This window comes from Microcaecilia unicolor, chromosome 10, assembly GCF_901765095.1.
Source record: "Microcaecilia unicolor chromosome 10, aMicUni1.1, whole genome shotgun sequence".
Taxonomy (NCBI): domain Eukaryota; kingdom Metazoa; phylum Chordata; class Amphibia; order Gymnophiona; family Siphonopidae; genus Microcaecilia; species Microcaecilia unicolor.
Window position 1 is genome coordinate 76,913,004 of NC_044040.1, and position 144,179 is coordinate 77,057,182.

The following is a 144,179-nucleotide window of genomic DNA, read 5'->3' on the forward strand; positions in this document are numbered from 1 at the left end:
ATTACCTGCATGTTCATAGAGTGGTAGCGTTTTCAGTTACTATAAGCTCTCTTATCCTGCCCAGGTGGTCTTAGGGTGTGCAGTCTATAGCCCTCGAGGGAAACCCAGTGATGCCATGGAAGCCCCTCATGGTTTTCTCTCTCTGCTCTTGACTGCATGGAAAGGTGATATAATCTGGCAGCCTTCTGAGCAGATCTGAGCAGAGCTATACAATGGCTGCTGGTTGATTGTGTCTCAACAACATTCTGGAAACTGCCTGTGACAAGGAAGGCCAGTGCAGGGGTGAAGGCACAGGCAAGGAATGGTTGCTCAGGGTTGGGGCCTCAATCATCTTTCAGCAGTTCACAGAGGTCATAATGTTGGCCTTATTAAAATGGATTCCCTGGAACACCTCTTCCTCTGTGAGCTCCAAAACACTCATGTCTGGTAGATCCTGTGGACCATATACCCACATCTCCTGCACTGGGTGAGAGGCTTTAAATGGGCTTGCTGCTGTCTCTGTTATCTCTTCCTCCTCAGAAGTCTACTCCTCATCAGCAAGTTGAGATATGTCAGCAACATTGCCCTTCTTAGAAAAATTGCCTACAATAGTGGCATCTGTGAGCTATAACACCGAGAATATCTGCCAATATTTAAAGTGTAATGTGGCAACCATGGAAAACACTGTCATAAACTGGTTATGCGTCATCACATAGCTGGACTTCCACCACTGAATATCAATGTCAACCACTAAACTTTTGGCTACGTCCCTGGAACCCCCATAATGCCCCTGTGGGTTGGCAGCCATGTTTTTGCAGTTATTGCTAATAAACAGTTATCTGGAATCTGCTGAATACCAGGTTTAAGATATTATGTCTTATATAACTGCTTATAACACCTATCTACCTTTTTTTAATATTGACCCATATGAGTATAAAGTTATGCAGTCAGCCCTAGTAAATTTTCAGAGACTAATTTATGAGCATATCTTTTAAAGTTGAAAGCATAAATTCTTTGAATACTGGGCTGTACATTATTTCCACACAGTTCTCAAGATTATAAAGCACAAAATAATATAGATATTTCTCTTTAGTGGTTAAATAAGCAATTCTGCAGGGTTTATTGATCACCCATCCCATTCCAGGAAGTAGGCATTTCAGAGAGACAGTAACTCTCAGCAAGTATTGTTTGCCTAAGTAGCAGACTGTTGTTGATTGCTGCTGAAGACAAACTGGCTTTTTGTTGTACTACATAGCTAGAGAGCTCTGTGGTCTTGTAGTTACTTTTAACAATAAGAAATCATATCATCACAATATATAGTAAAAGATCCTTTATCTATCTTAACAAAAAGAATGTACTTCAGACCAGTAAACCAAAGATCCTCATACATCCAAGTAGTTTGGCAAAGAGGAAACTATAAACTCATCTGTCTACCTAGAGGACACAAACCCAGTAGGCAAAACTCCTATATAATCAAACCCCAAAGACAACCTTTCTACCACCATCTAGTAACCCTTACCACTAACAGACCACTACTAAGACACTTGGGTCTAGTAAATTCCAAGTCAGCTAATAAGAAACATAGGCAGTGGAATGGGGTAGACCACTGAAGCCATGGCCCCACCAAAATTCTGCCCAACACAACATCAATATCTAGAAAGCTTAGGGCTGCCCCTGATAAATTTCTTCTGATTCATGCTATCAGTGAATACCAACTACACTAGACATCCTAGGAATAACTGAAACCTGACAGCTGAAAGAGGATGGAGTGGAGGAGTGGCCTAATGGTTAATGCTGCAGGCTTTGATCCTGGTAACCTGGGTTCAATTCCCACTGCAAATTCTTGTGACCTTGGACAAGTCACTTAACCCTCCATTGCCCTATCATATAATGTGTACAGCACTGTGTACATCTAGTAGCACTATAGAAATAATTTGTATTCATAGTAGTATAAGGGTCCCATTGACTGAATTATGCCCTATAGGATTCCCAGCATCAACTAAGAAAAGGGAGGCAGGATGGAGGGGTAGCAGTTCTGATCCAAGATACAATCAGACTTTGCAGTCATGACCTCCTACATGTCTGAGTCAGAATGCCTCTTAATTTAGCTAGGAGATAAAGAACCAATAAAAATAATTGTTTAAAGAGCATCTCACAACAAAATATCATCAACTCCTTGATCTGCTGACAGAGGTAACCCTGAGCTTCCCTAGGTTAGTTAATATGGGAGATTGTAACCTACACATTGAAATTCCAGACACCATCACTACTGCTTTTGTTGATAGAATGGCAGCTCTATGATTTATACAAGTGATCAAATCCCTAACTCATGATAAGGCCAAATACTAGACTTTGAGCATAAAGCTGGTAGCATCAAGATAACACCCCTATCAAACATATAAACGGCGAGTGACCGTACTCACTCGCAAATGCGCAGTAGAGACCTCTGCCCCGCCCCCACGTCAATACGTGATGACGGGGGGCGGAACACAGAGGGTCTTGTACTGCGCATTGCTGAGGGAGGGACACCGCCGTCTAACGCTCCCCCCACCCGAGTCACCGCCGCCACCCACCTTCTACCCGGTCGGGCCCTCGCTCCACTATTGAAACAGCGAGGGTCCGGGAACGCAGCACTGAGCTCTGCTGAGCTGCCGACATCGCCCTTCCTTCTTCTTCTCTGCCTCTGTCCCGCCCTCGATGACGTTACGTCACACGAGGGCGGGACAGGCAGAGAAGAAGAAGGAAGACCGACGTCGGCAGCTCAGCAGAGCTCAGTGCTGCGTTCCCGGACCCTCGCTGTTTCAATAGCGGAGCGAGGGCCCGGCCGGGTGGAAGGTGGGTGGTGACGGCTCGGGGGGGGGGGGAGGCAGCGGCAAACGCGGGGGCGGGCCCTTCAACCCCCCCTTCCTATAATAGCCCGTTTTTTCGGGCTCAAAGGCTAGTTTTCTATAAAGGACAGCATATAACAGATATGCCTGGCCAATGTCTAAGGAAATTTGAGGCATGAAAAATCTGACTGCTGAGGGTTTCTTAGAGGCCTTGTCCTACTTCTCTGTGAATGAAAAGATGACTACAGCATGAGAACTGGTTGACATCTGGAATACACACCTAGCATCTGCAGGCCTTAAGGGTAGCCCCACCCCCCCAAAAAAACAATATTTCTCTCAATGCAGTGAACAGGCCATCTGCTGGCAATCTACTGCCAGGCCTTAAGGGTAGCCCCACCCAAAAAAAACAATATTTCTCTCAATGCACTGAACAGCCTGCAAATTCAACCAAGCAACTATTAAAAATAGCAAATGGTCTACTACAACCCCCATAAGAGAGTCAACTTTCCCAGTCACAACTAACCAGCAATGATTTTGCCACATACTTTGCTAGCAAAACTAAAGGTCTTCAAAGGGACCTACAAGTAGTTCCATCAAGCATCCCACCAGCCATTAGGAAAACATTCCCCTCTTCCCCGAAGCACTGCTATCTTGGATTCATTCAGTCAGGTAACATAAGAGGCTCTTGAAAAGAAAATCTTAAAAGGTCTATGGTCAACATCTAGTCCTCTTTACCATTCTCCAGGGAAGAGAGTACAGCTAACAAGCAAAGGCCTCATTGAAAGGGCAACTGTCTTTCTTGCAGAAGGGCAGCTACCAATGACACTAAAAAGGGCTCATTAAAGGAGCAACTGAAATTGTTAACTCCTTTCTTGCAGAAGGGGCAGTTACCAATGGCACTTAAAAGGGCTGTGGTACGGCCCCTTCTGAAAAAGAACTCCCTTGACTAGGACAAGCTCGTAAGCTACTGACTAGTTCTAACTTTACTTTCCAGGCAAAACTAATAACACAGACTATCTGCATTGAACTCAGCCACTGTTTAAATAAAAGAAATTGACTAGATCCATGTCAATCTGGCTTCAGACATGGGTGTGAAATAGAGACAATTCTTGTGTCCATGCTTGACAATAACCACAGAAACCATAATGGGAAACTGCCTGGATACCAGTATTGCTGAATTTCTCAGCAGCCTTTGACACAATGGATCATAATATCATGTTTACACCCTGGCAGATATAGATATTGGTGGCACAGCATTTGCATGGTCCAAATCCTATTTGTCAATCAGACAACAATCAGCTCTGTTCAGCAATAACATAGCACATCATTACCTTCAGTTCTGAACTGTGTGGTACGACAGGAATCCATACTGTCACCTATTTTATTTCATATCCTCCTCAAGTTTTAGATGAGCTGCTTTGGTTGATGGACACAAAATTCTATATTTCTGATGATGATGTGCAGCTACTCATACTCAGTGAACCAGATCTATCTACAGCTTTGAATAAATTGAATGTCTGTCTAGCAGCAACTCAGGAATAGGGGGGGAAAAAAAACAACAAACTCTGCCTGAATGCCAGTAAAACAAAGATTCTATGGATTACTAGCACAAGTGGACAGGTTCCTCTTGATTTTACCAATATAAACTAAATCACAAGGCAAAATAGCTGCATAGATCGCATTCCTAGTATTGCAATTGGGAAACTGTTTAATAACATATTGCTGTTCAGTGGTAGGGTATACAAACGCTTTTATATTTAATAAAGCTTCATAGATAAAACATATTCCAGTTAATATTCAGCCTGCGACAGTGAGCGTTATGTAAAAGCTTGATCACCGCGGGCAGAATTAGCCGTAAAAATTTAGTGCCAGGCAGCAATACTGAATATCCAGGGCTAATTCAAACAGTGCTGCCCATTGGATCTTAAGCAGGTCCCAGCCAATATTCAGACTTTCCCTACAATACCATTTTCAGGATGTGTTTGAAGGGCTTAATTCCAAAAGCTGCTGTCATTGTTAGTTACATTGTACTTAGCAGAAAATAAGTTACATTGGAAATAAACCCTTCATTTGCTTGTGAGCAAGAAAATCCTTCAGAAGCTACTGTGAATTGCTCCCAAGGATAATTTGAACTGCTGCCATAGACTGCCATTTCCAGCTTGGGTTATTTTATGTTTGGGAGACAGCAAACATAAACTCCTGAAACTATTTTTGATTATTGCCAGAGCTATTTTGAATTTCTCACAAAGACATTTTGAACAGCTACTAGAGATTTCAAAGAAAGCTCTTTTCAGGTGGTATGTGCTGGTGTTGGGAGGAAGAAGGAAAACTTTATGAGGACATTTTAGGTTGAATGGCTAAGACACATTTAAAACATGAAGTGGTGTCTAATTTTGCAAGGTATACTTCATCAAGTGTAAAATGATAATTGGGACATCTTTCCTTCACATAACAAAAAGGTTTGTTAAAATGTTAATTGGGATGAGAAAGGTTATTCTGATTTTAAAAAATAGTCATGTCTCTGAGAACAAATTTTCACTATTTGGCTGCATAATGCTCCAGTTGAATTGTGGCATTCTTACAGCATGTCCCCTTAACATGGGTGAGGGAGTGAGTGGTATAGCGGCAGGTGTCCCTAGGATCACTCCCTTACTAAAGCTGCAGGTTAGCCACATTACAGTAGGTGGCGCTAAGAGAACATATTTTAGCTGCCCGAAAGCAGGTGGTACTAAACTGCTAAAGTAGGTCCTGAGTCAGAAGGGGGGGGGGGGGGGGGGGGGTCAGAAGGAAAGAAGGTTAAATGCCCTGAGAGAGTGTAGAACCACAGATAGCAGGGATTCTAGGCAGGAAAGACACATAGGACTCTGTTTATTAAGAGGTCCTTTTACTAAGCTGCGTTAGGGCCTACGCACGCCTATCGCATGCCAATTCCGAGTTACCACCCGGCTACCACGTGTGCTAGGCAGTAATTTCATTTTTGGTGCATGTCCACCACATGCACAAGAAAATAATTTTTTATTTTCTGGTGCGCAGCAAAAGGCATTTGATGCGCAATAACCTTTACCACCCGGTTACTGTGTGAGACCTTACCACTAAGTCAATGGCTGGCGATAATATATCAGACCCTAAATGGACGCGCGTCAATTTTCATTTTGCTGCACGTCCATTTTCAGTCAAAATTTTAAAAAGGCATTTTTACAGGTGCACTGAAAAATGGATCTGCTCGCGTCCAAAACACATGCTTATACTACTGCACTACTGAATTTTTCAGCGCAACTTAGTAAAAGGACCCCTGAGCCACGCTATAGGTGCACTAACTTTTTAGTGCATGCTAAAAATTAGCATGCACTAATGATAGAGTCACCCATTATATCCCTATTGGTTTGTCTAGCATTAGCACACGCTAAAAAGTTTGCATGCCTACAGCGCGGCTTAGTAAACAGGGCCCATAGGCACATATGTACCAATGGCACTTTAAAAATTACCCCAGGATAATTAGAAAAAAACATTTACATCTTCTCCAAGATAGATATGCTAGATATAATTGTGTGTGTGTGTGTGTGTGCGTGTGCGCATGTGTGTGTGTGTGTGTGTGTATGTATGTATGTGCCAGTAAGACTGGGCATATATGTCCACATTTTATAAAACACATGCATAAGCACCAGGCCCTTTTTACTGCAGGGAGTAAAAAACATCCCCAAAATTGGCATATGGTAAGATAATAATGCACTCAAGCTCAATTAATAATGAAATTCCTAACACAGGTTCACACTCCCTATGTGAATATACCGTGGAGCTCCCACCCAGGCAGCAGCTAATCAGATTTTTAAATGTGGAGAAAAAAAGCCTCAGAGTCGCCACCTCGCCAGTCCACGTCAGCGGACTATAAGGAAGAGCTCGGCGTGCCATCATGTAGCTAAAAAAACCCCCTGCACATTTATATACTGTCTATCATTAATACTGTTTGTAATCTGCTGTCTGCTTTGTGTGTCCACTGTGACTTATATCAGTGTACTGTATCTTCTTAGTGAAACCTCTTAAAGCGACCCAAGTTGTATTCTAACCATTGAATGCAAATGTAACAGAGTTTATCAAGGAGAAGTTGCCCCAAACCACTTAGCTCAATATTGTCGCTAAAGTATCCATCATCCAACAGCACTTCTCACTTTATAACCCGACAGGGAGCCCCCATTTTGCGATTGCTGCATCAGGGGTAATTTCCAAAGTTATTCTTCACAAAATTGCTGTAACCCTTTGAAGATAACCCTTACCACATGGCCATGTGGCGGAGAGCACTTACCGCCATCCATTGACGTGGCAGTAAGGGCTCATGTGGTAACCCGGTGGTAACTGGGCAGCATGAGGTGATACCCAGTTACCACCAGGTTAGTGCCGTGCTAGGAGAAATAAAATCACGGAGCGCCAGAAATGGCGTGAGCTTCAGCCAAAACTTTACTGCCGATGGTCATGTTGGGCCAGTGATAGTTCCGGATTAGAGAGTGGAAAGCCCATGTTGGCCGCTTAGTAAAAGACCCCCCAAAGTTATTTGGGAAGGCTAAAGTGAGGCAGGGCTAGGTAGAGTTTATGGGGTAGGATTAGGGTGAGGTACAGGGTGAGGCAGAAAGGAACAGAGCAAGTTAAAATCTTTGGTGTGAGGGCAATACCTGTGTTAGCTGTAATTATGTGCCAAAATAAACAATGTGCCAAAATAAATAAAATAATGTGCCAAAATAACAATATCTGTAGTATTCTTTAAATTTATACAGACATTTTAACACTTGATTCCCAGTCAATTCTAGCACCCTAGTGAAGAATCTTCTTCTTTGTCATTTGAAAAATGGTGTTCATTAACCCTGTATCAGAAATCTTGTGGTTAATGGCAACCATAAAATGATTAGTCTATCAGTTTTTTTGGTTAGGTTGTCAAATGGCCACCAGGCTTCAGATCTATTGGCCTTTAGTTTATTGTTGTGTTAGCAAACATGTTTGGAATGTGCTTTATCTGCATTAGATGTTCCTAATGCTTAGCAGGTTGAGAACCAGGGAATCCAGGGTTCAAATCCCACTGCCACTTCTTGAGATCCTGAACAAGTCCTTTAACACTCTATTGCTTCAAGTACAAACAGATTGTAAGCCCTCCAGAGACAGGAAAATATCTGCTGTACCAGAATACAACTCACATTGAGATACAACTGAAAAAGGTATGAGCTAAATCCAAATCCAAAATACAGTACCAGGCTTATTGTGAAATAATACAAAAAGTCACTCAGAACCTATAAAACAATTCTACTAGGCCATAATAGCACTAACTTCAAGGAGTCACACAACAAGAGCCTACATAGTAAAATGCAGCACCATAAATATTGCAGTAGGGAAGCTGAACATCAATACACCTAAAAGAAAACTAAACAAGCTGGATTAGTACAGATCAATCCTACACAGACATTTGGGGACAGATTATATAAATAGTGCTGAAAATTTGGCAATGATAAAATTTAGCACTCATTGCTATTCTATAAAGGGTGCTTTGGGATAAGCACTTAAATTTGTACATTGAAATCGGCACTCAACTTTGGGCACAAAGACTTATGCCAGCTAAAATCTGTAAATTGGACAAAGATCCCTGCTATTTTGTAACACTGCGTATATCTTTTGTGAATGCCCCTGACCCTCTCATAGCCATGCCCCCTTTTTGAGTTGTACACAATCCAATTTAGACACTCATTTCTATAACATAACACATAGCCAGATCAGCAACCAAATCATAATTAGTGTAATTAAGTGCTTGTTAGCTCCAATAATTAAATCATTGGATCTCATTAACTAATTATTTTGGGTGTATGTATTGTACTTTTTTTGGATCTTGCCCAGTACTTGTAACCTGGATTGGCCACTGTTGGAAAGGGAAAGGGAAATGGGACTTGGTATACTGCCTTTCTGAAGTTGTTGCAACTACATTCAAAGTGGTTTACATGTATTCAGGTACTTATTTGTACCAGGGGCAATGGAGGGTTAGGTGACTTGCCCAGAGTCACAAGGAGCTGCAGTGAGAATCAAACTCAGCTCCCCAGGTTCAAAATCCACTGCATTAACCACTAGGCTACTCCTCCTCATCGCTTGATGGGCCCTCAGTCTGTCCCAGTATGGCAACGCTTATGTTCTTATGGTAAACTGTCCTGACTAAAGAAGATTATTTTATATCTTATTTTCCATTTTTTATTTTCTTTTATTTATTAACCTTTAAAATAGACTAGGGGAGAAATTATCAATGTAGGCTACTATTAAGACAGCACTAACATTTAAAAAGGAAATAGAGCAGCTTTTAAACTAGAATCTGGGGGAAAGCTGAAAGTTACTGAAGAGCACATGGTTTAGAGTGAGATCTTTGAAGGATATTATCAAAACAGGGAAGTTGGGACATCCTGATAGAAAGGCAATAAAGGCAAAGGTCAGAAGCCTTTAGTAGAGCTGAGTAAAGATTGAAAATTATCCTTGCCAACTGTTAAGGATCTTGTTGATACATAGTAAATAACTTTAAATGAAGAGGTAGATATAATAAGCATCTCAAGAGACCTGGTTGAAGAAGGATAACTAGAACTTTGCTACCCATGAATGTAGTATCATAATTCTATAATGCAGTCTCAAAACTGTCTTTATCTTGTAGAAAACAAATATCTGTAAAGTACATCTAGCAGTAACCTCAGTTTCAGATGACTCCAATATAGCCGTAACATCAAACCCAGCAGAGATTTCCCTTTCAGTATTTTCTGGTAAAGATAACAGTAATTGTTTTGTATTGGTACTAAAGTAGTCTCTGGATATTTAGAGGGGCATAATCGAACGGGGGCGCCCATCTATAAGGGCGGCCATCTATAATGACGGCCCCGTTAAGCGGCGTACCCAACTGTATTATCGAAACAAGATGGCCAACCATCTTTCGTTTTGATAATACGGTCGGGGCCGGCCAAATCTCAAAATTTGGGCCGCCCTTAGAGATCGCCGGCGTTAGAGATGGCCGCCATTGGTTTTTGCTGATAATGGAAATTAATGGTGACCATCTCAAACCCGGCCAAATCCAAGCCATTTGGTCATGGGAGGAGCCAGCATTTGCAGTGCACTGGTCCCTCTCACATGCCAGGACACCAACCGGGCACCCTAGGGGGCACTGCAGTGGACTTCAGAAATTGCTCCCAGGTGCATAGCTCCCTTACCTTGGATGCTGAGCCCCCAAAACCCACTACCCACAACTGTACACCACTACCATAGCCCTTAAAGGGTAACGGGGGGCACCTAGATGTGGGTACAGTGGGTTTCGGGTGGCTTTCTGAGGGCTCCCATTTACTACCAAAAGTGTAACAGGTGGGGGGATGGGCCTGGGTCCGCCTGCCACTAAACACTGCCCCAGGGACCTGCATAGTGCCAGTCATGGAGCTGGGTATGACATTAGAGGCTGGCATAGAGGCTGGCAAAAATGTTTTAATTTTTTTTTTGGGTGGGAGGGGGTTGGTGACCACTGGGGCAGTAAGGGGAGGTGATCCCCGATTCCCCACGATGGTCATCTGGTCAGTTCGGTCACCTTTTCAAGGTTTGGTCGTGAACAAAGAGGGACCAAGTAAAGTCGGCCAAATGCTCGTCGGGGCCGGCCTTCTTTTTTCCATTATCGGACGAGGACGGCCATCTCTTAACCACGCCCCTGTCCCTCCTTCGTTACACTGCCGACACACCCCCTTGAACTTTGGCCGGCCCTGCGACGGAAAGCAGTTGAAGCCAGCCAAAATTGGCTTTCGATTATACCGATTTAGCCGGCCTTAGGAGAAGGCCAGCTATCTCCCGATTTGTGTCAGAAGATGGCCGCCCTTCTCCTTCGAAAATAAGCAGGATAGGTATTAATGTCAAAAAGTGGTGAAAAAAATTCTTGAGGAGAAAGAAATCTTGATATTGAGGAATCTCAAGGTTAAACTTCTAATATTATTCTCCAATGTTTCAATTTTCCTCAGCAAATATATTCTTATCCTGGTATAGCTGAGTTTGGGAATTCTTCAGTTCTGCCATAATAGTAGTCATATTATCTATTCTGTTAGCTTGTAAGTTCAAATTTGTGCCCAGGTCTTATTCTTCTAATTTGGTGGTAGAGGTTAAAGAAACAAAAGAGAGAACAAACCTGATGGAGACTCTCAAAGGCTGTCCACAATAATCCAAATGCCACCTCCAATGGTTGAAGGGGGGGGGGGGGGGGGGGGGGGTAAAGCAGGAGCAGACAGACTCCCAACCTGAACACATAAGAATGTAAGAGTTGCCCTACTGGGTTGGACCAAGTGTATATCTAGTCCAGTATCCTGTTTCCAAGAGTAGCCAGTCCAGTTTATAAGTACATGGCAGAGTTTCAAAAAGTGGCAAGATTCCATGCTATTTAGTCTCCAGGATAAGCAGTGGCTTTCCCAGGTCTAATAAAGATAATTAAAATAATAATAATAACAATAATAATAATAACAACAGTTTTTAGACTTTTCCTCCATGAGTTTTTATCATCTGCAAATTTAATCACCTCACTCACTGCTCCCATTTCCAGATGATTAATAAGTATGTTAAATAGCACCAGTCCCACTATTCACTTTCATCCACTGTTTGCACGATGAAGTTTTCATTAGCAAAATCCAGTTCCAGTTTTTGCAGCTTCATTTAGTTTACCAAGGAATCATCATTTACATCTCACTTCCATTTTTATTTTATAGTGTTAACTGCAAGCATCAGATGTAACTAGGTAAAAGTAGTAAAAAATGGTGAAAGTATTACTTTGGTGAAAGTAAAAAATGTTTCTTGTACGTTACAACTAAAATGACAAAAGTTTTATATAAGTACAGTAACTAATTACTTTTACTTAGTTACTGTACACGACTGAAGAAAAGGGAGCAAGTACAACTCTCCTCAGTTCTTCAAAGAACCAGAAAGACTAAGTAGTAGCAGGATTAAACCTTAGACGATATTCTTTTATGTTCATGAAAATATTGTAACTGAGATGGATCAAAAACTGCATAGGGTCCGATATTCAGCTGGCACTGGACAGTGTGTTTGCTGTCTGCCACCTGGAATTAAACCCAGCTATTCAATGCCAGGCTGTATCCGGTGACAGGTATTGAATATCTGGCTTTATTTTGGCTGCTAAAAAGTTAACTGGCTATGCTGATATTCAGCGCTAGCCAGTTAACTTTTTAGCAGTCAAATATAAGCCTGCTATTTAAGTAGCCTATTTTGATCACACTCGACATAGCCGGTTAGGTGCTGAATATCCACACTAGAGAATGACATGAGCATGGGGACCCGCAGTAACTGTAGGTATGGGGACTGGGACAGAGCTTGTGGGGATGGGGCGGGGACAGAGCTCACAGGGATAGGGACAAACTTTGTCACCGTGTCATTTTCTACTTTGAAGTCTGTTAATGAACTGGACTGTTATTTATGTTTGAGTGATGCAGACAATGATATTTTGATTTTTTTGGAAAAATAAGAAACATGCTGGCTACAACTAGCAAAATTTACTAGGGGGATCCTGTACATCCTGCTACCAGTATATCTTCTAAGAAGACATCTTCTATTGCAGGAAGGACTGTGGAAGACAGGAGAGCTAGACTGAATCCTGAGATTGCTGATGACTTCTTATTCATCCACAGATTAAAAAATCATAACAGTGCTTCATAGGGCATATTTCTCCCCCTCTAGGGCATACAGAAATGGGCTGTATTTTGTTCCCCTGGACATGTTAACAGGGTGGATTAGGATTCTATGGGGTAGTAGAAATCAGCAATTGTTGGTATTGGAAGGGTAGAGGGTGGTGGTGAGGAGGGTTATTATAGCTGCTCGCTGTTATTATTGTTTTCTATTTGTACTTTATACACAACAGTTGCACAGCATATTGTTCCTTTTTGTACTTTAATAAAAAGATTTAAATATAAAATCATAATTGTTCGAGGCTTCTGCAGATGAGGACAGAGCCCATGGGGATGGGGCGTGGGCGGAGACAGGGCCTGTGGGAATGGGGCGGGGACAGAGACAGAACCCGCAGGGATGGAGTGGGGATGGAGACAGAACCCACGAGGGTGGGGTGGGGATGGGGACAAATTTTGTTCCCGTGTCATTCTCTAATCCACGCCTAACTGGCTATGTCACATGATATAGCCGGTTAGTGGCTAGCTACTAACCATGGATATTCAGCAGGAGATTTGAATATGTGTGGTTAGGTGCTTAAACCCTACTTAACCGGCTAGGAGCCGTCCCTGGCTGGTTAAATAGTTTTGAATATCGAGGGGGATCGAGATTATTTTGACAAAAAGAAAAGATCCAAAACAAAACATTTACAAGGAAATCACAAATCAATTGAAATGTTGTTCCTAAAGAAAGCATGGCTTGGCACATAGCTACAAACTTCTTCCTAATGTAAAAAAGGTATCCAAAATGGCAACTGGAACAACCAGTAGAACGATCTCTTTTTGCTCTTGATGTGAAAATGAGCATTAAAGGAGTTAATACAGATTTCTTTTGAAAGAACATTCACTGAGCAGTGATTATATGCTAGTATGAACAAAGACTTAAAGAAGAAAACAATACTGTCAATCATAAAGTCATTAAGGCTGACCGACCTACTGTTGCCTGCAGCTTCACAGTGCTAGCTCTTAATAGAAATCAGCCAGCTTTATAAATGTCAATGCCCGGAAAATTCATACTTTAAAGAAAAGACTCTTTTCACCTCTCATATAATGCTTCATATATATCACTTCATGATATATCTAAAAAATAAGTCATTATTGCTTTTATACTGTTATGGCCTCCCTGCAGAATTTTCAAACCATTCTAAAAGGTATATAACCCAGTCTGGACCTATGATATTCCTTTTTGATAGTAATACACTATTGGAGTAATTTTATAAGGGACTTTAGCATGGGGATCAACATTTTGTGTGGTCAAGCAGGCTTATATGAATTTCTCCAAAGGTAAGCACATAAAAAAAAAAGGTCTACTTTTATATGACGTATGTGCAGATACTTTCAGGGGGCAAAGATCTGACACAGTGGGGGTAGAATTGGCACTTATATATCAGTTCTGGTGGTATTTTAGAAAAGAATTTCCTGATTTTGGGGTCCTTTTACTAAGCTGCGGTAAAAGGGCCCTTTTTACTGCAGCAAGTAAAAATGCCTGAAAATAAGCATGGCTATGCAGTAAGATTGCTCTTACTGCATGGCCATGTGAGGGGGCGCACTTACCACCACCCATTGAGGTGGCAGTAAAGCTCCTGTGCTAACCCGGCAGTAAACAAAGGTGGATATATAAATTAAGATCTTTAGTTCCGATAGGAATGCTAAACTTGTGCTGAAACACTTTCTGCTCTTCTCGACACCCAGGCCGACGATGGCCAGCATTTCGCTTTGCTGCTTCAGGGTCCTGGTTAGCAGAGCTAGCCTAAAGAGGAAGAAAAAACAAAAAAATCACTGCCTGCTTACATCACAGCACCTCCGGTTGTAAAGCACAGATAGTCTCGAACTTGCACTGACAACAGCTCTGGCTCTAAGTGCCTAAAAGATTGCCCGTGAACCTTCAAAATGGCCCCCGAAAAATACAAAAAGTGACATCAGACGCTGTTATTCTACCTATCAGGACCTAGGTTAGACAAAATGGCACCACTCGATTCGTACATTCAGCCCAATTGGCTCAAGAGAGCACAATCTAAAAATCCACTTCTGCTCCTGCTGCAACAAAATATGGTGGCAAGCCCCTCTTCTTGGGAGACATGGCAGGGCTTGTAAAGCCACAGACTTCAGATCATCAAACAAATGATGATACTTTTCACAGTGGGCTACCAAGGGCAATCCAATCTTTGAGGTATGCAGGGCACTTTTGTGTTCTGTCAGATGTATTGTAAGTTTTTGAGAGGTCTATTCAATATAAACCTTATCACAAGGGCATATAATGAACACAGTGAGGGAAGATCCAAAATTATTATTATTAGCATTTGTATAGCGCTACCAGACGCACGCAGCGCTGAACACCTGATACAAAGAGACAGTCCCTGCTCAAAAGAGCTTACAATCTAAATGTTACAAACTGCTCTCAGATGACGTAAAACAGAAAAATCTTGATTTCACAATTTGAGATATTTGGGGGATAAAAGTCAAAGATGAATCCAAGAGTATCCCCAAATATCTAAATGAAGAAACAGGGGCAACTGCCCTTATCAAACAGTATTGGGACAAGGAATGGGATGAGAAAGGTGGATCCTGTAATCCAACATGCTGTTGTCTTTTCAGGATTAAGGATTAAATAATGTTCCTTTAGCCAAACAGCAACTTTTTGTAAGCAATCTTGTAGGAATCTCAAATTGGGGGATGTTGGAGTAGTATAGTATACCAGAAGGAAATTGTCGGCATATGAATAAGCACTGATACCAAAAGTCTGAAGAAGCAATGCAAGAGGGCTCACAAAAAGATTAAACAAAACAGGCAACAGAACCGAAGTCTGAGGAACACCGCAGGATAATGGATGAGATGATGATGTAGAAGTTTGTTGAACCACTGTGAAAGACCGATTTTCTAGAAAAGAGGTAAACCATCACAGTACTGTCCCAGAAATACCCAGAGACTAAATGGGATAAGAGGAGAGGTAGAATAGGCAGACTATTAGCTTAGCACAGATCTCACATTTAACTTTGGGTGCTAGACCCATGCGTGCTATAACACGGTGTAATGCTGGCACTCAACTTAGACTGGAAATGACATTATTCTATAACATCATGCCTAAATCCTGAGAATGCTCATCAACATCTTATACCACTCCCATGGCCACACTCTCCTTGCAGTTGTTCATAAGTGTTCAGTTTACAGAATAAGAACATGTCAGTTTATTTACTAGATTTTTTTGCTCAGACCTTTTTCAGTAGTAGCTATGTAAGCAATTGCTAATTAGTGTCAATTAGTGCTTGTTAAGCCCAATTATTGGTACTTAGCTCCTATTAACTGCAATTTAACCACAATCAACTAATTATCCCCCCTTTTACAAAGCCGCATTAGCAGTTGCCACGCGGCAATGCCAACACAGCTCATTCACTTCTGCTGTGAATGGGCTGTGTCAGCATTACTGCACTGGCAGCCGCTACCACAGCTTTGTAAAGGGGGGGGGGGAGTATGTTATGTGTGTAACTGACCCTATAACTGGGCATGCAATTGGGCATCCTAACTTTAGGTGCCATTTATAGAATTAAGGGGTATGTATGTATTTCCATCATTTAATTGTGAGCACTTACACCAGCTTTATGGCTGGCATAAGTGCTCATTCTTAAATTATTTATTTATTTATTTGTTACATTTATATCCCACATTTTCCCACCTATTTGTAGGCTCAATGTGGCTTACATAGTACCGGAAAGGCATTACAGACTCCGGTGTAAACAAATACAAAGTGATGTTGTGGTAAGATAAAGCTCATATGGCACAGCCACACTAGGGAATCGTACAATGGAAGAGTTGTGTTATGTCCATTACGTTCTGTAGTTTATTATAGATGTATATTTGTATATAGATGTATATTATAGATGTATATTTCATATGTTACACTAGCATTCTATAAAGAAAAACAGGTACCTACTTTCCATTAAAGAATGGGTGCCTATATATAGATTGCAATGAAACCATGGGCCCCTAACACTTCGGGGCAGTTTGGATCTTGCCTTCCTTGTGGGTTTGCGTCAGATCCAGCTAATCATTAGCCCTTTATTACTATAGACAGGACCTAACCTCTCAGAAAGAGCTCAGAAACAAGACTGCACATTTCGTTCAGCAAGCAGTACTCTCAATTGTTTGTAACCCGTACACTCAGGGTGATATTTCAGGATCCCTCTTTTCTTATTGCAATCTCCATGAATTACTATCCTGCTGTTAGTCTCACATCAGGCTGGTTAATTCCAAAGCTTCCTGGTTCCTGTACTTTAAATGACATTTGAAGAATAAATATGTTTTGGGATTTACTGTCTTTGGATCTCATTTATGGTAAGTTAAGTTTAAGTTTATCATTTTGATATACTGCCTCTTTTTCAGCACAAATGAAGTTGGTTTACATATCTTCCACTCTGGTACTGCTCCTCTACTTTAAAAACAAACTTGGTTAGAGTTTGAGGCATATGCAATATAGGCTTTCTCCAGATCCAACCTTTATGCACACTAGCCCTCCCTTAGGATCCTCTAACCAGTTCTGTGGGGGAGATTCCTTCTCATAGCACTTCTTTATAAAGTAGCAAAACATTGTCACTGAACTCTCTATAATGGGTAACAGAAATTCAGTGGAAAAGCCACTACATCCCAGACAAAACAAAATTTTACTGTGACCTTATGGTCCTGTCCTCCACCTCCAGTTGTTAATCTCCACTCAAAATCATCGTTCAAAGTCCATGATTAAAGCAAGGGTAAGTACCTTTTCTTTTTCTATTTATCCCTTTGACTCAGGTGTAGTGTGAAGTTTCCTTGCATTAGTAGGCTATCCAGCTTATAATTGAAAAAGAAAAACGCCTATATTGCGACCCAAATCGGGAGATAGACGTTTATCTCACAAAAATGAATAAAGCGGTATAATCGAAAGCCAAATTTGGATGTTTTCAACTGCACTCCGTTGCGGATGCGGACAAAGTTGATGGGGGCGTGTTGAAGGCGTGGTGAAGGCGGAACTGGGGCGTGGTTATCGGGCGATCAGAGATTGGCGCCTTTCGCCGATAATGGAAGAAAAATATGCGTTTTTAGCAAGAATTTAGGGCACTTTTCCTGGACCCTGTTTTTCCACGAATAAGGCCCCAAAAAGTGCCCTAAATGACCAGATGACCACTGGAGGGAATCAGGGATGACCTCCCCTGACTCCCCCAGTGGCCACAAACCCCCTCCCACCACAAAATATGCCGTTTCACAACGTTTTATTTTCACCCTCAAATGTCATACCCACCTCCCTGGCAGCAGTATGCAGGTCACTGGAGCAGTTATTAGGGGGTGCAGTGGACTTCAGGCAGGTGGACCCAGGCCCATCCCCCCACCTGTTACACTTGTGCTGGTAAATGGGAGCCCTCCAAACCCCCCCCCCAAAACCACTGTACCCACATGTAGGTGCCCCCCTTCACCCCTTAGGGCTATAGTAATGGTGTAGACTTGTGGGCGGTGGGTTTTGAGGGGGATTTGGGGGGCTCAACACCCAAGGGAAGGGTGCTATGCACCTGGGAGCTCTTTTACCTTTTTTTTTGTTTTTGTAAAAGTGCCCCCTAGGGTGCCCGGTTGGTGTCCTGGCATGTGAGGGGGACCAGTGCACTACGACTCCTGGCCCCTCCCACGAACAAATGCCTTGGATTTATTCGTTTTTGAGCAGGGCGCTTTCATTTTCCATTATCAGTGAAAAACAAAAACGCCCAGCTCACAAATTGTCGAATAAAACATGGACGTCTATTTTTTTCGAAAATATGGTTCGGTCCGCCCCTTCACGGACCTCGTTCTCGGAGATAAACGCCCATGGAGATAGACGTTTTTGTTCAATTATGCCCCTCCACAGGTCCTTCTGCTTCTTTCTTCTCTCTTCCTTATTCCTACTTTCCACCTAGAGAGTCATAAGACCTCTTCCACTTATTTAATTCCCATCTATAGGTGAGTTTGTCCCCTCCCTATACCAATTTCCACAGGGGCTGTATGCATCCCAGGCACTCCAAATATGGGCAATGCTTCCTATTGGTAAATAAGCTTTACTTGTATCCACCCTTCTAGAACCTTCCTCCTATATCTCCACTGCTGGGTTAGAGCAGTGTTTCCCAAGTCCTGCCCTGGAATACCCCTTGTCAGTCAGGTTTTCAGGATATCCGCAATGAATATGAATGAAAGAGATTTACACATAATGGAGACAGTGCATGTAAATCAAGTTCATGCATATTCATTGTGGATACCTTGAAAACCTGACTGGCAAGAAGTACATCAGGACTGGGCTTGGGAAACACTGGGCTGGAGCGTTTCTGGTTTTCCTCCCCTTTCTTAAACAGGCAATGACTCTTTCTTATCCTGACAGGGTCTGTCAACTCATAAAGGGGAAATACCATCTTCTCTCTCTCCATGCTTAGCTTAAAAAGGGAAATCAGGTAGCCATAGCTCCCTTATATGGCAGCTGTATGACAGTTTCCAACCTATACCTATTATAAAGTACACTGTTACAGAATTAACCCCCCTCCACACACACACACACACACACACACACACACACACACACACACACACACACACACACACACACACTCCTGATGGACCACATATAATTTAAAATGTAAAACTATTTTTATTAATATAACTTATCTCACTTTCATTTCTCACTGCATTTCTATTTCCAAAATCATCCCTTCTTGACTCTAATCCTTATTTTTAACCTAGCTTCCAAGTTTAAGCCAGGTTACATTACAAATTAATTATTCATACCACATCTAACTGCTGTAGCAATGAGGAAACAAATCCATAGGTGTCACGAGAGAAATCCACTGAGATCACAAGAAATTTTCCTGCTCAACCATTGCAAGTCAAAATGAACCGGCATTGCAAATTTGATAGGACCTCATTAAAAATTGGATCTAAAGAGAGTTGGGTAAATATGCATGAGCCCATCAATTGTATATTTTAATGCAAACTTGGATAGAGTTTGCTCAGAACACAAAGACCTGAAGTGGCATCTGATATTAGCCATAGGGAATTCATTTCTTCAGTTTACAAATTTGCCTGCACTGTTAATTCATTGGAAGGAAGCAGAATTTACATTCCTTTTGCCTGATGTTCAGCATTCTGTCTATTTCAGTGGTGTTATAGAATGCTATTTTTCCGATTTCTAAAACAGATTTTAAATTCAAACATATCCAGAATTTTTATGTTCTAAATATAGACAGATTAAGGTCTTGCATCTTTTAGTCTTGGTTTATAAAGCCTTAACTATAATGGAATGTACATTGTTCTAGTTATGGCTTATTTTTATTTAAAATCAGAAAACACATAAATTGTCTGCTTGCAAAATGTACTCTTACTAAATTGAGGTGTTGCTTAGGTTGAATGAAGACCAATGGGCCTATATTCACCACAATTTAAGTGGGCAGGAGAGACTCCTGCCCACTTAAATAGCTTTCTACCGCCTAACTGGGGATATTCAGTGGCACATAACCGGAGAGTGCTGCTGAATATCCCCTCAGACCACCCAAACAAAAAGTGGTCAAGTTATGGGTGGTACTGGGGTGTGACACTGGGGAGGAGCCCCGGGTTATGTGGGTGCCAGCAATATCTAGTGCCGGCATCTGCATAGCTAAGTGGCTTCATTTAGGACAGGTCTTAAGGCTGCTTAGCTAAGCGGGTTCTGGCTCTGAATATTAGGCCTGCACCTGAATAAGTTTTTTTTTCTTTTTTTAGAGCCCCCTCAAGCCCCCCCGCCACCAATGTCTCTTCTTTCCTTCCCTCCTCCTCCTCCCCTTCCCAGCCCACATCAAGGTCAACCCCCAGGCCTACCTGTATCCCTGGTGGTCCAGCAAGGTCATTGGGGGCAGGATCGCAGCCACCTTGCTCCTGCTTCTTGCAGTGCTGGTCTAAAATAGCTGTCTGACCTTTCACAGCAGCTCACTGTACTTCATGTAATACTGCGAGCTGCCGCAAGAGGTTGCAGCAGCCATTTTAGAGAAGAGCTGCAAGGGGCAGGAATGAGGAGGGTTCACTCCTGCCTCCAATGACCCCGCTGAACCTCCAAGGATACAGGTAGGCCTGGGGGTAGGGTCTTGACATGGGCAGGGAGGGGGAAGGAAAGAGGAGACATTGGCAGGGGGCTTAAGGGAGCTCGGGGTCTTAAAAAAAAAGAAATACAAGTTATGCAGGCCCAAAAAGGACCCCAGAGTGAACGCTGGACCATGAAGCTGTGGACATGTAGAGCTTTAAGGAGTAAGTAAGCAAGCTACCCAATCTGGGGTGAGGAGGACCCCGAAGTAAATGCTGAACCAAGAAGCAGTAGAAAGGCCTAAGGCCCCTGAAAGTAGGGAAGATCTTAAACCAGAGGTGGGCAAGGAACAGCCCTGAAGCTGAGGAGGAAACTCAGCAAAGAAGTTTTAACTTGATCTTTAGTATTCTCTCTTATGTAGAAGTTAAGGACTCTGGGTGCTTTATTAATAAGGCATTTGTCGGTGGGCCAGTGTGAAAAAACACTGCAAGGGTGGAGGTTGCCCCAACCCTTGTGGATGGAAAGTAGAAAAGCCAGGGTTGTGTTTTGTGTTGTTTATTTGGGACCTTTAATAAGTGTGGAGAAGACTGAAGGGAACAAACTTACTCCTGAACTGTGAAAGTGAAAGAGGAAAAAGAAGAGGGGGAAAGTGAAGGGCCCAAATCTCAGAGGGGGTCAGGCCCGGTGTCCCAGGGCATGCCTGAATGGAAGGAAGCCCAGAGGAAAGATTACACAGACAGGCTATTTCCAATCTCATCTGGGATACTAGAGGGATAATGGGGTGGTGGAAGCTCAGTTTGTGTTTGGATATTTGAAGCCCTACTAAAAGCCTTGGTGCCTCTTTTACAAAGCCGCGCTAGCAATCCTCATGTGGCAAATGAGAGGAAGTCCATAGGAATTGAATGGGCTTCATCTCATTTGCCGCACTGAGAATCAGTAGCGCGGCTTTGTAAAAGAAGCCCTCAGTTACTAATGATAAGTAGTGGCTCAGAACTGTGTTTCATAGAAGGAGGAAGTGACGTTGCCAGAAAGAAACTGGTGAAAGGCAGCTAATCTACACCAGAAGCAGCCTGCCCATGACACATAGCTTATGTTTTTATATTCATAGTAGCATTCTAGTACTCTTCCTCTATAAAATCTTAAAATTGTTAATACAAATTATTAAAGTTTTAAAAAAGGCATGCCTTCTTTAAACTGAAGTACCCTAAACTCTTAACCTTTCCTCATAAGACTTTCATAGAAACAGAGAAACATGACAACAGATAAAGGCCAAATGGCCCATGCAGTCTGCCCATCCTCCATAAGCACTAACTCTTCCTTTTCCTAAGGTATCCCACGTGCTTGCCCTACAGATTCTCGCTGCCTGGGAGTTCGGGAGATAGATAGCTGACTCCTCCACTTGTGGCTGTGACATCATTGGGAACCTTGCACTAGAGATGGAACTGGCTCCTTATTCTGTTATGTTGTGCTCTGCAAGTTTGTTTGTATATTCACATATTTATTTTGTTCTTAATAGACCCCTGATGCAGGTTTTCTGCCAAAACATGACCTGTGTTGCATCCTTCATTAAAGTTGGCTGCAAATGAGTCCTTCATTAAAGTTTGGCTGTAAACCCACCCTTGGAGGCCCACTGTACTTTTGTTGTTTGGCATATTGCAATGAGTTATAATTGGGTCTTCTGGCATCTAGTATGAAATCACTGCAGAATGTCCAAAATGCAGCTGCTCATCTTATTACAAGGACTTCTCTTTTTAGCAAATCAGTCCAATTCTATGTCAGCTGCATTGGCTTCCAGTAGAGAAGAGGATTATTTAAAACATTTTGTTGCTGATATATTAAGCTCTGGGTCAGGATGCACCATTTTATTGGACAACTGTTTTGAGTATGAACAAACCAGCCATATCCTTACAGTCTGAGAGTACCAAGTTTCTAACAATGCTAGCACTCAGAAATATACATTTTGAGTATATTAGAAAATGTTCTTTTTTCTATTTCTGGCTTAAGTGAATGGAATCCAATTTCTCTGCAATGTGGGCTAATGACAGATACCAGTATTTTAGCAAATGGTTAAAAGCATTTTTATTTACAAAATGTTTTGTTACAAATATTGAATTTGTATCACAGATTTGGCAATGAGTGAATATCTGATCATGATAGGGAGTTATGCACAATGAGGATATACATTGTCAGCTGGTCCCTTATCCAAAGCCTGGCCTAGGTTAGCCCTGCTTAGCTTCTTTAGATACACTGCCAACTGAATGGGTCTGCCACACTCTGGCTCTGTCTTAACTTCTTCAGCTCCAGTCTTTACTGCGAGAACCGCTGCTCTTTCTATCTTCACGACTATCCCTTCCACAAATGCACACCAACTGCAAGACTTCTTATAAATAGAAGTTTATTTAGTCAATCCATACGGTTACTGCTTACAGCTTCACAGTGGAACTTCTTTCTCATCTCAGTCCTGCACACAGCTGGAGGAAGCTTTACTGTGCCTCTCCTTTTCAGACACTGCTTCCAAAACTCTCAGTAGTTAATGTGTTTCTACACCTTTACAACATCAATATATTTCTTCACCTAGTCACAGTTCATCAAACAAGCAAATCTCTTTCATTTGTTCTACTCCGGTGCTTAAAACTCTGCAGCACCCCTTCTATTCTCTGAGGCAAATTACCTGGCACATCTTTCCCACAGGGTTTTTCCCCATTGCCTCAACCTTCTTTCTCCAGTCTTCCACAACTGGCTCAGCGTGGCCGCCAGGAAACCTCTCACTGTATTCTCTTTAGTTTGAGCCAGAGGTGCAATCTCCATATCTTCCTCTCCCAGCTCCTCAGCTACCTCCATTTTATCCTAATCCCTAGTCCCCTCCTCCCCTGGTTCTCCCACCTGTTCCTAATCACTTTCATCAGAAATCATTTCCCAATCCCCGCCTCCCAGCTCCTGTGTGACTTGTCTAGGAAGAGAAGGTTCTTGGGACTGGTAGTTCCTCCCCCTCTTCAATACTCAGGCTGGTCTCTCGGCCACTAGGGGGCGAACCCTCGGTGTACTGGGAACTTGATACTGAAACTTTCTCTTTCTGTAACCTCCTACCTGCTTGAGCCCCTGTTCCCGTATTCTTTTGGTCCAACCTTTTCCTGTCCCCTTACAACATGTAAGTCATTAGGTATACCTTTATCTGTTTCACGATTTAGTATTTATTATTTTATTTATATTGGATTTAAATTCATGTATTTGTACTCTTTTTTTTAATGTTTAAATGTTTTAATGATTTGTTATTTATTTATATTTTGTTCTTACAGTTAAGTCAGTGCCCCTGATGCAGCCCATGTAGGACGTATCATGGCCATGTCAGGCATTACTTTAATTCAACCACCTAATAAATTTTATCTACATTTTTGCTTACTACTGACCGTGTCTGAATCCACAATTTCTCTCCTTGGGAATTAACAGACTGCTTGCCTATTTGTTTTTTTTATGGCACTATCCGTATCAGAAATGGTATATTACAGTGATGATTCAGAGGAACTGAAAGAAATATCAGTAAAATTGGAAGTTGTGATAGAACTAATCAACAAATTAAAGAGAAGGAAATCCTCTGGATTGGACTGGATATACCCCAGAGCACTGAAAGAACTTAAAGATGGTGGATCTATTATTGTTTATTATTTATTTATATTCTTCCTTTCTCAAGGTGGACTACAATAAAACATTTATAGCACTGCATATAAACAAGTCAATTCTCGACGGTGGTGGTGGTGTTCGAACCTCTGGGCTCAAAAAACCTCCCAGCTCACCCTTTGATTAGCGCCGGCGAAGGAGCATCGACGCTCTTGGACCTGGAAAAAACAACTCCATTGCTCCCGAATTATTCAACCACCATGTCCAAAGGAGTGGAGGAGTGAGTTAGAGGTATATGCTGAGATGGAGGACGTTTACAGCAGAACCCGAATTGGTGGAACCACTGCTAAACACCTATGAGAAATCAACTTGGAGTTTTTGGCTCCCATGGAGGTTACATTGAATACCATCTGGAAGGCGCTTCGGGACCTAACGGTGGCAGTAAATAATTTTGTTTCAGATATAATTTTATTAGAGAGTTACATGGACAATTGAACTGAACCCTTTGAGAGTACAAAATTGATATAACAAATGATTCTACATGAGCAAGAAGTGGTTATGATAATAGACCAGAAATTTTGAATAATAAAATGAATATTATTATAGATGATTAATATCGAGATTATTGTTTTTCCCAGAGTTCCGGGTATGACTCTTAAAGTTTTCCTCAGAAATATTTCCTCAAATTATTACTATAAAAGGAGTGAAGCTTGCGAAAACTGGGATTACTTTAATCAGTGGGATTTGAATTAGAGACTTAAGTATATGTATTGTTAAATAATTTCTGGTTTTTAAAAGAGAAAGTAATCAGATGTATTATTGCTAACTAATATTGGACAATAAGTATGTTTTTCAATGAAATGATTGGACTATACACCGTATTGGCCTTGAAGAAGCCAACCACAGTTTTTTTTTTCTGTTTACTGTTTAATCGATCTCCTTATCTTGTTTCACTCTCCCTATGTAGTGGTCTAAGGAAGAGAATAGAATTACCTGACTGAAATAATTCCTACATATTACTTTCTCTGTATTTCCAGCAAGTTGTTTTATCACTTGTAAAAATTTAAATGTTAATAAATAAAAAATTTTAAAAAAACCTCCCAGCTCAAACTGGTCTGGTGAGCTGCCTTCTATCCCTGAAACCAGAAGCAAGCCATGCGGAGGTAACGGCGTTCTTGGGCACACAAAGAATGTGTAGGATACTGTTTAATCTGCTTACGCCCCATAGAGCGAGACTACAAGTTAGCAGGAAATCAAAGGTAAAAGGAGGAGCTCGACACAGATGTATCTAGTCAGGATGCCATCCTAACTCTGCCCCCTATATTATTTAATTTTAATTATTGCTTGAAATTTTCATATCTTTAGTTGACTTGTTTATATGCAGTCTTATGAATGTTTTATTTTACTCTGCCTTGAGAAAGGAAGAATATAAATAAATATTAAACAATAATAGATCCACATCTGAAGTGTCCTTGTAACAATCTAATTGTGTTTTTACTGATTTCCTGGAGTGCTGATTATATCAAGAGGTCTTGGGGTTTTCTACCTTCTTATAGGCTGTTATCAACATCTTGCCACTGAAGTGCTCTAAATGCGGAGCACAAAAATTATGGTCCAAGTTATCCACTGTGGCAGAAGGGAAATACTGTGATATGCTGGTCATCATTGGGAGGTTCATTTCAAACAGTATTGGAATGATTAATACCTACTACCCAAAACTGGTTTGAAAAATAAATAGAATTCAGTGGTGTAACACCCTGTAACTCAATATTCCACAATCGGGATCATCTCAAGTAAATAAACAAGGAACCTCAAACCTCCTCATAGGGAACACACTGCTGCAATAGCTTGGTCCACTATTTAAATGTAGGAGTAGAGTACTATCACTGGTTCCAGTGAGGAAAAGAAAAGAAAAAAAGCCAACCGCAAAAACTCATAATTACATGAGAAAAACGGATGGCATAAAAACTCTCCTTCTCCTACACTAACTACAGAGTTAAACAAGTTGAAACACCCCTCTTCTAATCAAATAAATCTTGTATCCCCCCAAGAACCACTCATCAATTACTTAAAGCCTGGCCCCTCAAACTACAACTACCCGCCCTGTTTTACTATTGATCTTTGGATCTACACCTAGCAACTTTAAAGAAAAGTCATATATTTGCCTTTGCCTTTGATTTTCCCTCAATAAGTGCAATTTTGTCCACTTAGATTTGGGACGCAAGAGAATTCAGAAATGTTTAATATATTACCATTCTTACTATAATATGCATTTTTTTTTATATCTTTTTCCCAATACATAGTTGCCTTCTTGAATTAATGAACATCTGGCACTGGACAAAAAAAAAGCAAAAATATGTTTGCACAATAATGACACTTCAAAGTTAAGAGTTAAAAAACAAAATAGCTTTCCTGATTCTCAATCACCTCTTTGTCTCAATTAAATATGATCATAGAAACACTTATGTAGTCCTACATTATAGAATTCAATGAGGAAGGATAGCTTTATCTGTGCATAATTGGAAAACCCTACAAACTCCTGTCAGAGTTACAAACAAATCTTTTATAATAGTAGCTTTGAAGAGACATATAAATCTAATAAGGGAAAACTGCAGCAACTATTATAAGAGCATTTCATTTGATAATCATGCCTATAGCCATGGAAGCCATTCAGACATCTCTCATGAGCCAATTAATAAGGGCATTACAAGAAGATCACAAGTACCATTCAGCACACAAACAGAAATCAGTTGCCTCATATCAAAGCTCTAATATCGTTAATACAGTGTTCTTGATATTTCTTCTGTTGTGAAACACCTGACAAACCATGTTCATGTGTGTAACAGTCTGGGGCTGAACAACAAAAGAGCCTAAATATCATTTCATTGAAGTTAACAATAATACAAGAGAAATTTAAACTATTCTAAGAAGAAGTTAAGGTTTTTTTTAATATAAACAGATATTGAAATCAAATATATTACATTTTATTTTTTGCACAGTTTTAATATTTGCTTACTTCATTAGTGCAAAATCTAGAATAGTGTGCTACAGATTTTTTTTTTTAATATTGTGTTGAATGGTAGACAAATTCACACTAAACTTACTGTAAATATCAATTATTTTTACATAATGTGGAATCTATACACAGTAGCGCTAGGATGTTTCCTTTGATAGCTTCCCCAAACTTGAATATATATTTTTTGTATTTTAGCGTTTCAGTAACAGCAGCACAAAGAGACCCTTTTACAAAGCACTAATGCATGCTTGCCAGTGGAGTAGCAAGGGTGGGCGGGAGGGGCAACGGCGAACCGCCCCACCCCGGGTGGCAGCCCCCCCTGCTATGCCACTGATGCTTGCTACACCAAAAATGCCTTACTTTGGTGCAAGCTCAGGTGTCCCGCAGTAATTTTGGGACTGGGGGTGGGAATGGGGGCAGAGGGTAAGCATGTTTTACACTAACCCCCCCCCCCCCAGATTCTATATAGTGCACTTAGATTTAGGCACCAAAGTCAGTACAGACTGTATAACACCACAAGTAAATTAATTGGCTTAACAAGCTAATGAGCACTGATAATAGCACTTAACAATCAATAATAAGTACATAAGTAATGCCATACTGGGAAAAGACCAAAGGTCCGTCGAGCCCAGCATCCTGTCCCCGACAGTGGCCAATCCAGGTCAAGGGCACCTGGCAAGCTACCCAAACGAACAAGCATATTATACATATTATTCCCGAAATTGTGGATTTTTCCCAAGTCCATTTAGTAGCGGACTATGGACTTGTCCTTTAGGAAACCGCCCAACCCCTTTTAAAACTCTGCCAAGCTAACCACCTTCACTACGTTCTCCAGCAACAAATTCCAGAGTTTAATTATGTGTTGTGTGTGAGAATGAGAGTGTGTGTGTGAGAATGCGAGTGTGTGCGAGTGCGTATGTGAGACACAGTGACTGTGAGAGAGTGTGTTTCACACAGATGCACTGTGTGTGTGAGAGAGAGAGTGTATGTGACTCAGAGTGTGAGAGACTCTGTGTGCGATACACAGACTGTCTGTGAGACTGAGTGTATGAGACCGAGTGTGTGAGACCGAGAGTGTGAGAGAGTGACTGTGTGACAGATAGAGACTGAATGTGATACAGTGTGAGACATAGTGTGAGAGACTGTATGTGAGTGAGAGAGAGAAAGATAGTGACTGTGAGAGAGTGTGTATGTGTGTGAAAGAGATACCTCCTCCCTCCCTCTGTGGTCTCAGGATCCCCTCGCCCCTCTCAGGTCTGAGGACCCCCCTCCCCCCTCTGCGTTCCCCTCCCCTGTTGTGTGAGAACCCCCTGCCTCTCCCCCCCTCTGCATGGTTGGCAGCACCGTGCGAGTGTGTGACAGAGAGAGAGAGAGAGTGAGACTGGGTGCGAGTGTGTCTGTGAGAGAGAGAGAGAGTGTGTGTGATTGTCCTCTGTCCCCTGCCCTCCTCCAGCCAACCAGCGATTCTCTTCTCTCCCCTGGCCCGCCTCCAGCCACCCAGCGATTCTCATCTCCCTACCCTCCTCCAGCCACCCAGCGATTCTCGTCTCCCCTGCCCCCCTCCAGCCACCCAGCTATTCTCCTGTCTCCCCTGCCCCCCAGCCACCCAGCTATTCTCCTGTCTCCCCTGCCCCCCCTCCAGCCACCCAGCAATTCTCCTCTCTCCTCTGCCCCCCTCCAGCCATGCAGCGATTGTGCTCCATCCCCTGCCCCCTTCAGCCACCCAGTGATTATGCTGTCTGCGCTGCCCCCCTCCAGCTACCCAGCCATTCTCCTCTCCCCTGCCAGCCCTCCAGCCAGCCAGCAATTGTCCTGTATTCCCTGCCCCCCTCGAGCCATGCAGTGATTCTGCTCTCTCCCCTACCCCCCCTCCAGCCACCCAGCGATTATGCTGTGTCCCCTGCCCCCCTTCCAGCCACTCAGCGATTCTCCTGTATCCCCTGCTCCCCCTCGAGCCATGCAGCGATTCTCCTCTCTCCCCTGCCCCCCTCCAGCCACCCAGCGATTATGCTGTGTCCCCTGCCCCCCCTCCAGCCACCCAGCATTTGTGCTCTCTCCCCTGCCCCCCTCCAGCCACCCAGCGATTATGCTCTCTCCCCTGCCCTCCTTCAGCCATCCAGCGATTGTCCTGTGTCCTCTGCCCCCCCTCCAGCCACCCAGTCGAAGCGGCGGCGTTATTGTAAGCCCTGGCCGTCCACGGATTCAGCTTCTGAACGGAGTGAGGCGAGTTTGTTTGTTCCCTCAGTCCTCCTGCATTGTTACCTGCCCTTGACGTCATCACGTTTTGACGCAAGAGCGGGGCATAGAGAGATGTGACACCCTTAAGCCACGGAGTCAGCTTGAGAATGTTGGAGGTGCGTTTTATTATAGTAAATACCTCTATCATGTCTCCCCTCAGCCGTTTCTTCTCCAAGCTGAAAAGCCCTAGCCTCCTTAGTCTTTCTTCATAGGAAAGTCGTCCCATCCCCGCTATCATTTTTGTCGCCCTTTGCTGCACCTTTTCCAGTTCTACTATATCTTTCTTGAGATGCGGCAACCAGAATTGAACACAATACTCAAGGTGTGGTCGCACCATGGAGCAATACAACAGCATTATACATCCTCACACCTGTTCTCCATACGTTTTCCTAATAATACCCAACATTCTATTTGCTTTCCTAGCCGCAGCAGCACACTGAGCAGAAGGTTTCAGAGTATTATCAACAACGACCCCCAGATCCATTTCTTGGTCCGTAACTCCTAACGTGGAACCTTGCATGACGTAGCTATAATTCAGGTTCTTTTTTCCCACATGCATCACCTTGCACTTGTTCACATTAAACATCATCTGCCATTTAGCCGCTCAGTCTCCCAGTCTCGTAAGGTCCTTCTGTAATTTTTCACAATCCTCTCGCAAGTTAACGACTTTGAATAACTTTGTGTCATCAGTAAATTTAATTACCTTGCTGGTTACTCCCATCTCTTAGAATTTAGGTACACAACTCGCTAAGCATATTCTGTAATGATGTGTGCCAAACTTCTAACATGCAAAGGCAAAAAGAAACATGGTTATAGACGGAGAAATGGGTGTTTCATGGGTGTTCCAAAATTTAGTCACCTAGTTATAGAATACGGCCCAGTGCACCTAAATCTACATGCTGAGATTTACACCAGGTTTTTGTTGGCGTAAATGGATGTATCATATACAGATCAACAGCTGCTAATCACTAATCTGATATCTCAAAAAAACCTAGCAGAGTTGTAATGTCTAAATTAAGACATCTATATTAGAACATCTATAGTAGAAAAGGGGGGAAAGTCTCAACCAATGCGGCAACAATTATCCAAGAATTTTATTGCACGCACAAAAAGTCATAATTGACTAGAAAAACCCCCGTGAAAAAAAAAAATCTGTTTATTACTTCAATTTTTTATTGTTTCTTTCTTCTTGATTTTTGTTTTATAATTCACACAGACTCTAGTGATGTGTACTTTCTTTCTACCACATAATGATTTTTTCATAAGATGCACACAACCACTTATCTTTAAAATGTCTGCTCCAGCTTGCGTGTTGATTCCAAGGGTCCCGTTTCGATATTCTTCTTCAGGGAACCACACCGCAAGACCTTTGATAGCAATCAGTGCTTCGTGCTGGTGCTATAACCTGTCAGCAGCTATATTTCCTGTACTCTACGAGCACTATTCATGTAGTAAAAAATGTTTAGATAGTTTTATAATTGATCCATAGTTACCTGTTATTGTTTGCTGACTGCACCTTTTCTGTTTCACTGCTATGTTTTTTATGACAATAAACCTTCTTTATTGTCTCTGCTTGTCTGGACTGACTAAGAATCCTGGTAGTTTGTGTGTTGGGTCTGTGAGTGCTTTCTAAGAACTGTGGGACCTCTGGGAATGTGGCCCCAGTAACCTAGAAATCACTAGAGAATACCTTGAGAGCAGGAGACTCACCCAGAGGAAGGTGGGATCAGTCGGTGGGAGGAGAGTGCTAGTGTAGAGCATATGCACAAGTGCAGACAGACCTGAGCTGTGCTAGGGATAGACCCTAAAGTGGCCAAAAGGTTAGCCTCAGGTGGGTGGCTAGGCATTCTGTGACAGGTGTCTCTAGCATTAGCAATTGTTAATTTTTAGCACACGCTAAAAATACTAGCGCACCTTAGTAAACAGGGCCCTTAATAGTCTTGAAACAACCTTGTTACAAAAAAACATCATGATGACATCACCAAAGGTAAAAAATTAAAAGATCAATAAAAACATTAAAATAGGTTTAAAAATAATCATTTGTTCGCACCCAAACCATGATTTAAATGCAAGCATTCAGGGCTAAGTGTTTTTCAAAGCTCCTATGGCTGATTTTGAGTTTTGTATCTCTGGTGACCTCTTTTAAGGTAAGGAACCATGGGTTTAATGTTTTTTTCAGTCTGTTTTTTAACATTTTAGGTCAGGTTGTTTCTTTTTTCATATATATATATACAAAGAGGACATTAAATTGTTTGTGCCTTAGAGCACTCGCTTGGGTTTTAAAAATTTATTTTTGTAAGTTTATATAATATTTTTTTTGATGGATTGACAATATTATGCTAAGATAGATGTGGTTTTTCTTGTAAGGTTGTTACCCATTATAGTTTAAAGGAGCTCCTGTGAGGAGAGTTTTTTTCTGTTTTTTTTGTGTTTAGTTGCAGCTAAGGTATGTAAATGTGTATTGGTAGTAGTAATATGTAAGCTGTTTTTTCAAATATCATATTATTTTTTGTAGTTACCATTTACTTTGTGAGCTGAACGTATTTGACAACATTATGAGGTGTAGGTGATGGACTAGGTAAATGTACAATATTCTGTATTTTTCTATATGCTATTTGGGAGATTTTTCTAATGTTCTTATCCTCTGTTCTTTTTGTTTATAGGTGGTGTGTTGATACAATTTAATTTGCCCATGAAGCAGGCAGGAGCTGAAACATGTTGGGCTAACAAATTGACCAAAAGTATTTTGGATCTAGTATTTCCCCTTGTCACAAAGTTGTTTTGAGAACATTAAAGAGTTTTTTTTATTACAACTGGCTTACTGTTGCTGCTCTATGTTTGTGGTAGAACATGAGTACTTATTTTAAAATATACACATATATTTTTTCCATTCTGAGATCTGAGAGAAGAGGACATTTCTCTGGGTAAGTGACATTATTTTGCTCTGTGCTTGGTAACTTAAAGATTGGGTTTAAAATAAGGAATTGTAGGTTATTGATAAACTCAGTTAGAATATATTTAAAAAAAGAAGTAAACTTTATTAACTAGTCTCCTTACCCATTTATTTTAAAACTTGAATTTGCTGTCACAGTATTAACAGATAGACTCCAGAAAGCACAGCAGGGCCTAGTTCAGTCTTAGAAAAAAATGTAAAAAGAGAGTCGCAAGCATTATTAACAAGTTTCCATAGTGTACAATCCTTTTCCCCATAGTATCTCTAGAGGTAGAAACTTAGCAGCCAAAAGTATTAAAAAGGATAGTAGTAAGGCTCAAACTTTGTTGTAAAAGAAAATTATTTTCTGGTCTTTGCCTGTTGGAGAGGTAGCACTAACACTGAACTGAATTAGGTGTTAATTAAGGTGTGAAGAAGTAGAATAATTGTAAAGGTTAATAAGGGCAATCTGGTTACTTGGTTAGCTTCAAAGGAGTTGTATGAAGCAGTCTCCATAGAATCTAAACTATATAAAGAGGAAAGGTCCCACTTAACATTCTTTCTGAGAGAAGAGGTCATTCCTCTGGGTAAGTGACATTATTTTGCTCTGTATTAGATAATTTAAAGATTGTGTTTAAAAGAAGAATTGTAGGTTATTGGTAAACACAGATTTTTTAAAAAAGAGGTCCTTTTACCAAGCTGCGGTAAAAAGGGGCCTGCACTGGCATCAGCACGTGTTTTTGATTGTGCTGAGGCCCCCCCTTTTACTGCAGCAGGCAAAAGGTTATCTTTTTTTTTATTTTTTAAATGGCCAGGTGGCAAGTGAACCACTTTCCGCACAACCATTTCAGGGGGAGTACTTACTGCCACCCATTGAGGTGGTGATAAGAGCTCCCACACTCATGCAGCACTGTCCAATTATTGCTGGGTAAACACTGGCACTACAAAAATAAAAGTGGTATGTGCGGGGGTGGGAACTACTGCTGGGCTGCTGCAGTAGTCCAGCGGTAGTTCTAGATTAGCTAGGCTAGTGGTAAGCATGTGTTGGGCATACTGCAGCTTTGTAAAAGACCCCCCAATAGAAGCAAACTTTATTAACTAGTCTCCTTACCGTTTTCACCATTGTTTTCAAAGTAGGGCCTTGAATCAAATAGATTGAAAATTCCACATGTAAAGGAGGAAAGGATAGTGATAGGAGTGTACCATTCAGCTGGCCAGGATGAGCAGACAAATGTAGAAATATTATCAGAAATTAGAGATTCTAACAAACTGGGGAATACAATAATAATGGGTGATTTCAATTATCCCGATATTGACTGGGTAAATATAACATCAAGATATGAAAGGGAGGTAAATTTCCTTGATGAAATCAAAGACTTCTTTATGGAGAAGCTGATACAGGAGCCAACAAGAGGAGGAAAAATTCTAGACCTAGTCCTTAGTGGGGCACATGATCTGGTGCAGGAGATAATGGTGATGGGGCCGCTTGATAACAGTGATCAGATTTGAAATCAGCTCAGGAGTAAGTACACATTTAACTTTCAAAGAGGAGACTATGATAAAACGAGAAGGATGATGAAAAAAAAACTTGAAGGATCAGCTGAGGAGATCAAAAATTTAGATCAGGCATGAATGCTGTTCAAAAATACCATCCTGGAAGCCCAGGATGATTATATTCCATGTATTAAAAAAGGAGGATGGAAGGCAAAATGATAGCCGGCATGGTTAAAAAGTGAGGTGAAGGAAGCCATTAGAGCGAAAAGAAAATCCTTCAGAAAATGGAAGAAAGGTCTGACTGAAAATAATAAGAAACAGCATAAAGAATGGCAAGTCAAATGCAAAGCTCTGATAAGGAAGGCAAAGAGGAACTTTGAAAAAATATTATGTTGGAGGCAACAACACATAGTAAAACCTTTTTTAAGTATATTAAAAGCAAGAAGCTGGCAAAACAAGCAGTTAGACCACTAGATGCCTTCAAATATGCTGTAGTCACATCACTCCTTAAAAAACCTTCATTGGACCCTACCTGTCCTTCCAACTATCGCCCCATCTCCCTTTCTTATCCAAGATACTTGAATGTGCTCTTCACCGCCGTTGCCTTGACTTTCTTTCATCTCAAGCTATTCTTGATCCACTTCAATCTGGCTTTTGCCCCCTTCATTCAACTGAAACAATGCTTGCTAAAGTCTCCAATGATCTGTCCCTGGCCAGATCCAAAGGTCTATATTCTATCCTCATCCTTCTTGATCTATCTGCTGCTTTTGACACTGTTGATCACAGCCTACTCCTTGATACGCTGTCCTCACTTGGATTTCAGGGCTCTGTTCTTTCCTGGTTTTCTTCTTATCTCTCCCAGCGTACCTTTAGTGTATACTCCAGTGGATTCTCCTCTACTTCTATCCGACTGTCAGTTGGTGTACCTCAGGGATCTGTCCTGGGACCTCTTCTTTTCTCCATCTATACTTCTTCCCTTAGTACTCTGATCTCATCCCATAGTTTTCAGTATCATCTTTATGCTGATGACTCCCAGATCTACCTCTCCACACCAGAAATCTCAGCCGAAATCCAGGCCAAAGCATCAGCCTGCCTGGATGTCTCAGTGCCATTTGAAACTAACATGACCAAGACTAAGCTTCTTATCTTTTCGCTCCTAAACCAACCTCTCTTCCTCCCCCATTCTCTATTTCTGTGGATAACACTCTCATCCTTCCTGTCTCATCCGCTCGTAACCTTGGGGTCATCTTCAACTCCTCCCTCTCCTTCTCTGCACATATTCAGCAGACTGCTAAAACCTGCTGTTTCTTTCTCTATAATATCACCAAAATTCGCCCTTTCCTTTCTGAGCACACTACCAGAACACTTATCCACACTCTTACCACCTCTCGCTTTGACTATTGCAACTTGCTTCTCACAGGTCTCCCACTTAGCCATCTCTCTCCTCTTCAATCTGTTCAAAATTCTGCTGCACGACTTATATTCCGCCAGTGTCATTATGCTCATATTAGCCCTCTCCTCAAGTCACTTCACTGGCTTCCTATCCGTTTCCGCATACAGTTCAAACTCCTCTTATTGATCTATAAATGCATTCACTCGGAAGCTCCTCAGTACCTCTCCACTCTCAACTCTCCCTATATTCCTCCCTGGGAACTCCGTTCACTGGGTAAATCTCTCTTAACTGCACCCTTCTCCTCCACCGCTAACTCCAGACTCCATTCCTTTTATCTTGCTGCATCATATGTCTGTAATAGACTTCCTGAGCCGGTACGTCAAGCTCCATCTCTGGCCGTCTTCAAATCTAAGCTAAAAGACCACTTTTTTGATGTTGCTTTTTACTCCTAACCCTTATTCACTTGTTCAGAACCCTTATTTTATCATCTTCACTTTAATATTCCCTTATCTCTTGTTTGTCCTGTTTGTGTGTCCTAATTAGATTGTAAGCTCTGTTGAACATGGACTGTCTCTTCATGTTCAAGTGTATAGCGCTGCGTATGTCTAGTAGCGCTATATGATAAGTAGTAGTAGATGATCTAGGGGTAAAAGAGGCACTCAGGGAAGACAAAGCCATAGCGGAGAAATTAAATTAATTCTTTGCTTCTGTCTTCACAGAGGAAGATTTGGTAAAGATACCAGTGCCTGAAATGATATTCAAAGCTGAAAAGTCAGAGAAACTGAATGAAATCTCTACAAACCTGGATGATGTAATGACACAATTTGACAAATTGAAGAGTAGCAAATCCCCTGGACTGGATGGCATTCATCCTATTTATCCCAGAGTACTGATAGAATTGAAAGTTGAACTTGCAGAACTATTGTTATTAATATGCAATTTATCTTTAAAATCAAGCATTATACCAGAAGATTGGAGGGTATCCAATGTAACACTGATTTTTAAAAAAGGTTGCCTAACCAATCTACTACATTTCTTTGAAGGGGTGAACAAACGTGAATAAAGGTGAGCTGGTTGATGTGGGTGTATCTGGATTTTCAAAAGGCATTTGAGAAAGTACCTCATAAAAGACTCCAGAGGAAATTTGAGGGTCATGGGATAAGAGGTAGTGTTCGACTGTGGATTAAAAACTAGATAAAAGAGATAAACAGAGAGTAGAGTTAAATGCTCAGTATTCTAAATGGAGAAGAGTAGATAGAGGGGTTCCCCAGTAGTCTTTGACATCCATTGTTGAGAAAAAAAGTGTACATATTAATGGACCTAAAGTGAATAAATGTGGAAGTATACTAACATTTATAATTGTTAAAAATGTGTTTGAACCAAAAGTGTTCTAAAATGTGTGATAATGGGGATAAAGTGACAGAGGAGTCCTTTTACTAAGGTACTTTGAAAAATGGCCTGCGGTAGTGTAAGCATGTGTTTTGGGAGTGCACAGATCCATTTATCAGTGCACCTACAAAAAATAAAAATTGGCATGCGTCCATTTTGGGTCTGAGACCTTACCACCAGCCATTGACTTAGCAGCAAGGTCTCACGCATTAACTGGGTGGTAATGACCTATGTATATCAAATGCCACTTGGCTTGTGTATGGACATGTGACAGAAAATAAAAAGTATTTTTCGGACACACATATTGGACGCACACCAAAAATTAAATTACCGCAAGAGCCACATGGTAGCTGGGCGATAACTCCAAACTGGTGCATGTATGGGGCACATAGACGCTTATGCAACTTAGTAAAAGGGCCCCAGAATATAACAATACGCTCACAGGTGAGTAAAATAACCGGAAAGAGACTAATGAAATAATGATAATTAAAGCTTACCAGCAAATCAACATTAATCACATGAGCTATTGCTCAAAATGTAGCATTCCATGTGTTTACAATCCTCTCTTTAAAAAATAAATAAATAAATGAAATAAAATGCATAATCACTACAGTCCATAATGCTTAAACACTAAAGGGTCCTTTTACAATGGTGAGCTAGCGTTTTTGTGTGCGACAATAATTAGCACATGTGATAGATCATTATTTATAACCTGTGAATGGTGAAGATATTATCCAATTGGATAATTTTATTTTCACGGGTCCTTTTACAAAGGCATGCTAGCATTTTTTGCACACACTAAAAATAAGCATGCGCTAAATGTTAGAGACACCCATATATTTCTATGGGCATCTCTAGCATTAACAACAAAGCAGATGATGTAGGTGCATGACTAAAATATCTTACTGAGAGAAACGATGTGAACACAGAGTTAAAATATGCTTTCTTTTAAATGAACACATTTCACGGTAAAATAATTGTAAACTCTATGGACACAGTGCTAACATTGCGCTGTCTATACTAGAGCATGAATAGAATGCATGCTATATGGTGGAACAAAAACTTCTAACTGCTAAATTCTAGCACAAAATGTCATTAAAGCCAAATAAAAATATACAGCATGCTAGTAAGGCATATTTTATAAAATATGCATGTACCTCACAATGTCAGTCCAGCAATACCCAAATACCATCCTCAGGAACTTCTATGCATGGGGTGCACAAAAATATGAATGTTCATGTTGGACATACGTATACACCCTCACAGTACTATGGGCCCCTTTTACTAAGTGGCGGTAATCCCAACTGGGGCTTACCGCTCTCTAAACAGGAAGTACTGCTGGGCCTGTGCAGGAGCCTTGCAGTACTTTCCACCCCTAGCGTGCCGTCAAATCTGGAGCTGCAAAATATATATTTATTTTTGTAGCCCCGGATTGTATCCGGCGGTAATCGGGCAGTGTCACGTGATGCCCAGTTACCGCTGGGTTAGTAAGGGATCCCTTACCGCCACCTCATTGGATGATGGTAAGGGCTGTCCTCCAAGATGGCCACTTGGCAAGTGTTTTACTTGCTGCATGACCATTTCCTGTAGGAAAGAGAAACTTCCCATTTACCTGCTGTGGTGCTGACAGCAGCGCAGACCCCCTTTTGCTGCATCTTGGTGAAAGGGGCCCTATAATACCTATTTTTTGTGTGTGAAACATGATTTGCATGTAGGAAATGCCTTATAATATTATAATATTTAACCGTACAAATATATGCATTCGCTGGACTACAGAAAATTGACCCCTTTGGGATCAAAATCCTTAACCAAATAACTATTGAGTTTTCAGTAGCTCTAATCAATACTACTATATCTTAATGATATGAAAATTGTACTACTATAGTTGAGACAAATAATCTTTTAGAATGACTATTTTCTCAATATAGCAACAATATTGATTAATCACATACATATTTATAGCTGAAATAGCAACAATTATCTGACACCTTGCAGGCTCACTAGTGTGAATCATATATTTTGTTACAGCATCTTGATGTTAGAACTCTTTTTTTCTCTCTCATTATATGCAGAGTGAAACTCCTCAGAAACTTTATATTGAAAAGTACTGATGCTCTTTTCCGTTGTCGGACAACTTAGAACATTAGTTTGAAGAGATGAAAATGAATGTTGATGGCATTTAAGATACCAAACAGGAAAATGTCTGTAGACAAAGATATAATGTGGCATTAACTAAATGCAATTCTATATATTTTCCAGTGATAATTAAAGTAGACATAGTAACTAAGTCATCGTGGGTTACATAGCAAAACATGCAAATGCATGTAATGCAGCTCATCCTATATAATAATTCTCACCTCCAACGTTTTAACCTGCCTGGGACCGTGGCTCCCTCGGAGTTGGTCTGCTAGGCACGTTAGAACAGACTGATGTCACTGGCCGCATTAAGACATGATCCCAGCAGACCAATTACAGACACAGGCAAAACAGAACGTTAGAGGTAAAAACTACTGGTAGTGCTGCTGGAGCTCCGACGACGGTAATGGCGCCGCAAACACCCCCCCCCCAAACCCCCTTCTGATGTTTCAGGACCCCACTCCCACTCCACCCTTCTCTCGCCCTCCCCTTCATAACAATCACCTGCTTAAAAGTTTTTAACTCATGCACGCAGGGACGCCGCTACCGACAGCCTTTTCTTCCGCTTCTGTTTCAGCTGTTACTGAGATCCCGCCCTTCATGAACAGCTGAAACACAAGCCAAAAAAAACTGTCTGAAGCGGCGTCCCTGCTTGCAGGAGGCTCCCTACCCCCTCCTCCTCCTCCTCTTACCAGGGTCCCGGCGGAAGCATTGAAGAGCGAGCAGGCTCAGCGAATCTGCTGCCTTCCCTTCTCTTCACTCTGATCTCTGACTCTGGTCCCGCCCTTGCTCAGAGCAAAGAGAAGAGAAGGCAGCAGACTCACTTAGCCTGTTTGCACTTCAATGCTGCCGCCGAGACCCCGGTAAGAGAGGGGGCGAGGGGGGTTGGCAATTTTGGAGGGGGGGGGGGGCAACGTGCAAGTTGGGGGATGGGGAGGGAGGGGGGACTGGAACTCGGAGGGAGGACAGAGTGAAGGAGAAAGACAGAGGGAGGGAGGGAGGGGGGACTGGAACTCAGAGGGAGGACAGAGTGAAGGAGAGTGACAGAGGGAGGGAGGAAGCCATGGAAATAGGAGGGGAGGAAAGGGGGCCATGGGACTTGGAGGAGACAGAGGGAGAGAGCGAGGGGGGGGGGGAACCTTGCTAGCGCCTGTTTCCTTTCATACAGAAACGGGCCTTTTTAACTAGTTATTATATAAATTCTGTAACACAACTTGCGGTGAACATGGCCAAGTCATGTTATAGCTGGAAAAATAACTTCAGCAAAAATCTAGCTTTATTTTATCATCCCAGGAGCACCGGGCCTTTTGAGGCACTAAAGGCTAGATTCTAGATTCTATATATGGCACATGAAAAATATGTGAGAAAAACAATACACCTAGGAGTATTCTCTAAAGTAGGCCTAAATTTTATATAATAGGCTTAAATTTCCACACGGTATACAGAATATGCTGAGCAACTCTCCACGTGACCAAATGTGGTCATCTCCATTTAGGCTATGTTTTACGTGTAAATCCTGATACCTATATTAGGTACAGAGCAAGTGTATTATATAATAATGGAAAGTGCTGACTCCATCACTGGAACGCTCACAAAATAACTAGTTTTAACTTAGGTGCTATCTGGGTCAGGGGCGGCCCAAGACAATCTGCTGCTTGAGGTGAGGAATGAGATGCTGCCCCAGCTCCTCCGCAGCTATGATCCCCTCTCCCAACCATACTCTGACATCTCCCCCTTTGTTCCCCAACTGCCTTCCCTGAATTTACCTTTTCTTTTCTTGTTTTTCAAAAGGCAGCGGGAGAGATTCGTATAGATTGCCCTGCCGCTGGTCCTGGCCACTTTTCTCTACACTGTGTGGCCTGTCTCCTAGGAAACATGAAGTTATGTTAGAGAGGTGGGCTGCAGTAGAAAGAAGGGGCCAGTAAAGCAAAAAATGTACTGCACTTTAGTAACCACTCCACTTACCCCCTAATTATATAGAAGTCACTAAAAATTGTGGGGTCCTTTACAGTGCGGTGGTAAGCCCAATGCAGGCTTTCCACTCGCTCATTTGGAACTACTGCAAGCCCAACGCAGCCACTGGCAGTAGTCCTGTCCTGATCGTGCACCATTTCTGGAGGAAAAAGAAAAACCCCGGAAATGGCTTGCACGGCAGTAATTGGATTTCGCTACAAGCTGCCTGGTTACCGCTGGATTAGCGCAGAAGCCCTTATTGCCACATCAGTGGCGTAGCAAGGGCAGGGCGGTCCGCCCTGTAGGATAAAAATAAGTAATTAGGGCAATAATTATTCCCTGATAAAACTTATTACAAGGTTTCCGCTCAGTCTAGGGGAAATTATAATAAAGAAACCTTGTGCTGGCACCCTGCTAGTGTTTTGTTCTTTGCCAAAAAAAAACAAACAAAAGCCACGTCACAGATGATAATTGTTATTATTTATTACAGGTAGAAAAATAGACACTCTGCAATAGCTTATATGCAAAAATATCTCTTACTGATATGCAGTAACAAAATATATTGTCTAACTACACTCTGATAATCCTGAGACTACGTACAGTAATGATTAGAACAGTACAAATGATATCCTAATGATCCTAATGAAACTTATCACATCTTATGCAAAATACACATTAGCAGCTTTCCCTGACCAAGAGCTGACATAAACCAGTCGTACTTAGATAAAACCACTGCCTAACCCCAGACCAGGAACTATATCACTGTGATCTTACCACGCTGTCCTGATGACGGCTTCAGATAAAACCAGAGCAGAATCTCACCAGACGCTATCTCAGCTGTCTGTGTCTTATGTAGTGCAGGTCTTTCTCAGCAAACACACAGGTTCCAGTCTCTCCTTTGGTTCTCAGAGCCAATATCTCTGCCACAGGTATTTGCACCAGTTATGCAGGTCACAAGGTTGGTATCATACAGTCTCTAGCTCACCCCCAGCCTTGCTGGATTTCTCAGGTCCTTCCCAGGTACTCCTCCGAGGGTCTCCGACTAACTTACTTCTCTCACTCTCTCCCCGTTCTTTCAGACCTCTCGCTCGGGTGATAGCCTGGACCAATTCTCCCATACAGTACAGTGCATGGGTAAGAAGAGTTCTTTGTTTTGTGACCTTGGAGATGGTAACTTCTGGTGCCATGAGTATGACTCCCTTCCCAGCGTCTCAGAGATAGAAGGGGGATGGTTGGAAAACAGAATGTCCTTGGCTTCAGCAAGCCTGTCAGTGATTTTCCACAAGCTGAAGCTGGATCTTGCTGACACAGAGATGTTGCAGCAGCCATCTTATTATACCAAGATGTCATAGGCTTGTATAGGCCAAGACCAGCTTAGGCTAGATCACAGGGAAATACCCCTACAGCCCCAGGTGTCAACGCGTGAGGGGTGCTCCATCCACCCCCCCCCCCGGCGTGGCACGACACCCCCCCTGGCGTGGACCCCCCCCCCCCCGGTGCAGCACCTCTCACTCCCCCCCCATCCGACAGTCCCCACCTGCCTATCAGCTGAGCTCCGTGCACCCGGCATCTCGAATCTGCAGCGCTGCTGACTGTAAAAGGAGAAAATTGTCTCGTCATTGGCCCTTCCCTCACTGTGTCCCGCCCTCGAGGAAATAGGAAGTTACATCAGAGGGCGGGACACAGTGTGAGGGAAGGGCCAACGACAAGACAATTTTCTTCTTTTACAGTCAGCAGATTCGAGGTGCCGGGTGCACGGAGCTCAGCTGGTAGGCAGGGGGGGGACTGTCGGGGGGGAGTGAGAGGCGCTGCGCCGGGGGACCACGCCAGGGGGGCACCGTGTTGCACTGGTGTCAGCCAACCACGGAACGCCACTGTGCCACATCAGTGGTTGACGGTAAGGGCTCCCTATCGCATGGCCATGTAGTAAGAGTTTTCTTACTGCATGGTCATATGTGCTTGGGATCTTTTTACCTATTGTGGTAAAAAGAGCCCTAGCACATGGGAAAAGCGGCCCCCTGGTGCCAGCACAGGGCTCTCTTTCCAGCAGCTTGGTAAAAGGGTCCCTAAATGCACAAATGTGGGCCTATGCCCAATTTGCATGTCTAATTTAATTGAATAATGAGGTAATTAACTATTGGCACAAATTAGATTTAATTGAAAAAAATGCATGCATAAATTTTACACACGAGTTTAAAAAGGGGGCACAGAAATGGTAGGGTCATGGGCAGACCAGACACATTCCTAACATTTACATGCGTTATAGAATGAGAGGAGATATGCACCTGATGTATGCATGTACATTTGCACCACATTTCAGTTGGTGTAAATGGCCACACCTAAAGTTAGGCGTAATTCCCAGGTGTAAGCACTATTCTATGAACTGCGCCTAACTTTAAGCATGGCTTATAGAATAGTGCTTTTTTTCAGTGCTGATTTTTTCAGCAACATATATAGAATTCACCCCTTTAAGGTTGAGTGCACAAGTAAAAAGTACCTGTGCACATTGCAGCAAACATGACAGTAAATGTCCCCACCTAGAGATGGGAGTAACTAGTGAGGTAATTAAATTTGCTGATGACACAAAGAGGGGCATAATCGAACGGCGCCGGCAAAATCGATGGCCGGCCATCTTCGGGGCCGGTGCTGTAAGCGGGCGGAGCTAAGCGTATTTTCGAAATACGCTTGGCGCCGGCCAAATCGCTTGCTGGGTTTAGAATAGGATCACCAGCAGATCGCCGGGTTTAGATGAGATGGCCGGCTCCGATTTTCAGCAATAATGGAAACTGGACCCAGCCATCTCAAACCCGGTGAAATGCAAGGCATTTGGCTGTGGGAGGAGCCAGCAATTCTACTGCACTGGCCCCCCTGACATGCCAGGACACAAACCGGCACCCTAGGGGACACTTAAAAAATATTAAAAAAACAAAACAAAATTAGCTTCCAGGTGCATAGCACCCTTCCCTTGTGTGCTGAGCCCCCCCATATCCCCCCCAAAAACTCATGCCCACAAGTCTACACCATTACCATAGCCCTAAGGGGTGAAGGGGGACACCTACGTGTGTGTACAGTGGGTTTTGGAGGGCTCAACATTAACCTCCACAAGTGGAACAGGTAGGGGGGATGGGCCTGGGTCCACCTGCTTGAAGTGCAGTGCACCCACTAAAAACTGCTCCAGGGACCTGCATACTGCTGTCATAGAGCTGGGTATGACATTTGAGGCTGGCATACAGGCTGGCAAAAATTGTTTTAAATTTTTTTTGTGTGTTTGGGAGGGGGTTGGTGACCACTTGGGGAGTAAGGAGAGGTGATCCCCGCTTCCCTCCGGTGGTCATCTGGTCAGTTGGGGCTCTTTTTTGGGACTTGGTCCTAAAAATACATTGACCAGGTCCAGCCGGCGAAATGTGCGTTCAAAACGGCCTTTTTTTTCATAATAAGGTGAAGCTGACCATCTCGTAACCCCGCCCGCCCCTCTTCCCGCCTTCGCTACCCTACCAACATGCCCCCTTGAAGGCTGGCCGGCGCCGCAATGAAAAAGCAATTGGGGCCGCCCAAAATCAGCTTTCGATAATACCGATTTGGCCGGGATTGAGAGATCGTCGCTGATCTCCCGATTTGTGTCGGAAGATCGCCGGCAATCCCTTTCGAAAATAAGCCTGAAAGTTATTCAAAGTTGTTAAATCGCAACAGGATTGTGAAAAATTACAAGAGGACCTTACGAAACTTGGAGACTGGGCATCTACATGGTAGATGACGTTTAATGTCAGCAAGTGCAAAGTGATGCATGTGGGAAAGAGGACCCGAATTATACCTACGAAATGCAAGGTTCCATGTTAGGAGTCACGGACCAAGAAAGGGACCTAGGTGTCATCATTGATGATATGTTAAAACCTGTGCTGCGGCGGCTAAGAAATCAAATAGAATGTTAGGTATTATTAGGAAAGAAATGGAAATCAAAAATGAAGAAGTCATAATGCCTTTTGTATCGCTCCATGGTGCGACCACACCTTCACCGAGGAGGATTTGGGGGGGACACCGGTGCCGGAAAGAATATTTGAAGCGGGGGAGTCGGAGAAACTAAACAAATTCTCTGTAACCTTGGAGGATGTAATGGGTCAGTTCAGCAAGCTGAAGAGTAGTAAATCACCGGGACCTGATGGTATTCATCCCAGAGTATTAATAGAACTAAAAAATGAACTTGCGGAGCTACTGTTAGAAATATGCAATCTGTCCCTAAAATCGAGTGTAATACCGGAAGACTGGAGGGTAGCCAATGTTACTCCGATTTTTAAGAAAGGTTCCAGAGGAGATCCGGGAAATTATAGACCGGTGAGTCTGACGTCGGTGCCGGGCAAGATGGTGGAGGCTATTATTAAGAATAAAATTGCAGAGCATATACAAAAACATGGACTGATGAGACAAAGTCAGCACGGATTTAGTGAAGGGAAGTCTTGCCTCACCAATCTAATGCATTTTTTTGAGGGGGTAAGCAAACATGTGGACAATGGGGAGCCGGTTGATATTGTATATCTGGATTTTCAGAAGGCGTTTGACAAAGTGCCGCACGAAAGACTCCTGAAGAAATTGCAGAGTCATGGAATCGGAGGTAGGGTATTATTATGGATTAAGAACTGGTTGAAAGATAGGAAGCAGAGAGTAGGATTGCGTGGCCAGTATTCTCAGTGGAGGAGGGTAGTTAGTGGGGTCCCGCAGGGGTCTGTGCTGGGTCCGTTGCTTTTTAATGTATTTATAAATGACCTAGAGATGGGAATAACTAGTGAGGTAATTAAATTCGCCGATGACACAAAATTATTCAGGGTCGTCAAGTCGCAGGAGGAATGTGAACGATTACAGGAGGACCTTGCGAGACTGGGAGAATGGGCGTGCAAGTGGCAGATGAAGTTCAATGTTGACAAGTGCAAAGTGATGCATGTGGGTAAGAGGAACCCGAATTATAGCTACGTCTTGCAAGGTTCCGCGTTAGGAGTTACGGATCAAGAAAGGGATCTGGGTGTCGTCGTCGATGATACGCTGAAACCTTCTGCTCAGTGTGCTGCTGCGGCTAGGAAAGCAAATAGAATGTTGGGTGTTATTAGGAAGGGTATGGAGTCCAGGTGTGCGGATGTTATAATGCCGTTGTATCGCTCCATGGTGCGACCGCACCTGGAGTATTGTGTTCAGTACTGGTCTCCGTATCTCAAAAAAGATATAGTAGAATTGGAAAAGGTACAGCGAAGGGCGACGAAAATGATAATGGGGATGGGACGACTTTCCTATGAAGAGAGGCTGAGAAGGCTAGGGCTTTTCAGCTTGGAGAAGAGACGGCTGAGGGGAGATATGATAGAAGTGTATAAAATAATGAGTGGAATGGATCGGGTGGATGTGAAGCGACTGTTCACGCTATCCAAAAATAATAGGACTAGAGGGCATGAGTTGAAGCTACAGTGTGGTAAATTTAAAACGAATCGGAGAAAATTTTTCTTCACCCAACGTGTAATTAGACTCTGGAATTCGTTGCCGGAGAACGTGGTACAGGCGGTTAGCTTGACGGAGTTTAAAAAGGGGTTAGATAGATTCCTAAAGGACAAGTCCATAGACCGCTATTAAATGGACTTGGAAAAATTCCGCATTTTTAGGTATAACTTGTCTGGAATGTTTTTACGTTTGGGGAGCGTGCCAGGTGCCCTTGACCTGGATTGGCCACTGTCGGTGACAGGATGCTGGGCTAGATGGACCTTTGGTCTTTCCCAGTATGGCACTACTTATGTACTTATGTACTTATGTACTAATATTGTGTTCAATTCTGGTCACTGCATCTCAAAAAAAGATATACTGGAATTAGAAAAGGGCGACAAAAATGATAAAGAGGATGGGATGACTTCCCTATGAGAAAAGGCTAAAGCGGCTAGGGCTCTTCAACTTGGAGAAAAGACGGCTGAGGGGAGATATGATAGAGGTTTATAAAATAATGAGTGGAGTGGAAAGGGTAGACGTTGTAAACAGGCCCGTTGCTCCAGTATGGGGGAGGAAGCTGCCTCCCATGATTAGCCAGAACTTCACAAAACTGTCACCAGGAAATACTTCAAAAACATTCCTTTATTTTCCAGATTGATAAACAAAACTTCACTCCAGAGTAGAGACTTGCTTCTCAGGCAGAGCTGTTCTGCCTTGCTTAGTACATCAGCCAATTACCCAAAGACTTTGCCCCCTTCCCTGAGGGGAATGCAATAGTCCTTTGGAAATCCCTGCTTTTTTGGTCCCAGTCAGTAGCAAACAAATAGTACTTGTCCCACAAGCAGGATTTCCCCTCAAGACAGTGTTAATCACCAAACAGCCTTTACTTTCAGGAGGTTCAATACTTTTGGGACTTCCTTCCACCCAAGGTATTTCAGCCTGCTTCAGTTCTTTAGGGACCTGTCTTGCCCAAGTATTTCCAGCCTGCACTGCTCCTCTCCTCCTGAACTGAACCCCTCTTCCCACCAGGCAGCCCTCCTTCATAAACAAGCCTTCCAACTTCAGAGGTTCTCACAATAATCAGGTTTCAAAACAGGTTAGTAATTCCCCCACCACTCAGGGTTTCCCCAAAAGAAAACCAGGCTTCTCTACTTAAGCAGGGTTTAAACCAAAATAAATTCCCAAAACCATGTAGGTTCCAAACCTTCAGGGGCTGCCTTCCTCAGCCCTCAAGCTCCCATTCCGTTCTGCTTTCTTCCCCTGCTCAGGCTGATTAATTCCCTCTTCCATCCAATCCTCCTCCTGCTTCTCAGCCCACCCCTCCCTATTACAGGTGGGCAGCATGATATACAGATTGCTGGTCCCGGGAACTGGCTCCTTCATTCACCCTCCCTCTTGTGGTCAGAGATGGTATATGGCCAGCTTGCCTATCCCCTGGGATCTCACTGCTAGGACTGGAAATGCATTCTGGGATATGTAGTTCATGGTTCTGCTGCTTCACTCTATACATCGGGGATGTAGCCTTGTCACAACGTGAAGCATCTGTTTACTCTTTCCAAAAATACTAGGACTAAGGGGCATTCAATGAAGCTACAAAGTAGTAAATTTAAAACGAATGGGAGAAAATATTTCTTCACTCAACATGTAATTAAACTCTGGAATTTGTTGCCAGAGAATGTGGTAAATGTGGTTAGCTTAGTGGGGTTTAAAAAAGGTTTGGATGGCTTCCTAAAGGGAAAGTCCATAGACCATTATTAAAATGGACTTGGAGAAAATCCACTGCTTATTTCTGGGATAAGCAGCATAAAATGTTTGGTACTTTTTTGAGATCTTGCCAGGTATTTGTGACCTGAATTGGCCACTGATGGAAACAGGATGCTGAACTTGATGAACCTTTGGTCTATCCCAGTATGGCAATACTTACGTACTTATCTACCCATTCAGCTTTTTCTGTCTCCGGATTTAATCTGAATGAGAAACCTGGGCAAATTTTCTTCATATTTTTCTTGATAAACTCTGAAAAAAGATAACACTATGCATATGGTTAAAATGAAGCATCTGCTATTTTTTTAGGAACATTAATTTCATATCATCCCTGATGTATTTGTTGTGACTTAATCCAGGTGCAAGACATTTTCTTCTTTATAGGATAATTTTCATCTGTTAAATACAAAATTGACAAATTTTCCCAGCTAAATTAAAAATGGTTATGGGGGAAAAGAAATATATGTTGAGAGTTAATGAACTGTTTCAAGATTAAAGGTCATCCTGTAGATATTTCATCCAATATGAGAAAGATGTTCTTTTGTCTGATACTGAATGAGGTTAGTTTGCCATACTATATCTATTAGACTGATAAAAATGAATTATTGAGAAAACTGTAAGCCTAAAACTGTCCCTCTGTGTGCTCTTAGAGATAATTAAACAGTATTCCAGAGTAAGTCTGATTTTTTAAATATTGTTTTGATATAGCAGTTAAGGGGAATGTGGAGTAACTAGGAGCTTGTTTACAATTGATGCTTCTTTTCTTTTTTATCTTATTTTCCTTCTCACCGAGCTGAGTGAAAGGTGTTCAAACTTGTTAAATTATATTTGTCTATGTTTGATCATCTACTTTACACATTTTATTCTATTTTAGATTTTTTTAAAACTATTTGGTTAAATAAACTATTGGGTTGCAATTTAGCTGCAGTGGATAAAAAGAATTCAGATATTTGCAGCCATTTTCCTCATTTGACCAACACTATAGAGGCAGGTACAGTGTTGAACAGTGATATTAACTATATAGCAGATATTCAGCTCCACCATCTGGATAACTACTTGGATAATTTAGGACAGCTCTTTTGCTGTCATAAATTATCCAGATAGTTATCTGAATAGTGGCGCTGAATATCCCTGTGTGGTAACTTGAGTGAGGGTGGGCTGTGGAGCCAAATAAGACAATAAAGTAAATGAAGAGTCCAATAATGATACAAAGATATATGGAATTATTTAAAGTAAAATGAGGAAAAGACCTCAAAACACCCGAACGCCTACTGCAATTTCAGCGACTTTCACTTTGGTTGTGGTATTCATCACAGGTGTAAAAAACCTCGTAGCACTCTATTTTTTTAATTTTTATTTCTTTATTTAATTTATTATTTACTTGTCCTTTGTTGAAATAATTATCTTCATTTTTATTTTAATTTCAACACAAAAATCACTCTCCTTTGACAATGCAATAACAACTATGTACTTGTCTCTAAAAATAGCAGAAAAAGTCGAGCACTTAACTGATACCCGACAGCGGCAAGATCCATTTCACTCTAACAGCTTCTTCAGGGGTTGTGCATAATAAGCAGCCAGTGCTTATTATGTGATTGTTTAAATGCGATTGTTTAAATGAACAATACCTTCTTTTGTCACTTCAAATGTTGATGCACAGCCCCTGAAGAAGCCGTTAGAGTGAAATGGGTCTGGCCGCCATCGGATGTCAGTTAAGTGCTCAACATTTTTCTGCTATTTTTAGAGACAAGTACATAGTTGTTATTGCATTGTCAAAGGAGAGTGATTTTTGTGTCAATATTAAAACAAGAATGAAGAGAATTATTTCAACAAAGGTCAAGTAAATAATAAATTAAATAAAGCAATAAAAATTAAAAAATAGAGTACTATGATGTTTTTTAGACCTGTGATGAATACCACAACCTCAGTGAAATACGCTGAAATTGCAGTAGGTGTTTGGGTGTTTTGAGGTCTTTTCCTCGTTATACTTTAAATAATAGCATATATTTTTGTATCATTACTGGACTCTTCATTAACTTTATATCTATTAGAATTTTAGAGCCTCAGTTGTTTTCGTCAATTTTTGTGCCAAATAAGACAAGCCACACACACTCAGCAAATTATGGTGAAATAATAATTATTAAACGTGTCCAGGAAGGGTTTCTGTTTACTTCACAGGAAGACAGAAGACAATACTCAAAGCTAATTCTGTAAACAAAACAAAGCAGATGACGTAGGTGGATGACTAAAATATCTTACTGAGAGAAACGATATGAACATGGAGTTAAAATATGCTGTCTTTTAAATGAACACATTTCACGGTGAAATAATTTTGGGTCACAACATACATGAAGTCTCTCAGCTCAGCAGCAACTCTTACTGGTCTCTGGTCTAGTTCTTAGATCCAGAGTTACCAGCACAGTCTCTGGCAGGTACACAAGGATGGCCTGCAGCCAGCCAGGTCAAAACACAAACTCTTCAAGGTTCCAAGTTGAGCTTGGCCTACCTGAATGTAGTGGTTGCAGTTTCTCAACTTCAGGGTGGAGGCATCTACAGAGGGTGTCGCTGCTTCCCTCTGGGCCTCCCTCCTAGATGCCTCTACACTTAGGGCTTCCCATTCTCTGCACTGACTCATAGCATTTAACTCCTCCAGGTTTGACTCTGCCTTCCTGACTCAGCCCCCAACATGACATGTTAGCACCATTAGCTGTTAGGTGACTTAACTGCACCATCAGTGAAGTAGTGCTCTTAGGGACACCAGTCACTATGCCACTCACTATCTCACACCCTGCTATCCAGATAATTTGTGGCTCTGCTCACGGAATGACCCAACAGTATCTGAATGGTGCTAAAGTGGTCCATAAGATATCAGCAACACTCTCCTGGATAGCCCTGGAATGTGCCATTTATAGGGACTGCAGCACTATACAGATAGTGCTATTGAATATCTTATAGACCACCTTATTACTATTCAGAGAGAACAGGGAGAAGAAAAAACGATTGCCATGCTCATTTTCACAAAAAAAAAATAGCAATACCTCTGGGGCTGTTTTTTTTTTTTCCTCCCCAGAGACGCTGAAAAAAAAGGTGCTTTAGCAATGGGGCTCTTCAGCCTGGAGAAAAGGTGGATGAGGGGAGATAATGATAAAGGTCTATAAGATAATGAGTGGAATGGAATGAGTCGATGTGGAGCGTCTGTTTACGCTTTCCAAAAATACTAGGACAAGGGGGCATGCAATGAATCTGCAGTGTGGTAAATTTAAAATGAATCGGAGGAAATTTTTCTTCACTTAACAAGTAGTTAAACTCTGGAATTTGCTGCTGGAAAAGGTGGTTAAGGCGGTTAACTTAGCATACTTCAAAAAAGGGTTGGACGGCTTCCTGGAAGAAAAAGCCATAGAATGTTATTGAATGGATGAGGGAATAATACAGTATTTCCAGGATGGGGGGACGACGACAAATTGCTTGTTCTTATGGCCACTGTGGGTGACAGGGTGCTGAGCTCGATGGAGGGTCTGTCCCAGCATGGCGATGCTTATGTACTAGTTAAAGGACCCTTATGGCTCAAATCAGATGACTCCCAGTATCTCCAGGGGGTCTTCACACATTGATGGGCCATTGACCCTCACCATCTCATCCACAAGCTCCGATATGGTCTAAAATGTGAACTTTGGGACTGAACGCAAAGATTAAATGGATGATGTTACGTTCATTGTAAATTTTGATTGGCTCTGTGGGTCCTGACTTATTAAATTATAAAAATGCCTCCACAATTTTATAAAGGCTTGGATAGAATATTGCTTTTGGTATGTGATTAGAAGGGAATATTGTGGGACTTTATAGACTAGATTCAGTAAATGATGCGCTGGCAAGTATTATTTTTAATCACATTTTTTGGGGTGAGAGGGGGATAGTGATGACTGGGGGAGTAAAGAAATGTGACCCCTGAGTCCCTCCAGTGGTCATATGGTCATTTGGGGCACTTGCTGTGTGGCATAGCGAAGTAGCCTAGTGGTTAGTGTAGCAGACTTTGATCCTAGGGAAGTGGGTTCAATTCCCACTTGCGCTATTTGCTATGAAAACAGGTCTGGCTCAAAATGTCTCAGTTTTAGTCTTGGGCATCTTTGTTTTGTTCTATTATTGCTGAAAGACATCCATGCCTTAGGAATGCCCAAGTCCCGCCTTGAACACACCCATGGCACGCCCCCTTGAGATTTGGACATCCTTCTGACGGACTTCAGAGAAAGACGTCCAAAAAGAGGTTTCGATAATACCGATTTGGATGTTTCTGTGATATAAACGTCCAAATGCTGACTTATGTCACTTTTCGGACGTCTATCTCTTTTGAAAATGAGCCTGATAGTAAGTGACGGCAGATAAAGACCTAAATGGTCCATCCAGTCTGCCCAACAGTCACCTTCATCATCAATTTAAGATTAAATCAACAATGAACGTGATATTATATACTTTCTTTCTTTGGTGTTCCTGGGACACAGACCATAGAAGTCTGTACGGCTCTGTCCTTATGTTCCAAGTACTGGAGTTGCTGTCAAAGACCACCCTAGCCTATCCAAATTCATCTTGTCATTTGTGGGACACAGATTGTAAAAGTCTGCCCTGCATTGTCCTCACAATTAAAATTAATGACATTTTTGTTGAAGCTCTCTACGGCCCATCTTAAAATGGATTGCTATATGCAGGACTCAGACCATACAAGCCAACCCAGCACCAGCCTTATTTAGTACAGCCAGAGTTGCCATCTAACCACCACTTGACAAGAAAACACAGATGCAGCCCTTTAAGTTTTGATGTTTATACCATTCATTTTCTAATTAGAGGTCCTATGTGTTCATCCCATGCCTTTTTTAATTCCACCACTGTTTTTTTTTTCTCTCCACCACCTCCCTCGGGAGGGCATTCCAGGCATCAACCACCCTCTCCGTGAAAAAGAATTTTCTGGCATTACTCCTGAATCTACCACCCCGCAACCTCAATTCATGTCCTCTAGCTTTACCTTTTTCCCTTCTCTGGAAAATATTTGTTTCCATATTAATACCTTTCAAGTATTTAAACATCTGTATCATATCTCCCCTGTCCCTCTTCTCCTCAAGGATATATATATTCAGGTTTTCTCATATGTCTTTTGGCGCAAACCCCATAAAATGTTTGTCACCTTCCTCTGGACCGCTTCAAGTGTTCTTACATCCTCCAAAACTGAACACAATACACCAGGTGGGGTGTCACAAATGACTTGTATAGGGGCATACACATCTCCTTTCTTCTGCTGGTTACACCTCTCCCTATACAGCCTAGCAACCTTCTGGCTACAGCCACCGCCTTGTCACACTGTTTCATCGCCTTCAGATCCTCAGATTCTACCACCCCAAGATCCCTCTCCCTGTCTTTGCATATCAGTCTCTCACCACCTAATGCATACATCTCCCTTGGATTTCTACCCCCTAAGTGCATCATTTTGCACTTCTTTGCATTGAATTTTAATTGTCAAACATTAGACCATTCTTCTAACTTTTCAACCCACCAGGGGGTGCAATATCCTCTCGTACCAAGGATGTATCTCCAGGAGCTTCTGCCTAGGAAAGAAGGTTAGGACAACTGTTTTAGTTGGTGATTCAATTATTAGTCATGTAGATATCTGGGTGGATGGTGGATGTGAAGACTGCCTGATGACTTGCCTACCTGATGCGAATGGGGCGGACCTCACGTGTCACCTAGATAGGATTTTAGATAGTGCTGGGGAGGAGCAGGCCATCTTGGTAAATGTAGGTACCAATGATATGGGAAAATGTGGGAGGGACGTTCCGGAAGCCAAGTTTAGGCTCCTAGGTAGAAAGCTGAAATCCAGATCCTCCAGGGTAGCATGTTCAGAAATGCTCCTCATTCCACATGCAGGGCCCAAGAGACAGGCAGAGTTCTAGAGTCTCAATGTGTGGATGAGATGATGGTGCAGGGAGGAGGGTTTTAGATTTGTTAGGAACTGGGCAACATTCTGGTGAAGGGGGAGCCTATTCTGAAAGGATGGGCTTCACCTTAACCAGGATGGGACTAGGCTGCTGGCATTGGCATTTATAATGGAGATAGAGCAACTTTTAAACTGGAAACTGGGGGAAGGCCGACAGTTGCTCAAAAGTGCATGGTTCAGAATAAGGTATCTTTCAAAGATATCACCAAAAAAGGGAAGATAGGGCATCCAGATAGTGAGGTTGCAATAGAGAGCATAGTAGACCAGCAGGCTCATTTTCAAAAGAGATAGATGTCCAAAAAGTGACATAAATCGGCACTTGGACGTCCATCTCACAGAAATGTCAAAATCGGTATAATCTAAACCGCATTTTGGATGTCTTTCTCCGAAGTCCGTCGCAAGGACGTCCAAATCTCAAGGTGGTGTACCGGAGGCGTGTTTAAGGCAGGACTTGGACATTCCTAAGACTTGGACATCTTTGATCCATAATGGAACAAAGCAAAGACGTCCGGGAGTAAAACTTCAACGTTTTCAGCTAGACCTGTTTTTCTTATGAATAAGGCACAAAAAGGTGCCCCAAATGACCAGATGACCACTGGAGGGAATCGGGGATGACCTCCCCCTACCCCCTCTCAGTGGTCACTAACCCCCTCTCACCCCCCAAAATTGTGATGAATAACATTACTTGCCAGCCTGTATGCCAGCCTCAGATGTCATACTCAGGTCCATTACAGCACATGCAGGTCCCTGGAGTAGTTTAGTAGAAGGTGCAGTGCACTTCAAACGGTGGACCCAGGCCCATTCACCCACTACCTGTTACACTTGTGAAGGAAAGTGTGAGCCCTCCAAAACCCACCAGAAACCCACTGTACCCACATATAGGTGCCTCCTTTATCCATAAGGGCTATGTAGTGGTATACAGTTGAGGGTAGTGGGGTTTTTAGGGGTGTGGGGGGCTCAGCACACAGGGTAAGGGAGTTGTGTACCTGGGAGCATTTTATGAAGTCCACTGCAGTGTCCCCTAGGGTGCCGGATTGGTATCCTGGCAAGTCAGGGGGACCAGTCTACTAAAAATGTTGGCTCCTCCCACATCCAAATGGCTTGGCTTTGGACATTTTAAACTTGGATGTCTTTGTTTCGAAAATGGTCGAAAATCAAAGACGTCCAAATCGCAAAACGTCCAAATCCAAGGACATCCATGGTATTTTTGAACACAAAAGATGGACGTACGTCTTTTTCGAAAATGACTTTCTCCCCGCCTCGGAATTTAGACACCTTTGTAAAACGTTCAAATTTTGACTTAGACGTTTCTTTCGAAAATGCATCTACAGGAGTCTTTAAATAAAAAGCTGACAGATTTTCAAGATTGTACGTTATCACTGTCAACTACTGAATAAGATGTAAATAGGAACAACTATAGAGGCTGATATGTATTGATTCTTTCACATGTTCAGGGGGTGGGAGAGGGTCAGTGACCACTAGAGGAGTAAGGAGGGTCATGCCTTAATTCCTCCAGTGGTCATCTGGTCATTTAGGGCACTTTTCGTGGCTTAACCTTGATTGAAACAGGTCTAGATACAGTGTGTTTTTTTTCCTAGTGAAAAGGGTGCTGGTTCTCAAATGCCAGGCCACCCTTCAGGGGTGGGATGATCACTGAGGAACTCACCCCACAATAGCTAGGCCTCCTACAACCAGTTATAGAATCTATGACAAGGAAGAATTGGTGTGTAGAGCCTGAGCTCGTTCATTAAAACTTGGGAACCATGGGTCAATGGTTTAGCAGACAATGGAAAAGGTGCCGGTACTCAGTACCCCCAAGTACCTCCTCAATAAAAGTCCTGTCTAGACCAAATTGTCTAACTTATAGCCCTGGACGCCTTTCCTTTGTTCCATTATGGCAGAAAAACATCCCAGTTTGGGGAACACCCAAATCTCGCCCCAAGCACACCCTCTTGTGATTTGGATGAACTTAAGGCAAAATGCATAGAAAAACATCTTTAAAAGCAGGCCAAAAAGTATCCAAAGTATCGGCCTGCTTATCCGACATTGCTGCCTGGATGTCCAACCGCCACCTGAAACTGAACATGGCCAAGACCGAACTTCTTGTCTTCCCATCCAAACCCACTTCTCCTCTCCCTCCACTCTCTATCTCAGTTGATAACACCCTCATCGTCCCCGTCTCATCTGCCCGCAACCTCGGTGTCATCTTCGACTCCTCCCTCTCCTTCTCTGCACATATCCAGCAGATAGCCAAGACCTGTCGCTTCTTCCACTATAACATTAGCAAAATTTGCCCCTTTCCTCTCTGAGCACACCACCCGAACTCTCATCCACTCTCTCATTACCTCTCGCCTTGACTACTGCAACCTACTCCTCAATGGCCTCCCACTTAGCCATCTATCCCCCCTTCAGTCCATTCAGAACTCTGCTGCACGTCTTATCTTCCGCCTGGACCGATATACTCATATCACCCCTCTCCTCAAGTCACTTCACTGGCTTCCGATCAGGTACCGCATACAGTTCAAGCTTCTCCTACTAACCTACAAATGCACTCAATCTGCAGCCCCTCCTTACCTCTCTACCCTCATCTCCCCTTACATTCCTACCCGTAACCTTCGCTCTCAAGACAAATCCCTCCTTTCAGTACCCTTCTCCACCACCACCAACTCCAGGCTCCGCCCTTTCTGCCTCGCCTCAACCCATGCGTGGAACAAACTCCCTGAGCCCATACGCCAGGCCCCCTCCCTGCCCATCTTCAAATCATTGCTCAAAGCCCACCTCTTCAATGTCATCTTCGGCACCTAACCACCACATCTCTACTCAAGAAATCTAGACTGCACCAACTTGACATTTCGTCCTTTAGATTGTAAGCTCCTTTGAGCAGGGACCGTCCTTCTTTGTTAATTTGTACAGCACTACGTAACCCTAGTAGCGCTCTAGAAATGTTAAGTAGTAGTAGTAGTAAAATATGTTTTGAAAATAGTGATTTGGATGTTTTGAACAAAAAAAAAAGTCCACCTGCTGCTTTGTGCTGATTTTTTCTATTTTGAAAATGAGCCCCATTGTGTGTTATTTAGGGCCCCTTTTACCGCACTGCAGTAAAGAGGGGGGGCTGTGTTGGTGTCAGCGCATGGGTTTGCCACGCGCTGAGGCCCCCTTTTCCCGCAGTGGATAAAAGGTGCTTTGTTTTGTTTTAAAGCAAATGACTGTGTGGCAAGTTAACCACTTGCCACGCAGCCTTTTCCTGGGGGAGCCCTTACCACCACCTATTTGCGAGGTGGTAAGGGCTCCCGCACTAAGCTGATAGTGTGCTGCCCCGTTACCACCAGGTAAGCCTCCGGCGCAGAAAATATTTTAAAAATGGCATGCCAGAAATGGCACGTGGAGGGGGCAGGCAATATTGCAGTGTTCCTGTGGTAGTCCAGTGGTAGTTCCTGACTGGCGCACACCAATGCCATGGTAGCTGTACCGTGACAATGTAAAAGAGTCTTTGTAAGAGCAACATGGGCTGCCAATTATTTTAGTAATACACCAGACTTTTTATACAGGACAGCAACACTTCCTGGCATCATTATTGTCCCCTCAGACATCTGCATGACCTGTTAGATAGGCAGGGCCACCGAGAGACTGGGCCAGGTCCGGGACAAGGCTGCCCCCTGGGGCCCCCCTCCACCCACTACCGGGCCCTCTCTCCACCCTCGGGCCCTCTGCACACACCTTAAGTGCCTCACCTTCGAAAGTGCAGCAAGCAGCAGCAGCAGACCACTCCTTCCTTCCGTGTCCCGCCCTCGCGGGTTACGTCAGGTGAGGGCGGGACATGGAAGGAAGGAGTGGTCTGCCGCTGCTTGCTGCGCTTTCGAAGGCGAGGCGCTTAAGTTCAATGCCAGGGAGCGACGGAGGGCGGGCGGGCCAGACTGTGGTGGCGGCGGTGGTGCCGGGCCCACCCCCCTGGAGGCCCGGGCCCGGGGAATTTGTCCCCCCCTCTCGGCGGCCCTGTAGAAAGGTATTAGAATGTTTATTGCACCTGCCATCTCTCCTAGTAGCCTGCAGTAAGGCTGCCTGTAAGGCTATTTTTAATTGCTGTAGTATGACTCCTTTATTTTGGAACAAACTCCCTCCAGATGTCTGATGTGGAAGCAATCATCAGAGTTTTAAAAATCACTAAAAAAAACCTGCTTTTAGTGTTTGCCAATGATTTTTTTCACTTGTTCAGTCCTGGTTAGATGGTTTTGTGTCTGTTCTGCATTGGCTGTCAAGAACTGAATTTTGTATAGTTGATTTGTTTTGCTTTACCCTTTGTGTAATTTGTGTTATAATTATTCAATTACACTTGAAAGCAGTGTTTGATGTAATAGACCACTCAATGCTCCTTATAAGACTTCAGCAAGTCAGTCTTTCAGGAGTCATTTTGAATTAGTTTCAATCATACTTTTCAGGGAAGACCTTTTAAGTGATGATTAATTAACAAAGCTCTTTGATTGTTCCTTTATTATTGGGGGGTCCCTCTAGGCTCTGTTCTTGAGCCATTCTTGTCTGATGTCTTTCTTTTTCCACTGGCACTTTTGATTCAGGATCTTGGAATGCAGACTCATTATTATGCTGATAGCGTCCAGCTGGTTATAGCTCAAAATACTTGGGATTTTGCATTCCAAGCCCCAAAACTGAACTAGACCATAAATTATTTCTAAATCCCCAAAATGTGAGACTTTGTGGGTCATCTACTCCTTCTTTTACTCCCATGATTCAAAATCACCTTATAGCAATAACAAATATGATCACCTCCTTATGTGTAATATGGAATTCTAATCTTTCATATTCCTCCTATATTTCAAAAATAATGAAAAGCTCTTTTTTCTCTATTTGAGGAAAATTTGATCCTTAAAACATGTTTTGAAATTTAATACAACTGAGGTATTGTTGCATTCATTAGTAATTAATACAATTGATTATTGTGATTTGCTGTTGGTGGGTTGCCCACTATCCTGCTTATAATCGAAAGAGAAAAACGCCTATATTGTGACCCAAATCGGGAGATGGGCATCTTTCTCCCGTGGGCACCCAAATCAGTATAATCGAAAGCCCATTTTGGGCGTTTACAACTGCAATCTGTCGCGGAAACGGGTAAAGTTGACGGGGGCGTGTCGGAGGTGTGGTGAAGGTGGAACTGGGGCATGGTTATCGGCCGCGGAGAGATGGGCGTCTTTAGCTGATAATCGAAAAAAAGGTGTTTTTACCACGATTTTGGGTCACTTTTTGTGGACCCTTTTTTTTCCATGAACAAGTCCCAAAAAAGTGCCCCAACTGACCCCACTTTACAAACTTTTTTTCCAGCCTCTATGCCAGCCTCAAATGCCGTACCCACCTCCATGACAGCAGAATGTGTTCTATCCTGTGACAGCCTTTCCCTGGTTCTGATGTGGCTCTCGGGTGAGTGTGACACCTTTTCTGGTATGGGCACTGCAGTCACATCAGCAATGCATTGTGGTGGGTGTAGGGTATGGGGCTCGGTGATTCCACTAGCTTGTGGCAAATGCTCACGATGTTGGTAGTTGGTAGGCTCTACTCCCATGGTGCTTTCCCCCCTACTTACAGGGTCAGAGTGTGCCCTGTTTTGTTTCCGTTAGTCCATGAGGTAGTGGCCATTTTTGTAAGCCAGTTTTAGATCCCTTTCATGTGTTAGCCACGTTACAGAACTTAGTTCTTACCTTGAATGTGGCTGAAAGAGGGCATTGTACAGCATTCTGCCAGCTCTGACCTACTGCTCATCTCAGTACCAGGGAGACTCTTTGCCAGTGGGGCACAACCTCTGATCTGCAGTTAACTGTGAGTAAGTGTGCTTATTCCAATAAAGGACGTTCTCGGAGAGATTAGTCTTCAGGTGTCAACTGGTGTGCCAAGGTTATATAGCAGCAACAAGTCTTAGAGGCCTGCGTGTATGCAGGTCCCTGGAGCACTTTTAGTGGGTACCGCAGTGCACTTCAGCCAGGTGGACCCAGGCACATCCCCCCTACCTGTAACACTTGTGCTGGTAAATGGGAGGTCTGCAAAACCCACTGTACCCACATGTAGGTGCCCCCTTCACCCCTAAGAGCTATGGTAGTGTTGTACATTTGTGGGTAGTGGGTTTTGGGGGAGGGGGTTGGGTGCTCAGCACCTGTGGTAAGGGAGCTAATCATGTGGGAGCGTTGTCTGAAGTCCACTACACTGACCTCTAGGGTGCCCAGTTGGTGTCCTGGCATGTCAGGGGGGTGAGTGTACTATGAATCGTGGCCCCTCCCAGGACCAAATGGCTCGGATTAGGACGTTTGTGAGCTGGGCGTTTTTAGTTTCCATTATCGCAAAAAAAAAAAAAAAACGCCCAGCTGAAAAACGTCCATTTTTTAGAAAATATGGTCTGTCCCACCTCTTCACGTACCCGTTTTCGGACATAGATGCCCATGGAGATAGGCGTTCGTGTTCTACTATGCCCCTCAATATCAACTCAAATGGCTTCAGTTAATTAAACAAAATACTGCTATACAAGTCCTTTACAATGATAAACCTTTTGGTCATATTTCTCCATTATTTCAGGAACAACATTGGATTATGGTTTTAACTCACATCTTACTTCTGCTGTGCTAGCTGTCTCAAACTCGGGGATCCTTTTACTAAGGTGTGCTGAAATATGACATGCGCTATTGTAGACCCGTGTATTGGACGTGCGTAGGTCCATTTTTCAGTGTACTTGCAAAAAAGATCTTTTTGACAGAAAATGGAAAGGCTCACCCTTAAAGGGGAGCCGATTACAACCGGGCTGAAGGCTCAGGAAGAATCTGGGGTGGGGAGGAGAGGGAGGGATGAGTGGGAGGGGATAGGGAGATTAAGAGATTGAAGGGTGATGGGAAAAGGGGCGGGTAGGGAGGAGGGGTGAAGAAGATAGCAGACAGCACTGAGGAGGAACAGGGTGCTTGGACGGCACAGCCTGTAGTAATATTAAGCAAGAAGGGACGAGTTTGGAGGCATTTCATTGCATTTGATTGCACAGCGTGCTATAGCATTTGATTTGCATTTCATTGCATTTGATTGCACAGCGTGCTATAACTTTGATTTACAGAATAGCATTTGATTTGCATTGATTTGCATTTCATTGCATTTGATTGCACAGCGTGCTATAACTTTGATTTACAGAATTTTATTGAAGCCATTACGCTGGTGGTAGGTCGCAGCCAGGGTTTGGGGGGAGCCCGCGGCGAACGAGGAGTCGTTGCCGTGGGCTGTGGCATAAGCTATGGAACTTAGGTAACATTAGCGACGAGTACACAGCACCTCAGCGGATAATATGGCAAACTGAGTTACTATGTATATGTTAATGACCTGTTGCAAGTTACAATACTCAGCAAAATGTTATGCCTGCATGCGGGCAGGATTACAGAACAAGATGGATACGGCTAGTCTCCTGGCTTGGACGGCCAGGGGGCCAATAGCTTTGGTTAAAGTGGTAAATGCATCCTTGTACAGGATGCATTTGATTGGACAGCGTGCTATAGCAGACAGCACTGAGGAGGAACAGGGTGCTTGGACGGCACAGCCTGTAGTAATATAAGCAAGAAGGGCTGTGTACTCGGAGGGAGATGTTTATCAAGGATGTTTACCAATGATTGTTTATGTGAAGGTTTACAATAAATACATTTTGTGGACCTGGCTGCGGCCTAAATAAATCCACATTTGTTAAAGAAATTGGCTTCTGGTGTGGTGTTTGGATAGAAGGGGGTGACTGAGTGAATGCCGAATGCCCGTGTTGATGGAAAGGCTCACCCTTAAAGGGGAGCCGATTACAACCGGGCTGAAGGCTCAGGAAGAATCTGGGGTGGGGAGGAGAGGGAGGGATGAGTGGGAGGGGATAGGGAGATTAAGAGATTGAAGGGTGATGGGAAAAGGGGCGGGTAGGGAGGAGGGGTGAAGAAGGGCTGTGAAGGGAAACACAGCGCCATTTGGATTGCAGCAAGCAGAGGGAGCAGTGTTGACCCGCCCTCCCGCCCATGAGGTACAGGGAAAGGGTCGTTGTCGCAGCAAGGCATAAGCTATGGAACTTAGGTAACATTAGCGACGAGTACACAGCACCTCAGCGGATAATATGGCAAACTGAGTTACTATGTATATGTTAATGACCTGTTGCAAGTTACAATACTCAGCAAAATGTTATGCCTGCATGCGGGCAGGATTACAGAACAAGATGGATACGGCTAGTCTCCTGGCTTGGACGGCCAGGGGGCCAATAGCTTTGGTTAAAGTGGTAAATGCATCCTTGTACGGGATGCATTTGATTGGACAGCGTGCTATAGCAGACAGCACTGAGGAGGAACAGGGTGCTTGGACGGCACAGCCTGTAGTAATATAAGCAAGAAGGGCTGTGTACTCGGAGGGAGATGTTTATCAAGGATGTTTACCAATGATTGTTTATGTGAAGGTTTACAATAAATACATTTTGCGGACCTGGCTGCGGCCTAAATAAATCCACATTTGTTAAAGAAATTGGCTTCTGGTGTGGTGTTTGGATAGAAGGGGGTGACTGAGTGAATGCCGAATGCCCGTGTTGATGTACATGTGACAAAATAAAAATTGACGCGCATCTATTTTGGGCCTGAGACCTTACCACCACCCATTGATTTAGCAGTAAGGTCTCATGCGTTAACTAAGCAGTAATCGTCAGTGTACGTAAACTGCCGATTACTGCCTTGTTAGCGCCACATGGTAGAAAATGACAAATATTTCCTGCTGCGTGTATCAGAGGTACATAAAAAATGCAATTACAATCCAGGGCACATGGTAGCTGGGTGGTAGTTCCAAATTGAAGCACATTGGATGCGCATAGGTGCCTATCCAGCTTATAATCGAAAGTGATCGCCGGCCATTTCCCGACATAAATCGGGAGATGGCCGGCGATCTCGGAAAAGCGGCGAAATCGGTATAATCGAAAGCTGCATTTTTGACAGCATCACCGCTTTCCCGTCGCCTCGTGTCGCCGGCTAAGCGAAGGCAGGACATGGGCGGGTGTGGGCGTGGCTACCAGATGGCCGGCTTTCGCCGATAATGGGAAAAAAAAAAACCTGTCGATAAGCAGTATTTTGCTGGGTTTACTTGGTCCTTTTATTTTCACAACCAAGCCTCAAAAAGATGCCCCAACTGACCAGATGACCACCAGAGGGAATGGGAGATGACCTCCCCATACTCCCCCAATGGTCACCAACCCCCTCCCGCACTAAAAAAAATAAAATTAAAAACCTTTTTTGCCAGCCTGTATGCCAGCCTCAAATGCTGTACCCACCTCCATGAAAGCAGAATGTGTTCTATCCTCCGACAGCCTTTCCCTGGTTGTGAGTGTGACACCTTTTCTGTTAGGTGCACTGCAGAGTCACATCAGCAATGCATTGTAGTGGGTGTATGGTACAGGGCTGTACTCCCATGCTGCTTTTCCCCCTGCTAACTGGGTCAGAGGGTGCCCTGTTTTACTTCCATTAGTCCATGAGGTAGTGGCCATGTTTGTAAGCCGGTTTTAGATCCCTTTCATGTGTTAGCCACATTAGAGAACTTAGTTATTACCTTGAATGTGGCTGAAAGAGGGCATTGCACAGCATTCTGCCAGCTCTGACCTACTGCTGATCTCAGTACCAGGGAGACTCTTTGCCAGTGGGGCACAACCTCTGATCTGCAGTTAACTGTGAGTAAACGTTCTTATTCAAATAAAGGACTTTGTCAAAGAGATTAGTCTTCAGGTGTCAACTGGTGTGGCAAGCTTATACAGCAGCAACAAGTCCTGTCCCTGGAGCACTTTTAGTAGGTACCGCAGTGCACTTAAGGCAGGCGGATCCAGACCCATCCCCCCCCCACCTGTAACACTTGTGCTGGTAATGGGAGCCCTCCAAAACCCACTGTACCCACATGTCTAGGGTGCCCAGTTGGTGTCCTGGCATATCAGGGAGACCAGTGCGCTACAAATGCTGGCTCCTCCCACGACCAAATGGCTTGGATTTCGCCGAGTTGGAGATCACCGGTATTTTTTCCATTATCGCTGAAAAACAAACCCGGCCATCTCAAACCCGGTTCCGGCCAGCTGTAGCGCCGCCGCCACAATAGATCGCCGGTGAACTATTTGGCCGGCGACGTTCGATTATGCCCCTCCATGTGCCTTAGTAAAAGGGTCCCTCTGAGTTCTGCAAAGGCCTATCTACTACTAATTCTATCACATAAACAACTTTGATTGGATTCTTCTTACCACACTGCTTTTAGCTGTGTGGCTCTTATTTCTTGGAGTTCTTAACCTTTAGAACTTAGGGCTTGTTTTACAAAGCTGCACCAGCAATTCTACTGCTACTAATCATTTCTATAACACTACTAGACATACGGAGCACTGTACACATTTTATACAGGTCCTTTCTCTGTCCCTAGTGGGCTTACAATCTAAGGGCCCTGTTTACTAAGCTGCGCTGTAGGTGTGCAAACTTTTTAGCATGCGCTAACACTAGAGACACCCATAGGAATATAATGGATGTCTCTATCATTAGCATGCACTAAATTTTTAGTGTGTGCTAAAAAGCTAGCGCGCCTATAGCACAGCTTAGTAAACAGGGCCCTAAGATTTTGTTTTTTTGGTACCTGAGACAATGGAGGGTTAAGTGACTTGCCCAGAACCACAAAGCGTTGCAGTGGAAATCAAACCCAATTCCCCAGGATCTCAGTCCAGTGCACTAACCTCCTCCACTCCAGTTCTTGTGTGACAAATAGGAGGAAGCCCATAGGAATGGAATGGGCCTCCTCTCATTTGCGGCACCAGGGATTGCTAGTGTGGTTTAGTAAAAGAGGCCCTTAGAAAAGAGGTATCCTATAAGAAATGTAAAATAGCTCTCAAGACATGGCTTTTTAAGCAAGCATGTCTTTCAAGTTAAGGATGACAAAGGTTTCTTATATTTTTTAATTGTATTTTTGGTTGCATAAGATGAATTAAAAGATGTGACAAGGACTATTTATGTTTATTTTCTTTTTGTGTTAAGCAAAAATTAGTCTATATGGATTATACTGTTCTTCCATGCTCTCCCTTTCCTTTTGTGTTTTTCTATATAGTGTATGTTCCTTAATTTATTAACCCCTTGAGTTAAGTGATATTCTTTTTATGAACAATGATTTATATTATAGCCCCCCTGGATATTATTATTGAAAGGTGATATAGCAAATTTTCTGAAATAAATTAGAGCCCATCTTTTGGTTGGCATTTATGTTGACATTTACTGTATGATACATTATGCTGTAAATAAATTTGCTATCTATGGCCTCATTTTACAACAAACATGCCAATGCATGGGCTTAGGGCTAGATTCTATATATGGCGCCAAAACAAATCAGTGCCAAAGAAAATCAATATTCTATAAGTCATGCTTAAAGATAGCCACAGTTTATAAAATAGTGCTTATTCCCAGAATTGCACCTAACTGAAGTGTGGTACAAATGTACATGCCTCCATTTGACGCATATCCCTGTTATTCTATAACAACACGTGTTAATTTTAGGAATCCCCTCATTATGCCCATGAAAGCAAAAAAATAGAGGGTCCAAAAGTGCAAAGAGTAAAGCAGCACAAAAAAGCACAAAAGGGCCTCAAGAGCTGTAACAATGGTAAAATCTTTAATAGAGTAGACCCGGCACGGGCCGTGTTTCGGCGCTGAATTGTGCCTGTCTCGGGGGTCAAATACAGATATTCTACTACTACTTATCATTTCTATAGCACTACTAGATGTATGCAGTGCTGTACACTTGAACATGAAGAGACACTCCCTGCTAAACAGAGCTTACAATCCAGGTCTTTAAGCAGATTGTACCAAGCACTCTCAATCGCCTATTGGTGGGTTTTTCAGAATCTCGGCATGGCAGTTGAGAGTGCTTGGTACAATCTGCTTAAAGACCTGGATAGAATATCTGTATTTGACCTCTGAGGCAGATGCAGTTGAGCGCCGAAACACGGCCCATGTCGGGTCTACTCTATTAAAGATTGTACCATAGTTCCAACTCTGGAGACCTACTACTACTACTACTACTATTTAGCATTTCTATAGCGCTACAAGGCATACGCAGCGCTGTACAAACATAGAAGAAAGACAGTCCCTGCTCAAAGAGCTTACAATCTAATAGACAAAAAAATAAATAAAGTAAGCAAATCAAATCAATTAATGTGAACGGGAAGGAAGAGAGGAGGGTAGGTGGAGGCGAGTGGTTACGAGTCAAAAGCAATGTTAAAGAGGTGGGTTTTCAGCCTAGATTTAAAGGTGGCCAAGGATGGGGCAAGACGTAGGGGCTCAGGAAGTTTATTCCAGGCGTAGGGTGCAGCGAGACAGAAGGCGCGAAGTCTGGAGTTGGCAGTAGTGGAGAAGGGAACAGATAAGAAGGATTTATCCATGGAGCGGAGTGCACGGGAAGGGGTGTAGGGAAGGACGAGTGTGGAGAGATACTGGGGAGCAGCAGAGTGAATACATTTATAGGTTAGTAGAAGAAGTTTGAACAGGATGCGAAAACGGATAGGGAGCCAGTGAAGGGTCTTGAGGAGGGGGGTAGTATGAGTAAAGCGACCCTGGCGGAAGATGAGACGGGCAGCAGAGTTTTGAACTGACTGGAGAGGGGAGAGGTGACTAAGTGGGAGGCCAGCAAGAAGCAGATTGCAGTAGTCTAAACGAGAGGTGACAAGGGTGTGGATGAGGGTTTTGGTAGAGTGCTCGGAAAGAAAGGGGCGGATTTTACGGATGTTGTAAAGAAAGAAACGACAGGTCTTGGCGGTCTGCTGGATATGAGCAGAGAAGGAGAGAGAAGAGTCAAAGATGACCCCAAGGTTTCGAGCTGAGGAGACAGGGAGAATGAGAGAGCCATCAACAGAAATAGAAAACGGGGGGAGCGGGGAGGTGGGTTTGGGGGGGAAAATGAGAAGCTCGGTTTTGGTCATATTTAATTTCAGGTGGCGTTGAGACATCCAGGCAGCAATGTCAGACAAGCACGCTGAAACTTTGGTTTGGATGCAAGGTGAGATATCAGGGGTAGAAAGGTAGATTTGGGAGTCATCAGCATAGAGGTGGTAGGAAAAGCCATGGGATGAGATTAATGAACCAAGGGAAGAAGTGTAGATAGAAAAGAGGAGGGGACCAAGAACAGAACCCTGAGGTACGCCGACAGGCAGAGGGATAGAAGTAGAAGAGGATCCACCGGAGTGAACACTAAAGGTGCGGAGGGAGAGGTAGGAAGAGAACCAGGAAAGGACAGAGCCCTGGAATCCAAGTGAGGACAGGGTATCGAGAAGTATGCTGTGATCGACAGTGTCAAAAGCAGCAGAAAGATCAAGAAGAATGAGGATGGAATATTGACCTCTGGATTTAGCCAGTAATAGGTCATTGGAGACTTTAGTAAGCGCAGTTTTGGTTGAGTGGAGAGGGCAAAAACCAGATTGTAATGGGTCAAGAATAGCATGTGAGGAGAGAAAATCAAGGCAGCGGCGGTGAACAGCACGCTCAAGTAATTTGGAGAGAAAAGGAAGGAGGGAGATGGGTCGGTAATTAGAGGGACAAGTAGGGTCAAGTGAAGGCTTCTTAAGGAGAGGTGTGACCACAGCATGTTTAAAGGCAGCAGGGACAGTCGCAGTGGAAAGTGAGAGGTTGAGAATGTGACAGATAAAAGGAATAAGAGTAGGAGAGATGGCATTAAGAAGGTGGGTGGGAATGGGATCAGAGGAACAGGTGGTACATTTTAAGGAAGAAAGGAGAAGTGTAGTTTCCTCAATAGTAACTTCAGGAAAGGAGGAAAGGGAATGAGGGGAAGGAGAGAGAGGGGAACGGACTAGTGGAGGGAGAGCTGGTGAGGTAGAGAAAGCAAGGTTTATCTTTTGAACCTTGTTGTGAAAGAATTCAGCAAGGGTCTGAGGAGATAATGAAGGTGGAGTTGGGGGAGGGGGCACCTTGAGGAGAGAGTTCAATGTGGTGAAGAGAAGTCGAGGATTAGAGCCAAGAGAGTTGGTCAGTTGGATATAATAATCCTGTTTGGCACGTAAAAGAGCAGATTGGAAGGAGGTCAGCATGAACTTAAAGTGTAAGAAATCAGCAAGGGCCCGAGATTTCCGCCAGAGGCGTTCGGCGGAGCGGGTACAGGAACGTAGGTAGCGGATATTAGAAGTCAGCCAAGGTTGGGGTTTTGTACACCTTACAGGGCGGGTCATCAAAGGTGCAAGAGTGTCTAAGGCAGAGGATAGAGTATTGTTGTAAGAAGAAACAGCCTCGTTGACAGACGTGGATGGTGCCACAGTAGAGAGGAGGTTTGAAACATGGGAGGATAGAGATGAAGGGTAAATGTCATGAAGATTCCTAGATAAATTAGATAGGATAGGACGGGACTGGGAGGGAGGAGATTTAAGTGTGAAAGTTATAAGATGGTGATCAGAGAGGGGAAGATCGGAGGCAAGGAAACTAGAGGGTGAACAGTTGGAGGAGAAGATGAGATCAAGACAGTGACCATTTTGATGAGTGGGGGAGGTGGAGCATAGTTGGAGATTAAAGGACGACGTTAAAGCGAGTAACTTGGAAATATAAGAGTTGGAAGGATCATTAGCAGGAATATTAAAGTCACCAAGGATGAGAGAGGGGGAGGAAGGATCATGGAAGAAGGCAAGCCAGGCATCAAAGTCACTGAGAAAGGATGAAAGGGACTTATCAGGGGGACGATAAATGACCGCTATTCGAAGAGGCAGAGGAGAGAAAAGGCGGATAGAGTGGACTTCAAAGGAAGAAAAACAGTGAGATTGAGGTGGAAGAAGGGGTTGAAATCTGGAGGAGGGAGAGAGAAGTAGGCCAACACCGCCCCCACGGCCAGCAGGGCGAGGAGTATGTGAAAATAGATAACCGCCATGGCACAGGGCTGCGACTGAAGCAGAGTCATCAGGGCAGAGCCAGGTTTCTGTTATGGCGAGCAGATGGAGGTGACGCGAGATAAAGAGGTCCTGGATATAGGGGAGTTTGTTACAGATAGAGCGGGCATTCCATAGGGCGCAAGAGAAGGGCAGAGAAGAGGAGGGGAGTAGAGGAATAGAGATGAGGTTAGAGAGGTCACGGTGAGATCTGTAGAGTTTGGATAATAGTTGGTGAGGAGGGCCAGGATTGGGATTGATGTCACCAGCTGAGAGTAAGAGAAGGAGTAAAAGAGAGCGGAGGAGAGTAGGAGAGGTGTGGCCACGAAGGCGTCGAAGGCGAGAGGTATTTAGGTGGAATGGGGAAGGCAAAATGGAGGGAAGAAAGAGACGGAGATTAAAAGCCAAGAGGGAGGAAGAGGGTAGGAGAGAAGGTGAGGTGATGAAGTCAATGGATGGGAAGTGAGTTCCTGTAGTGGAGAGAGGTAGGGGGTGAGGGAAAAGATTAGGAAGGGACAGAGCTAGGAAGAGAATGTGAATAGGGGCCATAAACGATTAAGGTACTTTGCAACTGGAAAAAGATTAGATACAAAGATGCTTTTTTGTGCTCCCATTATACCCGTCACCATCCCATTTCTGCACTTCCTTTTCAGATCACTTGCAAATTTTAGGTGCAGATCCTATGCTTAAATTTACACGCATAAATGCCAATTAAATCTATTTAATACCAATAATTGCTTGTTAAAAGTCAGTTATTGTCACTAATTAGCTTGTTATACAATTAAATTGCACATACAAATTTTGATGTGCACACAAATTTGCACACAAAAGTTTTGGTGACTTTTATAGAATTAGGGGGCTAATGTGTTTTAATGCAGGACTTTCCCATGCTCTAAGGACTAGGTTCTATGAGGCCAGTTTATGAGGGAAAGAAACCTTAGTGTTCAAGGTGCCTGGTGTTTTCTTTTTCTTTTCCCTCTCCTTCTGCACAACTAGTAGTTTGGTGTAAGGAGTTGAACCATCCTGACTGCTAATTATCATGCTTGCAGTATGTATACCAAAGTTTCCCTGTATGACCTTGAGCTCTATGGAAAACCCTTCCTTGATTTTTTTTTAACTTTGGAATCTATTGACTCTTGCTCTTGGGATTTACTCCAAAAACTTTTCTTCTGCTATGTTTCCTAGCCTTGTATGTTCAAGAGAAAGTATTCTAAGTACATAAGCACATAAGTAATGCCACACTGGGAAAACACCAAGGGTCCATCGAGCCCAGCATCCTGTCCATGACAGCGGCCAATCCAGACCAAGGGCACCTGGTAAGCTTCCCAAACGTACAAACATTCTATACATGTTATTCCCAGAATTGTTGATTTTTCCCAAGTCCATTTAGTAGCGGTTTATGGACTTGTCCTTTAGGAAACCGTCTAACCTCCTTTTAAACTCTGCCAAGCTAACCGCCTTCACCACGTTCTCCAGCAACGAATTCCAGAGTTTAATTATGCGTTGGGTGAAGAAAGATCTTCTCCGATTTGTTTTAAATTTACTACACTGTAGTTTCATCGCATGCTTCCTAGTCCTAGTATTTTTGGAAAGCGTGAACAGATGCTTCACAACCACCTGTTCAACTCCACTCATTATTTTATATCTCTATCATGTCTCCCATCAGCCATCTCTTCTCCAAGCTGAAAAGCCCTAGCTGTCGCGGCTCTCGCGCTTGCCGCGCTCTCGAGGACCTTGGCATACCTTCAGGCTTCTTCCCCGGAAGCGCGGGGTTTGTGAGTCCTTTAGGCAAAATCACCTTCCAGGTAGAGAGGAGATAAGACTGGACCGGAACTCCGGACTGGAGTTCTACACCGGAACACTCGGAACTGGAACGCACCGGACGGGTGCGCACTGGAGTGGGGCCCACTGGACTGGACACACTGGAGTGGCCCCACTGGACTGAAACATACAGGAGTGAAACCCGCTGGACTGGAACACACTGGAGCGGAACCCGCGGAACTGGAACACCCTGGACCTAGGCTTCACCTACACTTGACTGCCTTCCCCCTCGGGTTGAGCCCTCAGGTTCTGGCAGCCGGTAGGACTTACAGGAACAGCAGGAATGAAGGTCCAGGGGTGCCCCCTGGCACCTAGGCGAAGGCAAGGCAGACAAGCAGGGTCTGTCCGGGTTCTGGCAGTCGGCAGGATTCAACACAATGACTAGTAAACTGTACCCAGGCTAATAGGAACGCTATACCCAGGCAAACCAGTCATACACAAGAACATACACAGAGCAAACTCAGGAGACTTGGAAGGCTATACACCAGCTACCACTAAGCTGTGCCCACGCTAACAAGTCATGCCCTGGACACAAACGCAGAACACTAGCAAAGCTTTACACAGGCTACAAGCCAGACGGTGCCTAAGCTGGCTAGTCTGTCACTAAGAACCAACACAGAGAACTAGCAGAGCTATGCACAGGCTACAAGCCAGACGGTGCCTAAGCTGGCTAGTCTACACTAGGAACAATCACAGTCTCGGGACTAGCAAGGGCGGCCAGGCTAACACGAGGAACAACCACAGTGAACTAGCAGAGCTATGCACAGGCTACAAGCCACACGGTGCCTAAGCTGGCTAGTCTATCACTGGAAACAAACACAGAGAACTAGCAGCGCTATGCACAGGCTACAAGCCAGACGGTGCCTAAGCTAACTAGTCTACACTAGGAACAAACACAGTCTTGGGATAGTGGCTAGCAAGGGCGGCTAGTCTAACACTAGGAACAAACACAGTCTTGGGATAGTGGCTAGCAAGGGCGGCTAGTCTAACACTAGGAACAAACACAGTCTTGGGATAGGGGCTAGCAAGGGCGGCTAGTCTAACACTAGGAACAAACACAGTCTTGGGATAGTGGCTAGCAAGGGCGGCTAGTCATGCACTGGAAACAAACACAGAGCACTAGCAGAGCTATACACAGGCTACAAGCCAGACGGTGCCTAAGCTAGCTAGTCATGCACTGGAAACAAACACAGAGCACTAGCAAAGCTATACACAGGCTACAAGCCAGACGGTGCCTAAGCTAGCTAGTCATGCACTGGAAACAATCACAGAGAACTAGCAGAGCTATACACAGGCTACAAGCCACACGGTGCCTAAGCTAGCTAGTCTAAACAAACATAGAAACTCACACAGAGCAAACACTGAAACTGGGTACAGAGCACTCTATACACCAGGACCTTTAGATGAGATGCAAAGGCCAGGACTGTAGTCTCCAAGTGATTAATAAAGCCCATCAACACCAGGGCCACAGCTGCAGCAATCACCTTGTGACCAAACAGAGGCTTGACACTCAGAGCAGTCAGCCCATAGGAAGGAACAGCGGGGGCCATCTTGGATACTGGCAAAGAGGAGGAGGCGGCAGCCATCTTGGAAGAGGCAAAGCCTACACAGGTGAGGTTCAGTAAGGCAATCAGCACACAGAGCCAGAGAGAACCTAAGACAGACACAGACACAGAGACAAGCAGAAGCCAGCACAGACACTGACTCCCAGAAACAGGGTAAGTCTGAGGGTTGGCACGGCCACAGACGGGACAGTATCCCCTCCTCAAGACCCCCCTCTCGGTCTCCCAGAGACGGTCCGGTATCCAGGGGTAACTATGGTGAAACTTCCTGATAGGTCTCAAAAGCCAGACATAAATCACTGGGCTGGAAGTCACAAAGAAGTTCAAAAATGGCAGACAAAAGTAGAACTTGTGACCAGGAAGCTCCTTCGAGTCACCACGGGGCAATCTCAGGAACATGGATGCATCAAGAGGAACACAATTCAAAAGTAACCCTCCCCTGAGGGAACCCACAATGTCCTGAACCTCTTGGCAAATCCATGAAATGACAGGAACAGAGCTGGAGTCACTACCCCAGCTGACATCAGAAGCTGGGCTGAGGCTCGAAGTGGCATTCCCATCTTGACAGGAGCTAGAAGTCTGAACAGAAATGGATCTGGAACTAGCCCCCGGGTTGGCATCCAACACGGAGCCGGGATAGGGACCCGGACTGGCCTCAACCCCTTGACTGGAACGGGAACTCAGCATACGGTCCGCCTCCTGACGGACACTGGAACTTAGGGCGACCTCAACCTCTTGGTCGGACCCGGAACTGGACACGGACTCAGCCTCCTGGCTGGAACTGGAACTCGGAACAGGCTCAGCATCTTGGTTAGAACTGGAACTTGGAAAAGATTCAGCTGCAGGGCTGGACACACCCCTCTGGCCGGACTGGGATGTCTCTCTAGCATTAGCTTCAGGCAGCGTCCGCCGAGCAGGTTTCAAGAGGAGACGGCCCTGGTATCCCCAGAGCATGCTAGCAGGCTGAAATGCAGAAAATGGGTTTCTCCGGGCCCCAAGCCGTTGAACACACCTTCTCTCAGCTATTGCTTCGGAGGTCTTCTCCCAGGCTGAATCAACACAAGGTCTATCACAGTCCTCTGGGAACGTCATCTCATCCTCAATAGCAGACTCAATATCTTGGCTGACCTCTGCACTCGGTGCAGATTCAGCATCTTGACTGGAACTACAACTTGATCCAGACTCAGCATCTTGACTGGACTTGCAACTCGATCCAGACTCAGCATCTTGACTGGACTTGCAACTCGATCCAGACTCAGCATCTTGACTGGACTTGCAACTCGGTCCAGACTCAGCCTCTTGACTGGACTTGCAACTCGATCCAGACTCAGCCTCTTGACTGGAATTGCAACTCGGTCCAGACTCAGCATCTTGACTGGACTTGCAACTCGCGACGCCCTCTGCCTCCTGGCAGGGACGGAACTTTAACTGAGGCTTGGCAGAACACACCCTTTGGACAGGGATCGGCGGCTCGATCTGAAGTGCCCCTCGAACTGGTCTTCGGAGCTTGATTGGAGGTGCCCTCAGGACTGGAAGTGGAGGTGCCACCTGAACCACCCTGTGGACTGGCACCGGAGACTTGGTGAGAAGCCCCCCTCGAACTGGACTCAGTGGCTTGACTGGACGGGTCACTTGAACAAGAACCGGAGACTTGACCCGAAGCGCCACTTGCACAGGAATCTGAGGCTCCATCGAAGGCTTCCCTCGGGCTAGACTCGGAGACTTCAGAGGGCGTGCCATTTGAAGGAGGACTGGAGGCTCGACCCGAAGCGCCACTTGCACAGGAAACTGAGGCTCCATCGAAGGCTTCCCTCGGACTGGACTCGGAGACTTCAAAGGGCGCGCCACTTGGACGAGGACTGGAGGCTCGACCTGGAGCGCCACTTGCATAGGAATCCGAGGCTCCATCAAGCGCCTTCCTCGGACTGGCCTCGGAGACTTAAGCTTCCTCGTTACTTGGACTGGAATTGGAGGTTCAGTATGAAGCATCCCCTGGACTGGACTCAGGCGCTTAGGAGGCAGCGCTACTTGACCTGAGGTCAGGGGCTTAGTCCGACGCCTCCCTCGGCCCGACCTCAGCGGCTTGGCTGGAGGCTTCACTCGGAAAGGCTTCCAAGGCTCCACCGGAAACCCTCCTTGAACTGGACTCAGCATCGGTGGACTGGGATCCCGACGAAGAGCTACCCCACCATGGGACGGCCGGCTACTCGGCTGAGGTGGTTGAAGAGACCCGAACGGAGAAAGTTCCCGGCGTATTCTTTCGATCTCAGCCTCCGGAGTATCCCACAGAGCTGGGTCTTCCCGAAGTCTGAGGCGGTACTCTCGGAGCGTGATAGCCGAATTCATGTCCGAGACTGGATTATAGCGGACCGGACTCCGGTAGACACGCTTTCTTTCCGCTGCTGCTTCAGGAGTAGCCTTAAAGGCTGAATTCAACAGAAGTTCCTCTCGGTATTCCCACAGCTTTAAATAGGGATCAAAAAGAGAAACTAGGCTGTCCTTGGGACCAAAAAAAAAATAATCAGACTTTCCCCTCGGATTGTCCATAGGGCACGGACTTATGGGCATGAAGCCCACCTGGACTGATGATCTCGCCGAACTCATGGCCTTTGCATCCTGTCGCGTCTCTCGCGCTTGCCGCGCTCTCGAGGACCTTGGCATACCTTCAGGCTTCTTCCCCGGAAGCGCGGGGTTTGTGAGTCCTTTAGGCAAAATCACCTTCCAGGTAGAGAGGAGATAAGACTGGAGTTCTACACCGGAACACTCGGAACTGGAACGCACCGGACGGGTGCGCACTGGAGTGGGGCCCACTGGACTGGACACACTGGAGTGGCCCCACTGGACTGAAACATACAGGAGTGAAACCCGCTGGACTGGAACACACTGGAGCGGAACCCGCGGAACTGGAACACCCTGGACCTAGGCTTCACCTACACTTGACTGCCTTCCCCCTCGGGTTGAGCCCTCAGGTTCTGGCAGCCGGTAGGCCTTACAGGAACAGCAGGAATGAAGGTCCAGGGGTGCCCCCTGGCACCTAGGCGAAGGCAAGGCAGACAAGCAGGGTCTGTCCGGGTTCTGGCAGTCGGCAGGATTCAACACAATGACTAGTAAACTGTACCCAGGCTAATAGGAACGCTATACCCAGGCAAACCAGTCATACACAAGAACATATACAGAGCAAACTCAGGAGACTTGGAAGGCTATACACCAGCTACCACTAAGCTGTGCCCACGCTAACAAGTCATGCCCTGGACACAAACGCAGAACACTAGCAAAGCTTTACACAGGCTACAAGCCAGACGGTGCCTAAGCTGGCTAGTCTGTCACTAGGAACCAACACAGAGAACTAGCAGAGCTATGCACAGGCTACAAGCCAGACGGTGCCTAAGCTGGCTAGTCTACACTAGGAACAATCACAGTCTCGGGACTAGCAAGGGCGGCCAGGCTAACAAGAGGAACAACCACAGTGAACTAGCAGAGCTATGCACAGGCTACAAGCCACACGGTGCCTAAGCTGGCTAGTCTATCACTGGAAACAAACACAGAGACCTAGCAGCGCTATGCACAGGCTACAAGCCAGATGGTGCCTAAGCTAACTAGTCTACACTAGGAACAAATACAGACTCGGGATAGTGGCTAGCAAGGGCGGCTAGTCTAACACTAGGAACAAACACAGTCTTGGGATAGTGGCTAGCAAGGGCGGCTAGTCTAACACTAGGAACAAACACAGTCTTGGGATAGTGGCTAGCAAGGGCGGCTAGTCTAACACTAGGAACAAACACAGTCTTGGGATAGTGGCTAGCAAGGGCGACTAGTCTAACACTAGGAACAAACACAGTCTTGGGATAGGGGCTAGCAAGGGCGGATAGTCTAACACTAGGAACAAACACAGTCTTGGGATAGGGGCTAGCAAGGGCGGCTAGTCTAACACTAGGAACAAACACAGTCTTGGGATAGTGGCTAGCAAGGGCGGCTAGTCATGCACTGGAAACAAACACAGAGCACTAGCAGAGCTTTACACAGGCTACAAGCCAGACGGTGCCTAAGCTAGCTAGTCATGCACTGGAAACAAACACAGAGCACTAGCAGAGCTTTACACAGGCTACAAGCCAGACGGTGCCTAAGCTAGCTAGTCATGCACTGGAAACAAACACAGAGCACTAGCAGAGCTATACACAGGCTACAAGCCAGACGGTGCCTAAGCTAGCTAGTCATGCACTGGAAACAAACACAGAGCACTAGCAGAGCTATACACAGGCTACAAGCCAGACGGTGCCTAAGCTAGCTAGTCATGCACTGGAAACAAACACAGAGCACTAGCAGAGCTATACACAGGCTACAAGCCAGACGGTGCCTAAGCTAGCTAGTCATGCACTGGAAACAAACACAGAGAACTAGCAGAGCTATACACAGGCTACAAGCCACACGGTGCCTAAGCTAGGTAGTCTAAACAAACATAGAAACTCACACAGAGCAAACACTGAAACTGGGTACAGAGCACTCTATACACCAGGACCTTTAGATGAGATGCAAAGGCCAGGACTGTAGTCTCCAAGTGATTAATAAAGCCCATCAACACCAGGGCCACAGCTGCAGCAATCACCTTGTGACCAAACAGAGGCTTGACACTCAGAGCAGTCAGCCCATAGGAAGGAACAGCGGGGGCTATCTTGGATACTGGCAAAGAGGAGGAGGCGGCAGCCATCTTGGAAGAGGCAAAGCCTACACAGGTGAGGTTCAGTAAGGCAATCAGCACACAGAGCCAGAGAGAACCTAAGACAGACACAGACACTGACTCCCAGAAACAGGGTAAGTCTGAGGGTTGGCACGGCCACAGACGGGACACTAGCCTCCTTAGTCTTTCTTCATAGAGAAGTCGTCCCATCCCCGCTATCATTTTAGTCGTCCTTTGCTGCACCTTTTCCAATTCCACTATATCTTTCTTGAGATGCGGCAACCAGAATTGAACACAATATTCAAGGTGCGGTCGCACCATGGAGCGATATAACGGCATTATAACATCCTCACACCTGTTTTCCATACCTTTCTAGAACTATTTGTATTCCTTGTTACTGTACTATCAGAGACAGTTACCAAACCTACTCCAGATCTTGGTTGTCCAATTAATGACCCAGTTCAGAAATTTTGTGAAACCATGTCAAAGAATGTAAAAGCTACAATTAACCTGTGTGCCTAGAAACTTCTAGGAACCTTCTGAGACTTTCCCTGAAAGTTTTGACACCCAAGAAGCATTAGCAGAGCAGCCAAGTTATCAAGTTCCAAAAGGAAATTTTTAAGCCAAACCTGGTTTTCTGATAATCCTCTCATGTTGCACTGTGTGATATGCAGCATAGATTTCAAAAGAATCAGGGACTATAAATCCCACACTGCTTTGAGGTGTAAGTTCAAAACCAGGATTAGCTAGAAAGTCTCCCTCTTGGAACGTAGTAACTTGGTAGGTCTGCATTGGATAATTTTCACATGAAGTGCTTCCAATGATTTCTGGAACACCTTCAGGAGTTTATCGCAGAAAAGGCACAGGTAGACTTTATTAGCTTTCTGTTCAGAGGAAAACACTTATGTGGATTACACAGCTGCCAAGTTACACATTCCAGGAGGGAGACTTTTTGGCTGGCCCTGGATTTCTGCCAAAACTCATTCTGTTGCATTATGGGACCTGCAGCACTGATGTCAATGGATAGAATCATGGACTACAAATCCCACATTGCTTTGAGATGTAAGTTTAAAACCAAGACCGGCCAGAAAAGTCTCCCTACTGGAATGGGTAACTTGTCAGCTTTGGGATTATACCCTTTTGGATGTGAACAGCCCATGTCTATGCAATCTGACATATTTGTAGATGCCATCATCCTCAAATTTAGGGTAACCTCACAAGCTCTAAAGATTCCTAAGTCTGTGGCTTCTAGTTGTGTTTCAAAGCCTCCTGTTTTGGAAAATCCAGCTCCAGTGCTTCCTACTTCCAAGACACCAGTCATAGGGGCTCTCATACTGCAGAGACTCCAGCCATGGCTGTTCTTGATTCACCCCCACAAAAAGAAGGTCCAGGTCTCCCGCAAAAAACACATAAAACAACAAAGAAAACGGGAGAAAAACCAAAATAGACCAGATAGAAACCATAAAGAGTAACAGCACCAAAGAAGTTTATTAAGACCCTACACGGTCTGTGTTTCGACCAACTGGCCTTCTTCAGGGGTCTAAAATCAAACAAAATATAACAGATCAAAATATATACAATTTTATGCATTAGTGTTAAATTCATTAGATTGCTCCAGATTCTATCTCCTTTTACCTTCCACCTATGACCCAATGTTCCAGAACATTTTTTTTCAATCCATCCTGTGCGTCTGTATCTCAGAGATATTTAAATCTCACTATCATATAGTATGACTCATCTCCTATCTCTTTTCCAAAGTATGCATATTTAGATCGTCAAGTCTATTCACATATGTTTGTTTGTTTTTTTACAAACACCACTGACCATTTTAGTAGATTCTCCCTAGTCCTTTTGAAGGTACAGTCTCCAGAACTGTGCACAGTACTCCTAATGCACCATGCTCTGTATAATCTCTAGAAACACATCATCACCTCCTTTTTCCTGCTGGTCATTCCTCTCCTCATGTGCCCAAGCATCCTTATATTTTTCAATCACTTGTTTGGCCACCTTAAGGTCATCAGATTATGATAACTCCCAAGTTCTGATCATCTTTTGTGCATAGAAGTACTTTACCCCCTATATGGTACTTATCCCTTGAATATTTTTTTTGTAATGCAAAATGCATGAACGTGGGTTGTTTTTTTGTTTTGTTTTGTTTTTTAGTATTAAGTAAATCCTAGCTGTCAAATTCTAGACCAGGTTTCACTAAAACCCAGACCAGACTGGTCTCTGTGGCACACTACTGGTAACACCTTCCATGAATAAGTAACATCATGTTATAAATAGAGTAAAAATTTAATAAAATGCAACAAAATTACTTTGAGCTAATTTTCTACAGTTCACCCCAGGTCCCAAAATTTATAAATTATATCTAGTCTGAGTGTAAAGCTTATTCCTAATCCACACGCATATCTCCATTACCCCACTATATAGCCAATGTTAGCCCTAAGATGAACTTTCTGACTTTTCTTTCAGCACTCCATTAGAGCAGGCCTTCTCAACCCAATCCTCGGGGTATACCAAGTCCCTCCAGGTTTTCTGGCTATCCACAATGAATAGGCATGAGATAGATTTGCATGCCAATCTCATGCATATTCATTGTGGATATCCTGAAAATGTGATGGGACTTGGTGTACCCGAGGGCTAGGTTGAGAAGCCCTACATTAGAGGGCTAAAGGGCATAAAAATCCATGTTCTGTGCTCTACATGGGTGATTACTGAGGTTGATTCTATTTTATTTTTTATTATTTCTTATTCTTGTTTGCTTCTTTTCCTCCTTCTCTCTTTCTTCCTTTTGCCACTACAGACAGTGCTAATAAGAGCTTCCACATTAGACATCCAATACTGTCATCAATTATGAGGTTTTGTCACTCAAGCACTTTGCTCTTATTGCCATCCTCCAAATATTGAGTTCTTTTACTGACATAAATCTCTTGAGAAAATTACTATACCACTTATCATACTTTACTACATATGGATGGAATGCCCAATCAGCTTATCCTTTCTAATTTGCATATCTATAAACATATTAGCATAAAGCAAGCATAATAACTTCTATCACAGCTGTGCTAGTCAATTTATTACTTCTTAATCCATATGATAGGTAGTTCACATTTATTGAGCTGCAACTAGCTTTACCACATAATAACACCTTTTCACATTTCTGTACATCTATTCCTTGATGAAGATAATTGAACAAACTTAAACAAAACTTTGTTTTGGCTTTGGATTTTCAAAAACGTATTTGCAGGTAAAAGCTTCATTCTCTGGTATATGCTTGTTACAGCATGTTTGCTGTCTAGATAAAATAAAAATAATGTCATTTTTAAGTGTCACGTGTACATAAATACTGCCCCTATGCATTAGTACCAAAATCAAATTGAAAGTGCTTTCTTAAACTCCCACTTAGTTTTTAAGTCAGTCTAAAATACTACTATTCTAGTTTGAATTTGCCTTTTGCATGCCAGAGGGTTTACTTTAACTGATATCACAATTATGAAACATGACAATAGGTTTAATTTAACTATCTTCTTGTAGCTGAGAGATTTTTTTTTCTTCCAAGAGAATATTTCTTTTAAAATGACATTACTTTAAGCGCTTCAATTTGCATTCTGAAGTTTCATTGTGCCAGTTATCTGAATGTATTTAAATGGCAAAATTTAGGACCTTGTGGCTACTTTATTGGGGTGCCTTTCATTGAGAGTAAAACAGATGCTTTCAGTGGAACCAAGTGCTGTCAAATGGCATTTCTTAAAATACTGCGAGTGCCTTTAGATCCCTCAGGTGCTCTGTTTTCCAACCACGAAGAAATGCGATTACTGTAAATTCTCAGCCCTTTATCTGAAATTCTTGTATGAGACCCCTTGAGCATCAATTCAGTTAATTATTTCAAACAATTTCCTTTCTAATCTCTAAACATTTTCATATTTAAGACAATAAAGGAGACACTTAAGGGGCTAACTCATTGTTGGCTTTTAATATGCCATGGAATTAAAATGCTATTGGCCTTCACCGACAATGAATTATTTTTGCTCATCTTTGACTCTGACCTGTGTTAGGTTACAATTTCAAGTTCTCAATTTCAAGATCTTGAAGCAATTGAATACAATACAATTTTTATTGCTTGCTTTCTCCCTGGTTAGCAATCACTGTCCTCTTTCTCTGTTCCTCCTCATGATGCTTCACTTAATACTTATGCCAATTTTTAAATTAAATTATATAACAACTTAAAAATTAGTAATTAGTTTAGAAGTGTATTGATTGAATTTCCTTGAATTAGTGCATAAGGTTAATGCAATTGGAGTCTGATGTCTCTGGTAACTTTGACACTAATTGGTGATTGTGTTACATGTTAAGATAAGGAGTCAGCATGAGAGTATTCCCAGAAGGCTTACAATGAGACAAGCCAATGTGTTTGCAAACCTATTTTTTCTCCATTCACACACTTGGCTTCAATTTATAACAGTTATTTTTGACCTTCAGGTTGATACACTATAAAGGTTTAAAACAAGACAAGGCACACAATTACATTTTAGGAATGCAAAGATTTTTTTTTCTTGACAATCTTTCCTCTATCTTATATGCATCTATCAGGTATTGATTATGTTAAAACAAATTTAATCATCACTTACATTAATTAAAGCATATGTCTCAAATGGTATTTTAACATATTTGTAGACAATTATTCAATTTACAAGTAGTAATAGTATCTGTTGTTGAATTACATGGTATATAACTTGCAACAATAATTATAAGTTGAAACAACTCCACTTTTCAGGGCATATCTTGTTATCTTGTAGCTTTTGGAGAGATCTATATTTTGCATTCATTTTACTAATGAAGATAATAGGGCACTCTCACAAACCTGCAGCGAGCACTAATGCATGATTACTGCAAGTTAAAATACACTACTGGGGGGGCACACCCAGGCATCCCACTGTAGTTTTGGAATCAGCGCACACTACCCATGCACTAAAAAGTAAAATGTATTTTTTAGCACAGGAAGCATGTTTGGGGCTTAATCGGTTAGTGCACGATCATTGCTTGTGAAATGGCAATTCAGAGATCAAAATAATGCTAAGATATTTTAAATGATTAACCAGCTGTAAAAGAGTGTGAAACAGAATGGAAGCAATGGCAGGAGAAATTGATTGCCCGCTGATCCAGTATGCCTCAATGCAACCACCCATTAGTAGAAAGGCCATCTACTAATCCAGCTATCTCACCATGTCTATGTTGTAGCTCCACAGTGGTTGCTAGCATTGTTCAGCTTCACCACACCCACACCCATCCCCATCCCTAACACTCATACCTTAAGGCTTCTTTGGGAGCATCTTTTTCCAAGCATCCTGAATGCCCTGGTGATTTCTGTCTGGTGAGTGTTCATAACACATCAGACCTTCTTGCTTCTGTCCCTGAAATACATACATCCCCCTGTACAGAAACACTAAAGTGGTGAGACACTGAAGCCATTCTGATTGCATTTCCCACCAGGTTCATGGCTCTAACAGCTACTGATCCTGTTCATTTCCACAGCTGACCATCAAGCTGCCAGACTCTAGAAAAAAAAAAAAGGCATAAGCAGAGCAGGAAGAAGAGGAAGAGGCAAAAGCTGCTGTGGCTTCTCCAGCCCCTCTAGCTCCTCTCTCCAAAAATTCCTCATAGCTCTCTCTACGACCTCCCTCCCAAATATCCCTAACAGCCTTTCAGTCCTAGCTTTCCCACTGTGCCACCCCAGGAAGAAGATGATGAGGATCAGGAGGTGGTAAAAATCTTAGACAGTGAGGAGGTACAAGCCCTCCAGCATCCCCCATCCCTTGCTCCTCATGTATCCTCTATAGCACATGGGGGAAGATGGAAAAGGACATCTCTATATGTGACCTCAAATGCTGCAGGATATGGGTCACAAGCTGCAGTGGCTTGGACTTGCTCACTGTTAGAGATGAGGGGATGGAGTGGTTGGATGAGGTAGAGGGGCCTCAGCTCTCACTGCCTCTTCCTCCTCTTCTGACCCTTCCTCTTCAACCAGCTCCATTGTTTTATGTTTTGGGGCCAGGTCTGAATCCTCATCTCTTGGAGTTTTGGCAACTTGGTGTTGAATTGTGGAACTCAGCATGAAAGGCAGCTGGTAGACTCCTGTTCCGAGTATGAAATACAATGTGAATGTCATCCTTTTCTATCCATTTTTGGATTGCTGTACAGGTAGTATCCAGCTAGCATAGAGATATGTACATTTCAAGGATAGTGTTTGCTGTGTTTTGAGCACCTGCTGAACAGATATCCTCAGGGCATTCATGATGCTTGAATTGAGATGATGCTACACAGACCTTAGGTAGGGTAAGAGTGGAGAATAGTGCAGCTGCAATTCATTAAGCTGTTGTGTTTCCTACCTAACAGATGTGGTGAGCTTGTGTTTCAGAACTGGATTTGGGTTTTCAATGATATTTAGAGGAACAAGTGTTTGGAAAGATAAGGCTTAGCATGGGATGAGGTTGGCCAATCCGACCATGGATATCTCAGGATATTGCCAAACACACCTTCTTCATGTCTTCAATCTCCTTCAATAATGAGGCAGGAGGACAAAGAGGCTGAGTCATTCTATCACCACAGACGTACTTTTTTGCAATCTTGCTGAGCCCACATTGAGCTCTGTGTATTGGCATGGTGTACTTCTCACCATATCATCCTGCTAGTGTTGTCTTTTGGGGGGTTCCTTGGTGTATATGTGGCAAAGGGTAAGTTCTACTAGCCTGGGCATGGTGCACTGATATGGCTATATATCCTGCTCCATTCCTTTCATATGAATCTCTTAGTACATCCCTTTCAGTGTGTTGTGCTCTTATGTGAGTTCTGAGTAAACCTCTTACATGATAGCTGGCAAAGAAGTGTTGTGGTGTGAGGTAGGGGGATTCCAGTCATACCCTACATGCAATGTGTGTTGCACAGCTCTGCTCACATTTGTTGTCCCTGTGAGTATATGTCTTCCACCTTTACCTATCTTTTTCATCTCAAGACTACTGACACTTATTTTCCCCACTAAAGGACAGGATTTTCTACTCATTGCCTGTTTTTTTTTTCCTGCAAGTTGTAGATCTTTTAACCACTCCCAATTTGTCTTCCTCCTCTGCCACTTCTTTGTGGCACTACACCAATGCTGTGTCTCCTATTACTTGTTTGCTTGGAGGGAGATATGTGCATAATACTAGCTAGTGGTCTAGGTAGATAGCAGACATTTAAAATGGTGCATCCTAGGTTCTTGCTCTCTTCCTTTTTGTAAGACAGTGTTTCTCAACCCTCTCCTAGAGGTACACCCAGCCAGTTAGGTTTTCTGGATTAACGTACTGAATATGCATGATATAGATTTACACACAATAGGTGTCCAATATCTGTAAATGTTGTAGCCCTTAAAACCTAGGGCTACATGTGCTGTCAGACTGCACCACATTTTTACAGTGATTGCATGTGGAGACCTGTGTTATGTGCTGGTGCTAATTCTCTAGCGCATCTGCCAATCAAACCCATGTGTGCCAATGATTTACTTGGATTCAGTTTCAGGTACATCTATTTCCTTAATGCTTATGTTTTATTTCTTTTGATATACCGCCTTTATAAAACATGGTCAAAGCAGTTCAGAATAAAATGTTTAACTTACTAAAAATAAGAGGGAAAAAGAAATACAAAATACTGATAGGAAAGAAATCAATCATACAGTAAGAAATTTTTTTTTTGGTACTCGGGAAAATCTTTCTAGATTGCAATTTAGAAGGAATGGGATCCAGCACAGTTGATGTTGGGTTCAAAGCTTGAAGAGACCGCAATAGGTCCAAGTTTGATGAAAGAGTGAAAGTGGCAAATAATTCCGACCAGATGGTCTGAGATTGAGAAGGTGGAAGAAGTGTTGAGGGAGATCTGAGACTGGGGTCTGTTGCAAAGAGGCAACTTTGATTTCAAAATAGGATGCAGGGGCTTGAGCTGTTGGGACAATGGCAGCATCCATCCTGGAGCTGAAATTAGATGTTAAAGAAGAAAATATGTGGTATAAAGTATCAGTATTTGGTGCTGAGCTTATTTGTTTAAAGTAATAGGTTTGTTTAGCTGAGAGTAATGCTGTCTTATAGAGACTTTGATGGTCACACAGAACTGAAAACAGATTTGTGCAAATACCCTAACTGTCCTGAGGTAAATGCAATAACAACTTCAATGTGCATTCCTTCAATACATACACTGAACGGAAATTAAAGCCATTTTATGCAAATGAAAACTGATGTGTTGATATAAATGCCCTACACAAATTCAATGTGTATTTCTTCAATGGATGCACAGAACTGAAAACAGGTTTGTGCAACTACCATGGAGGAGAACACCGTCCTGATATAAATGTATCAACTTTTGCAAACAATTAAGTTCCTCAAGTCCTTTTGGTTCATAGCCTGAAGTCCTGAGGTGAATGCAATAGACAACTTTGATGTGCAATCCTTCTATCAATAAGCAGAACTGAAAGCAGTTTTATGCAAATGAAACCTGATATCGGGATATAAATGCAATAAATGACATCCATGTATGTTCTACACTGATATACAAAACTGACAACTGGTTTGTGGAAATATCCTGACAAAGCAATCTGTTCTGGTGTGAATGTAATAAACAACTTCTGAAAAATTAGGTTTCTTAAGCCCCCTTGCTTCTTAGTCTGATGTCCTTAGGTAAATGCAATAAATACGTCAATGTGTATTCTTCAATGAATATACAGAACTGAAAGCAGTTTTTGTGCAGAACTGAAAGCCATTTTGTGCAACTGAAACCTGATGTCCTGATGTAAATGCAAGAAACCAAATTTCAATCTGCTGTTCTTCAATGAGCACACAGAACTGAAAGCTGATTTGTGGAAATACCCTGGTGGAGAAATCTATCCAGATGTGAATGTAATAAACCACATCTGCAACAATTAGGTTTCTCAACTCTTTGCTTATAAGCCCACTATGTCCTCCAGTAGCTAGCTGTCCTGTTGGAGGGCTTCTGCCATAGGACTGATTTTTTTTTGGTGTGTCGCTCATGAGGAGTCTGAATAGTGGAAAAAATATTATTCATACAAATTTGATTGGGATTTCATAAGTTTGGACTCATGAAGAGTCTGAATAGTAGGAAATATGCTAGTCACACAAATATGATTGGGATTTCCTAAGCCTTGTCCATCCACCGTAAGGCATTAATTGCGCTAGTACTGCTAATTATACAAATATAAGCAGGATTGCATAGGCCTTTACCATCAGCCCAAAGGCATTAGGGAGAGGAGATAGGATTTGATATAGTACCTTTATTTAATTACAATCAAAGCAGTTTACCTGTTAAATGAACTAGGTGTACCATGCAGGTCTGCATATGCCAATATTTATTATGTTAATATGTTACTATGGTGCCCTGGTCAATGGAGTGTAAGTGACATGTACACGTTAATTGCTCTATTACTAAATGGGAGGCTTATTAAAGGCCAGTGGGTAGTGTGCTTCAATACCGAAGCGGCAAGCGGAAAGTTCATATACATCTCGATGTGTGGGTTGCTAGGTGTAACTTTGCATTCCATACATGAAATCTCACTTTTAAGTGACTTTCCCCATCCTGCTGTTTGTTCGATATGTACCAACTCCTGTTAGATCAACTGACTGTATAGTGATACAAAGGCATGAAATTGGTGGGAGGGGGAACCTGTTCCTCCCAGTATGCATAGGAGTAGGCAAGCTAACATGAAGGATCCTACAAGGCAATGGGAATAGTGCTCATGTGCTAAGAAAGTGTCAATCAAACCTATTGACTACCAAACTATAGGTCTTGTAGTTCATTATACACAGCTTAGTATACAAAGAGGGGCATAATCGAACACGAACACCTATCTGCATGGGCGTATTTTCAAAAAAATGGACGTTTTTCAGCTGGGCGTTTGTTTTTTTTTTAGCGATAATGGAAACTAAAAATGCCCAGCTCAAAAACGTCCTAATCCGAGCCATTTGGTCATGGGAGGGGCCAGGATTCGTAGTACACTGGCCCCCCTGATATGCCAGGGCACCAACTGGGCACCCTAGAGGTCAGTGTGGTGGACTTCAGAAAAAGCTCCCACATGCATAGCTCCCTTACCATGGGTGCTGAGCACCCAACCCCCCTCCCCCCAAACCCACTACCCACAAATGTACAACACTACCATAGCTCTTAGGGGTGAAGGGGGCACCTACATGTGGGTACAGTGGGTTTTGGAGACCTCACATTTACCAGCACAAGTGTTACAGGTAGGGGGGGGTGGGGCCTGGGTCCACCTGGCTGAAGTGCACTGCGGTACCCACTAAAAGTGCTGCAGGGACCTGCATATACGCAGGCCTCTAGGACTTGTTGCTGCTATATAACTTTGGCATACCAGTTGACACCTGAAGACTAATCTCTCCGAAACGTCCTTATTGGAATAAGCACGCTTACTCACAGTTAACTGCAGATCAGAGGTTGTGCCCACTGGCACGAGTCTCGCTGGTACTGAGATGAGCAGTAGGTCAGAGCTGGCAGAATGGTGTACAATGCCCTCTTTCAGCCACATTCAAGGTAAGAACTAAGTTCTGTAACGTGGCTAACACGTGAAAGGGATCTAAAACTGGCTTACAAAAATGGCCACTACCTCATGGACTACCGGAAACAAAACAGGGCATACTCTGACCAAGTAAGCAGGGGGAAAAGCACCATGGGAGTAGAGCCTACCAACTACCAACATCGTGAGCATTTGCCACAAGCTAGTGGAATCACGGACCCCAATACCCTACACCCACATAACAGAAAAGGTGTCACACTCACCCGAGAGCCACATCAGAACCAGGGAAAGGCTGTGACAGGATCAAACACATTCTGCTGTCATGGAGGTGGGTACAGCATTTGAGGCTGGCATACAGGCTGGAAAAAAAAGTTTTTAAAAAGTTTTTTTTTTTGGTTGGAGGGGGTTAGTGACCACTGGGGCAGTCCGGGGAGGTCATCCCTGATTCCCTCCAGTGGTCACCTGGGCAGTTGGGGCACTTTTTTGGGACTTGTTCGTGAAAAAAAGGGTCCAAAAAAAGTGACCTAAAATCAGGGTTAAAACGCCTTTTTTTTCGATTATCAGCTAAAGACGTCCATCTCTCCTCGGCCGATAACCACGTCCCAGTTCCACCTTCACCACGCCTCCGACACGCCCCTGTCAACTTTACCCATTTCCGCGATGGATTGCAATTGGAAATGCCCAAAATCGGCTTTCGATTATACCGATTTGGGCGCCCACGGGAGAAAGACGCCCATCTCCTGATTTGGGTCGCAATATACGCGTTTTTCTCTTTCGATTATAAGCAGGATAATCTGCTACACACAGACAGCAAGGTCTGCTCCTAAGCAAATGAGGGCAGAAAAAAATCACTTACTTTATATTGCAAAGCTCAGCAGTGCATTTAATTCATAAGCCAATTGCTGATAATGCTATATTGCCAATGGCTGCATAATGTCCTCCTTGCTTCTCATTAGTACCCAACTCCATGGGTTTCATTAAGAAACTGCTTCAAGGGACTCAGGTGGTGACAGAGTGCTCTAGAACTGGTTAGTCCAGAGCATCCAAAAAGTAAGCACTGTTTACGTGGTAACATAGTAAATGACAGCAGATAAAGACCTGTACGGTCCATCCAGTCTGCCCAACAAGATTTTGCATGGTATGTGATACTTTATATGTATACCCGAGTTTTATTTGTCCTTGCCATTCTCAGGGCACAGACCGCAGAAGTCTGCCCAGCACTCTTCTTGTACTAAAAGTTCTGAAGCTAATGTCGAAGTCCCTTAAAATTTACAATCAAGCCCATCCATATCTACTCAGTCATGATCAGGGCGTAGACCGTAGCGGTCTGCCGTCACCGGTTTTGCTTCCCAATCGGCATCACCTATATGTTTGCCTATATGAATTTATTTCTCAGCCTTTCCCAGGCCCTCCTCATGCAGACATGGCCCCTCCTTTGACCAAGACAGTGAAGAATTTATGCTCTTGCTCAAGGAGCAATATGGCTAGGAAGAATGAGTCAGCAACTCCAAAATTGGAGAGTCAGGTTATTGTAGCTCTCTTGTGAGTGTCTCCACACTTGTGACATCAACATGTACATAGCATATATGCACAAGTGGACATGTGCAGTTCTCTGGATGCCCCACCACATATGAGCACTTACATTTGCTAAAGTACAGATACTTATTTTATAAAGAATGTGTCAGCCTGTGCTCTTTTTAGAATACATGGTAACATAGTAAATGTCAACAGACAAGCAGGGCCGCCGACAGACAAAGCCGGGCCTGGGGCAAACACCTCCTGGGACCACCCCCTTCTGGGCCCAGCCTCCTTTCCAGGTGGGCCCATACCCCTTTCTGGGTGGGCTCATTACTTGCCCCGACACTGCCCCGCTTACTTGTCCTGCACTCCTTCTCCAGGCTGTCACTGTGCACAGGAAACTTCCCCAGGGCCTGGCACTAGCATTGCTCTCCTGTTCCTCTGTGCGGCAGCACCACAGAACAAAGTCCTTCCTTCCTTCCTTCCTGCTGCGTTCAAAGAGGCTGTTTGGATGTGGCAGGAAGGAAGTACTTTACTCTGCGGCGCTGCTGTGCACAGGAACAGGAAGTATTGCTAATGTCGGGTGGGCCCCCCTTGGATACCGGGCCCTGGGGAATTTGCCCCCCCCCCCCTCTCGGCGGCCCTGCAGACAAAGACCTGTATGGTCCATCCAGTCTGCCCATCAAGGTGGCAGAATTGAATCTGATACCAAGTAAATTCTGCTGCTTTCTTGCACTGAAGTCTATATGAAATGAATAACAGGACCAATAGCATTTGATTTTGTTTTTCTGCCTTTGTATTTATTATTTGATATTGCAGTCTTGCTGGAAACAGGCTAGATAGAAATGGAAGCAAGGCTAAATATATGTTTTGCATGTATTTGTTTATTGGTTTCTTGCAAAACGAAAGCAACTCAGTTCTTTGGATGATTCAAATAAATATACAGTCTGACTATTGTGGCTTAATTTCCTGTTTTTTTTGTTTGTGCTGACCATAGAAGTAGGGAATGCCTTGGACTTTTTTATTACCCTACAAGTATAGGTTAGTTTGGATCAGTGGTATATAGTAACTTAGGATGCCTCAGGATAGGGGAACTGATCCATTTGTTCTGAAAGGTTGGAGTAAGCTGTTCACATCACACTTTTGTTTCTAAGTACTTAAAGCAGGTTAACACCTACAGCATCCTGAAAAATGAGCCAAGTGCTTGTGGTAAAGAAGAATTAAATTCTTAACACCCATAATCAGAAGCATTTTAAAACCTTAAGACATATGCAACATCTTCTTTGTAACATCTCACTTGTTTAGATTAAATTCTAGCATTAATTAAAAGAAATACAAATACTTCCTTGGGACACATATAAAATAAAGTGTCAAAGAATCTTAAAACAGAAAAATCTAAAATGTGCTGTGATTTTCTCTATATTCTGGAGAACACAGCTGGTATATGTATCTGTTTTCATTTTCCACAGGAAACCTTTCATACATTCATAACCTGGTGAAAAGGTAGAAGTGTTACACTACCCACAAGCATACATCAATCTGAAAGCCCACTAAATAACATGCTGTCATGGTCTTATTGTGACTCCTGTATCGTGTTATCCATGCACGCTGCTATCTGCCACCTACCAGACTATCCTCACTAATGAGATACCACTTCCCTAGGATGCACGCACACTTCAGCCTTTTACTTATTTGGTTCATGGTGAGAACTATGGGAGGGACGCAGCAGGATGACATCATGACACCTAGAGGCACTTAATCGCAACCTGAGACCTACTTATTTGTCTTTGCGTCTACTGCACCTTTTCAGAGAGTAGTTCCTGAGATGCCACAGTGCTTGTTTCAGTAAGTGAAGTACCTGAGATGCTATAGCACTTATATCTATGTGAGTTCCTGCCGCCACCGATCCCCCCCGCCATTGCCAGACCCCCCCCCCCCGCCACCAATGACTCTCTCCACCCCCTCTCGCCGCCGCCCCTCCCCCGCTGCCGTCGCTTACCTTTGCTGCGGGGGACCCCAACCCCCCCGCCAGCCGAGGTCCTCTCCTTCCGTTGCAGGCTGCAAGTTGCAAATCTTCCTGTTCTTCTGACATCCTGCGCGTACAATGCGCAGGACGTTCAGACTCAGTTTCAAATTCTGAGTCTGACGTCCTGCACGGTGTACATGCAGGACGTCAGACTTAGAAGAACGGGAGCTTTGCAACTTGCAGCCTGCAACGGAAGAGATGACCGGCTGGCTGGGGTTGGGGTCCCCCACCAGCAAAGATCGGCGATGGGTTGGCGGCGAGAGGGGGGGTGGAGAGGGGGGTTGGCGGTAGGGGGGTCCAGGCCAAAATCTGCAGGGGCCCAGGCCCCTGAGGCCCCACGCAGATATGCCCCTGGTTTGCAGCCCATCAACTCCTCTGATGATTCAAAAAACTCATACTCATGAATCTCTGTGGTACATTTATGGAGATCATTGCAACTTAATAGCAGTGTGGGGGGGGGGGGGGGAGAAGAGGCAACACCCTTAAAGTTAATCATGACAGCTCAATTAGCTGAGGCATAGATGGCAGAATTGCTGCAAGAAGCAGTAAAAATCACAGGTGAGGTGGGGATGAGACCAGTGGTCTATGGCTCCAATCATGGAAGATCAAAGTGTTGGGGTCAGCCTGGATGGGCTTTCAAGCCCAAAGATATCTAAGAACCAATGTTCAGGCTATGATGATAAGTAGCTTGCAAGTCACTCACAGCCATGGACTGAACTAACCCCAGATATTTAATTTTAGGACATGCACAGCTCCCGGCACTGAATATCCAGGTATGCGCATTGGACCCCACTCAATATTCAGACTGGAGCCTGGTTAACTCATAAGAATACAAGAGTTGCCATACCGGGTCTGACCAATGGTCCATCTAGTCCAGTATCTTTTTTCCAAAGAGTGGCCAAGATAGGCCACAAGTACCTAACAGAAACCCAGTTAGCAACATTCCATGCTACCAATCCTAGGGCAAGCAGTTGCTTCCCTATGTCTGTCTCAATAGCAAACTATGGACTTTTCCTCAAGGAACCTGTCCAAACCTTTTTTAAACCCAGAAGTAAGTATACATAGGAAATCAAATACGTTAGCATTTAACTTTAAAAAAGGAGACTATGATAAAATGAGAAGAACGGTGAAAAAAAACTTAGAGGAACAACTGCGAGGGTCAAAAATTTAGAGCAGGTGTGGATGCTGTTCAAAAACACCATCCTGGAAGCCCAGGCCAAATGTATTCTGCACATTAAAAAAGGAGGACAGAAGACCAAACGACAGCCGACGTGGTTAAAAAGTGAGGTGAAGGAAGCTATTAGAGCTAAAAGAAAATCCTTCAGAAAATGGAAGAAGGAACTGACTGAAAATAATATGAAACAGCATAAGGAATGTCAAGTCAAATGCAAAGCACTGATAAGGGAGGCTAAGAGGGACTTCGAAAAAAAGATTGCGTTGCAGGCAAAAACACATAGTAAAAATTTTTTAGGTATAGTAAAAGCAGGAAGCCAGCAATACAATTGGTTGGACCACTAGATGACCGAGGAGTAAAAGGGGTGATCAGGGAATACAAAACCGTATTGCAGAGATTAAATGAATTCTTTGCTTTGGTCTTCACCGAAAAAGATTTGGGTAGGATACAGGTGCCGGAAATGGTATTCGAAGCTGACGAGTCGGAGAAACTTAATGAATTCTATGTAAACCTGGAGGATGTAATGGGACAGTTCTACAAACTGAAGAGTAGCAAATCTCCTGGACTGGATGGTATTAATCCCAGAGTACTGATAGAACTGAAAAATGAGCTTGCAGAGCTATTATTAGTAATATGTAATTTATCCTTAAAATTGAGCGTGTACCCGGAAGATCGGAGGGTGGCCAATGCAATGTGCCGATATTTTTAAAAAGGTTCCAGAGGAGATCCGGGAAATTATAGACCGGTGAGTCTGACGTCGGTGCCGGGCAAAATGGTAGAGACTATTATTAAGAACAAAATCACAGATCATATTCAAAAGCATGGATTAATGACACAAAGTCAACATGGATTTAGTGAAGGGAAATCTTGTCTCACCAATCTACTACATTTCTTTGAAGGGGTGAACAAACATGTGGATAAAGGTGAGTCAGTTGATATTGTGTATCTGGATTTTCAGAAGGCATTTGACAATGTACCTCATGAAAGACTCCAAAGGAAATTGAAGTGTCATGGGATAGGAGGTAGTGTTTTATTGTGGATTAAAAACTGGTTAAAAGATAGAAAACAGAGAGTATGGTTAAATAGTCAGTATTCTCAATGGAGAAGGGTAGTTAGTGGGGTTCCATAGGGGTCTGTGCTCGGAACCACTGCTTTTTAACATATTATAAATGACCTAGAGATGGGAGTAACTAGTGAGGTAATTAAAATTGCTGATGACACAAAGTTATTCAAAGTCATTAAAATCGCGGGAGGATTGTGAAAAATTACAAGAGGACCTTAGGAGACTGGGAGTCTATATGGCAGATGACGTTATAATGTGAGCAAGATGCAAAGTGATGCATGGTGGGAAAGAGGAACCCAAATTATAGCTACATCATGCAAGTTTCCATGTTAGGAGTCATGGACCAAGAAAGGGATCTAGATGTTGTCGATGATACGTTGAAACCTTCTGCTCAGTGTGCTGCTGTGGCTAAGAAAGCAAATAGAATGTTAGATATTTTTAGGAAAGGAATGGAAACAAAAATGAGGATGTTATAATGCCTTTGTATCAATCCATGGTGCGATCACACCTTGAATATTGTGTCCAATTCTGGTTGCCTCATCTCAGAAAAGATATAGTGAAATTAGAAAAGGTGCAGAGAAGGGCAATGAAAATGATAAAGTAGATGGGACGATTTCCCTATGAGGAAAGGCTAAAGTGGCTAGGGTTCTTCAGCTTGGCGAAAAGGCAGCTGAGGGGAGATATGATAGAGGTTTATAAAATAATGAGTGGAGTTGAACGGGTAGATGTGAAGCGTCTGTTTACGCTTTCCAAAAATAGTAGGACTAGGGGGCATGCGATGAAGCTACAATGTAGTAAATTTAAAATGAACCAGAGAAAATCTTTCTTCACTCAATGTGTAATTCAACTCTTGAATTTGTTGCCAGAGAATGTGATAAAGGTGGTTAGCTTAGCGGAGTTTAAAAAAGATTTGGACGGCTTCCCAAAGGAAAAGTCCATAGACCATTATTAAATAGACTTGGGGAAAATCCACTATTTCTGGGATAAGCAATATAAAATGTTTTGTACTTTTTTGGGATCTTGCCAGGTATTTGTGACCTGGATTGGCCACTGTTGGAAACAGGATGCTGGGCTTGATGGACCTTTGGTCTTTCCCAGTATGGCAATACTAATGTACTTATGTACTTATACGCTAACTGCTGTTATCACATCCTCCGGAAAAGAGTTCCAGAGCTGAACTATTTGTTGAGTGAAAAAATATTTCCTACTCTTTGATTTAAAAGTATTTCCATGTAAGTTCTTTGGGTGTCTCCTAGTCTTTGTACCTTTGGAATGAGTAAAGAAATCGATTTACTTCTACTCATTCTACACCTCTCAGGATTTTGTAGACATCAATCAAATGTCCCCTCATCCAGCTCTTTTCCAAGCTGAAGAGCCCTAACCTTTTTAGCCTTTCCTCATACGAGCGGAGTTCCATACCCTTTATCATTTTGATCACTCTTTGAAACGTTTCTAATTCCGTTATAAAACTCGATGCATAAAGTTAGTGCAGCCTTTTTGTTGTCCTAACTTTATGCGCTTACTTAGTCAGTTAGTGGACCAAATATTGCCGCAGAACACATTACTGCTGCAGAACAGCAGCTCTCTTAGAACACAGAGTTCTTTTTCACAGGCTTTTACTGTTTTTGTTGTTCCTTGCATTTCACTGCCTAAGCCACCATCCTCATGCCACTGCCCTCCTGCTCTCTTTATTCTGTTGTTTGCCATTATTAATATTTTCATCAAAATTTCCCTTCATACACCAAACATACTCAAAGGAGTTACCAAGATTGACTTATATTGACTTTGTGTGTTCAGCTGAGGTGAAGCATCACCACATATTGAATGTTCTTTTTGCTGAACTTCAGTGGAAGACATATTGCTGGAAGATTAACTGAAGACTAGGAGAAGGGTAAGGAGATAGTGGACCACCATTAACAGAAGTCAAGTTATGTCACTCTCTCCCCACTATTTGAAGATGCACTTTGTTTTAATTTCCAATTGAAATGTAACTATAGTATTACAAGTATACAAGTTTGCCATTCTGTGAATGGTATACTAACACAGTGCTGGAGTTTTGTGCCCAGATTTAATTAATAGATCAAGCTCACTTGTTTGCTGGCTTACATAGGAAAGTGCTATAAATCTTTTGAGTCATTTTACTACATTGCAAAATATATACAAATGTATTATGTTAGTTTATACCATAATTCACTTCATTACCAACTTATATTTACAGTATCTGTTATTTTTTAATAGTGGCCTGCAAATATGCATAAAATATTACATATATAAAGCAATGATTAAAATTACACTCTATACATTATTTATGTTTACTGTATATAGATATTGTACATTTCATTATAAAATGGCTATATTTCCTGATGCTTTTCTAATCTATGCTAGGAAAAAATTATACTAAATCTTTCTATAAAGGATAACTTTTTATGCATGATAGTTTATTTTCATTTAAGTGTCTTTCCTTATCTCTACATATCACATAACTGACAATAAACATATGTATCTTTCATACTGCTATTTCTTTCCAGCAGCATAATCCCCCAGTGCATTTAAGAAGATAAAGTCAATATCAGTGCTTCTTTTGAGAAACTAGTTGGTGTCATTTTTTTCAGCTGTGCTAAGGGAACTCTAGATAAACCAACTAAAAAGGAAAATATAATATGGGGATGTAAAAAGTCTGTTATGTGTTTTGCTAATCAAATATTTTTCATGGTAGTTTAATTCAGTCTACACATTGGCGCTATCACATCGTAAGTCCTCAGGGCCTATGCACTTCCTTCAGTTAAAATGACAACTGTATGGCGGTTTGAAAGCTTCAGCAAAATGGATGTGTAAGAGAGAATCTCCATGGGTATGCTAATGATTTTAACACTTTTCAATGCCTCTGGTGCAGATTTCCGCTTGATACCTTACTATATCATGACTACTAACAAAACTAACAAGATCAAAGCAGTTTTTTCAATGAGTTCAGGAGATCATGAGAGCAAAATTTGATACACCTTCCCCCAGCAGCATATCTCCATTTTACTTACTGAAAATAATGTCATCATTAAAGTGATAAAGACAGAGTTACTGCAATTAAATATAACATTTTCTGCATTTGAAGCCCAAGAGGAAGCTGTAGAGTTCCAGGTGAGTACAGTCAAGGACATCTTAACTACCTGCAATACTTTATCCTTCATAGACAATAAAGGGTCCAAAATTACGCCCAACACATGCATACATTCCTTTGAAATGGAATGGGTACATAAGGTTCTGTCATGCCCAACTGTTGAAAACCTTCTACCAATACTCAAACAGAGCTTATAGTCAGTCCATTAGTTAATAATTAACCACTCAAATGCAAGTGACCCCTATTTCCAATGTTGTGTCTTGTGTGATATATTTCTTAAATAGAGGAAAAGCCTCAAACCGAGCAAGTACTCCTTGTGTTATTCAACTTTAGGGAGCACTGCCCATTCATCACAGGCTCAAAAACCTCTACTAAGTGACCCTCCCATATGGCTTTTGCCAAATTCAAAATACAAAGTACACCGAAGCGAGTACAGCATACTTTGAAACTGTCACGTCTGTGGCCGTGACCACCCTCATACTTACCCTGTTTCTGGGAGTCAGTGGCTGTGCTGGCTTCTGCTTGTCTCTGTGTCTGTCTCTGTCTTAGTTTCTCTCTGGCTCTGTGTGCTGATTGCTTTACTGGACCTCACCTGTGTGGGCTATGCCTCTTCCAAGATGGCTGCCGCCTCCTCTATGCCAGTATCCAAGATGGCTCCTGCTTGTCCTTCCTTTGGGCTCACTTCCTCTGTCTGTCAAGCCTCTGTTTGTTTGGAGGCAAGGAACTTCCTGCTTCTGTCCTGCTGGTGATGACTCATCAGTGAGTTCCTTTATAAGGAAGGCCTGTGCTTGCAGTCAGAGCCTTTGCATGGTGTCATTGTCTGGTGTCATGCCCAGAGGCCGACAGGTTAGTTAGTGTGTTGCTGTGCTGCTTTTAAGCCTGTCTTCTGTGTGGGCTTGCCCTTCTGTTTAGTACCTGTGGGCTTCTGCCCTTCTGTTTAGTACCTGTGGGCTTCTTGCCCTTCTGTGGGGGGCTTGCCCTTCTGTTTAGTACCTGTGGGCTTCTTGCCCTTCTGTAGGGGGCTTGCCCTTCTGTTTAGTACCTGTGGGCTGCTTGCCCTTCTGTGTGGGCTAGTGCCCTTTGGTTCCCAGTACTTGTGGGCTGCTTGCCCTTCTGCGTGGGCTGCTAGCCTTCTGCCTTTAGTCTGTGTTTGTAGCCTGCCCTACTCCTTGCTTGTATATTCTGTGTGCACATCCTGAACCTTGTATATCCTGTGTGCACATCCTGGCTGCTATCCTTCTGCCTTTAGTCTGTGTTTAGAGCCTGCTGTTCAGCCCTGGTTTTCCAGTCTGTGTTTGCAGCCGGCCCTACTCCCTGCTTGTATATTCTGTGTGCACATCCTGAACCTTGTATATTTTGTGTGCACATCCTGGCTGCTAGTCCTTCTGCCTTCGCTGTGGAGGTAGCCTCTGCAGCTCAGTCCGGGTTTCCCCATCTGTGTTTGCAGCCTGCCCTACTCCCTGCTTGTATATTCTGTGTGCACATCCTGAACCTTGTATATCCTGTGTGCACATCCTGGTCCCTGCTTGTTCGTCCTGAGTACTGGTTTTGGCTAGCTAGTGTTATCCGGTTTTCCGCTCTACCTAGCTACCTTCTGTCCCGTGTGTCTACCTTGTACCTTGCTTGTATATCCTGTGTGCTTATCCGGATCCCTGCTTATGTATCCTGATTCCTGTATCTGTCTAGCTAGCGTGTATCTTCTGGGGGAGTTATCCTGTTACCTGCCTTGACCTAGCTAGTGGGGTTGCCCTGGGGTTATTCCCAGTCTCCCCTTCTTCCTTGCTTGCATGTCTGCCCTAGCTCCTGCTCCTGATAAGCTTCTGTCTGTCTGGTGTGTCTGGCTTAGTGGCTGCGTGTAGCGCTTAGTGCAGTCTAGTATTGTTCCCTCGTGTTTCCTAGAACCGAGGTGGGTCCTCTGGATCTTCAGTTCCGGCCTTGCCCTACAAGTCCTGTCGGCCGCCCGCATGCTAGAGATCAACTCTAGCAGAAAGGTGGCTAAGTACAGGTGAAGCAGTTCCTGTTCTGCTGGTTCAGTTGCCTACTTCCAGTCCAGAGTTCCGGTCCGGTCCTTCCGGACGTCCAGTTCCAAGACGGTCTTGCCTGCCTCTGCCGCTCTGCGGCAGGGGCCCAAGGGCTCACAATTCCCAGTGCTGCCTTGAGGACCTGACAGTATGCCAAGGCCCTCGAGAACGCGACAGAAACACAGTCGGTTATCCCGCGGACCCTGAGGAAGAAGGCGAAACTTGGGCCGAAGTCAGGCCGTGGATGGGGTTTATAAGACTGTATACAAATAGACTGCTCAGGAAATTTCACGGCAGCAAGCTAAGTAACCCTTAAGACTTTGTATTTTGAATTTGGCAAAAGCCGTATGGGAGGGTCACTTAGTAGAGGTTTTTGAGCCTGTGATGAATGGGCAGTGCTCCCTAAAGTTGAATAACACAAGGAGTATTTGCTTGGTTTGAGGCTTTTCCTCTATTTGAGAAATATATCACCCAAGACACAACACTGGAAATAGGGGTCACTTGCATTTGAATGCCCAACTGTAGGCCAGAAAAACCTTGGCCCTTTGTGATTAAAATTTTGTGTTTACCACAAGTTACTGAGGGGTTGATATTCAATGTGGTTTAAGCAAGTTGGAGAGGCTTCTACCCACTTAAACCATGCTGAGCTAGTTGGCTGTCAAAATTCAGTGGCACTGAACAGAGCAATGTCACTGAATATTGGTTCTGACTGCCCAAACACAATCTGGTTAATACTCGGCAGTCTGGGATAGAGGCGGGAGTTATGCAGACATTGACAATATTCAGTGCTGATGCCTGCACACCTAACAGGCAAGCTGTCCTGCAGAAAATACAGTCCTAACTTTGCCCTGGAAGGTATATAGGTGCAGCACTGAATATCAGCTGTACCTGAATAACTTCCAGTTGCCACTATAGACCCAAATCTTCAATGCCTTTGCCTGGACATAGCTCGGTATTGAATATCTGGGTCCAATCAATAAGTGATTAGAAAAACGCTCACCACCACTGGCTGAATATTGACCTGTGAAATTTTAAATGCAATGAAATGTGCAATGCAACTGCAATTGAATGGACATAGTATTTAAATAATGCTGACTTCACTAAACCAACAATGAGAAGAAATTGTTCATAATTCCAGGGCACAGGAAGGGAAGCTATAATTCCTATAGGAGGGCATGGCAGAGACTGACTGCATAGTATAATGAGCATTCCTCCCTCTCTAGGGAGGTAAGTGCAAAATGCAAGTAGGGTAAGTAAAGCTCCTGACTACAGCATAACAAAGCACCATTTGCTTATTCATCTCATTCCTGAAGTAAAGGAGAATAAAGTGAACAGCTCAAGGTGATAGCTATCACTGGTGGAATTCGAACTGACCACCCTTGAATGTTAGTGCAACTGTTCTAACCACTAGACATCATCTTCTACAATATGTTAGCTATCTATACAGATCAATTTAGAGGGCAGCATGTCAGAGTGTAAAATTGCCATTGTCGTATATGTTGTGTGTCCTGGAAATAAGAACAATTGAGCCACCACAACAGCCTCTTCCTCCATGTCAGGAGGCAAATATACAGACATCAGAATGGCAATCTACACTGCAGCAAGTGGAGGTAGACACAGGAGGAGTATTCTAACATGGTAATGTCAATCCCCACTGTGAATTGCTAGGTAGCATTGTGAAACATCTGCCATGTACCTGCCACTCAACCTCCCTCTCCCTCCCCAACTTTTGTCTCCATACAGAGGCTTTGCTGGTACCTGCGGCAACACAAGTGGAACAATCTCCAGGGGGTGAGATGGAAGCTGCAGGCACCGGCAGCTGAGTGTCAAATGCATACCATTGGCTTCCTCTCTACGTCTCACTCATCCTAGAGGAAGGGAGCTACTGAATGAGCTGTCCTCACAGACAGATAGAATAGCCATACTGGATCAGACCAATGGTATATCTAGCCTACTATCTTGCTTCCAAAAGTGGCCAATCTAGGTCACAAGTACCTGGCAGAAACCCAAATAGTAGCAACATTCCATGCTAACAATCCCAGGGCAAGCATTTTAAGAGGTACTGTAAACAGGAGCTGGCAATGTATAACCAATAGGCAAAGGTTGACCTCTAACCCCAATATACCATGGTTAACTCCCACACTTCAATACCCACCAGATCAAATATGCATCTGATGGAGAGCATGACTGTAACCAATGTCTGTTTCCCATCTTTGCAGCTCAGCTACCAGCTGTATCACCCCCTGGATCTGCTGCCACAGGGTTGGGCCCAGCAGCCCATAGGGAGGGGGAGGAGGAAAAAAATAGGAATAAGGAGAGGAGGAGGAGGAGGAAGGCATGTTGCTTCCAAGTACCGGGTTTCATATCTTTTTGCAGAGGTACATGATGGTCTCCGTATCAAAGTAGTATCTACATATACACTGCATATCTGTGAGGTCTATGAACTGTGCCCTAGTCCTATATACCCACTGCACCACACCTCTCCCTCTCCCCCTCCCCTCTTATCTCTTCCTCTGCTGAGCCTGAAACGCGGCAGCAATGAAATGCACAGCACTCATCCCTCCCCCTGCAGCTACATACACTCACCCAAGACAAATAGTGGTTGCAGATACACACACATACACACCACCAAGACAAACAGTGGCAGCAGATACACACACACATACACAAACCTACTTGCACATAGGGATGATATAGAGGGTCACGGAGGGGAGCAGGGGTGGGAGTAAGGGACAGCAGGTAAGTGGGAAAAGATGAGTTGGAAGTAGGAAGGACAGAATACAAGTGACATAGGAGCTGGAAAATGAGAATACAGTGAGCAGGATCAAGGCACACATCAATATCGCAAAATGTCACCAGAAACACAGTAGAACATGCCAACACACTCTTCAAGTCCCAAAAGATAAACGCAGCTGGATTTGAGCGCTATTCATGGCAGATGCAAAATTCAGCATGGATCTTTGGCATCATTAGTATCTGCACCATTTCCTGAATTTGCTTTTCATGACAAAATTCAAGGAAACCCTATGTTTTGCCTCCTTTTTTTGGTACAGAAAATTGTCTACGTTGGTCTAGTAATGCATGGAAAATTGGGCTCCATGCATCTTTGTAACATTGTGCTTTGTATTTTTGGCACCTAAATTGACGATTGTACCTAATTTGGTTGTCAATTTTGTATAGAATTAGGGGGAATGCAACTCTCTATAAGGGATTAGAGTTATTTTTCATCCTATAACCCTTCTTCATCCTTCTCTATCTCAGCAAAATATGAGACATGCTGTTATATGAATGTTTGTGCTGAATGTTTCATTTAAATATTCATTCACTTAATTTGAAGGGTATAATTATTTGACTGAACAAAATAAAATCTTGCTAAAAAGCGTACCTCCTTTAATTGTATACTTGCAAGAAACACATTTATCTGCAAATGAATCCATTAAATAGTGTGATTGGGTACAAGACTGTTTTTCCTCCCCTAGATTATGAACAAATGTAGTTGCCATCTTATTTGCCAAACATTTGATCCATTCTATTATCTCTCACTGTGCTGATAAAGAAGAACTGTAGATTATAGTTTTACTACAGGTGGGACAACAAAAATATGCTTTTATTAATGCATATGTGCCAAATATTGACCAGCTCAATGTTTTTCTAGAAACTGCCCACCAGATCTCTCTAACTAGGGTTGATCATATAGTGGTAGATAGTGAATGGGGTTTAAGAGAGAAGGTAAAGCTCCTGCCCACTTATAACTCACTCAGTAGGTCATATCTGGATATTCAGTGACACTTAACCACACAGCACTTCCGACTATCCCTTCTAACCACAGTTAATGCCAGTGTGGTCTGTGAGCGGAGTTGGGGAGGAGTCAGTGGTTATATAGGCACTGGCCATACTTAATGTCAGTACTCTCAAAGATAGGATTGCATTAAAAAAAAAAACTCTTTGCCTGGTTAGCTATGCGGGTGCAGGCACCCACGGAACATCTGGGTCCTCAGCTGACTTGCCTGTGCATTGAATATCTGGGTTAGATTCATCCCATGGTAGTCATCAGCTTTAAAACTGATGACCACTGCAGGCTGAATCTCCATGGAATAGTTTTTGGTGGCAATATGAACATTCCCTTAGATAAAACTCTGGGTGGGAAATCAGCTGTCAGGTTGAAGGTTATAAAATTGTACTAGATCTTGCAACAGCTATTAATTGATTGAGAACTAGTAGCCATATATCATCTTATGCACCCTTATGGACTGGACTATACATTCTATTTCTCACCTCACAATTCATATTCCTGATTAGATCATGTTTTCATCTAAATCCATAGTCTCTGCAATAGTGACAGCCACAAATGAACTTCTGCATATTTCTGATCATGCTTGTATAACCTTAATGTTGATGGTGGAAGCATCACAACCAAAAAGCAAAGCACGAAAATTAAATAGTTCCCTACTTCAATGAAACAATTACAGAGAAAATTAAAACTTTAAAATATTTCTCATATAATTTTTCTGAAGATATTCCATATCAAACTATATAGGATGCCTAGGAAGCATTTTGTGAAGGGAAATTCTAAGTTACAATGCTTATATATCTAAGCAACAAAAAGCTGAGTTTACTCAGCTGGAACAAGATATAAAAGCATGGGAAGCCCAATATCAAATATTTATAAACCTGGATGATTTACTTCAATTACGGAAGCAACAAAGCAACAATAACAAAAAAAAGATACTACCCAGGTAAGAGTTAAGCGGGATGTACATTAGCTAATTATCTCAAGGGAACATGGAAAGCAATGAGAGAACATGCTATTTGTAAAGATAGGACTATATTAAGGCAACTAGGAGAAACTGCAAAACACTTCCTTACAGCAACAGGCAAAAATATTACACAAGGCTGAATTCAATGCTTCTCAATAGCATTGGAAAACCCACTGAAATAGAATCTGATATTCTTAGACCTAATCAATCAATTACAATTCAAGAAATTGTAGGCACAATTAACTATTTAAAAATTGGAAAGCATCAGGAGTGGATGGGGTAATAGGGTTTTTCAGCAATTTCCACTCTGCGAAACCTTGTGGCTATTAAAGTTACATTCATTTATCCAAGTGTATAGGCAGGACCTTTTCCTTCTCTTTTTGATTTGACAGCTATACTCATGGGACTTTTTCTGAAGCTACAATAATGCTTCAAGAAAAATCAAAGCACGACCTCTTCATATGCAAGCAATTATAGATCTATTTTGTTATTCAGTTATGACTTTAAAATCTATGCAAAGTTCCTAGTGAGCTGACTTTCTACAACAATAACACCCTAATTCTATATATAACGCTTTAAATTGCATCATAGGCTTTAAATTGCATTAATTGTAGGTATGCACCCAATTTGCATGCACAATTTAATTGATAAATGAGCCAATTAGCACTAATATGTGGGAACCCTCTGGAACCTCTCTACACCACTCTCTCTGGACTCTCTTTCTGCACCGCTCTCTGTACCCCTCTCTGAACGCTTTTCTGGACTCTCTGGACCTTTGCTTGAATCCACACGCCCAAGATAAGACTTTCTCCATGTTCCACTCCCATCCAATCTGGAAAGAGAAGACTTCTCCCCCAGCAAGGATTACCATCAACCTACAGATATAAGACCTCCTTCACCACTCCAACCAGCAGTAGAAAGAATACATTTGAGCCTCAGTCATGAGTCAGAGATGGGAAGATAGTCCTTTTACGATCCTTGGCCTAGAGGTTGATGCATAGTAGGATTTGCATGGAAAAAAATCTTCTTAAATTCCATTTTTCATTTTGTTTTTTCCTTCCTTTATTCATTTACTCAAAATGTTTCTGCAACACACACACACACATACACAGAAGGCAGGCAGCATAGATTGAACCCATGCAGACAAAATCTGAAGACTTCTCAGAAACCCACACTTGCAGAAGGCAGGCAGCGTCTTGTGACCTACAGAACTAGAAAGCACACAGGGCGGCTAACGATGCAAAAGCGCCGGAACCAGAGTCAGCTGGGGTCAAATGCCCGCATTGTCCTATGTCAATGTGTGAACGCTGGATACATGGCCCTGCAGGCTTTGATGACATCCCCAGTCGGCGGAGGGCGGGCTCAACCGAATGTCCAAGGTCCATGATATGCCTGGTCCTGGTGTCACGGTAAGACTGTGACAGGAACCTCTCCTCTAGGGCTCTTCTTTTCCAGGTCTGAGGTTTTGGTTTGTGAGGAAACAGGTGATGAAAGCACCTCAACAATACAGGAGCATGAACTTGTCCCACGAGTTCCTAGGAGTTGTCTTCAGGTCTGAAACCCCACCAGGCAATAAGATTCTATGGTTGAACACATACTACATGGGAATCTAGTATAATTTGTATTTTGTATTCTTCATTGAATATGCTCACCATAGAAGAGTGAAGGGATTATACCAGGCATAACTGTCTTAGGACCACAGGCTTTAACAGGGATACATGGAAGGTTTTCTGTATCCATAAAGTAGCAGGTAGTTTCAACTGATAGGTGATTCTATTAATCTGTTGAATTACAGAATAGGCACCCATGAATCGGGGAGTGAAACAAGATGATAGAAGCTTTAGGCAGAGATGCTGAGTCGAGAATCAAACTGTGTCCTGGTTGATAGCGGAGTGCAAATTGTCTCTTTTTATCAGCTTGCTGCTTGGAGTAATGAGTGGGTTGTTGCAAAAGCTTCTGAGAAGTCCGTCAAATCTATTTGAAGGACGTGAGAGCTTTGGCAACTGCTGGAACTTCAGGTTTCACAGGTATCGGTACAGGAATGTGTGGAAGTTGCCCATAGACAATCTACAAAGGGGAGGCTCCTATAGCACTACAGACCCGGTTGTTGTGGGAAAACTTGGCCTAGGGTAGGAGTTGACTCCAGTCATCCTGGAGGGCAGAAACATACATTCTCAAAAATTGTTTAAGACTCTGGTTGGTCTGTTCAGTCTGTCTGTTAGTTTGTGGATGATATCCAGATGAGAAGTTTAATTTAACCCTTAATACTCGGTTAAGGGCTCTCCAGAATTTGGAGATAAATTTTACACCTTGATCAGATGTAATAGTTTGGGGTAAACTGTGCAGGTGAAAGATGTTGGATATGAAGTGCTGAGCCAGGTTGCTTGTAGAGGGTAAGCCCAGAAGGGGGACAAAATAGTCCATTTTAGAGAACCAGTCCACCACTACCAAGATGACCACAGGGCTCATATTCGAATGAGAAGGATGCCCATCTTTTGACATAAATCGGAAGATAGACGTCCTTCTCCTAGGGTCGTCCAAATCAGTATAATCAAAAGCTGATTTTGGATGTGTCCAACTGCTTTTCGTAGCAGGGATGGCCAAAGTGCAAGGGGGCATGTTGGAGGCATAGTGAAGGCGGGACTTGGGTGTGCCTAACACTTGGACGTCCTTGACCCATAATAGAAAGAAACAAGGACGTCCCTGATGAACACTTGGACGACTTTACCTGGTCATGTTTTTCTTATGACCAAGTGTAAAAAGGTGCCCGAAATGACCAGATGACCACCTGAGAGAATTGGGGATGACCTCCCATTAATCCCCCAGTGGTCACTAACCACCTCCCACCCTCAAAAATTAGCTTTCAAAATATTGATTGCCAGCCTCAGATGTCATACTCAGGTCCATGACAGCAGTATGCAGGTCCCTGGAGTAGTTTTAGTGGGTGCAGTGCACTTCAGGCAGGCGGACTCAGGCCCATATCCCCCCTACCCGTTACATTTTTGGAGGAAACAGTGAGCCCTCCAAAACCCACCAGAAACCCACTGTACTCACATCTAGGTGCCCCCTTCACCCATAAGGGGTTATGGTAGTGGTATACAGTTGTGAGTAGTGGGTTGGGGGGGGGGGGGGTTGGGGGGCCCAGCACACAAGGTAAGGGAGCTATGTACCTGGGAGCAATTTATGAAGTCCACTGCAGTGCCCCCTAGGGTGCCCAGTTGGTGTCCTGGCATGTCATGGGGACCAGTGCACTACAAATGCTGGCTCCTCCCGCAACCAAATGGCTTGCATTTGGTCGTTTCTGAGATGGACGTCCTTGGTTTCGATTATCGCCAAAAATCAGAAACGACCAAGTCTAGAGACGATCAAATCTAGGGACGACCAAATTTAAGAATTTGGACGTCCCTGACGGTATTTTCAAAACAAAAGATGGACATCCATCTTGTTTCAAAAAAACAGGTTTCCCCGCCCCTGGATCAGGGTGTTTGGCATGGACATCCCTTTCGAAAATGCCCCTCCACATGTCCCACTGAGGGAGGTAGATAAGAAATATAATCCATAGAAAGGTGGACCCAAGGCTTTTCAGGAGTAGGTAGGGGTTGAAGTAGGCCCTGCGGACCTCTGTGGTTGGGCTTATGCAGGGCACATTCTAGATATGCTGCAACAAAATCTTGAACATCTTGTCCCAGTGAGGGCCACCAATAAAATACAGGAAATGAGGCCCTTAGTACCCTCGACATCTGGATGACCATCCATTTTAGAGGCATGGTCCCACTGAAGGATCTTTTCCCACAAGTGACAGGGTACAAAAGTCATGCCTGGAGGCATAGTAGTTACAGCTGCTGTGAGGATCTTAGTCAGGTTAATGACATGTTGAAGTTGATTACTGTCCTCTTCAGGTTCCATAGACCTAGAGAGTGCATCAACCTTGGTAGTCTTCTCAGTAGGTCAGTAGGTTAGAATTAAGTTAAACTAAGAGAAGAAGAGACACCAACAGGTCTGCCTGGGATTGAGGCATCTTGCTTGTTGGAAGTATAGAAGGTTCCTGTGGTCTGTAAAGACTGTAAAAGGCATGCAGGGCCCCTCAAATAAATGCTGCCAAGCTTCCAGTGCCAGTTTAATGGCCAACAATTCTTGGTCGCCAATAGTATAGTTTCTTTCTGGAGGGGACTATTTCTGGGAGAAGAAAGCACAAGGAAGAAGTTTACTGCTTGAATGCGCTTGATAGAGGATAGTGCCCATGCCCACAGAAGACACATCTACTTTTACGAATCATTTCCTGTTAGGATCAGGATGTTGGAGGATGGGAGCAGAGACAAAGACCTGCTTGAGTTGTTCAAAAGCTTTACAGCCTTCCGGAGGCCAGTTCTGGGGATCTGCTTCTCTTTCAGTTAATGAAGTCGGGGCAGAAATCCTAGAATAGTCTTAAATAAATTGGCAATATTAATGGGCAAAACTAAGAAATCTTTGTAAGGCTTTACATACCATGGGTTGTGGCCACTGACGAATCGCCACAAGCTTACTGGGGTCCATTTTTAGCCTGAGATATAAAATAATATAACCTAGGAAAGGTTTGCTTTCTTTTCCCTGCCTGTTTATTTGTTTAAATATTGTATTTATATTCTCTTCCCTTCTGCCCTCTCTACTGTCATTGTAATTGTTTTCATTAGTTCATTGTAAGCCGCTCTGGGGCTGCTTTATGTGGCAAAAAACGGGGTATAAATGATCTAAATAAATAAATAATTCAATACAATGAAAAGCACATTTTTCTAACTTGGCCTAGAGATGGTTATCTCATAGATATTGAAGAACTGTCTTGACATGTTGGCGATGTATATCCAGAGAAGGGGAAAAGACCAAGATGTCATCAAGGTACACTAGCACAAATTTGTATAAGAGGTCCCGAAAGATGTCATTGATGAATGCTTGGAAAACCACTGGACATACACACATCAACAATATAGCTTATAAAAGATGTAAAGACTTCACTTTGTATAGGATCTTCAGAATATAATGCGACTATACTGCTTAGTGAACTTCCATCAGGCAGTAAAGTGCAAATCATCATTGATCCAATATTTTGCTTTTAAAAGTGATTGGATATGACTAACTTCAAGAAACAATGTTTTGAAGAATACTTTAAAGTGATTAATTATAGCTTGTAGTAAATTACTTAACTGGCAGCAGCTTTCTGTGTGAAGAGAAGCTCAACCAATATGGCCAAGTTTTGGATCTTTGTCTGGGAAGAGGTTCAACATCTGATAAAGGCTTCTTTCTCCTTTACAGTAAATATAGTAACTGCAAGGCAGGAGATTCAGTCAAGCTCATAGCTTTTGCATGCTGTTATGTTTGCTGAAGTAGTGTGCCCTTGGTTCATAGTGAACTACGATAAACTGATCTCAGGCCAGAAGCCATCGTGAGCAATAAGGCTAAAAACTCAGGAAAAGGGAGACCAGGAGATGGTTGTACCCAGAAACAGGGAGAGTAACTAGACCCCACTGATATTGGGCCAGATATAAGGCCACACAAGGCCGACTCTAACAAACTGAAGCAGCAACATCACTGGAACCTACTCACACTCTGAAACAAGCAGGTAGCTTCACAGGAACCCACACAGATAAAAGGCAAAGCATAGCTGGAACCCACACACAGAAGCGGAAAGCTTCGCTGGAACCCACACACAGAAGCGGAAAGCTTCACTGGAACCCATACACACAGAAGTGGAAAGCTTCACTGGAACCCACTCAAAATGTAGCTGGAACCCACTCAAAATGTAGCTGGAATCCACACACACAGAAGTGGAAAGCTTCACTGAGACAAACGACAAAGCATAGCCTGAACATACACACATAGAAGCAAATGCTTCACTGCAGCTCACACACACAAAGCAGGCAGTGTAGCTGGAAACCATGTAAACAGAAGCTGAAGACTTCTCAGGAACTCACACTCACAGAAGGAAGGCAGCGTCTTGTGACCCACAGAACTAGAAAGCACACAGGGTAGCTAATGATGCAAAAGTGCCAGAACCAGTGTCACCTGGGTTTAAATGCCCCCACCAGCATTGTCCCGTGTCTGACATCACTGCAGGCATGCATGCTGGTCTTGATGACACTCCCAGTCAGTGGAGGGTGGGCGCAACCGAATGGCCAAGGGCCATGACGTGCCTGATTCAGGGGTCATGGTAAAACCATGACATCTGGATTGTAAGCCACATAGAATCTGAACTCTGTTTGGGATAATATGGGATACAAATGTCATTGTAAATAAATTATAAATAATCAATGGTAATTGGCAATAATTAAAATTTGTGTGCATATCTGTAGGCGCACTAGGGTCTGTGGGCAAATTTTGCAAGTGGATCCAAAAAGGGGCCATGGCCATGGGAGGGGCATGGGCAGATTGGCTGTTCCTGAAATTTGTAGTGTTACAGAATTCAGGGGATCTGCACCTACTTTAGGCATGAGAATTTACACCAGGTTTCAAGTGGTGTAAATTCTCACACCCAAAATTGGGCGTGGATCCCGGCACTATTCTATAAATGACAGCCAACACTTAGTGCCATTCATAGATTAGCACTTAGTGCTAATTTTTATCAGCGCCAAAATTTGAGCACCATTTACAGGATGGAGTATTAAATTCTTAAGTATACCCAATCCAAACTGGTTTCATTAAAGGAATATTAGCTGTTGATAATGCAAGGGTTTTTGTCATGTATTTCATTTCGTACAGTTTATGGAAGAACCAGCTTGCATCATCTCATTAGACATTTAAAAAAAAAGCATTTATATCGAATGGAATTTTTCTGTTTCATGTCTTCAGATGGTTTAACCCTAGGTGACTACTTTTATCAATAGCATCCTATAGCCTGATTATGCATTAATACAATGTTAACATATCATTTTTATTTAACCAGGAGCACAAGACAAGGTTGCCCCCCTCTCTCCTCTCTTGTTTGTATTAGCTCTTGAACCTCCTCAAATAAATTTTGGGTATTCCAGTAGCAGAAACTTTGTATATCTATCCAGCTCATTTTCAAAAGTGATCGCCGGCCATTTCCCGACATAAATGTGGAGATGGCCGGCGATCTCTCAAAAGCGGCCAAATCGATATAATTGAAAGCGGCTTTTTTGAAAGCATCGCCGCTTTCCCGTCGCCTTGCCGGCGAAAGTTCAAGGGGCCGTGTCAGCAGCGTAACGAAGGTGGGGCATGGGCATGGCTACCAGATGGCCGGCTTTTGCGGATAATGGAAAAAAAAGTGGCTTTAAGCAGCATTTCGCCAGGTTTACTTGGTCCTTTTATTTTCACAACCAAGCCTCAAAAAGGTGCCCCAACTGACCAGATGACCACCAGAAGGAATTGGGGATGACCTCCCCATACTCCCCCAGTGGTCACCAACCCCCCTCCCACACTAAAAAAATATTTTGCCAGCCTCTATGCCAGCCTCAAATGCCGTACCCACCTCCATGACAGCAGAATGTGTTCTATCCTTTGACAGCCGTTCCCTGGTTGTGATGTGGCTCTCGGGTGAGTGTGACACCTTTTCTGTTAGGTGCACTGCAGAGTCACATCAGCAATGCATTGTGGTGGGTGTAGGGTAGTGGGCTCTACTCCCATGGTGCTTTTCCCCCTGTTAACTGGGTCAGAGTGTGTCCAGTTTTGTTTCCGGTAGTCCATGAGGTGGTGGCCATTTTTGTAAGACACTTTTAGATCCCTTTCATGTGTTACCCACGTTAGAGAACTTAGTTATTACCTTGAATGTTGCTGAAAGAGGGCATTGTACACCATTCTGCCAGCTCTGACCAACTGCTCATCTCAGTAACAGGGAGACTCTTTGCCAGTAGGGCACAACCTCTGATCTGCAGTTAACTGTGAGTAAACGTGCTTATTCCAATAAAGGACTTTTTCAAAGAGATTAGTCTTCAGGTGTCAACTGGTGTGCCAAGGTTATACAGCAACAACAAGTCCTAGAGGCCTGCATGTATGCAGGTCCCTGGAGCACTTTTAGTGGGTACCGCAGTGCACTTATGGCAGGTGGACCCAGGCCCTTCCCCCCGCCCCCACCTGTAACACTTGTGCTGGTAAATGGGAGCCCTCCAAAACCCACTGTACCCACATGTAGTTGCCCCCTTCACCCCTAAGAGATACGGTAGTGTTCTACATTTGTGGGTAGTGGGTTTGGGGGGGTGGGTTGGGGGGGCTCAGCACCCAAAGTAAGGGAGCTATGCATGTGGAAGCTTTTTCTGAAGTCCACCACACTGACCCCTAGGGTGCCCAGTTGGTGTCCTGGAATGTGAGGGGGACCAGTGCACTACAAATGCTGGCTCCGCCCACGACCAAATGCCTTGGATGTCGCCAGGTTTGAGATCGCCGGCATTATTTTCCATTATCACTGAAAAACAAAACTGGCCATCTCAAACCCGGCAAACTCTGGCATTTGGCCGGGTTAAACCATATTATCGAAAAAAAAGATGGCCGGCCATCTTTTTCGATAATACGGTTCCAGCCAGCTGTAGCGCCGCCGGCGATCTATTTCACCAGCGACATTCGATTATGCCCCTCCACATGGTTTAAAAATGAACACCTAAAAGTAAAAATACACAAATGAACCAGTAACTGACCTGATGTACATTTAATTTCATGTCATTAAATTATCCAGCTACAACGTGTATAAAAGAACATCAAGGGCTTCGTTTACTAAACCACGCTAACAATTTCCATGCGGCAAATGCGACAAAGCCCATTCAAAATGAGTAAAAGAGGCCAAAAATGAATACTACTGAATCTGCTAAAAAAAGAAAAAAATTCCCTATATATAATAAGCAATAAATATGCTGACTGCACAAATATCACAGTTTTAAAATCATCTTTTTTAAAGCACACTTTATAAATGTGATTCAGCCTGGACCTTACATTAAAATAATAGAATGATATTTCAAGCTGGCCACCATCCTTACCAAATGTGGATATTTAGTATGCAATAAATCTCAGCTTTTTCTACACAATTACCTTTTTACTGAAAATAACATATAGCTTTGAACCTTAAAGGAGTTATCAGCTTTTAGGTTTTCCATGATCCTCACTTTTAGTATCCTGAAATGCATGAATACAATAATTTTAAAGTGTATGATTATAAACAAAATCTATATTTTCTCCCATAAACCTTATTCATTATTTTGAAAAGGTTTTTTGTATTCTATGAAAAATGTTATAGGCTCAAATTGCCACTGAACTGTGCACTTGTGTTTTGTGCTTGTAATATTTCGATACAAATAAACAAAAGGGTCCTTCTGCTAAGGTGTGATAAGCAGTTAGAGGGTAGTTCTATAAGTGGACACTTATTTTTAGGTGCCAAGAAAGCATTTATTTGGAGTCTAATTTAAAAGGAAAGTAGGCACCTACTTTCCCTTATAGAATACCAGCATAAACAGGTCAAATAAGTGCATATATTTTAGGTGCAAGCACTTAAAACAGCTATAGAGCTGATGTAAATGCTTGTGCTTAGATTGTAGAAACAAACTCCTCGATTCTATATATTACATTCAGACTTGGGTGCCCAAATATGGACATGCTTCTGAGATGTGTACGTTATTTAATTGTCTAACGAGCAATAACCATTAATAATTGGATGCTAACAACCAATTATTGATGTTAATTGGTATCAATTAGGATTTGTGCATGCATCTGACTGCACAATATTCATAAGAACATAAATATTGCCATACTGGGAAAGACCAAAGGTTCATCAAGCCCAGCATCCTGTTTTCAACAATGGCCAATCCAGGTCACAAATACCGGGCAAGATCCCAAAAAAGTACAAAACATTTTATACTGCTTATCCCAGAAATAGTGGATTTTCCCCCAAGTCCATGTAATAATGGACTATGGACTTTTCCTTTAGGAAGCCATCCAAACCTTTTTAAAACTCCGCTAAGCTAACCGCCTTTATCACATTATCTGGCAACAAATTCCAGAGTTTAATTACATGTTGAGTGAAGAACGATTTTCTCCGATTCGTTTTAAATTTATTACATTGTAGCTTCATCGCATGCCTCCTAGTCCTAGTATTTTTGGAAAGCGTAAACAGATGCTTCACATCTACCTGTTCAACTCCATTCATTATTTTATAGACCTCTATCATATTTCCCTTCAGCCGCCTTTTCTCCAAGCTGAAGAGCCCTAGTCGTTTTAGCCTTTCCTCATACGGAAGTCATCCCATCCCCTTTATCATTTTTGTCGCCCTTCTCTGCACCTTTTCAAATTCCACTATATCTTTTTTGAGTTGTGGCGACCATAACTGAATATAATATTCGAGGTGCGGTCGCACCATGGAATGATACAAAGGCATTATAACATCTTCATTTTTGTTTTGGTGATATCTTGAAAGGTACCTTATCCCGAACCATGCGCTTTTGAGCGACTGTCGTCCTTCTCCCCATTTCTAGTTTAAAAGCTGCTCTATCTCCTTTTGTTGGTTCGTAATTCCCATAGTGTGCAATCCAAAAGGGGCCTTGGCCATGGACATGGATGTATCATGGGCATTTGAAAAAGTTGCATGCAGTGTTATAGGAAATTGAGTTTCTGCACCCAACTTGGACACTGGAATTTACAGCAGGTTTTAGCAAGCATAAGTTTGGTGCTGAGAATTGGGTGCGGGAAGTGGCACTCAGTGCTATTCTATAAGAGTATGTGCGCTTTATAAAACAGCACTTAGTATTTATCTTTTCTGATGCCTATTTTTGAGCAGAATTTATAGAATTATCCCGAAAATGTGTCAATCATAGTATTCTATAATCTATGTACTAATTGTGCATTCTAGCTACTCAAACTTCACCCACGAGAACATCCACCTGTAAAGTACATGCCATCAAATATTGGACCATGCTTACAGAATAGCTTGTAGCTAGAACATTGTCATTTACACATGGTCACGGCAGCAATAACCACACTGGCTTGTACATAGTCCACATAAATGTCAGCCACACCCATGATACCCCATGCCCCTTTCCTGTGAACAATCCTCTTGCATTTACTTGTGGAGTCATTTAAAGCATGATTGTAGAATATCACTTAGGTGTACTGCTGCATCATCTTTATTATTAACAAGGAATACAAGCAAAAATCCTGCAGTTTTCACAAGAAGAAAAAAAATAGATAAAGCATTAACAATCACTCTCAACAAGAACAAATTCAAGATCTCCTCCCCCTTCTCCACCCCTAAATCCCTTTCCCGCCTTCCCTCCCCTCCCCTAACCTGGGTGTACTGCTGCAAATTCTCTCTCAAAAAATTAGATTAGACCGTATCAATTAAGCAAGCGGGTGTAAACAGTTGGCTGTAAAGTGTCCCAAAAACACTCCCAGACCAATTGAAAATTAAGCCCTTGGGGCGTGGTCAAATCTGGTGTGACACAACGCACCATAAACAACAAAGATATCATTTGAATACACCAGAAGGCAAAAATGGGGGCAGAGAATGATTCTCCCCAAGTCAGTAAAATCATTTTCTTCCCCTTTAACAGGGCTTGTTGGAGAAAGCCCTGTATCCCAGACGGAGTGGGCAGGGAAAGGCCAAATGATCAAACAATATCAAAGGTGAGAGAACATTATTTTGGGACCATAAAGTAGACACACTGTACAATACTCAGCTTCAAAAAGTTTAAATCCGTGGGCAAAACCAAGACATATGACTCAAAGAAGCTGACTGTTAATGACATTTAGGACAAGCCACAGAAGGACTAAAAGATGTCCTACAGGAGTGAGCTGGAGCAATATACAAGTGTAAAATAAACTTGTATTGCAGTTCCCATAGTCCAATAGTGTGGAAATGATGCTTAGTAGACAGCACGCTGCTTTGTAGCAAGTTTCCTGTGATTGCCACCTGCAAGTCCATACACCAGGTGGCGGCTGCATAGTGTGAATAATTCAAATCTTCAGTGGTATCTTGTAGAAAGCGAAGGTGAAAAGCTAGAGGAACTGGGTTTTGAAAGCCCAAAGTCAAGGTAGTGTTCACTGTATCTTGCAATCCTCAGTCAAATTATGACAACCAAGACTATGGACATAGATCTATAACTGAAGATAAGCAAATCTGTCTGCCACCAACACAGCAGATTCACTTTGTAAGTCCACAAAAGGCTTTAAATGCCCATCATCAGTCAGCGGTCAGTAACGATAATGTATCCCATGGGTGTACCAGTGAGCAAAAACACCAGATTCAGAGCCTGGGGAAAAAATCTGGATTCTGGCGAGGGACAAAAAAGGAGAAGCAGCTGAAGAATAAAAATGGTGGCGACATAGCCAGCACCATGTTACCCAGGCCGTAAGGAGAAAAATATTGCCTCTCAGCACCTTTGGGGTTTTCCCTGGGATGGTATATTTCCTAGGGACAAGGGAGGTTTTCACTAGCATTATCGAAAATGCCCTAGTGTTTCTAAACCAATCATTGATGTGTCTCATAGAACAGGACAATGTCAGATTGCGAACATTCAATAGCCCTAGCCATCCATGTCCCCAGGGCTTCTGTAATGTAGAAATAGGCAGTCTGGAATAGCCCCCTTGCCATAACATTTCTGAAAGGTTTGATGAATTGACCGCTCATTGCGAACTTTGAGATATAAATACATACAAAAAATGAGGGCCAGCATCATGTTGAACAAGTCAATGAGACCAAGCAAAGTAACCGGGAGAGCTTGCTAGAGTCCCATCTTGTGCTGGAGCTGTCGCAATAAAGGTGTGACATTGCATGAGTATAATTGGGTTACATCAGCTGAAACAAAAACTCAAATATTTGAGAGGGCTCTTTGCCCAAACTATGGGAAAATATCCCTGCCAGCCAGTCTGAATGGAAGGCGAGGTTGGCAACACTTGGAATTTTTGAGGATTTAATTGAAATTCAGATACTCCACCATAAGCGCCGCAAGAAGAGATGTATGGGGCTCACGCAATATGAGCAGCAAATCATCCATATATGCCAATACTTTGATAATCAGGCCTCGAATATAAATATCAACTACCGATGGGGAACTCCACAACTAACACAACAAGGGCTCCAAAGACAAAATAAACAAGAGAGGGGGAAGTGGGCAGCCCTGGTGCGTACCATGGTGAATGGAAAAAGAGGCAGTTTGCAACCATTAACCAGCAAAGAAGTCTGCAGGGCCGTATATATATATATATATATATATATATATATATATATATATATATATATATATATATATAGCCGCCACTGCACCTAAAAGGCCAGTGCACCTGATTGAAAATGTGATTTGCATCAAGACTAGCTAGCAACAAAGGGTCCGCTGCACTGGAGCCAGAAAACATAGCCAGCAATAGCTTCCAAACATTAACCACTGACTGTCTTCCTTTGACAAATCCCACCTGATATTCCCCAATCAGTGTTGGCAAACATAAAGCCAGACAATCTGCAAGTATACGGGATAGAATCTTGATGTCCACATTTATGAGAGCAATAGGACAGTAAGATCCTGGTGAAGATTGTGGGCGGCTGGGTTTAGGTTTAGGTTCTGAGACTTATCAGAGCTGCATTAGCATGCAAGGGAAATTCTCAGCAATCCACCACAGCGTTATAGTAATCCAGAAGGGGACCCTCTAGAGGAATCTGTAAACGTTTATAAAATTCTCTCATGTAGCCATCCGAGCTCAGGACAGAATGTAGCTTAAGGGCTTTAATGGCTTTTTGCAGCTCTTTAGCTTGCAGGAGTTGGTTAAGAGATTCCACTGCTTCTGGTGAAAGCCAGGTTAGCCCCGATTGTTAGAGATATAATAGCTTGGTCGGACGGGTGCCAATCCTTCCCTGCTGCATAGAGCTGTTGAAAATGTGACTGAAAAATCTCCGCAATTTCCTCCATCTTATTGTTTATCGTTTATTCATTTACTAGACCGTCACTTATTACAAAAGTAAATCAGAACGGTTTACAATATAAAATAACATTAAAATAATATTAAAACAGTAAATAAACATACTCTGAAATCTATTTGTGATAGGAAAGCACTACAAAAAGACAACACACATACAGATTTCACAGACTATGGTTGTAAAAAAACACATAACTAATACATTTTTTAACTTAATTTATCCTTTATTTTTGTTTTAAATATTTGTTTCAACTGACTCTCAAAAAAGATATGTTTTTAAACCTCTACGAAAATGAGTATAAGAACGCTCAAGCCTAAGTTCTTTAGTAAGACAGTTCCAAAGAGACGCTGCAAGAAAGAAGAATGCCGATGTCCGTGTTGATTCTCATCTAGCTTTAGATGGAGAAGGAATTAGAAGTCTATTATCTGCCAACGGACGAAGTGTCCGAGTTGGAGTATAAGGGATAATAAGGTAGACAGATAAGATGGACTGAGTAAGAAAAAAGCTTTGTGTGCTAATGTCAAAACTTTAAATTTTAGCCTTGCTTCCATTGGTAACCAGTGCAGTTGATATAGTAATGGAGTGATCCTATCATATTTTGACACTCTACAGATGATACGAGCTGCTGTATTTTGTATCATCTGTAGGCGTTTTAAATTAAGTTTTGAAAGACCTGTATACACTATATTACAGTAATCTAAACGTGATAGAATGTAGGCATAGGTTAAAGTACGCAGGGATGATTTATCTAAGGAATTTCTGATCAAACGAAATATACGTAATTGATAAAAAGATTTCTTTGTCACATCGGAAATTTGCTCATTAAAAGATAAAGAGGAATCAATAATAATACCTAGGTATCTAAATGATTGTACCGTAGGTATTTGTTTACCAAACAGAACCGGTATTAAAGTTGGAATAGGTCCTGGACCCGTTATCCATGATAGTGGTAAATACGCCTGTAGATGACCGAATAGAGGGAGAATAACGGGTTGCTCCATCAGATTTAACCACTCTCGCCAATATTTTTCAAATGCGATTGCCAAACCGGAAAAAGCGATACTTGCGGTATAACAGCGTTCAAGAAATTTGTTTGTGCAGCAAAGTGTTCAGCAACACTCACGTAGCTGTCAGGGCCTCAAATAAAGTAGGAGTAGGGTGTGCAATATATCTACACTTAAGGATCTGCAACTGTACTTCAAGAGTCACTATACCCTGCGTGATGCGACTATTATAGACACTAACAAATGCAATAATATCTTCACATTAACACTGCTTTTGCCGTAGGCCAAAATAATAAAGGGGTGTCCAGATGCTGCTTATTGTGAGATATAAAATCCTCCAGACATCGCTAAAGATAGTCTTGAAAACCTGGTGAAGTATATAGGTAGGCCTCGAAATGCCATTCCGGAGATTGATGGAAATATGGCTCTGGCTCCAAATCTACCCAAGGCCATAGCATGGTCTGAGTTTTCCTCGGGACCAATGGTGACACTCTGTAGCTACCGCCAGCCCAACGCGGATGCCAGTAGATCCACCCCCAGCACGCAGCTTTCCGGAGCTAACAGAAATATTCAAAAAGTATTTTGGCAGGCACTAACCCAGTGGTAATCGGAGGGCACATCATGCTACCTAGTTACCACTGGGTTTTCGCTGGAGCCCTTACTGCCACTTCAGTGGGTGGTGGTATGTGCTCCCCTCCCCCTGCATGGACACTGTAAGTAAATTCTTACTGCATGGCCATTGCTTTTTTTTTTGGCCTTTTACCCACTGCAGTTAAAAAGGACTCAGCATGTGGTAAAAACAGCCCCCACTGCCAGTGCAGGGCCCTTTTTAACACAGCTTGGTAAAAGGACCCCTATATGCGGTAAATCTACAGCTGGTTAAATGTTGAATATTGGACTTACTGACCATGCGTTAGCTGGCTCCATAAAATCAGATATCCAGGGGTCCTTTTACAAAGGCTCATGCATCTGCAGCATGCATCAAATCAGCATTACCGTTCAGCTAGCACGTGCATCTGGAGGTAATTCTGAGTCTGGCACATGCCAAAACCTGCAGCAGAAAATAAATTTCTATTTTCTACTGTGGGGGTGTTCCCGGCGGTAATCGGGAGTTGGCGTGTGCTGGATGGTTACCACGTGGGTAGCGCGTGAGCCCTTTCTGCTAAATCAATGGGTGGCATTAAGGGTTCAGGCTGTATATAGAAGGGTGCTGGGTTTAATTTTGCCACATGTCCATTTCCCGGCGCAAAAATAAAAGCCCTTTTTTTTCCAGACGCAGTGGAGAAATAGTCCAGCATGCATCCAATACACATGCTCACACTACCATCAGCCACTTTTTGGCCTGCCTTTGTAAAAGGGCCCCTCAATGCTGAAGCCCAGACATAGCCTGACATTTATTTAATTATTTATTTATTTATTTGTAGCATTTGTATCTCACATTTCCCACCTATTTGCAGGCTCAATGTGGCTTACAATATTCCGCTCTGGTTATTGCCATAGCAGAGTGAAAATACAATTAATAATTACAGAAGAATATATGTAACAAATGAGATAAAGCATTAGTTATAACGGGATCAATAATAAAATGACAGTTAAAGTTGTAATGTACTAAAGTTCAGGTGATGGGTCATTGTGGTATGTTCTATTGAAGAGATAAGTATTCAGTGATTTCCGAAAGTTGATTAGGTTGCTTATTATTTTCACATCAAGTGGTAATGCATTCCAAAGCTGCGTTCCTATGTAGGAAAAACTGGATGCATGTATTAATTTATATTATATTAAGTACTACGGTTTAACCGCCAGTGGTGGTCAGTAAAATGCTGATTGTTGCAGTCTGAATAACAGGTCCTATAAATTTAAGCATTCAAAAGGTGCTTAAATTAAGGTGAACTGTTGTAGAATGAAAGTGTAAGTGTATATTTGAAACTAACCCCCTAATTCTACAAACGTCGCCAAAAATTGCATGCACAGTTTAATTGAATAATGAGCCAATTATTTGCAATAATTGTTTTTAACAAGTAATTATTAGTACTAATTAGATTTAATTGGCATTTACATGCATAAATTTACATGTGAATTCAAAAGGAGGGTCATGGGTGTAATGGGGGCATTCCCAAAATTAACGCTCATTATTAATTTTAAAATAAAATAATGGTGATATGCACCTAATGTACATTTGGACCACATATCAGTTGCTGTTAAGAAAGTATGCAGAGCTGGCGCTAGTAAAGATCGCAGGGGGTATGTCCTTGAGGCAGCTTGTGAGTGAGCGAAACATGTCGGACAGTAACACCCCTGGGTCCGACTAAAGAAAGCTTTAAAAAGATAAGTAAAATAAAATATTGGAAGAAAGTTTGTATATATATAAGAAAGTTTATGTTTGAGAAGTATTGTCATGCCTAAAGTTAGGCATTATTAATTTATTTATTTATTTATTTATGTTCCAAGTCTTGATATACTACTGTGGCCTATCACAAGGCATAAAGCGGTTTACACAGTTTAAAATCTACAACAGAAAGCAGTTAAAATAATAATATATTATACATTACATAGTGCAACAAAAAGCATTAAGTGGTCCTTTTACCAAGCCGTGGTAAAAAGTGGCCTGTGGTAGTGCGAGTGCATCTTTTGGGTGCGTGCTGGGCCATTATTTTACCGTATTTAGGAAAAAGAGCTCTATTTAAGGGACCGGAAAATGGATGTGTGCTAAAATTGAAACCAGTGCGCATTCATTTTTGGCCTTAGACCTTACCGCCACCCATTAACCTAGCAGTAAGGTCTCACATGCTACCCGCACGGTAAGCATGCAGCTCGCCAACTGCTGTTTACTGTCGGGTAAGCAGTCCACGGTAGAAAATAGAAAAGTATTTTCTACCACGGGATTCAGCGGGCGCCTCATTCAGAATTATCATCCAGCTCACGTACTAGCCGGGCAGTAGTGCTGATTTGGCGCATGCTGTATACGTGTAGGCCCTTACACAGCTAAACCACTACTAAAAAGAAAGTAAACATCGTGAAGAAGAGGCAATGGACAAAGAAAACAGGCGTGATCCCTGGGCATAAGCGCTGTTCTATAAACTGTGTCTAACTTTAAGGGTGGCTTATAGAATATCACTTTTCTGACACTGATTTCTTTGGTGTTATATATAGAATCTAGCCCTATATAGATATATATGAATAGCTATATTATCTATGGACAAACATAGGCAATATAATATGTAAAAAAAATATTGGGTGCTATCTCCTTTGCCTAAAGCTGTCCAGTCCCATGATTGCACTTAGGTTTTTTTCTTAAACAAAAAGTAAAAATAAAAACATCTTAAATCCAGTCTTTAAAGTATTCATGTGCCTGTTAAGTAGTCAGTCTCTCAGTTCCTCTCTTTCGTTTTGTATTCTAGCAAACATCAGCAAGTCTAATTTCATATCAGTTAACACTAAGCAATAGTTCACTTTCTGGAATATTGGAACAAGCAAATCCCAGTATCTATTTTAAGATGTGTTTTGCCTTGCTCTTGGAATCTAACTAGATCAGCAAAAATTGCAACAATCAATCAGTTTTAGAGCTTAGAATGAAACCGTGCTACTTATCTTGATGTAAAGCTTGTTGCATACAGCATAACATAATTTCCAATAGAAAACCAATCTGGTATACTGTACTATTAATGTTTTTATTCTGTCTTAATTATGGTACAATATAATAAACATTAGTCAAAATTGTAACACAAACTTCAATTTCTCAAGTTCAGATAATGCCCAATTAGAAAAACTAAATCCAATCATATTCTGGACCCACATTTGGTTGCTTTTGGGAGCATCTATTTGTTTTGTAGATGGAAAGTAATAGTTTGAATATGTACAAAAACATTGTCAGAAGTAGGAAATGAATTGAAGTTACTGATTATCTCTTGCTCTGTTAATATCTATTTAGTCTAATTTTCTAGTAGAATCTACTGAATGTGTAGAATTAATTTGTAGTGTTACAGCATCGCCTATGTTTACGAAGGTGTGCTATGGGCACGTTAGCATTTTTAATGCATGTAAAAAAATTTTTTTTTGTTCACACACATTTTTACAGTAGTAGCTCATTGCGTGTAATGGTTTACACGCATTAAACACTAATGCGCCCATAGAAATGTATACTACTTTAATTGTGGGACTCTTAGCAGTTATATACCTCTTTATAATAACGTATACACGTTTAATTGATCATAATTAACACATTTATTACATATTACTCTTCTGCATACATTCTCATAGAGGGGATAAACGTTGAAAGTTCAAACTAAAGCTACACACTATCAGTGAAATTATCACAGATGTTACATTGCATTTCCTCATAAAGAGTAAATAGAACCGTTTTATCAAATGTCCATAAACATCAAGATTTTAGCTGATCCCAGTTGATCATATATAGGGATATTCACAGTTATTATAATAATGTCCCAGTGGCGGGGTGGTGGGGGCGGTCCACCCCGGGTGCACGCCGCTGGGGGGGTGCCGCACGCCTTTTGGCTCTGCTCATTTCGTGCTCCCTCTGCCCCGGAACAGGTTACTTCCTGTTTCGGGGCAGAGGGAGCATGGAACAAGCGAAGCCGACAGGTGCGCGGCACCCCCCCCCCCCAGCAGGTAAAAATGCACCCGGGGGGTGTCCTTTCGCCAGGAGGGAGGGGTGTCCTTTCGCTGGGGGTGGGGGGTTGCGCTGCACCCAGGGGGGGGGGGCGCATCGGCGATCCGCCCCAGGTGTCAGCCACCCTAGGAACGTCACTGTAATGTCCACAGTACTTTAAGCCAAGCAACTAGTTGTCACTCCGGTATATTCATCCAATGTTGAATTAAAGTCCCAAGACTCAATATATCGTAACCTGCTTGTTGATTGATCTTAAAAACATTTTTAAGATCCAAAATTGACATCATACCACAGCGATATAAGTCTTATTAGGCTAATGAAGCCAGACCTTCACTTGGGACATTTTCCAAAGAAACTACCATCTGGATTCACATATTCATTCATAACATGACGGGTCTCTACACTGGCCATGTTTCACATAGCTTGTTCAGGAGACCTTCTCAGCCATATTGAAGCACTGGGCACACCATGGCCGCTCTCAGCATTTGACGTGATGAAATGTATAGGCGCATTAGTGTTTAATGTGCCTTAAATTTAAAGGTGTGTTAGAAACGCTAACGCACTTTAGTAAATATGCTTTGTGCTAATCAGAGTCACTAAATAGTTTTATTTTTTATTATTAAATATAACCAGTCTACCTTACAAAAGCACTGTCAGTGAATATGTAGTAGACATGGACGCGAAAACTTTGAAAATTTAAATTAAAAAAAACAAAACAAAACAATTGTTAATCCCTTAATCTTAGTGTAACACTATGCAAAGACAGAGTTCTATAAAACATGAGAGGAAGCAGCTAGCCTGGATCAGGCATCTACACAGCAGGTTACGGTGGGACTGAGGTGTCAGACTTTTGATGTGGATTGGACAAGAACACAAAAGAGTTTAGCACTGGTGCACAGTGGTGCTACAATTAGGGGCCAATTTACTAAGCTATGCTAAGACATGGACTTACCCCCAAATTCTATAAATGGCACCTTAAATTGTGCGTACTAATATGGCTGCATGGCCAAATTGCGTGCACAACTTAATTGATTAACAAGCCAATCATTGCCAATAATTGGTACTTACAAGAAACAATTAGTGACACTAATTGGCTTTAATTAGAAGGTCTATAAAATAATGAATGGAATGGAACGGGTAGACATAAATCACTTGTTTACTCATTCCAAAAATACTAGGACTAGGGGTAAGCAATGAAGCTATAAAGTAGCAAATTTAAAACAAATCAGAGAAAATATTTTTTCACTCAACGTGTAATTAAACTCTGGAATTTGTTGCCAGAGAATGTAGTAAAAGAAGTTAGCTTAGCGGGGTTTAAAAACATGTTTGGACAGCTTCCTAAAAGAAAAATCTATAAGCCAATATTAAAATGGACTTGGGGAAAATCCACTGCTTATTTCTAGGGTAAGCAGCATAAAATGTATTGTACTGTTTTGGGATCTTGCCAGGTACTTGTAACCTGCATTGGCCATTGTTGGAAACAGGATGCTGGGCTTGATGGACCTTTGATCTGTCCCAGTATGACAATACTTATGTTCTTATGTTCTTAACTATGTCAACAGAATGAAGCTGAGCCACATGATGGCTGTTAAAACAGGCGGTGGTCTTCATCATAAAGTACAAGGGCACAGATTTAAATATAATTTGGAAGAAAGTGGGAGAGGGGAATAATAATAGAGACATTTAAATATCTCCATGATATATATTCACAGGAGGCCACACATTTCAATAGAAATGAATAAAACACTGGAACCAGACCAGTGGCGTACCTAGGGTAGTTGACACCCGGGGCCGGTCATTTTTAACCCCCCCCCGCCCCCAAATCCAGTACTAGGCATGCCGAGAATACAAAACACTCAGGACCTATAGAGCAATTCTACCATACCATAAGCAGTCATTTCTACGAGTCACACAAGGAAAAGGAAAGCATCTTAAACACTACAGTGAGCACTAGAACATCAATTCACCTATTGTAAAATGAAACCAGACAGAATAGTACAGATCGTAGATCCTGCACAGTCAATGCCAACTGAAAGCCATGTCTTTTTCACAAACACAGATACACCCTAATCCACTATAGAATAAGTAATCATAAACTTTCTATTTAGACAAAAATTAAACTGAACCCCCAATGCCAGACTCTGCATACAATGCAACACCACAGAAACAGAAACTGTCCCCTAGTACTGTGCAAAATATAAAGACAGCAGATGTAAATTTGAAAAAAACTAACAAGTACCAATCACCACTTTACAAATTAACAAATAGAAATAAAACAAATATAGAAAGTAAAATAATACCATTTTATTGGACTAATACATTTAGCTTTCAGAGGCCAAAACCTCCGTCCTCGGGTCAGTACAGTATAGTGCTGTTACAGTATCCTATCCTGACCTGAGGAAGGGGGTTTTGTTCTCCGAAAGTTAGTCAAAATGTATTAAAATTAGTCCAATAAAAAGATTACCTTATTTACATGTTCTATTATTAACATTTAACATATCTACAATACTTTATCCTAAAGCAAAAAAAATAAAAAAATATATTTTATTTACAGTTTGTTGTCTCTGGTTTCTGCTTTCCTCATCTTCTTTTCACCGTCTTCCTTCCATCCAGCATCTGTCTTCACTCTCTCTCTCTCTCTCTCTCTCTCTCTCTCTCTCTCTCTCTCTGCCATCCAGTGTCAGCCCTCTCTGCCGTCCCTTCCATCCACTGCCTGCCCTTTCTCTCTGCCCCTTCAATCCACCATTTGCCCTCCCTCTCCCATCCATCCAGGGTCTGCCCTCCCTCTCGCTCCCCCTTCCATCTAGGATCTGTCCCCTCTCTCTCTCTGCCCCTTTTTTCAGCCCCCAGTTCCAGCCCCCTTCTCCCCTCTGAACACCCCCACCACAGTCCCCTTCTCCCCTCCCCTTCTCCTGTCTGAGACCCCCACCGCAGTCCCCTTCTCCCCTCCCCTGTCTGAGACCCCCACCACAGTCCCCTTCTCCCCTTCTCCCCTCTGAGATCCCCACCCCAGTCCCCTTCTCCCCTCCCCTGTCTGAGATCCCCACCCCAGTCCCCTTCTCCCTCCCCTTTTCCCCTCTGCACACCCCCACCCCAGTCCCCTTCTCCCCTGTCTGAGATCCCCACCCCAGTCCCCTTCTCCCCTTCCCTGTCTGAGATCCCCACCCCAGTCCCCTTCTCCCCTCCCCTTTTCCCCTCTGAACACCCCCACCCCAGTCCCCTTCTCCCCTGTCTGAGATCCCCACCCCAGTCCCCTTCTCCTCTCCCCCTCCCCTGTCTGAGATCCCCACCCCAGTCCCCTTCTCCCCTCCCCTTCCCCCATCTGAGACCCCCACCCCAGTCCCCTTCTCCCCTCCCCTTTTCCCCTCTGAACACCCCCACCCCAGTCCCCTTCTCCCCTCCCCTTCTCCCCTCTGAGATCCCCACCCCAGTCCCCTTCTCCCCTCCCCTGTCTGAGACCCCCACCCCAGTCCCCTTCTCCCCTCTGAACAACCCCACCCGAGTCCCTTTCGCCCCTCTCCTTCCCCACCGGCTAAGCAGTGTCGCAGGCAGCGCCTCGTGCCCTGCTTGTAAAAAAAAAAATCAAATCTCCTTCCTTCTCCTCGTCTTGACGTCTTGACGTCGACTCGGGCCTTCCAATCCTAGATTGTACTAGGCTGTGGAATATTTCCCTTGGGAAGAAAGGTTTGATTCTTTTAATTTTCCACATTGAGTGGAACATTTTCTTTGCTGTATTTTTCGCATGATCTTCGAATGTGAGATTTTGGTCAATTGTGACTCCCAGAATTTTCAGGCTGTCTGAGACCGGTAGGGTGTAGTCTGGGGTGTTTATGGTATTGGGTTTGTTTGTATTGTATTGTGAGGACAGGATGAGACATTATGTTTTTTCTGCGTTTAGCTTTAGTTGGAATGTGTCCGCCCATGAGTTCATTATTTGGAGGCTGTGTGTGATTTCATTTGTGATTTCAGCTATGTCTTGTTTGAACGGGATATATATCGTGACATCGTCTGCATAAATATACGGGTTGAGTCCTTGGTTGGATAGCGATTTGGCTAAAGGTGTCATCATTAGGTTAAAAAGGGTTGGTGAGAGCGGTGATCCTTGTGGTACTCCGCATTCAGGTTTCCATGGTGTTGACGTTTTTGAGTTAGAACTTACTTGATAAGTTCTTGCTGTTAAGAAGCCTTTGAACCATCTTAATACGTTTCCTCCGATCTCGAAGTAGTCTAGGATGTTCGAGAGTATTTGGTGGCTGACCATGTTGAACGCGCTGGACATATCGAATTGTAGGAGTAGCACATTGTTTCCAGTTGCAATTAGTTGTTTGAATTTGGTTATGAGAGTGGTTAGCACTGTTTCAGTGCTATGGTTGGATCGAAATCCTGACTGTGAATCATGTAGTATTGTGAATTTGTTTAGGTAGTTGGTGAGTTGTTTGGTTACCATACTTTCCATTAGTTTTACTATCAGGGGGATGGATGCTACTGGTCGATAGTTGGTTGTGCCAATTTTTACTTTAAGTCTTTGGGTATGGGTGTAAGTAATATATTTTCTTTGTCCTTGGGGAAAAGTCCATGTTGTAGCATGTAGTTCAGGTGTGATGTAAGGTCTGCTATGTAGCATTTGGGGGTGAACCTTATTAGGCTACGGGGCAAATACCCAGTTTGGAGTGGGTTTTGGGGAATTTGTTGAGTGCTTGAGTTATGGTTTCTTCGGTTAGCAGGTCAAACTCATTCCAGGTTCGATCTGCTGGGTATTCATCTGGAGTAGGGTCCAGGCAATCCATACATTTTTTGTGATCAGTGGTGTTGAGTGGTAATGTGGATCGAAGTTTTATCATTTTCTAATTGCAGTATTTGGCAAGTTGATCTGCCCATGGGGTGTCTGTGCTGGCTGTGGTAACCGGTGTGGTGTCTATTATTTTACTCATGAGTTGGTAGAGCTTATGTGCGTCCTTGTAGTCTGGTCCTATTTTGGTTTTGTAGTATGCTCTTTTGGTTTGCCTTATTGTATATTTGTATTTTCTTTGCATTTGTTTCCAATCTTTAAGTGTATGTTCGTTTTTCATTTTTTGCCATTGCTTGTTCGAGTCTCCTGAATTGTGTTTTTAGTTTTTTCAGTTCTTCGTTGAGCCAAGGTATTGAGTTGTGTCTTCGTGTGGTTCTTGTTTGTAGTGGTGCAGTTTCGTCTAGTATGCTTCTGCATCTGTCGTCCCAATTTTGGAGGTATTGTTTGGAGTCTATGCTAACCATTCATTTTTGTAGATCTGTTGCCAGAAAGTAGCAGGATCGATCTGACCTCTAGTGGTGTAGGTTGTGCTTTCTTGTTTGGGGTGTTTGTCTTTTTTCTGCCATTGTAGAGCTACGTTTAATTTATGGTGGTCTGACCATGGTATGGCCGTCCATTTTGTATCTGTTAGTATAAGGTTTGAGTCTAAGGATAGTTTGTATGTAAGGAGGTCAATTGTGTGTCCTTTGACATGTGTAGCTTGCATATTAGGCAGGTTGAGGTCCCATAGGCGTAGGAAGTCTTTGCAGTCACATGTATTGGTTGCATTAGGGTCTTCCAGGTGTAAGTTTATGTCCCCTATTATATATGCATATGTACACAACAAGCATAAATGCCAAAATTCTACCTAAGTGCTAACCTGTGGATACATACATATCTTACATAGCACTTATTTTACAAATGGGAGTACACATAGGGTGGGGTATCAAGTTATGTATATAACTTATGGATTAGCTATTGCAAATTGCAAGCTTATTACTGGAACACAGACATGCACACACATAACACTAGCTCTGGGCACCTGCATCTCTTTATATAATACTAATGCAACCAGTTAGGTTCAAGCACTTACATCAGCCATAGAGCTCACATGTGTACAACTAAATTCCTATGATATGCATGTAACTTATAGTATTCAATAAGTTATGTGTATAAGTATGAATCTCACACAGGGTCTATCCAGGCTGTACTAATGTGCATGAATACCTGTAAAATATATGTAATATAAGATATGCATGTATTTAGAGAACAGCACTTAGGCATATTTTTATATTTATATATGTATTTGCATACATATTTATTATATATGGCAATATTCTAAAGCATTTACTGTATATACATAGTCAATATGTTAGCGCCTGTTTTATAGAATTATCACATGGTATTCCTTCTAGACAATCTATTAGTTTCATTTAGTACATGACCATGGTCTCTACTCTAAATGCCCTACTTACTAGATAAAAAAATATTTTTCTTCTAATGGTATTTGCTATATTCAGTACATTAAAATGTATCTCTTCCAATGTATATTTTTCCCAATATTAGTTTTACCTAGATATCATCTCAGAATACTGTGCCATGCTTCTATTAATGCCAATTAAGTTAATGACCAGGACATTTTATTCAAAGATTTATGTATTTCAGTAGACAGAAATGATTGATTTGAATGTGAAAGTAACCTTGGAAACCCTTATGATAATTGAATGCTTAATGTAACATGTGTCTTTCATCTTTTCAATGATAATAATAGTGTAATAGTTCCATATTCTCATTCTTATTTATGTATCCACACTACCTGTCTATTTGTTATTGCCAATGACAAGCTGTTTATTATAATTGAAGGGATGAATCTATGTCTGCACTTATAAAAACAATGTGATTTAGTTATTCTAGAACCATGATTCAGTATTAGGGTGATTCTACAAGAATCCACCTAGTTTGACGTGTCAAGACTGTGCATAAATACTGGTATTCTAGTCATTTATTGCATAAAGTTTCCCCCTAATTCTATAATCTTACCACCCAATATTAAAGTGTTTTAACTGGGCAGCAGAGGATTCTGCTTGATTAATCACTTTGATTCCCTTAACCAGACAGTGCTGCTAAATATCTCCACAGACAACCCCTGTACTGTCCGGTTACTGCCGGAGCTGTCTGTGGATGAAATTTGGGCGGATCCTGGGAAGAGCCAACACTTAACCAGTTAACAGCTAAGCAGGCACTATTCTGAATATTGGTTGGTGTCTAGTTAACTTCTGGGTTAAGGCATCTGTCTTTATGGTACCCCCTCCCTTCTCCACGATGCTGATCCCCCTCCCTCCCACCTCTGATGTCAAGTAGGGCTGACTGACTTGCCATGACCCCACTGCACATCAGATATTACTAAAGGTAGGCCCAAGGGGGTCTATAAGAAGGTGGGGAGGGGACTAGGGGATTGTTGGGACATCAGTACTGGGTGTTATGTAATTGGAGGGTATTTGAGTCAGGGGATCATCAGGAGGAGGACATGTATTGGAGAGTCATCAGAAGATGCACACTGGTTACCACTGACCTATTGCATTATCTATAAAATCTTATTACTTGTTTTCAACCCCTTATCTTCCAGTGAACCACTATACTTTTCTCATCTTCTTATCCCTTATTGTCCAAATAGGACACTGAGATCTGCTCAACAGAATCAACTTGTTGCTCTCAGTTACTGTATAATAGTTCATGAGCATCAGTGGCATTCCTAGGGGGGCGGACACTTGGGGCGGCGCCCTGCCCCCCGGGTGCAGCACCCCCCCCCCAGATGCAGCGTGGACCCCCCCCCGGGTGCAGCATCCCCCCAAGATGCAGCGCGGACCCCTCCGGGTGCACGCCGCTGGGGGGGGGTGCCGCAGCTCGCGCCTGCTCAGAGTTCCCTGAATTCGCACGTTCGCTGCAGCTCCCTCTGACCCGGAACAGGAAGTAACCTGTTCCAGGGCAGAGCAAAGGGAGCTGCAGCAACACGCAAAGTCAGCGAACTCAGAGCAGGCGTGCGCCGCGGCACCCCCCAGCGGCGTGCACCCGGGGCGGACCGCCCCCACCGCCCCCCCCCCCCCTTGGTACGCCACTGATGAGCATATCAGAGAATCTATCTTTTCTGTGCAAGGCTCCCAATCATGCAATGCCCTCCCCAATTTATTAAGATTACAAACCTCTCTAGCAAATTTTAAAGCTGACCTTTTATTTGCTGATGCTTATCATTAATATTACTTTTCTGTGAGCAGTTGATCTGAAGTGGTTAGACTTCTGCAGAGCTATCCTATTGTTTTACTTTTCTGTCTCATGTCTTTTAGTCAAGCTCTACCTTTCTTTTTTTTCTGTCTTCCCTTTTCTTATTTTTCTGTCTTCCCTTTTCTTTTATATTAGACTGTGAACCTCCCTGAAGGCTTCCATAGGGCAGGGTAGGAAATATTGAATGAACTTGGAAACTTGGAATAAACTTGAGTCGTGATGGAGGGGGCACTGGCATTTTGGTCAGACCCTTTAAGAATCAGACATGAGTATCAGGCCATGGATTCGTGGCCCAATGCTCCCAGCCAGAAAAATTATTACCAGCTTTTGCTGACATTATTTTTCAAAGATAACACAGCTTGCAGTATTTGCCCACATGGGTAGAGTATGGCTAAGCAGCACTACTTCTGGGTGTGCCAGAAAATAATTTTGTATTTTCTAGCACATGGGGCAGGGAGTAGGCATGTCCGGTGGTAAGTAGAAGGCAGTAAGGGCTCAGGCAGTAAATGGCTGCACATCGATTTTTATACTAGTGAACGGCCATTAATGACCTCCATTTTAAAAATAGCTTTTCTCTCGCCACAATAAAAAGTGGCCTGATGTTCGGCAATTCTATATGCCCACACTACTGAAGGCCACTTTTAGCGCAGCTTAGTAAAAGGGTCCCATAATAAATAAGGTATTTTGTATGTATTTGCATCTTTTGTATCTCATTACTTTGTAACCTGCTGTACCTTAACCTAATCTGCATTATGGTAACACAATGCATGCTATGGAGCAAATAACAGGTGTTGTGGCTATAACACACCTTAATAAATATCTTCTTAATGTGACAAAATGCAAAGTGATACACAATCCTAATTGTAGGTACATGATGCTGGGTTCCATATTAGGAATCTGTGAGGGGATATATAGAACACTGCCTCTCACCCTTAAGAAGGATCCCACAGGTACTGTGAGCCACCAAGGAAAGAAGCGAAACAGGAGGGGTGGAGACAAAATCAGGAACTATAAAAGGCAAAGCCAGAGCATAGTTAAGAAGGCCCAGGGAAGGAAGCAATGAAGCCCCAGCCTACGTCTGTACTGAATTCTTCTAGCTGCTGTGACCTGGCTGAAGTAAGCCAATATTTTATTTGCGACTTGTGAGCCTTGTTCTGAGGTCTGACTAGAGCCAGACCTGGAAATCCAAACAGAGGAATTATAAACTATGCTTGGAGCTTGGCCGTCACACTGTGTTTTGGGCCCATGTTGGCCACAGGCCCCTGCTAGGACTTTTCCCCCTCTGAAAAGAGACTCTACCTTTGTTCTTAGGCCTGTGAAGTTAACAGGCCTCAGATTTACGTTGATAATGCACATATTTCATGTTTGCAACCTTGTCCAGAATAGGGTTACCATATGTCCGGTTTTACCCGGACACGTCCTCTTTTTGAGGACATGGCCAGGCAACTGGGCGGGTTTTGCCAGCCTGCCGGTTTGTCCGGATTTCCGGACAAACAGGCAGGCTGGCATGCAGGCCTAATGGTGTCCTATCTCCTCCCCTTACCTTACTCTACTGCCCTAGTGGTCTAGTGACCTCTTTGGAGCAGGAAAGAGTCCCCTCTTTCCTGCCCGGAGCACTGTCCTGCATTTTTTCTCTTCCCCTTGCAATGCTGATGGTCACGGACTCCTGACATCGATCCAAAATGGCCACCGAGAGTTGAAGCGGCCTAGTTAGACTTCTGCAGAGAGGTCACTAGACCATCAGGGCAGTAGAGTAAGGTAATGGGAGGGGATAGGACACCCTTAGGGGGGTGTGGGGGCAGGGTGAAAGGGGTGGGGCGATAAGTGTCAGGGGGGCAGGGTGGGGGTGAGGCGGGGTGTGATGGTATGGGCGGGGCATGTGCCTTCTTTTTAGGGGGACCAAATATGGCAACCTTAGTCCAGATATGTTATTGTGAAGGCCCACAATATGTTAAACAATATGTGAAGGTAGCCAAAAAAGGTAATAGAATGCTAGGAATTATTTAGAAAGGAATGGAAATTTAGGGGGAAGTTATCTATGTAGGTTACTGTCAAAAATGTGTTATTTTACTGTTAACCCTAAACAAGAGTTCCTTCAGGTGTTTATGAAATGAGGCTGAATCAGAGTTGGGTTGTAAATCAGGAGGCAGCAAATTCCATAATAATGGGTCAGCAACATGAAAAACTGAAGACTGGTGTTGCTCGATTTGTGAATGGCTGACAAGATGCCACTAATAGAAAACCCAAATGTAAGGAACAACGAGATCTAAAGGGACAATAAGGTTTTAATGATGATGCAACTGGGAGAGGAACATCATTATTTAAAGCATTATGTGCACCAGTATATCAGGAACCAATGTAGATTAAACAGTACCAGCCAATGTGTTCATAGTGGGTTATCAATGATTAAAGGCAGTCAAACCCAAAGTAAAAACTTCCTCCTTTCTTCAACTGGGCAGTGCATGGCAATTTACCTAATCTACCCAAATTAATGCAGGGCAGGTCTACTCTCCAACTCCAAAAAAGCCCCAGCCTACAAAATAAGATCTATATTTTAGTATATGGCTAGCATGTGCCGATCCCAGATGGGCTGCACTTCTTTTAGCAAGCAGTAACCACCCATTAGTGATTACCACAGCTTTGAAAAAGGGCTCCATGTTTTGTTTGATCCATCAGAGTATGTGTGTATATATATATATATATATATATATATATATATATATATAATATATATATTTTTTTTTTTTTTACTTTGGGGATATATTCTATAAGTAGCACATAAACTGTAACCTAACTATAGGTGCCTGCAATAAAGTCTGCAATGAGCAGGCTTAAATGCAGGCACCTACAGTTTGGCCGTAGTCCTATATCAATGAGTATAACATTTGGAATGCCTCCAAAAATGCCCCATTCATGCCCCAATATATAAGTACATAAGTAATGCCATACTGGGGAAAAGACCAAGGGTCCATCGAGCCCAGCATCCTGTCCACGACAGCGGCCAATCCAGGCCAAGGGCACCTGCAAGCTTCCCAAACGTACAAACATTCTATACATGTTATTCCTGGAATTTTGGAGTTTTCCAAGTCTGTTTAGTAGCGGTTTATGGACTTGTCCTTTAGGAAACCGTCCAACCCCTTTTAAACTCTGGCTAAGCTAACCGCCTTCACCACTTTCCTCCGGCAACGAATTCCAGAGTTAATTACACGTTGGGTGAAGAAAAAATTTTCTCCGATTTGTTTTAACTTTACTACACTGTAGTTGTCATCGCATGCCCCCTAGTCCTAGTATTTTTGGAAAGCGTGAACAGACGCTTCACATCCACCTGTTCCACTCCACTCATTATTTTATATACCTCTATCATGTCTCCCCTCAGCCGTCTCTTCTCCAAGCTGTAATAGCCCTAGCCTCCTTAGTCTTTCTTCATAGGGAATCGTCCCATCCCCGCTATCATTTTAGTCGCCTTCGCTGCAACCTTTTTCCAATTCTACTATATCTTTCTTGAGATGCGGCGACCAGAATTGAACACAATACTCAAGGTGCGGTCGCACCAAGGAGCGATACACGGCATTATAACATCCTCACACCTGTTTTCCATACCTTTCCTGATAATACCCACATTCTATGCGCTTTCTTAGCCGCAGCAGCACACGAGCAGAAGGGTTTCAGTGTGTTATCGCGACGACACCCAGATCCCTTCTTGGTCCGTACCTCCTAACGTTGAACCTTGCATGACGTAGCTATAATTCGGGTTCTTTTTCCCACAATGCATCACCTTGCACTTGCTCACATTAAACGTCATCTGCCATTTAGTCGCCCAGTCTCCCAGATCTCGTAAGGTCCTCTTGTATTTTTCACAATCCTGTCCGCGAGTTAGACGACTTTGAATAACTTTGTGTCATCAGCAATTTAATTACCTCGCTAGTTACTCCCATCTCTAAATAATTTACAATATATTAAAAAGCAGCGGATCCTATCACAGACCCCTGAGGACCCCACTAACTACCCTTCTCCATTGTGAATACTGGCCCATTTAACCCCACTCTCTGTTTCCTATCCTTCAACCATTTTTAATCCACAATAGGACATGTCCTCCTATCCCATGACCCTCCAATTTCCTCTGTAGCCTTTCATGAGGTACCTTGTCAAACGCCTTTTGAAAATCCGATACCACAATATCAACCGGCTCTCCCTTTGTCCCATGTTTGTTTACCTCCTTCAAAGAATTGAAGTAAATTGGTCAGGCACGATTTCCCCACACAAAAGCCGTGCTGACTCGGTCTCAGTAATCCATGTCCTCGGATGTGCTCGTAATTTTGTTTTATAATATAGCCTCTACCAATTTTCCCCGCACCGACATCAGACTCACCAGTCTATAATTTCCCGGATCTCCCCTGGAGCCTTTTTAAAAATGGGCGTTACATTGGCCACCCTCCAATCTTCCGGTACCATGCTTGATTTTAAGGATAAGTTGCATATCACTAGCAGTAGCTCCGCAAAGCTCATTTTCAGTTCTATCAGTACTCTAGGATGAATACCATCCGGTCCAGGAGATTGCTACTCTTCAGTTGCCCGAAGCTGCCCCATTATGTCCTCCAGGTTTACCGTGAAGTCAGTAAGTTTCTCCGACTCGTCCGCTTGAAATACCATTTCCGACACCGGTATCCCAACCAAATCTTCCTCGGTGAAGACCGAAGCAAAGAATTCATTGCAGTCTCTCCGCACATCTTTGTCTTCCTTGATCACCCCCTTTTACCCCTCGGTCATTCCAGCGGCCCAACCGATTCTTTTGCCGGCTTCCTGCTTTTAATATACCGAAAAAAACATTTTACATGTTTTTTTTGCCTCTAATGCTATCTTTTTTTCGTAATCCCTCTTGGCCTTCTTATCTGCGCCTTGCATTTGCTTGACACTCCTTATGCTGTTTCTTGTTATTTTCAGACGGTTTCCTTCTTCCATTTTCTGAAAGGTATTCTTTTAGCCCTAATAGCTTCCTTCACCTCACTTTCAACCAGGCCGGCTGTCTTTGGAGTTCCGTCTTTCTTTTCTAATTCGCGGAATATGTATGGCCTGGGCCTCCAAGATGGTATTTTGTTGAACAGCGTCCACGCCTGTTGTACAGTTTTTACTCTCTCAGTTGCCCCCCCTAAGTTTTTTTTTTACCGTTCTTCTCATTTTATCATAGTCCTCCTTTGTTAAAGTTAAACACTAACCGTATTGGACTTTCTGTGTACAGTTACTTCAAGGGTCAATATCAAAACTGATCATATTATGGGTCACTGTTTATCAGCGCCTCAGTTACCATAACGTCCTTCACCAGATCATGCGCTCCACTAAGGACCAAGTCTAGAATTTTTCCTTCTCTCGTCGGCTCCTGCACCAGTTGCTCCATAAAGCTGTCCTTGATTTCATCAAGGAATTGTATCTCTGTAGCGTGTCCCGATGTTACATTTACCCAGTCTATATTTGGGATAATTGAAGTCACCCATTATTATCACATTGCCCATTTGTTCGCGTCTCTGATTTCTTTTAATCATTTCTGTGTCTACCTGCTCATCCTGGCGAGGCGGACGGTAATACACTCCTATCACCGTTTTTTCCCTTTATACATGGAATTTCAACCCACAATGATTCAAAGGTGTGATTTGTGTCCTGCTGAATTTGTAATCTATCTGAGTCAAGGCTCTTGTTAATATACAATGCTACCCCTCCACCAGTCCGGTCCACCCTATCACTACGATATACTTTGTACCCCGGTATGACAGTGTCCCACTGGTTATCCTCCTTCCACCAGGTCTCAGTAATGCCTATTATATCCAATTTTTCGTTTAGTGCAATATATTCCAACTCTCCCATCTTATTTCTTAGACTCCTAGCATTTGCATATAGACATTTCAGAGTATGTTTGTTGTTCTTATTTGCATGATGCTTAGTACCTGACACTATTGATTTGACATCTTTTGTCTGATCTTTAGTTGTATTTAAGGGCACCTGGTCTACCACGGTCTGTTGTGCAACCTCATTATCCAGAAACCCTATCTTCCCTGTTTGTGAGGTATCTTTGCAAGATACCTTTTCCCGAACCATGCGCTTTTGAACGACTGTCGGCCTTCCCCCCATTTCTAGTTTAAAAGCTGCTCTATCTCCTTGTGTGTAATATGTACACACATTAGGATTTACACACACATTGTTATAGAATAGGATATGTGCGGTAAATCATAATTATTGCCAATTAGTCCTGATAATTGATTGTTATCACCCAATTATCAACAGATTATTCAACTAAGTTACACACATTAAATTGGCATGTACCCAATTTAACACATGCAACTCTTAGTGTCATATATAGAATCTGGCACTTTGCATTTGACTGCTATTGGCTTTCTCCATTATTTAAAATATGTCTGTGCTTTCTTGTTTGGTAATTGTAATTAATTTTAATTGTACATAAATATGATTTATTTTTCTGTAATTCCTCATACTGTTTGAGCTACTCTTTTGTTAACTGCCTTAAAACTCCTGCTGAGATTAGTGCAGTCTACAAATTGAAGATTAGATTAGATTATTCAGGAAATTGCATATGTTCTGATAAAGGTGGGCAGCTGTGTTCTACACATCTTGCGGCACCCTAAAACAGTAATGAGGTAACTTCAAGTAAAAAGAGTTCCAGTAGATAGTGAGGTGTCACTAGGCTTTGATCCTAAAATGATCAACGCTCAAGAAATCACTTTGGACAATAAACCCCATTTAAAATCTAGCAACACTGCAGGGAACAAAAATTGCCACAATCTTCTCCTATGCAAGCAAAAGAAAATCACTACAGAACCATCTTCCGAAACTCTAAAAAGATACAACATGCTGATCAGCAAATACCAGAAAAAAGATGAAATAATCACCCAAGAGTCTAGCCACACTTGCCATTCACAACAAGCTAGTTCACAATGACCCATTGTGAAGAACTTCAGGATTTAAACAATTCTTTTGATGCATTTTCTCTTTGCATATGAGCCCTAAAGAAAATATATGCATCAATGCTTTAATTATTGCCTAGCTTGTAATTTTCTTTAAACAAAAGGGAAAACTGCTCTGAATCTCAAAAAGCCTAGTCTTTCCTGTGTAAAACACCTCTTATAATATTAGATCATACACGGAGAAGGTGGATTATTCAATTATAGCTGTAAAGTGGCCTCAGGACTTGCAAATAAAGCTTACATCAGCTCAATTGCTGACATTCTTATTGGACATTCTGAAAAGAGGAGAGAACGAACCACGGAGAAACTCTTTACAAATTTGCCTTGTGACTATTTATTATCCCTCACAGAGCGAGATGTGTGGGCTTTCTCACTACAGGTCAAAGCCCGAAATGCCATGCTCCAAAGGCTAGGCTTGTCCATATGTTTTGGGCCTGTCCACAGGCTGGAATATTTTTGACTGGATTATTTTCTTATATCTGTCAGCTCTGGTCTTGCATGTTGCCCAATAGTCCCCTTCTATGGTTTGGAGTATATCTAGCGGGACTGTTAATGTCATCAGGATATAAAGCATTTCTACATAGAGTTCTGTTGTTTGCACTTATCTGCTTGGTTCGATGCGGCTGGTCCTCAACTCTCTCAATGGCGTGCTTTGTTGCTAATTCAGATGTGTCTGGAGTGTATGGTGTTTAAGGACTTGTCTCGTGCCATTGGTGAAAGTTTTCAATCCATTTGGGAGTTATTTTGGGGAACTTTAAACCCAAGGGTGTGCTGTTATCTCCTATACATATAAGGTGGAGGGCTGATTTTAGTTGTATAGAGGAACAATGAGTATTATGCTCGGGAACTGGGGTGAGAATTGGGAGAGGGGGTTAGGGGGATTTGATTGAAATTGTTAGCCATGTCTTTGTTACATTGTTTCTGTTTGTTGTTATACAATTATGGCTATTTATAAAAATCATTTAAAAATAAAATTAGATCATGCCTAAAAGTATGTACTGTGCAAGTAGGCCTGCAATTGTAGAATGACTTTGCTCAGGATAGGAGTTCAGTTGGAGAGTGGGCAGGCAGAATTTACTACTACTACTAGTAAACAGAGAGTGGGGTTAAATGGGCAGTATTCACAATGGAGAAGGGTAGTTAGTGGGGTTCCTCAGGGGTCCGTGCTAGGACTGCTGCTTTTTAATATATTTATAAATGATTTAGAGATGGGAGTAACTAGCGAGGTAATTAAATTTGCTGATGACACAAAGTTATTCAAAGTCGTTAAATCGCGACAGGATTGTGAAAAATTACAAGAGGACCTTACGAGACTGGGAGACTGGGCGGCTAAATGGCAGATGATGTTTAATGTGAGCAAGTGCAAGGTGATGCATGTGGGAAAAAAGAACCCGAATTATAGCTACGTCATGCAAGGTTCCACGTTAGGAGTTACGGACCAAGAAAGGGATCTGGGTGTCGTCGTCGATAACACACTGAAACCTTCTGCTCAGTGTGCTGCTGCGGCTAAGAAAGCGAATAGAATGTTGGGTATTATCAGGAAAGGTATGGAAAACAGGTGTGAGGATGTTATAATGCCGTTGTATCGCTCCATGGTGCGACCGCACCTTGAGTATTGTTGTTCAATTCTGGTCGCCGCATCTCAAGAAAGTTATAGTAGAATTGGAAAAGGTGCAGCGAAGGGCGACTAAAATGAGAGCGGGGATGGGACGACTTCCCTATGAAGAAAGACTAAGGAGGCTAGGGCTATACAGCTTGGAGAAGAGACGGCTGAGGGGAGACATGATAGAGGTATATAAAATAATGAGTGGAGTGGAACAGGTGGATGTGAAGCGTCTGTTCACGCTTTCCAAAAATACTAGGACTAGGGGGCATGCGATGAAACTACAGTGTAGTAAATTTAAAACAAATCGAGAAAATTTTCTTCACCCAACGTGTAATTAAACTCTGGAATTCGTTGCCGGAGAAAGTGGTGAAGGCGGTTAGCTTAGCAGCGTTTAAAAAGGGGTTGGACGGTTTCCTAAAGGACAAGTCCATAAACCGCTACTAAACAGACTTGGAAAACTCCAAAATTCCAGGAATAACATGTATAGAATGTTTGTACGTTTGGGAAGCTTGCCAGGTGCCCTTGGCCTGGATTGGCCGCTGTCGTGGACAGGATGCTGGGCTCGATGGACCCTTGGTCTTTTCCCAGTATGGCATTACTTATGTACTTATAATTTCTATATTGCTACTAGGCGTACGCAGCGCTTTACGTTAAACATGTAAGAGATAGTCCCTGCTTGACAGAGCTTACAACCTAATCAAGGCAGACAAACATAACAAATAAGGAATAAGGGAATTATTTAAGGTGGGAATGATAAAACAGACATGGGCATTGAACAAGTGAAGAGGAGTTAGGAGTTAAAACCAGCCTCAAAAAGGTGGGCTTTTAGCCTAGATTTGAAGACGGCCAGAGCTGGAGCTTGATGTACTGATTCAGGAAGTCAATTCCAGGCATATGGTGTAGCAAGATAAAAGAAAGGAACTCTGGAGTTGGCAATGGAGGAGAAGGGTACAGATAATCTACTCTATAAATTACAGATAATCTACTCTATAAATTACTTTTAACATTTAAGAACTTTACTGTAACATTACTTTGTATTTCTCACTCTGGAAATGGTGATCGCCATTATGGAATAATGTAAGCCACATTGAGCCTGCAAAGAGGTGGGATAATGTGGGATACAAATGTAACAAATAATCAGTACAATTTTCCTAGCAAAAAAGGTGCCATGCCAGGCCACCCTTCAGGGGTGGGGTAATCACTGAGGGACTCACTCCACAATAGCCAGGCCCCCTGCAGTCAGTCACAGAATCTATGACAAGGCAGAATTGGTGTCTTGAGCCTGAGCTCTTTCATTAAAACTTGTGGTCCATGGGTCAATTTCAGCAGACACTGGAAAAGGTGCCGGTACTCAGTACCCCCGAGTACCCCCTCAAAAAAAGCCCTGCAAATAATAATAATAATAATAAGAGAGATTAACCTGATGAACAGAGTTCTCGGGCAGGAGTATACAGAGAGATAAGAGTGGAGAGATACTGAAAGCTGCAGAGTGAATTCACTTGTAAGTACCTATTTTATACAATATGCATAGACACATATACTTTACACACCAACATTTACACCTGCTCCCCTAGCAGGCATAATGTCAGTGCCCTCAAGCTCGGCCCTATCATTGCAGGATTTCTGCTAATATTTTAAAAACACATAGGTTTCTGTGTGCGTTTATCAAGATAAGTTAAAAATAGGCCCTTTTGTGCCCCATTAACCTGTTATAAAATTATCTTCCACTTGCCCTTTGTATTTGATGCTGAAGTTGGTAACATTACTACTTTTGATCATGCAGAACTATATAGGTAATGAAGCAACATTTTATGGATGTTTAATTTCAGATTACTAGAGAATTCCACTTTTTTTTCAGTTTCATTAATCAAACAATAGAGGAGCTCTTTTAATTTAATATAGAAAAAGATACAGCTATTATTATGTAATGGGATGCATTGAAGGCAGCTCTCAGAGGGATGATTATAAATTATACAGCAAGGAAAAAAATATTAGATCTGAATAAACAAATTTCAGAATTAGAGCATGAATGCATGTGTGATAAAATGTGTAGGGCTCTTTTTACAAAGCTGCGGGTAGTGATTACCACTCGCCAAATGTGCCAAAGTCCATAGGAATTAAACAGGCTTCAGCACATTTGGTGTGCCGCTAATTTCTAGTGCAGTTTTGTAAGGGCACCCATAGTCTATTGTTAAAAATATAATAATTAAATACAATTGCATATTTTAGCATGCAGGCATGCACTAAATCTGATAGAAGTGGAGCAGAGGATTAGCGGACTGGAACCAATGCCACTGACAGTCCCTGTGACCTTGAACAAGTCAATTGTAGCCTAGTGGTTAGTGCAGCAGACTTTGATCCTGGGGAACTGGGTTTAATTCTCACTGCAGCTCCTTCTGACTGTGGGCAAGTCACTTAACCCTCTGTTGCCCCAGGTACAAAATAAGTACCTGTATATATGTAAACCGCTTTGAATGTAGTTGCAAAATACCACAGAAAGGCAGTATATCAAGTCCCATTTCCCTTTCCCCTTTATGAATTTAACTACAAACTTAGAGGTCAATACAGAAAGCTGCCAAGGATAGAAGCACATGGGGCCCTTTTACTAAGCTGCGGTAAAAAGGGCCCTGCACAGGTGATCATTTTTGCCATGCATTGAGGCCCTTTTTACCACAGCGTATAAAAAGGCTAAAACGAACCATGGCCATGTGGTAAGATTGCTCTTACCGTGTGGCCATGCGGGGGTGGGGGGAGGAAGAGCACTTACCATCAGCCATTGAGGTGGCAGTAAGGGCTCCCGCTCTAACCTAGCAGTAACCGGGTAGTGCACGGCGCTGCCCGATTACCGCTGGGTAACCCAAACCCTCTGAGTCAGTCATAGCTTTCTACATTGGTTCAGCATCCATGATGAAGTAGGATATTTATGTGCTGCCGTTTAGATGGTACCATTAGGCACCAGGGATGGTCCAGCATTGGGTCATTTAAGCACCAAATGGCAAAGCCTAAATATTATCTGCCCCTCTGACTCTGCAATCACAGAAGTCTTCCAATGCAGCAGCTGCTCCCCAGGTCACTCCGAGTCCTTCTTCAGTGGTAACAGAAGCTCCAGCCACTCGCTGACAACTTCCTCTCTTATGCGCATTTCATGTCTCACACCTTTCTCGTGGAATTCTCTTCCTACAGATCTAAGATCAGAACACTTATATCCTCACTTTTGCTGTGTTCTTAAGGCCCGTTTATTTTCTTCAGAATTTAATTGACCCCCTCTAGATATTTACCTATTAAATGGGTTACCTGGGTCCTGCCTACTTAGCGGGTTCTCAACTTTCGTTCTATTTCTCTCTCTCCTGCTTCCCTTTTCCCCTTGCCTACTCTCTCATTAGTTTATCTCTTTCCTACTTTATTATGGAATTCCTTTCTATTTCCCTCTTAACAGTGTACCCCACTTTGATATTTGAATTGAAAGGCAGTATATTAAGTGCCATAAACGTGTACTAATGGACATTTTAGTGCAGGAACAGCAAAATGACATGCTGGGCACATCCCAATAGAGTACCACAAGAGTAGAGGCTATCAGATAGCAGGGAGTCACTGCTGCTATGGGAAGAGGAAAACCTTCTTGATGGCTGTCAGAGGGGTAGGTGATGTTTAGGTGCCACTCTTTGGCTCCTAAATGTCCTAGTGCCTAAACATCCCAGTGGCGGACTGTCCTGACACCTAAACAGTGGCACCTAAACAGCAGTGGCTAATGTCACGTACCTATTCCTGGTAACTAGTGGCTCCAACCTCAACCCAATCTTGACTCCCCCTCCACTCAAATTCAAAATATGCTGTTGTCTAGTAACACCCCCCGACCCAACTTAATCTCCCTATCTGACTTCAAAATATGCCCTGGTGTCTAGTGGCACCCCACTCCCACCATCTCTGACATGACCACCCATCTATCTCCTCAACTTTACAAAATCCCTGGTGTCTATTGCCCTCAACCCCTCCCACCATGTACTTTCAAAGAGGCAGGAGCAATTCCCACTTATGTCTTCCTCTGCACTACCATCTTGAAAAATGGTAGTGCCTGACCACACATGGTGCATTCTGGGATTCACCAAACAGCATCAGTCTGCCAAATAAGGTAATTTTTTCCATTGTTCGGTAGTGTCTGCCCAGGATGCACCATGAGGGGTAAAATACCACCATTTTTCAAGATCGTGGTACAGAGGCTGGAAAAAGTGGACTCCTTCCTCTTTTAAAATGTACAGTGGGTTAGTGCCTCTAGAGGCTAGGGAGTTTTTAAAATCTGGGTGATGGAAAGGAGGGTTGGTCATGTTGATTGGATAGGGGTGTTTTTTTTATATTGTTGGAGGCAGAGGTGTCTGGATGAAGCAGGCCACTAAACTACTAGGGATGTCAGACATATGAGCCAACGTTTCAAAATGATTGGGGGTGCTGAATACAACCCAATATTCTCCCTCTGCCAGCCACCACAAAAAAAAAAATCTTAATTTGCATGATAACATGAGGCTCCATTTCCCGAATTTTATCTCGCACACTATTCTCGTGATGTTACTATACCATCAAAGAACTGACCACTGAACATTTGAAAATCCGAACCACACCTTTTTAATACATCTTTACACTATACACAAACTTGAGCACAAACACACTCGGAACCTTACCATATCATAATAGCACTAACTCCCAGGACACGAAGAGCTACTTTATGTGTGTAAAGACACCACTGTAGATAATACATTGGGCCTTATAACACTACCTAGTGAAAAACAAAACAAGATCTCTACCACATGCTAGCAGAATACCACACTGTGTTCACACATGAAAAACACATGACACAACAGATGTATCATAAGGGAAAGCAATATAAAGGCAAAAGACAAAACAAAACAAAACTGAAAACTTCAAGAAGTCAGACACAATACTTGAGAAATTAAAAC